Here is a 144,179-nt window from a genome sequence, read left to right on the forward strand (position 1 = left end):
ATTCATCCCTCTCCTCTCAGTAACGTAGACTATATTAGATTCCCAACAATTGGTATCAGAGCTTTGGTTCTCACATCAGAAGTTTAGTAGCTTGAGAAAAGATCAAAAATAATGAAAGTCTATAGATTGGAGAAAGTTATTGAAAATGAAAAGTTGGATCTACAATTAGCCATGGATCAACTCGAGAAAGTGAAGGAGAAACTCCCTCAATCCCTAAATAGAAGGAAAGAACTTATAGCACAAATAAATGATAATCTCTACACTAAAGAAAGAATTGAAGACATTTGTCAAGAAAGAAGTTAAGATGAAGCCAATGCAACAATCACAAATCTACTTGAAAAGAATCTTACTCCTCATGAAGAAGTCAAAAACTTGAAAACAGAACAAGAAATTCAATCAGTCAGATTATGTGAAGTCATGGAACAAAAGAACAATGAAATTAATCAACTATCTCTTCAGCAAATAGATATGATTGATCAACTTAATGATGTAAATCAAGAGGTTATCAAGTTAAGGATAGAAAATGAAAGATTGAAGAATGATCTTAGCATAGAAAAGTAGACCAATGAGAGGATAATGAATTCACAAGAAAGCATGAATCAGTTGGACAAGTAAACACAATTCAGACACAAAGGTAAAGTTGGATTAGGATATATAGAAGAAGGTGAATCTTCTTAGCAAGGAGCTCAAAAGAACAAAAGACCTACATGTAGTCATTGTGGAAAATAGGTCAAACATCAAAAAAGTGTTGGAGCAATCGTAAATCAAAGTTCAATGGGAAGTGTTATGGTTGCAAGAAACCATGACATAGAGCAAGTGAATGAACAGAGAAACCTAAGTTTGAAGGAAAGTGTCGCAATTACAACAAACACGAACACAAATCTTTAGAGTGCAAGACTAAGAAATGGAACCCAACAGAACAAATTGTCAAAGCTATATTTGGTTGGGATTACAATACATGGTGTAGATGTCACTATTGTGGTGAGTTTAGACACATTGGAGCAATTTGCATAAAGCATCACATAAGGAAGAGAGATGTTTTGCATGTACAAAACTTGGACATCTTGCCAAGAGCTATATGAACATAGGAAGAATTGAAGATGAAAAGAAAAGCAAAGAAAAGCATGACAATATCAGAAAATACATGAGGCAGAAATGGGTGCAAAAATCTCCAAAAAATGCAAGCCAAAGTCATGAAATTGTTGACACCCAAGTTGATGAGTTGGGTAACTCAACCTTTTCAACTTAGACATCCATGGAGATTACTAGAACTGAGATTCAGAAGAAGACATCCCATACCAGTTCCAGATAACAAGTAGAAGATCTATATTAGCATTCAAGATACACAAGGATCACCGAGCTATGATGAGAGCTGAAGACCTTACTAAGCAAGGTTGAATCATAAGACCTCAAGGTCGAGTTACATATTCTTATAAATTTTTGGATGCATATGCTGAGTTGGTGACTCTACCAAGTACCAAGTTTAGATTGACTGGTGATAAATTTATCGAGTTTGATGTTCTCTCTGAGTTGGTAGTTTCTATAGAGTCGAGAGACCTTATTGAGTTAGAGGTGTCTTCTGAGCATTAAAGGCCAAACAGAGTGGAGGATAGCCTGTCACTGAGTGAACATTTGTACAAAGCATTAATGGTAATCGTAAAGACTGGATTTTGTTAAAAGGAGGAAATCAAATGTATTGTTTCATCATGAATTTTTAGAGCTTAGAGCAAAGAACAATTTCAGAGCCTCGAGCAATTCAAGCAGTTGTTGTTGAAGATTTCTCCCATGTTCAAAAGTTTAACCGAGTAGAATGGTGTCTTCCAGTAGCAAGGTGAAAAAGGGTTCAAAGATGTTGGTTCATGGAGTTGATTGCAAGGCTCCCATGTTCAAGTTGAGTCTAGCAGTTGCAAAAACACTTGACCCTACTAGAGCACAATCTCAAATTCCACCAAAAGTACTTCTTATACATGACATTAGGTCATTTTATCACTTCTAAATTTAAGAATTGGGAACCCTAGAGATGAACCAAGCATACAATGAGCTATGTGTGGATGGTGTTTTGAAACCCAAGCATAAATAACTGGAGACAAAGTGTTTAATACATATTCTATATATGCCAAGGGATTTCCAAGGAAAATGGATCAGATTCATCCTAAGCCGAGTCCATAACATGCATTTGTGGGTAGATCACCTTGTCTAGATTACAAAGAAGATGATCCATAAGATAACTGGGTTACCAATGTTGAACAAGACAAAGAACATGAAAACCCTAGGTCAAGTTGAACTAGATAAAAGAACTCTTGCTAAATGGGATGGCAGAGGAATGAAGTTGAATGGTCTTACAGATATGGAGTTGAAGTTTGGAATCCATGTACTAGCACATAAGATATAAATCTTGAGCCATTTGAACAACATATCATGTGAAGCTATTGACCTAGCGCTAAAGGTGGTGAAGATTGTCTTTCAACCATTCCGAGCTAATGTTGAACTAGTTTATCAAAAACATGGACATCATCCGAGTCTCGAAGAACAACCCATGTAATTTTGGTTCTTCATTACTTCTTTATTCTTTTATGTACAAAAGTCTTTCCCTTTGAAGGGAACTATGGTGTGGAAGAAAGATACACTAGTGTTATATAAAATCAATGAGTTTATGCAAAGATGGGTGAAAATTTTGAAAGTATAATGGATAACTACTTTGAGACCTTCAAACAGAAAATGCCAAATAGATTCAGAAAACCAAGGAAGTTGGTAGAAGGCTATAAGCAGGACATCTTCATTTTGGTTGATTGTGAGAAAGTTTATATCCATGCAGTAAGGCCAAGGGTGGCATCGATTAAACCTCTGGGATATGAGGTTAACATAGATGACACCAAGGACATCATTGAGGCTCTCCTAAGTAAGCTAGTAGACCCCAAGACATCTTGTTTTGGCACCTATGAGGAGGCTAAGGCCATAATTGAACTTGAAATCAATTTACCTCAAGCACTAGAGAGAGAAAGGAAGAAGGTGGAGAAAATATTAAAGAACACCAAATCATCAAGTCCCCCTCTCATGCTAACTGAAGGAAAAGGTGATGACCTTAAAGAAGAAGAAGGCGAGGAAGAAGAGTAACCTAAAGAGGAAGGGCCTCCCAAGATGAAAGGGGAGGTAATTATAATAAAACCTGCAAAATCATCCCCTACAGTGTTCACCAAAAGAGCAACAAAATCAAGAAGGAAACTTAAGCTTGGAAAGGATGAAGATGAAGCTGAACAAATAATATTTTAGAAGATTGCTCCTACATTTGTAGAGAGATTAAAAAGATTAGAAGAAGGAGGTGGCATGTCATACTTCAGTTCTTTTAGGTATGACACTAGGAGTGCAGAGGAGAAGAAACAAATTGAGGATACCCTAGTGGCAAAGATAGCAAAATGGAAATACTCTCTTGATGAGCTAAAAGCTCGAGTTCTTGATATAATTCTCAAGGAAGTTGAACCAATATGGGAAAATGCAGTAAATATTGCAAGAGACATCAGAAAATAAACGTTGAGATAACTCATGCTGAGTCTCAGTGATAAGGAGATAAAGAAATCACTAAAGGAGAATGAAATAAAGCTTACTCCAAAATTAATGCATTATTTATCTTGTTAAATGATATTGAGTTAGTTGTGAAGTCCAACACCATAGCATGGAAGAACATCTATGAGCTGCACAAACCCAGTGATCAAGTTGTGCAGATTGATGACAAGGATGATGAAGAAGAAGATGTGGTAAAAGACAATGAAGTAATCAATAATGAATAAATTGATGACATTGATAATGTTGATGCTAAAAATGAAGAAGATCAAGAAGCAATAGGAGGAGATCTTCTTGAGATTCGAGTATTTAGGAATCTAATGCAGTGAAGATAACAGTAGATTATGGCCTCTTTTCCCCATTCTCCAAGCAAAGCCTTAGTGAAACCTAGCTCATAGAAGGCTTCTACCAAGTTGGTTGAGGTAAAAATTGCATTACCAAACACCCAACCAATCTCTGGAGCAACATTACTAAGTATCATGATCAATGAAGCTCCCTTCACTTCATCTATCGAGCAACAGGCTCCATTCTTTCCAACATTAGGCATTACCAAGCAACGACAAGGTATTCTCATTGTTAGTATTATTTCTTCTAGATTTGTTGTTGTTTCTACTAATTATACTATTGTTTCATTACCGAGTGAGTCTACAATAAGTGCAATGATAGTTGAGATTAAGCCTCAACCGAGCATAGAAGTTTTGAGCAAAGGAAAATAAATTGTTCCTTCTGCTATTCAAAAAGAAAAGGGTAAAGAGGTAGAAGCCTCTAAGGAAGAAATTGATCTAGAGGAGGACATTATGATACTAGATTGGGATCTTTCCAATATGACCCTTGATCAGATGGATGCCCTTGGTGAGCTTTGGAAAAAGAGGGCCAAACAACAAAAGAGAAGAAGAAGAAGAAAAACTAGGTACTTGAAGACATCAAAATCATATTTTTGGATGTTTTGAATATTGAGGTTGATGAGGAACAACCTATTTTGGATCAATTGGTTGAAGTTGTTCACAAGTACAATGAGCATATCAATGGGCAAGATAAACTTCTACAGAGGGCATAAAGAAAATTTGAGAATAAAGTTTTAAAGAAGGTAGCACAAAATATAGCTATTGACCAAGTAGAATTATCTACTATTCTTGCTACACTTGAAACTTATGTAAATAATTTTATTTCTTTATTTGTTAAGTTAAGTGATACATCTATCTTTACTAAGGAAATAAATGATAAACTATCCAAGATAGATAAGGATATGAAGGCAGGTGCACAACAATTGTCACTTGATCCCAATTGTAGCTTTGCACATTTTGTGAAGATCAGGTACTTGACAAAACTTCAGGCAGAATTATTAATGGAAGAAGCTAGGATTAGGGCCACACTTGCAAATATTCAAGGCATGATCCTTCCCAACTTGGATGCAATGCAAAAACATATTGCACATACAAAGACATTGGTCCTTGACAATAATTTCTCCATAGCTGTCCACATGATTGAACTTTTAGCAAAAGTATAAATAACCTTGCATGGATCTAAGGTATTGCAAGAGAATTGGGACAAGACCACGGCGATCATTTTGAAGGTACACAATGATTTCTTGTCACATTTAGTATTAACTTGTAAATATTTTGAACCTTTGGAATATATGTCAAAAAGGGGGAGAAGATTATTGGTATATTATCATACTCCAAATATATGTACAGGGGAGAGATATAAGTATGGGGGAGTGGTAGTATTAAAGGAAACATATGTACAGATAGCAAAAAATATGTTTACAAAAGTAATTCTGAAAAAAAAAAAACAGAGTTAGAGGTTACCAAGCTACAACAATAAATATCAGTCAAACTCAAGTTAAAGACCCAGATTGTTGACAAGGGAAGTTTTGACTTATAATTTTGAGAATTTAGACCCTTGGTATGATAAGTGTTTTTATTACTAATGCAAAATGGGGAGATTGTTGACATTAAGGTCAATTTATCTACTAGTGACTTAACAGTTAGTCAGTTGGTTTCAGTTGCTACCGAGCTAATCAATCAAACTATAGTTCATGACAAGCTTCATAGTATCTATTGAGCATCTAAGATAGTTTACAATATTGCCTAAGCGTAGCAGAGTCTACTAAGCTTTCCAATATTAGTAATGGAGATCTTAGTGTTAACCAAGCTCTGTAGTGTTCACCAAGTATATCAGTGTCTACCGAGCTCATAGTGTTATCAAAGTGAATTCAGTGTTGACTGAGCCATGCAGTGTCTACCGAGTTTCTCAATTTTCACTGAGTCATATAGTGTTGACTAAGTTCTTGCTACTCAAAGTGATCAGTAAGGACCGAGCTTCAACATCATCTAAGTGCCAGAGTCTGTTGAGTCTTGATAGTGTTTGCCAAGTGTCAGAATATCACGGAGTTGTCTTCAGAACCCGAGTTACAGTAATTGGTCGACTTTGTGAATTATGATGAATTTGGTATTATAGCCAACTCCAGAAGGTAATTATATATGTAATACATTGTATCATATCTAAATGTAGTAACAAGTATGTGAATAAGTAAGAAGCAGATGAGTACAAATTGAAGAAGGCTACAATTAGTATAAGGAAAAACAAAGACTTATCTATCAGAGTCAGGTGATCAAAGGATGAAGCTTGGGAACACAACGTACTAAATGTGTTAAAGTGTGATGCTCAACAATATGTGAGCCAAGTGATATATTAATTATGATGAGACACCACCACTCTTCTTTGGAAATGTGTACATCTTGTACCCACCTATGTGGAGAAGAAAAAGGTTTGACATGACAAGGGAAAGGCACCTGCATGGAGTTACACTACCTGTTGTAACCCACTAGTCACTGGGTCATTCACATACCTAAACTCATGACTATTGATCAATAATTTTAGACTTCCTAAATCCTCTAACCGATAATGCTTGCACACATTGAGAGATCAAGGACTTAAGGAACATCATAACTCTACGATAAGCTTATATGAAACTTGACATGACAAAAAGTTAGAGAAGGGCTAAAAATCATGACAATTAGCAAGACCTTTTTTATAGGGACCTTAAAAAGGAACAAAAAATGGAAGTTTGACTATCACATAGAAAGAGTCTGGTAAGGTTTAGCAACATACTCTATAATGATAACAAAGGGGTGGTTATAAGATGTAGGTAAGGAGAAAAGAATGTTGAAGGCCATGTACAAAAGGCTAGCAAAAATATTCTTATTGGGGGACTTCAATGATGTGTTGGAAAACACTAATGTCGTAACTTGTACCATTACCCATTCTAGGGACTTCTACCTTTAGTCAGTGTAGAAGCAAAGAAATTAAATTTTTTCCTATCCTCGTGTGGTTGGAGGAGGTGTGTAGGGAGCATATAATTATGTATTGGCTAGGACGTACCTATTCCTAAAGAAAGTGGTTGACTTGAATGATAAAAGAGGACTTAGTTCGATTTAAAAATGTCCCGTATCAAAATGTTTAATATAGAGAATTCAACAACTCATGTGCTTTGTGAGGATAAAGACAAGCACTTTGCCTATAGACCCATGTGCTTGGTGGTGGCAAATTCCATGAAAAAATCAAGGACTCAATAAACCCCTATTCCTACAATGGTATACTAGTGATATGGATATGTGAGGAGACATATATAATGTTTGGTTTTTATTAGTATGTTAGTATAGAGAACCCCTATTTTATTGTTATATAAGGAATACAAATATATATAGTATACGTTGTAAAGGTTTGAACATAGCTATGAAGCATTTTGTATTTTGATAGAAGACATGACAACCAAAAATATATATGGTTGTGATCCATTTTTATATTAATGCAGGATACAACCCCATAAAGATGTAATATATGGACTAAAAATTATTAACTTTTTCATTAAAGTAATTTAGATGAACACAATTCCATTAATCAAAATGTTGTTTATAAAAATATAAAAAGTTTAACATACAAACTACTATAGATATCTTAAAGTTAATATAAAATTAGTTATATATTAGTTATATTAATACAAACTTTTAAAATATATCTAGAGTAAATATGAATTACTTTATTTTATCTATTTGAAATTATAGAAGAGATAATAATTTAAACTATTTTATCAAAATTAATTAATTGACAAGAGAAGACTCTTTATTTACAAATCATTTGTTCATCAATATTTATAAATTCTTATTCTAAGAAATCAACTAAACTTTGTGTATTCATACTGTTAAATGTTAATTTGTTGTACCAACCAACAACAATCCTACATATATAATCTTCTTCACGAATCAATTTATATTTCATTATTTTAATACTAAAAAGACAAAATAATCACAACTAAAGAATTTATGAATTAAATCCTTTAAAAAATCAACTAACTTTATCCAATCATACTTTTAAATGTTAATTTATTGTACGGACCAATGTCAATCCTAGATATGTAATCTTCTTTATGATTAATTCTAGAAACCTTATCTAATAACTAATCAAGAGATAATGACAAAGATATTCTATTCTATTATTGTAATAGTAAAAGACAAAATGCTCCCAACAAAAAGTAGTTATGAATTTAATAAATTAATCAAAATACAAAAATGTTTAAATATACAATTATCACCATTATAATATATTTGAAATATAATATATTATTAAGAATATAAGAGTTTTCCACAATAATGTAAAAAGTCTAAGACCTTTCTTAACATTTTGTAGTTGCTATCCTTGTAATAAGAAACATTGATATTTTTTTTTACACAATTAAATACCAGAAATATCACTGATTACTACAATATCTTTCTCCCTCGAGTGGTTTGCTTCCCATGGGATTGAAGTGGTAAGATGACTTGAAAAAAGAAAAAGAGATATTAATTTTAATATTAGAATTAATAATAATGTTATAGTTTAAAAAACATTTATTATATAGAAACCTTTGCTAGTTTAGGGCCATAATTGAGAAATGGAGACAACAGACATCGATTTCCAGGCCTGTAAAGCAGGACACAGAATGGACATGTTTTGTAATGTAATGCGGGTTCGTATTTACCATCTGAGCAAAATACAAATACAAACACAAACATAAACACAACTAATGGACATGTTTTGGGATGTTAATGTTGATTCGTGCTCTTCACGAGGAGTATTGACGCCTTTAGGGCACATGGTCTGCACTATGGATACTGCCACTGTCGACAGGGAAAAACCCAAGCTTTAAGCTTTAATGCTGTCGATACCCATCACCATGGATTTTTAAGAAAGGGAGATATTTGAGTTTGTAAGAAATAAAATGCTAGTGCGAATAGGTAGCTGTCGAGTTCAGAGAGGGGAGGCAAGAATTCGTTATTGGTAGAGCGCGCGTGCGAGTGTCGATGGAATGGAGGAGTGAGAGGAAATGGCGTGGAGCGTGAAGAGAGGAGGAGGAGGAGGAGGAAAAGAGAGGGTGATTGCCCAAACAAGAGACGACGCGAGGCTGGATGCAGAGTATGAGCAGCAGGGGCAGGCGATGGAGGAGAGCAGCGAGAGGGCGACGGTGAGCACCTACTTTCAGAAGATGCAGAGTGCGATGGAAATTCAGCCCTTCGGCTGCCTGCTCGTGGTCGCAGACCAGAAGGGCTTTGCACTGCTGGCCTACAGCGACAATGCGCCCAAGATGCTCCAGCTCCATCACCAACAGCAACAGGAAGACCAACAGCAAGGGCAACAGGCGTTAGCCATCGGTATGGACGCGCGGACGCTCTTCAGTCCTGCAAGCGTGGGCAAGCTCGAGAAGGCAGCAGCCTTCGCTGACCTTCAGCTTCTGAATCCTCTTTTGGTTCACTGCGCTTCTTCTGGATGGCCTCTCTACGCTATCGTTCATAGAATAGAAGCGGGACTTGTAGTTGAGTTTGAGCCGACTACATCTCCTGACGTGCAGCTGCCCGCGGGCACATCGCAATTTCATTTGCAGTCGTATAAGCTTGCGAGCAGGGCCATTTCTCGGCTGCAATGTCTGCCCGGGGGAGATATTACTCTGCTCTGCAAGATTGTTGTGCAGGAGGTGAGAGAACTTTCTGGCTATGACCGGGTAATGGCTTATCGCTTCCATGATGATGATCATGGCGAGGTAGTTGCTGAGATGCGAAGACCAGATTTGGAGCCGTATTTGGGGCTGCATTATCCGGCCACAGATATTCCCCAGTCTTCCCGGTTTTTATTCCTGAAGAACAGAGTGAGAATGATCTGTGACTGCAGGGCCCCCGCGGTAAAGGTGAGACACGACGAGAGCCTGGGACAGGTATTGAGCCTCCAGGGGTCGACGTTGAGGGCTCCCTTTGGCTGCCATGCTCAGTACATGGCCAACATGGGTTCCATCGCGTCTCTAGTCATGGCTGTTACAGTTAGCGACAGTGAGGAGGGAGGCAGGAGGTTGTGGGGGCTCGTCGTTTGCCATCACACAACTCCACGCTTTGTTCCATATCCATTGAGGTATGCTTGTGAATTCTTAATGCAAGTTTTTGGGATTCAGCTAAACAAGGAGCTGGAGCTCGCCTCTCGCTTGAGGGAGAGGCACATTTTTCGCACTCAAACTTTGTTGTGTGATATGCTTCTTCGTGATGCACCGGTTGGAATTGTCACCACGACGCCCAACATTATGGATCTTGTGAAATGCGACGGCGCTGCACTCTTGTATGGAAATCGCCTTTGGCTCTTGGGGACGACTCCCACGGAGGCTCAGATACAGGAGATTGCAGATTGGCTCCTGGAGCACCACAAGGATTCTACCGGTCTGAGTACTGATAGCCTTGCAGAGGCAGGCTTCCCTGGCGCTGCATCGCTAGGTGATGCAGTTTGTGGAATGGCTGCGGCTAGAATCACTGCTAAAGACTTCTTATTCTGGTTCAGGTCTCACACTGCCAGAGAAATAAAATGGGGGGGTGCAAAACACGATCCAGATGATAAAGATGACGGCAGGATAATGCACCCGCGGTCCTCATTTAGAGCTTTTCTGGAAGTGGTTAAATGTAGGAGCACTCTTTGGGAGGATATTGAGATGGATGCCATTCACTCTTTGCAGCTAATTTTGAGGGATTCCTTTCAGGAAATTGATGTCAATGATACCAGAGCCATGCAATATGTTCCAGGAATGAATGAATTGAGTGCAGCGACAAGTGAGATGGTGCGTGTAATCGAAACCGCATCTGTGCCAATTTTGGCAGTAGATGCTGATGGGCTGATAAATGGGTGGAATACTAAGGCAGCTGAAGTTACTGGGTTTTCATTTGATCAAGTTATAGATACACCTTTAATTGATCTTGTTGACGAGGAGTCAATCGGAATTGCCGCAAACATGCTCTTTTTGGCTTTGCAAGGTGATAAGCACTCGCAAATTGTTTGTTTGGATTGCTTAGGTCCATGGATGGTTGCAAACCATGATCCATGCGTAGTAGCGAAGGGTTGGAATGCAAACAAAACTTTTGTTTTTAAAAATAATATAATATGGCGTGTTTCTTAGTTCCTCCTTCAATGTGTTTAGGATCAAATATAATTTACGACTTTGCTTTTAACTACAGGGGAAGAAGAGCAAAATGTTGAAATCAAATTAAAAACTTTTGGTGACCAGGAGGCAGGATCAGTTGTTTTGATTGTTAATGCATGCTCAACCAAGGACTCAAATGATAATGTGGTAGGGGCATGTTTCGTTGCCCAAGACGTGACACGCCAAAGGATAACAATGGACAAGTACACTCGTATTCAAGGTGATTACAGGGCCATAGTTCAGAACCCCAGTCCTCTGATACCGCCAATACTGGGGACCGATGAAGATGGAAAATGCTCTGAGTGGAATGCTGCAATGGAAAAATTGTCAGGATGGCAAAGGCAGGAGATAATTGGTAAAACGCTTGTAGGAGGGGTTTTTGGTGTTCAGCCAACTTATTGTCAACTCAAAAGTCAGGATGCATTGACAATGCTTAGTATTGTTCTCAATAATGCCATGGCAGGGCAGGAGACAGAAAAAAATCCCTTTTCCTTTTATGATTGTCATGGCAAGAATATAGACACTTTGCTATCTGCAAACAAAAGAACAGATGCAGAGGGAAGAATAACTGGAGTATTCTGCTTTTTGCATGTTACTTGTCCGGAGCTTCAGCAAGCATTGCAAGTTCAGTGCATGTCAGAACAAACAGCTAGTAGTCGACTTCGGGAGCTGGCATATATTCGACAGGAAATAAGAAATCCATTGTATGGAATTATTTTTACTCAAAAAATGATGAACAGTACTACTTTGAAAGAAATACAGAAGCAAATTTTGCAAACAAGAACACTATGCCAACAGCAGCTGGAAAAGATTCTTGATGATTCAGATCTAGACAGCATTGAGGATGGGTATGTTGATAATGGGGTTCCCATTTCCTTTCAGATGCATTAAAGTAGCTGATACAGTCCATTGAATCTATCAGAGTTTCCTTCCATTATGAAAATTTATAACATACCGGAAAGAGTCAAATATGTTCACCATTTTTGGTCTTTGGTGCTGCCTTTCAATTTTAATAGTGATAAATGATTTTGCAATTGTAGTTCTCCATGTACAATTTGTCTATAAACGATGCGAGAGTTGTCTACAAACATTTAACAATCCCATCTACATTCTTTAAGCATGTCTGTATGGGATCCAGGCTGCTGTTAAGCATTGTGTACGCTTGGATGAGGAAACATAACAAAGGAATGGTTGGATAACACTCTTTCCATGATAACACGTTATGCTGCATTTTTCCACCCATGGTTCATAGCATATTTTAGTGCCTCCTTTCTGAAATAGGATCTACAAATCAATAATAAGTTAAATTGTGATATTGCTATTAGGATTCAACTGTGTAGTTTTTGAGCAAACTCATGGACCCATATTTCATGAGTAGTGGTTCATAAGCACCCATCTTTAATGAGAATGAATGGATCACTTAGCACTCATTGATTATAGGTGATGCTCATAGAGGTGAAGCACCGGGACTTCCCACGAAGTCACCTATCCTGTACTAAAGCTCAAGTGCACTTAACCACAGAGTTTCCTCTAAGGTTATGCCCACTTTCCTTGCAACCCCTTTTGCATAACTTTAATACGTGTTGTGCTCACAAGAATCCATCTCTCATGAGAATGAATGGAACATATAGCACTCATTGCATATAGGTGATGCTTACAAAGGTGAAGCACTAGAACTTTCTAGAAGGTCACCAGTCCTAGTACTAAAGCTCAAGCACGCTTAGTCACAAAATTTCCTTCAAGGTCAAGCCCACTTTGCTTGCAACCCCATCTGCAAAAGCTTTAGTACATGTTGTGCCTTATGAACCATTCATTTTAATGCCCCTAATGCTTATCGATTGATAAGTTGGAGATATTTTAAAGTTCATTCTAAAGCCTCTAATGCTCATCGATTGATAAGTTGGAGATATTTTAATTTTTAACTAACAAGTCATTGTGATACTGCTATCAAGATTCAACAATGTAGTTTTTGAGTCAAACTCATATACTCATATTTCATGAAAGTGGTTCACAGGAACCCTTATTTCATTGGAACAAATGGAACACTTAGCACTAATTGTATCTAGGTGATTGTCACAGAGGTGAAGCACTGAGACTTCTTAGGAGGTCACCCATTGTAGTATTACTCCAGCTCAAGTGTGCTTAAGCCCACTTTGCTTGCAACCCCATCTGCAAAACCTTAAGCAAGTTCTGTGCCTTATGAACCTGTAAGTCCCCTGCTAGGCTTAGGCTCATAGGAGCAAAATTTGCTGTTTGCCAGCATTGTAAATGATTCATTTCCTTTCTCCATTTCTTCCTTGAAGAGTATCAATTATATTTATAATCTCTTATACTTCAATGATCTTCTAAACTGATACCTGTTGAAAGTGAGATCAAGTCCTACATATATTTTCAATTGTTAACAAAGTACTGTAATGATTGATATATGCCTTGTGCCTTTTTGTTGATCACTGTCTTATCGCACCTTTTCATACTCTAATTCTAATCACTCTACCTTTCATGAATATTAACTAATGAATTGTTTATTGCTAAGAACAAATGGGCATTGTATTTCTAATATAGTAATATATTTCCTTTGACCGCTTTCTTGGATACTTTGACCATTAGCAGCATGTCTGTAACAATATCATTAGTGGTACGTGTCTCTTGCCAAATATAATATAGTAACCCCAGCATTATGATTATTTGAGTCATCTCAACTAACAAATTTGAGTCCTATAGCCCAAATTTATCAATTGTAAGATTTGTAATTTTAAACAATTTTTTTTCTCTTTCTGGGCCCTTTTGGTTGCTATTGTAGAATGCTGGAATTCTGCAATACTGGAATTAACCAATTCTGGAATTTCTGAATCCAGATAATGGTTTTTGGAATATGGCTGGAACCATTTGTTTCACCTGGAAGATGAGTGGAAAGATGAATTTTCTGCGTTTGGTTCTTGGAATTGGAATAAGGCCTATGAGGACAGACTAAATTCTACAAGGCTACTGTTTGCTTAGAAGGCATCAGTTGTGGCCTGTGGGTTTAAAGTTCTTTCCCAAATGCTTTTGGAACCGAATATATTGTCATTACTTTATATACCCAACTTTGTCAAAGAGCAGATTTGATATTTAAGTGTGCTTCAGTGAAAGGAAATATATGAATGATGACTTTAATAAGAGCAAACTTGTTATGATACATCAGTCAAAGGGATCGATATGATTCATCAGTGAATCACAACTCAGGACTTTCTATGATAGTGATGCAGCAATCGAGTATTCCCTATCGATCTTCAGACAACATGATCAAGGGTCCTCCATAACATTCCCAAATACGTCTTTTCCAAAGGCAAGCTATCTCGCTCCCTCCGTAGGTAGAGATGGGCTCAAATTAGGTTTCAAACTTAATTGGAAAAAAAACTGCTATCAACACTACTTGTTTTCATTCTTCAATTAAAGTCTCTCGAGGGCATGCTCAATACACTGCATCTCTATTGTTTCATCTTTATTATTGCATGTCTGTTACTCCATCAATTTGTTTGGACTTTCAGGTTGCAAATGGGCTTAAGAGTTTACTGACCTTTCAAATTTACCGTTGACGGTTGCGTGGAAGAAGGCTGTGGAAAGATGACTTCGTCATTCTTCCAGCAAGAAGGTTGTGGCCTCGAAGCAACTTCTGCAATGAACTTCAGGCCTGTGAACAACAAACTTTCAAAATTCCAATGGCTGTGACAAAAATTTCAGCTAACAATGGTATGGAGGAAACTCCGTAGTTAAGCGTGCTCAGGCTAGAGTAGTACTAGGATGGGTGACTTCCTGGGAAGTCCCAGTGCTTCACCCCTGTGAGCATCACCTAGATCCAATGAGTGCTGAGTGTTTCATTTATTCTCATGAGAGATGGATTCATGTTGAATCACTCCTCATGAAACATGGGTCAATGAGTTTGACTCAAAAATCACACAGTTAAATCCTGATAGCAATATCATAACAAAGGTATGTCAAATACGATGTACACCTGCACAAGGGTAAATGTGGACCTGAAAATTTTAAAAATTTTGGTTTATAAAAAAATGAAATTGGAACTGGTTTCCGAGTCCATATTTTGAGGTGGAAGATTCATATGCTCATTTTGGGCAAAAATTTGAATTTGGAAGAATCCAATTCCATTTTTGTTTTTTGGAAACAAACTGCGAATTTGGGAATTCCACTATTTACATTTACCATTTTCAGTTCAATTCCAGCTACCAAACGGGCCCTACAAAAAGGAACTAGGTTTGCACAATAACTTCTTTTCCATTTATGACCTCAATCATAAATTCATGTCTTTTAATTCGTTCTAGTTTATCCTCTAGTCTAGATTAACCAAAGTAGAACCATACATGGAGCACAAATTTGAAAATATGGAATATATGAAGACATGAAACATCTACAAAGTGGACACATGAATGCATGGAGACATGAAGCATACACGATGTATACACATCATGCAATCCATGCTACATTCCTTCATATTAACTAAACCCCATAATTCAATAAGCCAGGTTAGGAAAATTCATTTCATCATTATGCTCTTGACTAAAAATCCTACAACAAAGGGAACATAAATTAGCATATATATAAATTAAAAATGTGAGTAATGCTATTATCATTCTTAAACAAATTGATTTCTAGAAATTGAGTTATGATAAGGTTGTCCAAGCCAATCCCATGCTGAGCTCAAGAGTGGAAGTTTGCCCCTCTTGACCTCGGTGGTGGGATTGAGACATCCACACGAGGTGGGCTACTAAATAGGATGCTTGTCTTACTTACTTATCGATGCCTCATCTCTCATATTTACTTTAGCTCAACATGATAGGAATGGTGGGAATCATAGTGGGGTCCTCAACTTGACCAATCTAAGCCCAAGAGTGGAACTTTAGGTGCCCTTGGCATCCAAGCCCAAGAGTGGAACTTTTGTCGCCTTTGGCCTTGGTGGCAGGACTTTGGCATCCACCCAAGGGGTATACTTAGATGGCAAGTTTAACCCTATTAATTTGTCCAACCTAAGCCCAAGAAGAGAACTTTGGTCCTCTTGGCCGTGATGACAAAGCTTTGAGATCTATCAAGGTGGTGTACTAGATGGCAGTCTTAACCCTCTTAATTTGTCGAGCCTAAGCCCTAGACAAGAACTTCAACCCTCTTGGTCTTGATGCTAGAACATTGGCATTCATCAAAGGTGGTCTACTCGGATGCTTTTTGTTTGTCTAACCTAAGCCAAAGTGCAAAGGTTTGGCCTTTTTGGCCGTAATGGCTGAACTTCAACCTTAACCCTTTTACCTATATCTCTTATGGTAAGAATGGTATGGGTTATGTAGTGGATTTCTTGACTTGTCCAATCTAAGCCCAAGAGCAGGACTTTGATCCTCTTGGCCTCGATGGCAAAACTTTGGCATCCGTGTAGGTGGTCTACTTAGATGACAACCCTAGTCCTTTTACCGCCATCTCCCCCCTACATCATTTCTTTTTATGGGTTAAACAAAGGGGCACATCTTTTGAAATAGCAGTATATGGATGCATGAAGTATTTTACATAATTTAATTTTGGGAATTGATTTATCTTTACACTGCTAGAGCTGCAACTCTTGAAAATTCCATTTGAACTCCAACCCTTCATCATGTTTTGTTTTTTTGTTTGGTGTTTCTCTTGTTTCTTTGTCAAATATAACTTCTAACATGTGGTCTTAACTCCCTTTTCCATGTATATTTCTTGGCTCCCATAGTTCTTTGCACTTGAAGCATAAATTTTTCCTCTTCAATTTGTTGCGGTGTTTATTGAATTCCTCTCCTTTGCATTTATGCCCATGCTCCCATGGTTCTTTGTAATGGCAATATGGTTCCTTTTTCGTGGATTCCCTCATAATTGTCTTCTTAATGAGAATGCTTTGAGTGTGTGTGTGATGCACAATTCTTGGGTCTACCTTTGGCTAGGTGTGTGTCAAACTTCAATAGCTTTTGAATTGCCTCTCATAGGATGATAGGAAAGATGCTCTATTTCCACTTGTAGTGTCCCTTGCTTAGTTTAAGCTCATAGATACGCGACAACATAATTTGTAGTCAATTTACAATGCTTACTTACATTGTAAATGATGTTAGCATGAATGTTGAAGGTATTTTAAAGGGGGAGATTGTTGGCATGTTTGGGGAGATGATTGAGTGGTTGGTACCTATATTTGGTTGCTTATGTGTTGCATTGATGACTTGGTTTGTCATTGATGTCAACATATTTGTATTTTGGTTATGATAGTCAGAGTTGCAGAGGCAGATTTGTTCAGTGAGGTCAGAGTTTGAGGAACTTAGTTCTGCGGGCTTAGACTAATGTTTGTGGATATGTCTAGATGCTATATCTATGTGCACAGGAAGTTATTTGAAGGATTGCATGAGCTTCAATTCAATATGTGAAGACAGGTGAATGCAGTTTGCAGGAAACATTTGACCGGTAAATCAATTGTATCTGTTAAGCAAAGTGGAATCTGGTTGAGTGAGCTTGGATTATGGTTGAAGACATGTTCATGATGATGAGTTCGAGGTAGCAAAATCTAGAGTTCACTTGGTGAAGGCTGTTGAAGGATAATGTGTGATTTATTCACTGTCAACCAACTTTTTGGTTATGTTATTTTGGGATGTGTAAATGTAATGTAATATCTTAATGAGGTCCTATGTTATTCATTGTATATTGGGGAAGTCTCAAAGCCGACTCAATTAGTTATCAGGACAAGGTATAGAGGAAAGATGTTTTCCTTGATTGCAAGTGCAATGGTCATTGTCATTATAATTGATGTATTGATGCTGAGGCTGCGAACTTGATGAGATTAGAGCATAAGATGGTGATGGAAATGTATTGAGAACTTCAAAGGAACTGTATTGGCAAAGAAGTTGCTGTATTGGCCAGTTCACCCTTGGATATGTTATCATAAAGATCCGTTTTGTGGAATAGTTCTGAAGCAATTTGGACAGTGGATTCAATTGACTTCCTACCAGCTTCTAATAGGGTTGGAATCTTCTAGCTGGGATTCAAAGTACATCATCTTAATCTTCTAGCTGGAATCTTCTATGCTTTCACAAGGAATTTTTATATCAATACATCATCTCGTGAGCATCATTCCCACCAGGGTTTTCCCTCCGATCAAGGGTTTCCTAATTAACAAATCTTGTGTTATTGTGCATGGTTCTTATCTTGTGGTTGTTGGATATATTGGTTATAACATTTGGATTTGACAAAGTTAATTTAAGCTGTTTATGCACACAGCTGATTCACCCACCCCCTCAATTTGTTGGTGGACTTTACCTTCTAACAAATGATTCATTTCTTTCTCATCTCTTCCTTGAAGAGTAATAGTTATATTTATAATCTTTTTTTAAAATGATCTTCTAAACTGATACCTTTTTGAGTGAGATTGAGTTTTTACGTATCTTATCAATTGTGAACAATGTGTGGTAGTGATTGAGATATGCTTCATGTCTTGGTTGAGCACTACCTTATCGTGCCTTTTCATAATCTAATTCTAATCGCTATCTCACTAACTACTGAATTGTTTATTGCTAGCAACATATAGGTGTTGTGTTCCTGATATAGTTGTATATTTCCTTTGACCGCTTTCTTGAATGCTCGACCATTAGTGGCATGTTTGTAATGATATCATTTGTGGTACTTGTCTATTGCCAGATATAATTTAGGAACTCCGTCTCTATGATTATTGCCTAGATTTGTCTTTGTAGCTGATCAATGTTTGATTATGGGAATCCCTTATAACTAATTGTTAAAGCATCTCCTCTTTAGTTGTTATGTACAATTCTTTATTACTATAACTGCTTTCTTCATTGCTATACATGTGCTCTACTTTCCATATATGGTGGTCATTCAAAAGAAGTCTTTGATGTTGAGATCATACTGCTCAACACATGAGTGTATTAGTTGATTGAAGAATGACTTTTGCACACCTTTCTTCATAGTGCTGCTAATGAATTATATTGTGTCACCGAGATGCCATTCTTAGTTTTTAATGATCAATAATTGTTAATGTTTCTCTTGCCATGGAGAGGATGCCTTGCTGCTACTATAGTTCCTCTCAAATCATAATTAGGCTTGATCCCATGCCTATTGATATGTTTGACCATCATGCGATTACTATCAACTTATGATGAATCACTTATATATGGATTGACATGACATTAAGTAAATTTTCGAATATCAAACCTCAGATAATAAAACTCCTAGTAGTTGGTTGACAATTCATATACTTTAGAATGATGGTACATGGAAATGATAATATATTTCAATACCTCTATAATTTTGTCTCTCTAGAGACTTCACAAACTGATCATTCCTTTGTCTTACTATATATAATTTATTTATTTTTATACTTTTAACTTTATTAGTTTACTTACTCTTTCGGAAAGGGCACAATACATTCATAGAAAACCCTTTAACCACCAATTGATAAGTAGGAGATATTTTGCATAGCAAGTTAAATTGTGATATTGCTAACAGAAATCAACTGTGTAGTTTTTGAGTCAAACTCATTGACCCATGTTTCATGTGATGTCCCCAAATTTTTAATGTAATAACTTGATTAAATAAATAATTAATTTGTTCCATAATATAAATAATATAATAAAAGGACCTTTAATTAATTACTTAATTAATAAATTTAGGATCCCAAACTAATAAATAAAAATATTTGTATTTGGTGTTCCAATTGATTTATTTATATCTTAGACCCATCTTTCATTTTGGTTGTAGGTGTTTGATGTTGTGTCAGCACTTGTTGTGCACCTCCAGAGTTTTTCACCAATGGGGTATTTATGACCGATGTGTAGGATGTTTTTGGTATGCGATTTGGTTTATTTTGTATTTGCAATTTCCATTCGGAGTTCTGTTGTAGTTCGCCATTTCAAAAGTGAGAGACCTTCCCTATCTAACTTGTGGAGTTTCGGGGGGATTCATCCCTCACCCTATGGTGCATAGTCTCTTTGACTTTGAATCAAATAAATCTGAAGTATTTATTTGTACCTATTTTTTTTGCACTAATGCAAATCAGTGATATCTTTGGTACTTGGTTTCATCTCATAGAGTTCCTTGCAATATTATTTTTTGTACAATCCTTTGCAATTGTAACACTGATTGGTACAATGACCATATTGGAGAGCAATGCATTTGGTGAAGGCATTGGATCCCTGCTAATACAAGTCCATCCTCATGGAAACAACAAGATTTATTCGAGTTATGAAGAGATTGGTCTGTATGACCTCATGATGTATTTAATGAAGGCATTGGATCCACGCTAATACAAGACCATCCTCATGGAAGCAACAAAATTTATTTGAGTTATGAGATTTCAAAAGAGATTGGTCTGTATGATCTCATAAAAGGTTTTGTATGAGGGCACCAATGTGTTTTATGATTGGCTCCCATGGGATCTTGGTGCTTTTAGACATAGCAATAGTTATGTCAGAGCGCTGCAACGGAGGCTCGAAGGCAATGTACTCATCTTGACTGAATCCAGTTATGAAGCTATAGCTATCAACATCATCTCATGGTTTGGGATCTTGGAGTTTGCGGATTGCTTGAGGACAAGCAGTCTTTGGGCGACAAGGATTTGTGATGTTCCCAACTTTTTAATATAATAACTTGATTAAAATAATTAATTAATTGGTCCCATAATATAAATAATATAATAAAAGGATCTTTAATTAATAAATCAGGGGGCCCAAATTAATAAAATAAAAATAATTGTACTTGGGGTTCCTATTGATTTATTTATATCTTGGACCCATCAAAATTTTATTTTGGTCATAGGTGTTTGTTGTCATGTCAGCACTTGTTGTGCACCTCTGGAGTTTTCCTCCAATGGGGTATTTATGATTGGTGTGTAGGATGTTTTTGGTATATGGTTTGGTTTATTTTATATTTGCGAATTCCATTTGGAGTTATGTTGTAAATTTAGAAGTGAAAGATCTTCCTTATTTGGCTTGTGTAGTTTTGGTGAGATACATCCCTTAACCTATTCTTCTCTATCTCTTTGGCTTTGGATTTGGTAAATCTGAAATATTCATTTGTACTTATATTTTGGCACTAATGCAAACCAGTGGCATCTTTGGTACTTGGATTCATCTCTTTGTGTTCCTTGCAATATTATTTTTTGTACTAATCCTTTGTAATTGTAACACTGCATTGATGTCAAGGATTCCTGTTCATTGGTGTACCCTTCGACATCCTTCCTGTATAGTATGCAATCCACTTGGCCGCCCACCCTCCCCACTCTTATGTTTCTTCCCGTATGTCATCTCCAATAACCCACCATACATGCTCTTCCCCTTCCCCTGCCACATTCCATACAACACACCCTAGGCCTTCCATCTGTACACCAAACTCACTTCCCCTCCACCGTACATGACACAATCCCTTCATACGACTCGCTCGTGCAATCAATTTGATACACCATAGGGGCCATCTCTCACACATCGTATGACAAATAGGTCGTACTACCACCTACAAGTTGACTCTGTATGGTCTCCTCCATTATTAGTACGTCAAATTCCAACTCCAAGATCGTACTCTTGTCTGACTTGTGAGGGAGGATTCTATGACACAATACCTCGTTCAACTAGTTGTTAGGAAGGAACATTACATTTCATGAGTAGTTAGTTCACAAGAACCCATCTCGTATGAAAATGAATGGAACACTTGGAACTCATTGCATCTAGGTTATGCTCATAGAGATGAAGCACTGAGACTTCTTAGCAGGTCATCCATCCCAATAGTACTCCAGCTCAAGTGTAGTTAACCATGGAGTTTTGTCCAAGGTTAAGCTGACTTTGCTTGCAAGCCATTTGTGATCCCATTTCCTCCAGGGTTTTGCAGCCGTTTTGTCATAGTGTGCTCCCATAAAGGTTTCAACATAAATATTGTGTTTTTGAGTTCTTTGCATGCGTATGATTGTAGTAGTTGTGGTTGATAAAGCCGATAGCCAAGTGTTTGATAGAATGGGAAATAGCTATTAGAGGCTTTGGCTTTAAGGGTGCTTGAGTTTGGAAGAACAACTATGGATGGTTGTACTTTCATACTGTTTGGATAGGATGATTGGATCTTGTGAATGTTTAGGATCATGAAGGCAACAATTAGAATGTGTGTTAGGATCTTGAGACGTAGGTCCAGGAGTACTTCGATCTTGACTTATCATAGGAACTTGGGTTGGAGTGAAACTCATACTTTGCTCTTGAACTAACTTGTTTAATTAAGCTTAAACTTTCTCTATTAAACAAATAACTACATTGTTTGATTGATTCATTACTCTTTTCCTTTATTAATTGACTTAATTTATTATCTAGTTAATTCATTATGCTTTTCCTTGTATTATTAATTAAATAACATTGAGTTATTAATTCAATTTATCATTTTCCCTCCAATATTAATTAAATAAATTTATTATTTAATTAGTCTTTTGGCTTTTTTTGGTAAATGCTACCAAGAGGGGGATGTCTTATTATTTTTTTGATAGATAAATGGTGGGAAAGGACCCGCACCCAATAATACAAAATTAATGACTATGCTTCCAAACCACTTGTGGAGAGGAATGATAAGCTTTTTGAGTACAAAATCCAAAGAGAAATCAAAGATTTAGAAAGAACACACAAGGAAACTAGAAGACTCAAACAACTTCCAATAGAAACCTAAAAAGGTGCCAATCAAAGGGCATCGATTCATCTAGCTTTTTTTGACTTTTTCTTTCCTCTGCTCCTAGTGAGGAGCACATCGGTTGTCCATTGAGTTCATCCGCAACATTTTTCCCCTTATATTGGAGCATCTCAATTTCAGATTTATGCCCTTTCTTCTTTTTGGGAAAGATATTTGCTTTGGAGATGCCATTAGCCATTTGGGAAATAGTCCACTTTTTCACATGAATGATCACATCATCAAAATCAAACTATTCATAACATTCTGCCTCTAAATCATCCATGAATGGTAAAGAGCCATTAGAGTCATTTCCATCCACTTTAGTAATTGGTGATTGTTCATAAGCTGCAAAGAGGGGGGAGGGCAAGAGAAACATCCTAGGGAGAATAAGGCAATTCAAAAGGAATGGGTATATCAGCAAGGGTTTCAAGAGGAGGTTCAAGATCCTTTTGGGTAGCAAAAAATTTCCCTTGGTTCCACCATAAAAAATCGACATTTGGATTGTTAAACTTCTTGACCCATTTCTTAAAGTTTAAACTCCTTCTAGTGCTAGATCTTGGTGAAGAGCAGCTTGTATCTTATGACAAATCTTGTTGCAAGGAAAGCATCTAAATGAGAGGTCTTTATAGTGCTAAAATTGGGTTTGAGTACCTCGAGAAGAGTGGATCAAAACAGTATGTTGAGTTGGTTTAGAGATATCAATAATAGCATAAACTTTGGTGTATTTTCTGAATGGGGAGGCAAAAGAAGGGTCTAGCTTAACAAAGGACCCAATCTGCTCAATCATTCCTTAATGTGATCTGCCGTGCACATAATGGGAGATGGTACATTCTGATCCAAACAGGGACGATCGCGATCCTAGCAACAAAAGGGTAAAAAAATGGAGACCTTAATGAAATTAAAAGACCAACCTAAAAAAAAATCACAGATCACTTTGTTGCATGAAATCATAGTCCTTTGCAAAAAAAATTGGAGTAGGAAAAGTCCATGGTCAAAAATGTCAACATCAGGAGGTGCTAGATTGCTTGAATTAACTCTCATCCACATAGAACTTGTTCGTCGGAGGACGTTTACACATGCATCAAACCAAAAGTGAGTGGTTTCCAATCTCAATGGAAGCACTATCAATATGTGCATCCAAAATGTGAAATTCAATGGGATTGTTTGCCAATTACACCTCATTGTCGCCTAACGAGTAGAAAGGGGGTATGAGCAAGCACCCTGTCTAATACCCCTTTCACATTGAGTCATAATGAGTATAGCCAAGTGCATAGCCAATTCCAGCAACAAAGGCAGCATCTGACCAAGTCAATATCAACAGTTTTCTCGCATACCCAATTGGTCCAATAGCACGTAGACCCATCAGCCAAGAAGGGCTTTAGTAGAGGTTGCAAAGCCTATTATTCAAACATTTTGAGAACTAGAATAACCTTTTGCAGTTGACTGAAGAGTGAAAGTAGCAGACAATCCCTATTCAATAAAAGCAGAGTTGAGAGCAATAGCTGAGGGTGTGGTATTAGTAGACACGTGTCGATTCAGTAGAGGCCGAGCAATGGGTGTAGGGTTTTCAATGACTTGAGTTTTGCAAAAATATTTGTATGTATGGTGGGATTGACATGATTTTTTCATCCATTAATGAAAAAGTAGCCACAGAGAAAAGAGAGGGCCAAGCCAAAGCTGTAGAATAAGGGTTTGCATAAAAGACCCAGGTTTCCGCAAGCTTGAGTAAGACTTCAACAACTTCTTAATCGTTATTGTATCCTTCTTCGAGCACTTACCACCATCAGTTGTCATATACAGCCAAGCATCATCGGAGGATTGATGTTGCAGGCATCACACCTACACATTGTCCCTTTCCTGCAATGCGAAACCCACTTCACACATTGCAATCAAGTCACGAATTGTGATAGCTCCCTTATATTGATATATCCTTTGGTCCACTTTCATCAAAGAACCTTAAAAAATATTTAATTAGATCAAATAAATGAAATTAATTTGTATATATCTTCTTTGTGCATTTTAATCTCATCTTTCCACCTCATTAATTCATGTGCATTATGGGTCTTACCTTCTTTTAATTTTTCTTGATCATTGATTTTACAATTTAATCTGATCATTTGATCAAATGCGATGTGAGGCATGTCAATAAGACCTTTACCCCACTCTTTTTCTATCTTACACTTTTGAGTATCTACAATATCATCAAATTTTTAAGCTTTCATCAAGGATTATTACAACCAAGACCTGGCACTATTATTATTGAAGATTATGCCTTTAGTCTATTATGATGATGTCAGAAGTATACACTACAAAATATGAGAGCAAACCTACATCAAGCATTCAAGCAGGTCTAAGTAACAATGAAGTCTCTTAAGGTCTTTGTGATGCTATTATTGTCAATCATTTGATTTTATGCATAGATCTTAGATTCCATTTCTGTTTTGTGTGGATTGTGAGTTTGAATCTTGTATTACATTGTTTCCATTATTTTGATTCACATTTTCACGCAATTACTTTGCAATTGATTTTGACATCAAAGCTGTGGGCGGTGTGGATGGTCATCTATAGATTCAACATCAACAAAGAGTTTGTGGCAGATGCAAAGCTGGGAAGCAGCATGGTGCTTTGTTTGATGAATGACAAGCTTGAAGAGCTAAAGAGGTCCTTCAGTTCGTTCATGTCGACATTTGTGGGCATAAGAAGATGGAATTAATATCTGGTGCCAGCCCATTTTTTGCTATTTTTAGATTACATTCTAAGAAATTGTGAATTAATTTTTCAAAAAAAAATCCATGTGTTTGATGAGTTCAAAAAGTTTAAGGTCATGGTAGAGAAATAGAATCAAAATCCTTAGATAAGATAATGGAGGCCAGTTTTGCCCAGTAAATTTTTCTTATTTCTGTACTGAAGAGGGCATTTAGAGGCAATATGTTGCATCCAACACTTCCACACCAAAATGGAATGGTAGCAAGGCCGAATTTTACCATTGTGGAAATGGAAAGGTGTATGTTAGAGAGCAAGTCTCTCATTAACAAATATTGGGAAGAAGCAATATGCACATTTGTGTATTTACTCAGCCAGTTTCCAACCAAAATGGGACACAAAAAAGCTCTAGAAGTAGGGACACAAGAAAACTCTAGAAGTAGCATGGTTTAGATGAAAACTCAAAGTAAGTCGCAACAACCCCAAGTACATAATGTTATACTTTTGGCTGAGTTATATAAAGTATGGGTAAGTGAATGTAATATCCTTATCCAGAAATTTACTGATTTTTCTTTGCCTGATATATAATCAGCAATAAAACTTTGCAGATAATTTCCAGCACAATCGTAAACAGTAGAAATACCAACCAGTACTTATCCAGCCTCTTCTTGAATACAATATTAGACTCAAATATAAACAAATGTAATACGAGACATTCAATTAAACCAGAAGCTTCTCTACAGGTAATATTCCGTTATATCCAAAATAACACTCAAGATTCGAAGGAAAGATTAAACCAGCAAACTCTTATAACTCCTTAAAATACGTTATTGCATTTTACAACAGCAATACAATAACTAGTACAAAAATCCAATCCTAAATACAGATTTAGCAGTCAGATTGGAATGCTAGAATAAGAACTTGTAAGCACGAATGTAACACCTGAAATGATGTTTCCCAAGACAATTGGTTTGCATCCGCTTTCTGCTAGCACGAGGGGCTATGTCCTCAAACTAGTTGAAAGTTGAAGCTTTTTGAAAACTCTCACAAGAGAGAAAACTGAACTGAATAATAAAATCAAACATAACCAGCAATAAGCCTCTTTCCCCTTTTAATACACAAACTAAGACTCTTCGACTCCCGTTTGGCCTTTGTCCTATTCCCTTGTGGCTCTTCAACTTCTCTTTGATATTTCGTCTTATTCCTTTTTGACTTTTTATCCTTTTTTATAACATTAAATTGACCTTTTAATATTATGAGTCTATGTCTCAGAGTCAAATTTAATGTTATATAAAATAAGACTTCAATATTTCTAATGTTCCAAAAGGGGACCTTACAAATCTCCCCTCCTTAAAATTGCTTGCCCTCAAACAATCAGTACCAGGATCCCATACGAGTCTGTAGGTAGCCTTGAAAACAATTATGGCCACACTATGAAGCCAGATGTCTCTCTGCAATCTATTTCTTAATCGGATCCTTGGATCCCATATAACTCTTTGAAAAAACTCAATGCCTGTAAACTTATGAACATTGACCATCGCCATATTCAACGTCGAATTGAATAGGATCACAATAAAATCCTCGTCCAACCGAAGATACAATCTGCCAACACTTGGATCCCAAACTCTGTTACGTTGCCTCGCTGCTATGATGAGATAGAAATATATCCAGGGTCCATGTATAATCCAGTAGAATGTGAAGGCCCGACGTAAGAAATGAGCTGCTCAAAAGCTGAAACCACCATACCATGGACATCAAAATTCATATTGTCGATATAGACTTGGAGAATTCCCAAACGCATAGGTGCTATGAGTATGAAAGATGCTGATAATCTAACCACAAGCCTCAAATAAATACTCCATTGAGAACTATTCAAAGGTTGATGAAGAAAATTCACCTAACTCCTGAATGGGGTGAAATCGGAAAATATGTTAGGGCTGATTAAATGATAAGCAACAGAAGTTGATTCATCATTCCCATGCTGAGATCCGGATTCACCGCTAGGATTTGAGCCAGGATCCCAAAGTCTGAAATCAACTATGTTACCCGGGGACGCGTTTCTACCCCTAAACCCGAAGTTTAGGAAATGGGGACTGGAGGACGGCAAACGTCCCCACTTAGAGAAGAAAATAGGAAACATGTCCTTGAAACTTTGAAAATGGTCAACGAGTTTCCAAACGATGTTGATCGATTTGGGGACTGTTTTTCCGTTTCCTAACGTCCCGGGGACTGCATAAAATGTTTCCTATTAAAATTTATTAAACTAAAAAAAACCATTAAAAAAATGATTTTCTAGTCATCTGCGGGCCCGAACTTGTGGAAGTCAATTTTTTTATAAAATATATTATAAAATGAATGATTAGGGGCAGCTGTCAAAGTATCTTTGTTTTCATTTTGAGGCTCGGGATGATAGTGATAGTGACTTTGATATTGATGATTAGGGGCAGCTGCCTTAGTATCTTTTGTTTTTTCATTTTGACTTTGATGTTTCAGACTTTGGAGTGTTTTGTCTTGACATTATAATATTATATGATCATTGATAGTTGATACATTGATGGAATGATTATATATCAATATGATCATTGATACTCTATAGTTGGTACTTTAAAAGTTTAAAATTTTAAAGTTTGAGTCTTTATCTATTCAACATTTCCATCTTATCGAGGGTTGATGTTTTTATTTCTCTTATTTGATTCATTTCATTATGTACTAATGGATTTTAAGTACTTAAATGATGCTATTTAGAATTTTCTATGATGATTCGATTAGAGGTTGATTGTTATGCTCTATGATCATTGATGAATCATTATTTGATGAATGAAATTGATATTTTTAAACTATGTTGCTGTGATGAATGTAGAATTGATGAATATATTTAAAAATTCAGATATATATATATATAAAGCCGTCCCCTGTTTCGGCAAAAACAAAATCGTTCTGGAAACCCGTTTCCTCGTCCCCTCATCTTGGAAACTTGGGTTGACATAGGAAATCAAACTCTTCCTCTTCAGGACAAATAGGAGATGATCCCTCATTTAACACAAAAAGAGGATTGTCGGATGTTCAATCAACAACAACTTCAAACAAAGGGTTTTCAACAATCTGAAAGTATTCTGAAGTTTTGCTATTTAACCATTTGGGGCAGCTATCCAAGTCATATATCTGCTGAATGCTCTCAAGTTCGTCAATGACTTCCTTGAAGAGCTCCTGCCTCATTCTATTCTCATGTTCTCGAGAGTGTTCCATGAGCTTGATTTGATTTTTTGCTCCCTTTAGAGATAATTGAGTTTCACTCAGTGCCTCCTAAACATACTTAAGCATCCTGTTGAGATCCTCAATCTCATCTTTTTGCCTATTTGATTGTGCTGCATAAATCTCAGCGACCTTAAGAATATAACCCTATCGGACAATAGATATAAGTAATCTGATTTCATAGTCTTGAGGGTTGTTTTGACCTTTTGCAAATTGGTCACATGCTAGTCACCTTCCCCTTCCCTCAGGATCTTCCTATAGAGCTCCTCAACCAACTCGTGGGTACTATCATATTGCATCAAGGATGCCACGACCATGTCTTTACTAACCTTCCGTTGATTCTGTAAGGCATGTATTTCATTATCTCCTTGTTGAAACTGTTCATTGTCTTGTAGTGTCATCCTAGGTTGTTCCTCTAAATTCATGTTTTGAGTATCATGAATATATATGGTTCATGATGCCAAGCTCCCAAACTGTTATTACCTTGTGTGCAATCTACTTCATTATTCTGCTTGACAAAACTCACCTCCAAGTCACCAATGAAGAAACCTGTACCTCATGTAACATCTTCTATTTGATTGCGAGAAGGCTAACCATCTCCGGTATTTGTCTGCTCTGCTCTTCTATTTCAAGTCATTCAACTGATAATTTTGGTCTATTTGGAATTTCTTCGTACACCCTTGTGTGCTGTTCGTTTGCAAAGAGATCCTAGACCAACTCCAGATACTTTCTTTTTGCCATATCAGTCATATTTTGCTGCTCTAGATAAAAATCCAAGTAGTCATTGAATGATAAATCATTCTAGATTTGGGTAGGAAGTTCTTTGTATTCTTCATAAATATCAAGTATTTCAGCTTTTATAATGGAATCTGAATTCTGGACTAACTGCTATTGTGGCTTCATAGTAGCTTTCTTGATATTATGCAAATCCTATAATTTCCCAAATTACCAAAATGGATACTCTTTCAAGATGTAGGAAACCGATGCGTAGAGATTTCTATCAATGCTGTTCAAAGCTGACTTCTTTTGGCTACAATATCAAATCTTCTAGCATCAAACCCTTCCAATGTCACTTTGCTGAATAATCTTTAGGAATAGATGTTGATTGTCATTGATTCCAACCATTTGTCTTAATTAAATACTAGGAACAATTCTATTCAATTCAAACTCATCCATCTGCCTCCCTCCATTTTAGAAATCAAATATCGATTTGCATATATAAATAAGAGTGTTCCATTAATCCTATCCGTCATGGTACCAGATTTTACAAGGAGAAACCCATCAACAGTAGTCACTCTAGTGCTCATTGCCCAGCTAAGAGGTTTAGCTTCATCACGACTATCACAGACCAATGAATTGCCTACTGCATACAAAATTACTCTCTCCAATGTAGGATTAAATTGAATAATATCAAAGACGAATCTCACATTCCCTCCCAATGTGCATAGTTTTTCATGTATTGGTTTCACACGCACTGCTTGAATTGGTATAAGTGTCTGAGGCGGGGACCTGTGCTCCTTCAAGTGGTCATACTTTGATTATTTCCAGTATTCTCCCTAATTTGTGACTCCATCCAAGCACTAAAAGTGCTGTTACTTCGATCGCTTAAGACAATCTCAACCATTTGTCACATAAAATCTGCTATACAAGGTTTCTACAATGAAGGCATCTAATCTCTTGTTGGAAATTTCTGAAGAATTTAGCAATTTACCTGGCAGCATACGCAGCAGGAGTACCCCATGAATAATTAATCATCTTGATCGATGACTTCAAAACGTTCACCCCCATTGAACATGGATCATCTGATAATTGCAAAACCTTAATATGTCTTTCGTCATCTTTTCAGTAGCACCTGCATCAGTAGACTGTGGGGTTGGATGGCATACGAAGTGAGAGGAGCTTTCCAAGTAAGATGTTTGTTTAGCGCATTTTCGAGTTGTGGTGCTGGCAACTGTAAAAGAATATGAAATGAATTGAGCTTTGTCTGATATGCACACTTCAAGAACCCACTCACAATTTCGGCATGTAGCACTCCTCGACACCTGTCAACTTAATTTGAATTGGTAATTGAATTTGATGAATAACGTCCTTTGCCAAGAACCAACATGATCACCTTGGTCTCTGCAATGAATAATTTGTTTATATTGCCACGTAATTCCTAATTCCGGGTAAAGTAATCAAGACCCAATGAAAACTTGCCTCTTGGCAAACACTGCCGTTAGTAATCTGATGCGGGGAGGCTAGATAAGACTTGCCCAGCCATTATAGATGCGGTGTCCACAATAGATGTCGAACCCACGCCCAGAAAGAAATGCACAAGACTAAAATCCTCGTTTGCTTCCTCAATTTAGACTGACGACTTTCATTTCCTGGGCACACACTCTTCTTTGCTGATATGGCAAGAATAAAATTGCTCTGGTATTTACCTTTGAATTGGCGACAATCACCTCCAGTATATCTCAATCCAATTATATATAATTATGCCTTAGCAAATCGTAGTAGATGATGTTAAACGCCCATCTGTAACTCCTTGTGTTGGTCCCCTCTTTGAAACTGATCGACTAAGCCAAGACTTCCGTTACAAAAAAAACAAATTCGCAAGAATGCAAAAGATGGTAATACTGTTATAGGGAATCCGTCTCTCCTGTCATTTCAACATCTTTGATAGTCCTCAAATAGCCGCTCGCTTCAAAATGCTACGCTTTTGAGTCACGACAATAAGCAAGTCCCAAAAAAAATCTCATAATAGAACGAAACTTCTATGTGTGTAATCTTCTTTATCGCAACTCCTTGGAGACTTGGATTGTTTGATTGTATGAGTGAGGCTCCAGCGGCAAACAAACTTAGCATGAATTGTATGCTTCTCGATTTCCACAATTAGCTTTGGAAATCTCAAATCTCAATTCTCACAACTCTTTGCAAACTATAGGTTCCCCTTTTTGGTTGCATTAAAATTTTAATTCATACACAAATATTCGAAAGTTCCAAAAGATTAAAAAAAACCAATATTCCTTTTGAGCACCCCAAGCTATGGTAACTAAGTCTTTTAATATTCCCGCAGGTTATTTCCACATCATTTGTAACAACAGGTTTTTCTACTAACTAATTTCATCAGTTATCTATCTGATTTAAACTTCATATTCTCAAGACATGGAAATCAAGAAAATTGTTTGAAAATCTGAAAGTTAAATCTACATTGCTCTTCTACTCTAACAAGTTTAACAATATCAATTTAATTAATATAATTAACTGAAAATAAATCTAAATTAATTATGAATAAATGAAAATGAAAATAAACATCTAACTAGATTTTCAGATAATATTTATCCTTTAAGTAAAATAAACTTACAATTTTGAAATGAAAATTACTATACTTTCAGGTAAGAAGAAACATACTGTTTTTAGTTGAAAATCTTTCTAATTGGTTGTCCAAGCTCTGACTTTGGTGAGAGGAGAAGCATTATCATAGGCTTAACCTCCCAACCGTGGACCTTTTTACTTATCCCCACAAGTTCTAAGTTAATAGAACGACCCTCCCTACCCCGAGGTTGGGCATGGGACGTTCATTGATCCAGCCATCGGAGTATTCAGGTGGGTTGAGGTCCCAACAGCTATTCAGAATAATAATTGAAGCATCAGGACAACAACACGATCAATTTGCTATGGCAAGTATGCCTTTTTATCACCCTGGCCAAGGATTTCAAGATGTGGGTTTTTAACCCGATCTCCACCACTCAAGCTTGACAACCAACTTCGAAAGTGGATTTTGCATGAGCTAAAGTTATTAGATTTATTTGAAATTGCATGGTTTTTTATTTTTTTAATTTTTTTTAATTTTTGTTTTAATCTAAATGCGCCTGGTAAACTTTTTAACGTGACCGGTAGCGCTGGCGCGACACGCCCACCGGTACCACCAACGCTTTGACTTGGAGCTATGAACCAGTGAGGCCACAAACGGGGGACCTCATCCCCATGAGATTTGAACCTGGATGGCAAGGATAACAATGCAACAACTTAACCATCACAACATGCCACTATTTGAAATTGCATGGTTACTGATTCTTTTTATTCTTGTTTTCTTTTAACGGGTTCATCTACACTTCTTCACTATTAACAGGCCATCAGGCCGATGTATCTTTGGTGCTTGAACCATTAATTTCAACATGCATGTACTCACAAGATTCTGGCTTTACAGCCTGATGGAACTTGAAAATTTTGCCTCCATTTGAAACATAATGTTGGAGACTAAAAAAAAAATATTGTCATTTATGTCATGAAAAATACATGAAAGAGAGTTTATTGATTTAGGTCATGAAATTAATGCACAAAAGTATTGAAGAAATCAAATACGCCTACAACTACAGAAGATAACAAATCTCAGTATTATTTACAGCAAATTTTGACTATACCATATGATTAATATATTTAAATCACCTAGCATAAGCTTTAGATTGGATTCCACTAGTGAAGTTAGAAGGAGAGCATGAGTCGAGCAGAAGATTAAGGACACAGTTCCTTATAAAGATGGAAGGTTTGATAGAGTCGTGGTTCAGGGGGATTCTTTCAGGTGTGGTGGACTCCCTTACACCTGGTCAAGTATTACAGTGTAATGTAGAGGGACAAAGTGTGGAACTGGTGAAGCGTCCACTTCCAACACAAGTAGCCTTCTTGGACTGGGCTATCAATCTGATGACAGATGTTGTGCAAGAACAGAGCAATAAAATGAATGTGTGGAATATTGCAATGGTCTTTGCACCCAATATGACCCAGATGTTTGATTCCTTGACAGCTCTTATGCATGGTGTTCAAGTCGTCCTGATGAAGATGACTATGAGAGCACAGGACAGATACTGGGAACTTGTGATTTAATGGAAAACACTGATAATGATGAACATAATAGTGGGAGTGTCAATTTCGCAGTGGAATATTATTGCCGCAACACTGATGGTATTTCAGTTAACGAGAGTGAGGAAGTCTTATAAATCCTATCGATTAGCAAAATGAAAGAGTGGAGGCACTTGACGTGAAGAAATACGGATGTGCGTATTAGAGGGATGTTTGCGTGAGTAAGAGTTATGGAGATTTAAAGAGTAGGATGGAAGATACGTGCCAGGAAACAAACCATATAAGAAGAAATCCCCTTCGATCTTGGCCAAGCATAAAGGGTATACATGCTGGAAGGAACGCAACACTTGTGTGTTGTTGAACGTCAAGATATATGGTGTCCACGCGTAAAGCAACATTTAAAAAAAATCGACGGCCAATATTTGAACGCAGGTATCACATAATCCATGATCACATTAATTAAAAGTTAATTTGAAGACAAAGCAAACGAGAATATGTTTTATGCGGCTACATATCCAAGTAAGGAATCTATAATATATTGAATGAGGCCCGATAAAAGGAAATACGCACAAGCCAATAAACAAATTTTAAATTACTTCATTGGTGTGATGTTAAAGGGAAAGGGTGTAATTTATTTTTGTAAGAAAGTGACTTTTGAATTTGGAAAGTCATATCTCTTTAATTTTTAAGATATAAAATGAGAGAAATGAGAGATCATTGTAATATTCATATCCGAACATTTTTATTCAATTCGAGAGAAGTATTTTATATTTATTTTATTGTATGGAGAGATAAGGGAAATATTATGATTTTGTAATAAAGTCTGATATTTTATTTTTAATAAAATAAAATGTCTTTTGCTTATCTTTAATGGCATGGAGATTTAAACTGCAGGCGAATCGTCTTTCATAATTATATTTTAAAATTCTGTATATAATTTTGTTATCAGATAAGTGGACATGGTTAATTAGCATTTTAAATTTGATCATCATGGGTGTTGTGAAATATTTAACTGTTTCCGCAACTGTGTTCAGTTTGTCTCAGTGGAGTTAAAATTCCATCTGGACTAATTTAAAGATTGCATTATAATTGGTCTGTCGCATCTGGATTATCAAAATTATTGGCAGTACAAGTGCATTGAACATTATGAAGTTGTATGTAAAAGTTCACCGAAGTTGACTCTATCGCTCGGATGAGCAAAGGCACTGGTCTTTTTATTGAAGTCAGAAAATCTATATATTCCTCCTACAAGCATCAAATTTATTATTATTCAATTGTTGAAAACATTTAACCATTATCCAACATTTTAGTTTCATTCTGATCGAGTTCAAGGACCTTGCCAATCGAGGAACTCGCAAAGTTTAAATTTGCTATAGAAAACCCTTGAATTGAGTGGTCAGTGTTCAAGGTGAAGGTTTACCCACCTGGGTGTAGCGGAGCCCGAAGTGCAGGGGAATCTAAGCGATTTCCGTTTGTTGGCCAAAATTTGATTGAGAGATCCTACCGAAGAAGTGGCAGGCCCTTGGATTTCCAATTTGCGGTTTTGGGAACCAACACAGCCTATGGGTTTCCTTTATATTTGGGATTTGTACTTATCTCAGATTTGAATCATTAATCCATATTGTTCAACATATAAATTAGAAGAATACTTTTCAGGAAAATCTACAGAGTTTTTAATATGTATGGAATGGTGATGGAATAATCTTATTTTCAAGAGATTCTAAATTATGGCAATCAGTTAATCTTGATAAGTTTATATTAAACCAGTACATCATTCACAATCGGCTGTTTCTTATGACTCTTACAGTTTATGAGTTGGACATAAATACAGATACAAGTATATATATATATATCGACTTGTTTTGTTAATGATTGGAGAACATATTGATTAACTTTCGACTCAGCTTATTAAAATAAGGAAAATGTTATAAATGTTCCCTTACGTGACTCAATGCTTACAGAATTCTGTGGACGTGGACAAGATTACTTGCGTTCCATTTCAAACAGAAGACAACTAGTAAATCATGGATAAATTTAAGGAAATCTGAATCAGTCTTAACAAGTTCACAAGATAGAAAGAAAATAAGCAAATTTTTAAAAGAAAACATCTCCTTACATGACTTTCTGCCCTGCGGATAAGTTACTAATACTGGGCTCAACGACTCTTCCTACTTCCACGGGAACAATGATTTATGAGATAGGGAAGTATTGCTCAGGTAACAAGGCGGATAAACTCTCTCAAATGTATGAATTTGGGTTGCAAAGTCGTAAGAGTTCTGAGACTATGGCAGAGTAAGGAATAGATGGATATCTCTTGGTGTGTCCCGAATACGACAAGGCAATCATATTTAAAGATATTGAAATGGCTTTACGGCTTCCTGTCGTTGCAAGACTCATTTACGTTTTGTATTCCATCGGTTGGAAAGAAAGAAACATTGGAATGAAGGTGAAGATGAAAAGTTTTATTAATATTATTTAATGTTATACTATAGTCTTGGTTAGATTATAATTAAGTATTTACAAGGTGACATTATTGTATTATTAATCCTAATATAATAGTGCCACTTTGCATATATTTATTTGTGATTTTAATTAAGAGAGTAATATAATATTAAATGATATTATTATTTAATAAAAACAATAAATGTAAGAATTTTGTTTTATTTTAATAATTATATTGTGTTTAATTTTTTATTTTTAGCTCATGCAATTTTCCACTTAGAAATTTATTGTCAAGCCCTAACAATCTTGCCATGGCGACTTTTAAGATCAAACCTGTTATTCCTGATAACTGGATCATATGATTATCCCATTTTCGGATGACCTCGTTTTGTAATGCTTCCCCTCTTTCTTCAGTCTTCATCTTGTAAACATTTTCAAACAATATTCTTGCCAAAATATCAATTCAAGATTCATAATTTGTTAAGCAAAATCATCAAATGATCGTTAGGAAATCTCGTTAAATAATGGCTAAAATTAACTAATTCCATTTCACATGAACACAACGTATAGATTTAACTGACTAGTTTCATTTAATAATCAAATCGATGCAACGACTATAATTCACTAATTCAATTTCACATGAGCACGATCAAATTGATGCAACGGCTAAAATTAATTGATTCAATTTCACATGAACATGAAAACTAAATAACGACTGGAACTAACATGATATAACAACGGCTATAAACAACTTAAAATTTTAGGGCAAAATTTGGGATGTAACATACCCACCCCCTTAGGTTTTTCATCGTCCACGATGAAATAATATCAATTTAAAAAAAAAAAAAAATTAAGAACAGAAAAAGAAAAAGAAATGAAATATTCAGTTTCCAGTTTCTGTAAATAGGTAGGGGTATTTCTGAAAAATATCATGATAATCTTACCATGTAGCATTATCTTCTGAATACTGGTCCTACTGGACCTTGCACTGTGTTACCTCTCGATTTCGTAAGCGCAGCTTATGTACCTTGAGTATTCTGAGCGGTTTTACCTCTACCACCCCTAGCTCTTGTACCTGCAACAATTTTCAATCAATCATGTGCTCATGATGACTAACAAACTTCTTAAGGTAAGACACATGGAAGACGTTATGCATCCTGGCAAGGGCAGGAGGTAAAGCAATCCTATAGGCCACTGGGTTAACAATCTCCAAAATTTCAAAAGGTCTTATGTATCTAGGGGCCAACTTAGCATTCTTCCCAAACTTAATTGTACTTTTCTGAGGCTTGACTCTCAATAACACCTTGTCCCCTATTGAAAATTCTCTGGGTAACCTTTTTGCATCAGCATAACTTTTCTGCCTATCGTTTGCTTCTTTCAATCTCTGGCGGATCTGAAATACTTGTTCTTCCATCTCTTGTAGCATTTTTGGCCCAACAATGACCCTGTCCTCTAATCGATTCCAGCTTATTGGGGTTCTGCATTTATGACCATACAAGGCTTCAAAGGGAGCCATTTTGATTGAAGATTGGTATGAGTTATTATATGCAAATTCAACCAAAGCTAAGTACGTTTCCCATTGATATTGTCGATCCATGCAATAAACCCTTAGAAGGTCCTCTAGTACCTGATTCACATGCTCTGTCTGACCGTCTGTCTCAAGATGATAAGCTGAACTTATATTCAATTTAGTGCCCAAGGCTGAAAATAATGTTTGGCAAAATCTAGAAGTTATCCTTGTATCTCAATCTGAAATGATTTTCTCTGAAACCCCATGTAATCTAAATATTTCTTTTATGAATTTATGGGCTATCTCAGGTGCTCCATCGGATAAATTCCTTGGAATAAAATGTGCAACCTTAGTCAATCTATCAACCACGACCAAAATAGTGTTATGTCGATTCCTAGTTATAGGCAATCCCTGTACAAAGTCCATGGATATTACTTGCCATTTCCATTCAGTTACCTCATTTGGGTGCAACAATCTTGCTGGGTATCTATGTTCCGCCTTTACTTTATGACATTCTAAAAAACTTGCTACAAATTCAATTATCTCTCTTTTCATTCCTTTCCAAAAGTATAAGGGTTTTATGTCGGATAACATTTTTGTTACCCCCGGATGTCCTGAATATGGAGCTGAATGATACTCTCCTAAAATCAATCTTCGCAACTCAGGATGATTTGGTACGTAAATTCTGTGGTGATATCTCAACAGTCCATCATCTTCTAAATTAAAATCTGAATGTTTGGGGTCTTGCGGATCTCTAATAAGTGACATGTTGATTTCTTCATAAAATTCGTCATGCTCTAAATGTTGTAAGATTTGATCCCTCAATTGAAATTTTACTTCAGTCATTGCTGAAATATGTCTTCTTCGGCTTAAAGCATCAACCACCTTATTCTCTTTCCCCTTAATGTAGCTTATGTCAAGCTCATACTCTGCCAAAAATTCTAACCATCTCCTCTGCCTTGCATTCAAATTTTGCTAAGTGAAAATATATTTTAAGCTTTGATGATCAGATCGGAGCTCAAAGGGTTTTCCAATTAGATAATGTCTCCACATTTGTAAAACATGTACTATGACTGCTAATTCCAAGTCATGAGGTGCATAATTTTGCTCGTAATTTTTCAACTTCCTAGATTCATAGGCAATGACTTGTTTGTCTTGCATTAACACGCCCCCTAATCCTTCACCTGAAGCATCAGTGATTACTACAAATGGTTTCAGTGGATTAGGTACCCTTAAAATAGGTGCAGTAGTCAATTTTTCTTTCAGAAACTCAAAAGCTAATTGACATTTTTCTGTCCAAACAAATTTCTTCCCTTTTCTCTGAAGTGATGTGATGGGATAAGCTATTTTTCAGAAGTTCTTGACAAATTTCATATAAAATCCAGCTAACCCCATGAAACTCCTAACTTCAGATATGTTTCTAGGTATGGGCCATTCCTTAATTGCTTTAATCTTTAGATGGATCTATTGCTATGCCTTGCGCTGAAATTATATGCCCTAAATATTGTATTTTTTTCTGGTAAAAGGCACACTTTGATAATTTTCCATATAATTTATGTTCTCTAAGTCTCTGTAATACTATCTCTAAATGTCTTTGATGTTCTTCTTCATTTTTAGAGTATATAAGAATATCCTCTATAAATACCAACACAAATTTGTCCAAACAATCGCGAAATATACTGTTCATTAGGTTCATGAAGGCTGCAGGGGCATTAGTTAACCCAAATGGTAACACTGTGAACTCATAATGTCCATACCTAGTTCTGAAAGCGGTTTTGTGTATGTCTTCTTCCTTAATTCGCAGTTGATGATAACCTGATCTTAAGTCAATTTTTCAAAACACAGTCGCACCCTTCATTTGATCAAAGAGATCATCTATCCTAGATAATGGGTATCGATTTTTGATAGTGACTTTATTAAGCATTCTGTAGTCTATGCACAGTCTCATGGTTCCATCCTTCTTTCTTACAAATAACATAGGGGCTCCCCATGGTGAGATGCTAGGTCGAATGATCTTCTTATCCAACATATCCTGTAATTGAATTTGCAATTCCATTAGCTCTGTGGTGGTCATCCTATAAGGGGCTCTGGATACAGGTTCTGCTCCCGGTATTAAGTCTATAGTAAAACCAATTTTCCGAGAAGGGGGTAAACCAGGAAGTTCCTTAAGAAATACATCTTGATAGTTCTTCAAGTAAGGATATTTTTCTTCGAATGATTCTTGTAATTTTTGCTTAATTTCTCCATCTTCATAGATATAATCATCCCCATAAGTGGTTTCTCTTGTATCCTCAACCTTCACTGTGAATCCTCAACCTTTACTGCGAATATTTCACAGCCCTTCCTTCCATATCTCTTAAGTTGCATTGCTGAAATCTGTTGGGCTCTAATTTCATGTTTGGTCCCTAATATACTTGTGAGTCTACTACCTCTGTCATCCATACAATTGACGATTTTGGCATGGCAATCTACTTTAGCCTTATGTTCACTAAGCCAGTTTATTCCAATAATAATGTCATAGGATCCCAATGGAGCTACATATAAATTCAATTCTGTAGAGAAGTTTGGAAAATCAACCTGAGCTTCAAATAGGCATTGCTCTACCTTGGCCCTTGATTGGTTTGCATATTCAACCATCCATGGGTTTACCATAAAACCAGTTCTTTTTGGAAATCTACTTTAATAGTCTAGGTGATATAAAACATTCAGTTGCTCCAGTATCAATGAGTATAGTTACAGGGTTTCCATAAATCTTACTCGGTGTCTCGATGGGACCTAACTGTTGCTCTGCTTGTCTGTTATCCAAGGCTGCGTGTATTCTTTGCTGAAATACCTGCTATTGTTGTGGCAGAGGTGTGCATTGTGATTGATTGAGATTAGGGCACTGTCTCCTATAGTGTTTCCCTTTGCAAATATAACAACCCCCCGGTGGTCCTCTTCCTTCATTATTTCTATCACTTTTGACCACATGAAAATTTCCTTGAATGTTTTTGTTTCCGCTGCTTTTGTTTTCAGATTTATTATTCTTAAAATCCCTAAATTGTTTTCTTGGTGGTCCAGATTTAGTACTCTCGTAATTCCAATTGGTTTTTCTCTTACTGTCTTGTACTTAGTCATATTCTTGATGAGGTAAGGAAAAATAGGATGACGTGTTTTCTTGCGAGGTGTTCTTCGTATTAGCATCCTGTATTATATATTTTTTTCAATTTTTAGTAAATTTTAGGAAGGTGATGTGCCCTAGGTTCAGTGTTGAACCCAGTGCTCTGATACCATATGTAACAACATGTTTTTCTACTAACTAATTTCATCAGTTATCTATTTGATTTAAACTTCATATTCTCAAGACATGGAAATCAAGAAAACTGTTTGAAAATTTGAAAGTTAAATCTACATTGCTCTTTTACTCTAACAAGCTTAACAATATCAATTTAATTAATATAATTAACTGAAAATAAATCTAAATTAATTATAAATAACTGAAAATGAAAATAAACATCTAATTAGATTTTCAGATAATATTTATCCTTTAAGTAAAATAAACTTACAATTTTGAAATGAAAATTACTATACTTTCAAGTAAGAAGAAACATATTGTTTTTAGTTGAAAATCTTTCTAATTGGTTGTCCAAGCTCTGACTTTGGTGAGAGGAGAAGCATTATCATAGGCTTAACCTCCCAACCGTGGACCTTTTTACTTATCCTCACAAGTTCTAAGTTAATAGAACGGCCCTTCCTACCTCGAGGTTGGGCACGTGACGTTCATTGATCCAGCCATCGAAGTATTTACGTGGGTTGAGGTCCCAACAACTATTCAGAAGAATAACTGAAGCATCATGACAACAACACGATCAATTTGCTGTGGCAAGTATGCCTTTTTATCACCCTGGCCAAGGATTTCAAGATGTGGGTTTTTAACCCGATCTCCACCACTCAAGCTTGACAACTAACTTCGAAAGTGGATTTTGCATGAGCTAAAGTTATTAGATTTATTTGAAAATGCATGGTTACTAATTCTTTTTATTCTTGTTTTCTTTTAACAAGTTCATTTACACCTCCTCACCATTAACAGGCCATCAGGCTGGTGTATTTTTGGTGCCTGAACCATTAATTTCAACATGCACGTACTCACAAGATTCTGGCTTTACAGCCTATGGGTTTCCTTTATATTTGGGATTTGTACTTATCTTAGATTTGAATCATTAATCCATATTGTTAAACATATAAATCAGAAGAATACTTTTCAAGAAAATCTACAGAGTTTTTAATATGTATGGAATGATGATGGAATAATCTTATTTTCAAGAGATTCTAAATTATGGCAATCAGTTTATCCTGATAAGTTTATATTAAACCAGTACATCATTCACAGTCGGCTGTTTCTTATGACTCTTACAGTTTATGAGTTGGACATAAATACAGATACAAGTATATATATATATCGACCTATTTTGTTAATGATTGGAGAACATATTGATTAACTTCCGACTCAGCTTATTAAAATAAGGAAAATGTTATATATGTTTCCTTACGTGACTCAATGCTTACAGAATTATGTGGACGTGGACAAGATTACTTGCGTTCCATTTCAAACAGAAAACAACTAGTAAATCATGGATAAATTTAAGGAAATTCGACTCAGTCTTAACAAGTTCACAAGATAGAAAGAAAACAAGCAAATTTTTAATAGAAAACAACATCTCCTTACGTGACTTTCTGCCCTGCGAATAAGTTACTAATACTGGGCTCAACGCCTCTTCTTGCTTCCACAGGAACAGTGATTTATGAGATAGGGAAGTATTGCCTAGGTAACAAGGTGGATAAACTCTCTCAAATGTATGAATTCAGGTTGCAGAGTCGTAAGAGTTCTGAGACTATGGCAGAGTAAGGAATAGATGGATATCTCTTGGTGTGTCCCGAATATGACAAGGCTTTACGGCTTCCTACCGTTACAAGACTCATTTATGTTTTGTATTCCATCGGTTGGAAAGAAAGAAACATTGGAACGAAGGTGAAGATGAAAAGTTTTATTAATATTATTTAATGTTATACTATTGTCTTGGTTAGATTATAATTAAGTATTTACAAGGTGACATTATTGTATTATTAATCCTAATATAATAGTGCCACTTTTCATATATTTATTTGTGATTTTAATTAAGAGAGTAACATAATATTAAATGATATTATTATTTAATAAAAACAATAAATGTAAAAATTTTGTTTTACTTTAATAATTATATTGTTTTTAATTTTTAATTTTTAGCTTATGCAATTTTCCACTTAGAAATTTATTGTCAAGCCCTAACAACCTTGCCATGGCGACTTTTTAGATCAAACTTGTTATTCCTGATAACTGGATCATATGATTATACCTCGTTTCATAATGCTTTTCCTCTTTCTTTGGTCTTCATCCTGTAAACATTTTCAAACAATATTCTAACCAAAATATCAATTCAAGATTCATAATTTGTTAAGCAAAATCATCAAATGATCGTTAGGAAATCTTGTTAAATAACGGCTAAAATTAACTAATTCCATTTCACATGAACACAACCTATAGATTTAACTGACTAGTTTCATTTATTAATCAAATCGATGCAATGACTCTAATTAACTAATTCAATTTCACATGAACACGATCAAATTGATGCAACGGCTAAAATTAACTGATTCAATTTCACATGAACATGAAAACTAAATAACGACTGGAACTAACATGATATAACAACGGCTATAAACAGCTTAAAATTTTAGGGCAAAATTTGGGATGTAACATCATTGGTGGCAATAATGTTTCCACATAGCATAAGAAACCCGAGGAGTGTTATTAAATCTTTGCTTCTAAAGAAACAATAGAAGCCCAATAGAAATCTTTTCAATAGTTCGTTTGCAAAAAATATAGAGTCCAACAGTCATATTTTCACTCCCAGTTTAATACTGTAAATATAATCTTCTCATTGGAAAATGCTGAAGCTGAAGAATTCCCTCAAACATTTGCCAAACTTTTCAGGATGATTTGAGTGTCCGAACATGAACCTCAAAAAATGTGCCTGACTTCTTGGTTCGGGTTTGTAATGGCCTTCTAGAATAAGAAGACAGACCCACGTAATTGTATGTTCAAAACTTAATCTCATAAAATCTATAAATTTCTTCTCAAGTTAAAATGTTTCTGGTAAACCTTTTTAAAAATCTGGCTCTGTTATAACTTACAGGCTGGCAGGAAAACCAGCTCTGATACCAGTGTAATATCCTTATCCGGATATTTACTGATTTTTCTTTGCCTGATATAATCAGCAATAAAACTTTGCAGATAATTTCCAGCACAATCATAAACAATAGAAATACCAACTGATACTTATCCAGCCTCTTCTTGAATACAATATCAGACTCAAATATAAACAAATGTAATACGAGACATTCAATTAAACCAGAAGCTTCTCCACAGGTAATATTCTGTTATTTCCAAAATAACACTCAAGATTCAAACATATAACCACGTGTTACAAACCAGAAAGATTAAACCAGCAAACTCTTATAACTCCTTAAAATACATTATTGCATTTTACAACAGCAATAAAATAACCAGTACAAAAACCCAATCCTAAATACAGATTTAACAGTTAGATTGGAATGCTAGAATAAGAACCTGTAAGCGCGAATGAAACATCTAAAATGATGTTCCCAGGGACAATGGGTTTGCATCCACTGTCTACTAGCACGAGTAGTTACGTCCTCAAACTAGCTGAAAGTTGAAGCTTTCTAAAAACTCTAACAAGAGAGAAAACTGAACTGAATAATAAAATCAAGCATAACCAGCAATAAGCCTCTTTCTCCTTTCAATACACAAATTGAGACTCTTCGACTCCCCTCTGGCCTTCTACCTATTCCCTTGTGGCTCTTCAACTTCTCTCTAATAATTCGTCTTATTCCTCCTTGACCTTTATTCTTTTTTATAACATTAAACTGACCTTTTAACATTATGAGTCTATGTCTCAGAGTTGAATTTAATATTATATAAAATAAGAGTTCAATATTTCTAATGTCCCAAAAGGGGACATTACAGCGAAGACCAATCAACCAAACTTGACACAAAATACAGGAAAGTGATGCTCATCAACTACAATGAAAATCATAATAAAAGTATATTGGTTGGATGACATTGACACTAATGAAGGATGCCTAGTTGTGATGTGGTAGTTGATGAAACTGCAAGGGTGTTTCAAGCAACAAAACAATTCATCTCATATCTAAAAACTGCTAGAACTGAACGTTGATTGGCTGGAAAGTCAGTTGTGATGCATGTAAACCATCAACTTGAAGGGGTCAGGAAGTGTCCTTGCCACTAAAAATTAAGTTATAACTGAAATCATGAAGAAAACAGTGCTGATCTGGATGATGATAATGAGGCAAATAAAAGACCGAAATGGCGCCGTTGTGAGGTATTCACACCATCGCCCCATTGCAAATGGGGACCCTTTCTTTTTACTCTATAGTGAGGTAGTTGTTTTAGGTGGCCCCAATTTAATGGAAATCTCAAGTCTTGGAATCTAAGATATGAGTTTGAGCAACTTTGGCTTGCTAGATGGTCAAGTCAATTGGAGATATGAGTGAGAGTTAGGAAATGCTAGTCAAGGACATGAAGTTGAAATCAAAGGACTTGTGATGAAATGAGTCAGAATTCTTGGAAAGTCCTTGTTCTAATATCAAACTTGTTTTGGAAAATCAAGAAAAGTTGTGGGAGATAATTGTAATGTCCTCGCTATTAGGGTTAGCATCGGAGAAGTAATACATACAAAATAAATGTTAGAATTTAAACGATAATAAGTTTAACTATACTATTCTATCCTCTATCCTAACCCCAACCTTAAAGACGTCTCCACATTGAGATCAATAACCCTTATGAGGATCTCCAAGTCTTGAATGATATATCATCAATTTTAGTACCATCCTTAGTTACTTCTTTGTCTTTTATGGAGTGCTCCCTCTAAGGTCCTTCCTGGAAGTGATATCCTCTATCCAGGGCCTTTATCACATATGCATATGTTGCCTTCAATGGAATATTCCAGCATTAAAGATTCCTCACTCATGTTGGTCTCACATACTGACATAAGGATGGGATACCATATTAAGATCACTCTCTTTCCTCCAAAGGGACTCTCTTGAACTTAAACCTTTAACCATAAAGCCATGTAGACTATACTTTTAGAATTTCACCTTTTACATATATATTCGTATATGTATACAATAAAATGAATAAATTTATAATTACAAATATAATTCATAAATTTACGACATACTTTCCTTACTTTCCTTTATGTTTGATCCATACACTCTATCCTTGGTTTGCTGTTACATCCCAAATTTTGCCCTAATTTTTAATTTGATCATAACTGTTGGTTTAACGAATTATTTCTTTTCCTGATCATGTGAAACAAGTTAGTTAATTATATACATTGTATCAACTATTAATAGATTATTTCTCTTCTTGATCATGCAAAATGAGTTAGTTAATTATATACGTTGTACCAATTGATAACGAATTATTTCTCTCATGATCATGTGAAATGAGTTAGTTATTATAGACGTTGATGAAATAACCAGTAACTTATAAATGTCATTAGATGATTAACAATTGTTTGATTTGAATTAATGATCAATATATTTTGAATTAATGTGTTGGTGAGAATGTTTTGCTTGGGTGATTGCAGGAGAAGACTGAAGAGAGGGGAAGCATTTCTAAACAGGATCATTGGAATGGGATGGTTGTTTGGTTCAGTCATCAGGATCGGCAGGTATGACCCAAGACTCCCTTGGAAAGGATACAAAGACTTGACCACAGGTTACATTATGGGACTGCATGAGCTATTAGGAAAACAATATATTAAAAACATAAAATAATCTAAACTAAATATAATTCACACCTTTAGAGATTTATTATTGAATTTTATTATTTTATCATTATTATAAACACTTAAAATACGAACACATATATATAGAAATGAAATGGCACTAATAGATTATAATAATATAATCTAATGATGTCACCTCATCAGTATACATACGTGAATGTATATAAGAGCATATAATAATAATAAAATAAAATTTAAAATTCTTTAACTCGTTATTCCATTTCCCTCTTTATTTCTCTCCTATTTAAATTCAAATTTATGATGTATTCGAATGGCCTTCTTGATAACCGATGGTAACCAAGAAGTCATGGCCAACCATTAAAAGAATACCATGAATCGATTTGGGAACAACTTTCTTTTCCTTCTGCATTTTCTCTATCTCTCTTTCCATCTGCTACGACTTCTTATCAAGCTGAGTGAGAATGTTCTCAGAAATATAATTGTTCAGAAGTTCTAAATTCCGATTCATTCCTTTCTCCCTTTAATTCTATCAACGATAGTAATCCAGAGAAAAGAGATATACAATGGGTGATCAAGAATTCCGGTTGCGGAAGGAGGAATTCGAATTTGTTTGTAGGTCATGTGTTTTCCTTGCTAAGTCCAAACCGATTTTAGTAGGCTTCCATTACGTTATTTTTTTGAATATTATACCAAGAAATCAGTTCTTTGTTTGGTACGTTTGCCATTAAATACTTTGTTGCTGTTGTATAATATAAACAGTGGATTGAATAGAAAGTGTATTTTGAATGCATAACTTCCATCCATAGTCGGAATTACATACAGATTGATATCTTCTTGCTTTCTTATTTCTATCGAGTAACCTTGAGATTGTTTCAATTATGGATTCAAATGATAGAAAACTTAATTGAATTGCACGAATCAATATCTACGCATGTGTTATCACCATTTTCCCAAACATTCTTTAGAGGTGTAAATGATATCATAATGCTCAAACATTGAGGAATTCACTGGCAAAGAAGCCATGAAGGGTGAAGAGGTGTAAATTAAATAGAATGGTTATAATCTTTCAAGCACCTAGGATTCACCGGCAAAGAAGCCGTGAATGGTGAAGAGGTGGAGATAACCTGCAAGAACCAAGAATGAAATTAGATATAAATAACTATGTAATGAAAACACATAATAGCTCGTGCATGTCTTGATAGTGAAATCTGTTGTCAAGTCGAGTGGTGGAGATTGGGTTTACGAACCCAAATTGAAATCCTTGGCCAAGATAGTTATAGGCATATGTGCCAATCATGAGATTTTTTTGTTTGTCCATAGACATCAATTATATAGGTATAACTGATGGGGCACTCAAACCACTGGGTAGCTCGAATGGCTGGACTTGAGAACATCCCAAGTCCGATCCCGAGGTAGGGAGGGCCATTCTATTCAAGTTAGGATGTGTGGGGATAAGTATGGTCTGAGATTGGGAGGTTAAGCTTATGTCAATGCTTCTCCTCTTACCAATGTGAGGCATGAACAACATGATAAAGGGATTTCTCCATTATTTCTATATGTTCCTTTTGCACTTTTACCTTTAAATCCATAGAAGAATAAATAGATAGTTAGTTTTCTAATAGCGTAAATTGAATGAATATATTAGTTGATATATAAAATAGTTGTTACTTTATTTTTAGCTGAACATGTTATCAGGTTAGTAATGGTTAAAATGTTAGCAATGTATTCATTTATTTATTCGTCTTATCAGCTGAAAATGAATTACCGTTAGAATAGAAAACAATTACTTTATCCTAGTTAAATTTAGTTAATGAAAGTCATTGTCATGTGAAATAGAATCTGTCATTTATTAAATCAGATAATTAGGTGTTTTAAATTGGTTATGAAAATTCGTTTGGTACATCTGCAAATAATGCTAATATTAGTTGTGGGTTTATTTTATATCTCTATGCACTCCTATGTTTTCTCTTTAATTCCTTCAAAGGGGGATAGTCTTGAATGTTTGCCTTCTATGCTCCCAACCTTCCTTAAATGGTCCTTATTTAGTTTGTTGCCTTGTTCCATTTGTTAACCGTCTATATCTTATGTTGGCACTCATGGGAATGTCTCCTCTCTTAATTGTGCCCCTTGTGGAATGTCTCCACCTTAAATCTACCAAGTGGGATGTCCTAATTGAGAGGTATGAATGTCTCTCTTTCCCTTCTTCATTCCTTCCTACTCACCATTTGCTCGTGCCGAGACAAAGAGGTCATGCGCAAGAAGTGTCCTCTTTTACTTCAGAGATGACTAGGATTACAGCGTGTCCTTTGCTTTATCCATCCTTGCCGTGGTATCCACGAGGGGCTCATTCTAATTTAAACCAATTTTCTCTCCACCTTATCTATACATTACGATATCACTTTCTTTTTTCATGTGTCAAATGCTATTTCCTCTTTGCACGGTGGTCTCGATCGATAAGAAGTTGCACTTTTTAAATAGGAATTGTCATACCCCTTTTCTCCCTATGTTATTCCCTAAATATCTTCCCTTATTTTCCCATCGAGTTGTATGCCTTTTCATGCCCGCTCGATGGTCATCTTTCATCTTATGTACCCTTTACTAATTATTAATTAGTGTTGGTTGGTTTTAGACCCATAATCTCATTTTGCTTATCAACTATTATTATGTGAATCGTGACCTTTCTACCTAGTAATCTCCTGCTTGTTTAGTAGTGATGTAATTCATATATATTTATTATTATTTAATATGTGTTTAGCTATTTTTGATTGTTACCCATGCATTATTTGTTTGGTATTTGTTTAATTATTTAAGTATTATTCTTAATTAATATATTTTATTCTATTTTTTCTTTATTTATTTAACATCACTAATTCTACGTTATTAGATCCGTTATTCAATCCTTCATTGACTCAGAACAATATGCCTTACATCCTTATCCTAATCGGCATTCATTGCATAGGTTGACGTCTATCATAATTGATCTATAGAACATCCAATCTATTTACTTTAGTCATATATACATGAAGATCTAACCAATCATTGTGTTATCAAGCATATGATTCATGCTTCATCAGTAACTATCATTGTGCATGTTTGATTGATCTCTCTGCAATTATAGCTTATGTTGATGTGATTTATTACTATTAAACTTTCTTATCAAATCGACAATCATTGTTTAATTAGGACTGCATAGGAACTAGTGCTGACTAATATTTTACTCCACCATCTTAGTTGTTTATCTTTGTACTTTAGTTTTGGCATTATCATTGTTACCTTTTATTGAATCTTATTCCAGAAGGGGTTATTGCAATAATGTTGATGTAGCATGCTGATTGTTAAAATTTGGCTTCTGGAAATTTTTAGAATCTCCCAAAATCTAAAATCTATAATATAACTCCTATGAACCGGAAACCACTCTCAAACATCTTGATAATATTTATATGAAATATAACTTAAAGTATAAGAATGTAATTTATACTTAAATGTTATATCTTATATAAGTTATGTTGCATTCCAAGCTGAGAAGAAATTGAAGATCACACAATTAAGAAGCAAGCAAAAATGCCAATCTCGACATAGGGTTGGAAGTCCGTGCATTGTCGATATTTGTAATTTCGAGAATGCTAAATTTTTGCCCAAGATATATAGGACTTGGAATCAGATCGATGGGTGTTTGGAAAGAAAATCAGATCACATAACATGAATAAGGTAAAAGATAAGGGGAAATCTCAACATCACCATAATTGCACCCATCGGAAATCTTGACAGCTCCAGATTTCGGTCCTCCTTCTAATCCTGACATTCCAAAATCTTCGCACAATTAAAGGAGCAATCCAAGACCAAATATCAACTCCAAATTATTTTAGCTGATCAAAATTGAAGATCAGATATTGGTGAAGCTGAGTGTAATGTCCCTTGTCCAGTCCCCTGGGGTTTGGGACTAATTCAATCCTAAGAAAGTTCTTTCTCGCCAAACCTATACATAATTCTTTATTTAAAATTACTAAATTGATCCTCAATCTGATTTGTATACTTGATAGCTTGCTCTTCTATAAAATAAATTTATTGTTATGGCCCTCTTTGATTTTGGATGACAACTTATACTATCCAAATTCTCTAGTTATAAGAAGGGCAATATGCAGTCTTGATATTTACTACTGCTCCCGAGCCGACAAGAACAATATATGAATCCTTCAATATAATTGCCGAGTTCAATAGAGGGCCATAATGTAATATCCCTTTTCTAGCCCTTTATTTTCTGATGCATTGTTAGCTCTTTCGCCATGGTCCTGCAGACTAACTGGGTTGTTACAGTGATTAGTGTGAGTTTTGGCCTAGGCACTTCTTGTTGTAGGCCATTTGAAGTTTTTCCTACAAGGTTTTCAGGCACTTAATGTTTTAGTAGGTCAACAGGGTTCAGTCCTTACTCCTTTGGCCATCTCAGTATTGGACTTAGAGCATCTTGTGCATTCCAGTCAGCTATCACACATGGTCTTCTGAGTTTGATTGGATATTAATCTAATGCCAAAAGACTCAATAGTTACTTAATAAAGTGACTATTAAACTAAGGCACATATTAATGTCACTTCTTAATTAAAAGGGGTCTTTTATTCTTCTAAGTGGGAAAATAGATTTTTTAAAATAAAAGAAAAAAGGATGAAGAGATAGGAAAGAGAAACTGAAGAGTTATAATGTTGGGCATTAAAATTAAAAGATGAAAACTTGGTTCATTTCAGCATGCTTGGACATTGGTTTGGATTTTCAGATTTCTTCTCTTTAAGAACTAGAAGCTTAGCTTCAACTAGCTTTGATAACAGAAATCCTTTAGCTGAAAGACAATTGATGAAAACCCATTGTCTGTGGAGACGTCATATCAGGTGTCCCATTTGTGCTAAACATTATCTCTCTTCTCCTATCTGGGTTCATTTCTGTGTTTACAATCGGAGCTGATTAGTATTCCACTAGAAGTTTGATTGTAGCGGTCATTTGGAAAATATCATATTGCTGCTGTTTATTTTGTATCAACTACTGAAAATGGAAAGAAATAGGAATTCAGAGATTGTCGTTTGCTGATGATTTTACTGGTTAATTGTCAAAGTATTTACATGAGTTGTCTGTTTAAATTTCTGTGAATATTTGTGTGTGAAATTGGGAAAAACATCCAACCTGGATATTACAGTGGTATCAAAGCAGTGTATTGTGCCAGCCTGAAGGGTTACAAATTGCAGAAATAAAATATCTTGAAAGTTTTACTTTTTGCCTAGTGATCGAAGAACAAATTCACTGTTGAGCTAAATTTGTGAAATTTTCATCTACAACAATAAAAGGTATTTAAAAGTTTGAGCTTCAAATATCGTATGCAGGGTGCTTGTATATCTTCGAATTTTTTATTTTTGAGAAATTTGAGAAATAATAACTGCAGATCCTTTTACTTATAAAATTGGCGATGGATTTGAGGAGGTTGCTATGAATCCAAAGTAAGTTTATTATGCATTGCCTTATTTTTTGATGGCATTCACAGGCGTTTTAATATTTGAAGAGAGTTTATTTCCAATTGTTGTGAATATGATTTGTGGGTTTGAATTACATTTAGCCACCCATTTCATGTAGTTTGTGACTATTATATGGAGACTACTATTTGAGGTTGTTGCTATACTGGAACATATATTTCTGTGAGCCTTCATTTATTTATATTCAAAGCCTAGCTTCTAGCTGCCGTGGGTTTAATGAAATATATTCGTGGGTTCTGTTGATTTTATATTTGATGCAATATATTGAAAAGGGGGTTGAAGGCTTGGAAATACTAGTCTTAGTTTGGGAATTATAATATTTATATCCAAGGAGACTATAGATCTTTCTAATGTTCTAATATTTTGCTTGGTAAATGTTATTCCCGTGCTGGCAGAGCTGTTGATGGTTTTTTGAGTATATAACACCATTGTTCTGTTCAAATAATAGATTTGGTGAATTCATTTGTGACCATCCGAAGGTTTTCTCTACTATTGGTGTGAGCTCTGGCCATAGGCAGCTCACTTGCCTCACATGTAAGTCATAAGGTTGTGAAGGAATATATCAGGATTTCTTGGCAAAATATCCTCAGTTGTGTATTTCCAGCATATGCTTGCGCTGTTGAGCAATTGGCTTTACACATTTATTATAATTCCAGACACCATGATTGCTGCTTGATATTGCTGTGAATAAGTGGAGCTGTTGTTTAATACAACACATTCTGGCTGAATTGTCACAGAGATATCACAGGGAGACATATTGGAGGGTTCTTTTCTATTATGAACTCTAACTGTATTATGTGATTTGGTTGTCAAGGGCCTCACATTCACGTTGTATGACTGGTTCAAAATATCTTATGGAAGGAGGGCATATTAATTTATAGTGTACAACACTCTGTAATTGACATACGAGCTCCAAACACTTATATCATATGAGGTCCAGGCATTTACATTGTGCAGCATACAAGCATTCATTTGTACGATCTGCAAGCATTAATAGCATATGACATTCTCAGCCAAGACACATTCTTTGCACTTCTCAGCATATGGCCTCATTAACCCTCAACACTTGATGAATCCTTTCCTTAATAATATATGCAAAGAGGATTCTTCATGACATGTTGCATACTTTTATTAAACACTCCAAAGTCACTATTTTCTGGCTCCATCAGCATTGCTTGTGGCTCAAGAAAACAAGGATGCATAGCGTCTAGTTCTTGCTGATAGAAGATAAAGAATATGAATTATGTTTCATATGCAATATATAAAGTATGTTTCTTAGCAACAATAACATGTATAAAGTCTCTAAAATAATCTGTTTCATCTTGTGTACAAAAAACTGAAAGCCCTACTGTAGCACAAAACAACCAGTCAAATTGTCAATAAATATATTTGTGTGAATTATTTCAAATACAATATATATTAAAACTTTATAGTTGCAAAAGTTACTTGAATAATAAACTGTTCTAATTGGACAAACAAATGAAAAAGTTGCACTCCCTACTGTAGTACAAAACAACCAATTAAACTGTCAATAAATATATTGTGTTTAATTATTTCAAATACAATAAATATTAAAACTTTATAGCTACAAAAAGTAGTTGAATAATAAATTGTTTTAATTGGACAAACAAATTTAAAAGTTGCACTACATTGAATGCTATAGTTTCCTGCCTAATAAAGTATAGAAATTACTTACTAGAAATTTAGAAAATGTTGGATTATTAGAATTAATCTGATTTTCTTGCATAATGTGCACATTGATACATCATAAACTTATTTGTTGATAAGATGAGGTTAAATGGACATAGAACAGTCTTGGACTATGATTAGGTTCTTAACCTTGATGACTTTGATCTTGAATTAGGATAGATAGCTGATGACGAGGAGGCATTGTTTGACGATAAAAACTTGGCCATCTTGGATGAGATATTTGATGACCATGATCATACTTGACTGTCTGCAAGTAATGATTTTGGATCTAAATGTCACATTCTGTAGCTTCGTAGAAGACTACAGATTCATAGGCTCTAGATTTTTACTTTGTTATTATATTCTTATTTACAAGTAAGTTGTTATTAATAGTGTAGGTTTAACTTTGAATTCCAAGTCAATTTTTACATTGCATTTGGAAAAAAGTAATGAATCAATAAATTCTTTCAGTTTTGGACTCTTTATATGTGTTTCACTTTGTGCCTCTAGACACTTTATTTGGCCTGAAATTATTTGTAAGGCGGTGAGTTGTTATTAATAGTGTAGGTTTAAACTTTGAATTTCAAGTCAAGTTTTACATTCTTTCATGTTTTTAGTTTGCTATATTCTCCTAGGTAAACTCCATTTATACATCTGTTTTTTTTAAAGAGTTAATCCCAATTAAATGTAATGCTAGTGTAATATATGAATTTTTTAGTCTAGAAAAGAACTACATTCTGAAATAAAGTAGTTATGAAAGCAATACTTGAAACCATATTATCGAAGAGAACATTTTTAATCCATTTCATGTGAAATTAACTGAAATAATGATCAACTGAATAACTGATTTCTATAGCATTATAAAATATCTTAAATCATTGCCATCAATTCTATGATATTTAGTAATTACAAGAAAATGAAATGCTTAATAAGGAAATTAAGAGGAACATACATAATTTGACTGAGGTATCTTATAATGTTGTGCAAGCCTTGGCTCTCGGGTAAGAGGAGAAGCATTAGCTTAGGCTTAACCTCCCAATCACAGACCTTAGCATTTCTTCACACAATCTTTTATCAAGAAAGGTCCTCTCTACCCTATGGTTAGGCTTGGGGCATTATCAGTCCAACCATTTGAGCAATACTAATAGGCGGGCATGCTTGATTAATTGGCACCATCGACATCATCTGATCTATAGAAGGCAAGCATGCCTTTAATGACCTTGGCCAAGAATTTAGATGGGTTTTATGATACCCGATCACCACCGCTTGACTTGACAACATAGTGTACAAATTGGGCAACATGAGCTTACTTGGACATTCTTAGAGTTTAATTATATATTTTATCATGTTTGATAGTTCTGATTTCTGTTCTTCCTTTTGAGGGGATCTCCTCCACCTCTTCACCCTCTTTCATTGGTCCTTCCAACCAGGGTGAATCCTTGGTGATCGATCATGCTGTTAAGCATGGAATTCCTCCATTAGCAGTATATTGCTGATTCTCAACTGAAAACATGAGACAATACTACTCTGGCATTAAGCTGTTTTGGTGAATCAAAAAACACAAAATAAGATGTTTCACAGATGTACATAGAATTGTTCATTATGAGAGTCACGCTTGTGCATTCCGACTCATTTTTGATACTAAACAGTTGGCATTTAATCATGAAGAAAGAACAAGAAAGGCCGACAGACATGAGCTGAGTACTTATACTTCTCTTGCAACATTGAAACACAAAATGATTGAGGAACGATGACAGGTTTAGATTCATCAAGATAATTATTGGCATTGATTTTTGAATAAGAAGAATAAAAGTAAACGATATCAACATAACCTAATCGATGATCAGTAAGACTCAGGATTTCTTGACCGAGCAATCCAAGCCGCGTCTGGATTGTAGAGGCAATGCTAGAAATCTGGTATGTAAAATCCCGTGAGGTAAATGAAGCCCAATCTTTTAATGTAAAGAGAGCTGAAAGGAAAGAAAAAGATGAATGTCGTCCTTGGCAATGTGAGAAGTTTTTAATATAATGTCGCGGCCCAAGGTGGCAGTTTTAAAAACAAGATCCTCGGTTTTCTTGCATTCACTGATTTAAAAAGAAGAGGTGCCAAATGTACAACATCTCTCACAGGGATTTATAATTTTAAAACAAATATCAAAGGGCTCCTTTGAAGTGTTATTAAAAGGAAAATTCTATGATTATATATATATATAAAATTTTCAAAATGATGTCATTATACTATTATTATGTCTAAGGTCATACCTATTAAAATACACATTTATATACGTGCATAATTTAGAGGATTGTGATTTATCTTAACCTCATATCCTCCTTATATATATATATATATATATATATATATATATATATATATATGTTAATAGAGACAAGCTTGGAGATTTTAATATCATGGTTGCATCATACCATTATACATATGTGCATATATATATATATGTAAATAATGAAGAGAATGAAGATGCCAACATAGAACAACAAAGGTACGAATTTTGATTATGTTTAAATAAATGAATTTTTTATATGTTGCCCTATGCTCATGCTTGTTCAATGTATGTACCCTGTTATGAAGTCGCTAGATTCTTGCCAAGGTAGTTAGAGGCCATACTTTACGATCAGACAAATGCACTAAAGTAGTGCCCCATTCCTTAAATCCCGTTTAGCAATGCTTTCTCCCCTTCACCTGCTCTTGCAACCACTTGTGCAACATTTCCACAATAACAAGTTCTTGTCATTTTAAATCAATACCAAAATGTAACATAGATAAATGTAATTATGGCTAACTGCCATGGTCTAGTAGACATAACATGCAACTGTTAACTACCATTATCAAATATATGACAAACAACGAATAACTACCTTCATCAATATATGACAAGCAACAGTTAACTACCATCTTCACAAAGCAATTATAAAAATTAATTGTAAACAATCAAGTTCACATGATTCCCATAGGTAGTCCTTGTATGAAACCCATGGAAATTATTTGCCACTTGCATTCTAGTACTTCGTTTGGGTAGAGGAGGCTAGCTGGATAACGATGTTTTGCCTTGACTCTTTGGCATTCCAAACATCATGCCACATAATCCATTATTTCTTTTTTTATCCCCTTCCAAAAATAGTGGTTTTATAGTTGTCATCATTTTAATCACCCTAGGATGTCCTGATTAAGGAGCTAAGTGGAATTCTTCTAAAATCACTCTTCGGAGTTCTAGTGCCTTGGGTATGTACATCCTATCATGATATCTTAATAATCCATCTTCCATTCTAAAATCTGTGTACCTGGGATCCTATAGGTCCCTGAGAAGATCATGACTAACCTCTATATAGAATTCATCTTGCTTTAGACGTTGCAATACTTGATCCCTTAATCTGAAATTTATGACGGCCATTGCGGAAATATGTCTTCGTCGGCTTAAGGCATTTGCTACCTTGATTTCTTTACCCTTAATGTAGTTAATGTCAAAGTTGTAATTTGCTAGAAATTCAAACTATCTTCCCTACCTGGCGTTAAGGTTGGGTTGCCTAAAGATATATTGTAGGCCATGGTGGTCGGATCGAATTTCAAAAGTTTTCCCTATCAAATAGTGCCTCCACATTTGGAAGGCATGCACAATAGTTGATAATTCCAGATCATGAGGAGCGTAGTTTTGCTCATAGTTCTTTAACTTCCTCGACTCATATGCAATTATTTGTTCTTCTTGCATTAGTATACCTCCTAATCCTTCCCCGAATGCATTAGTTATAACTACAAATTTCCTTTGAGGGTTAGGTACTTTTAGTATGGGTGTAGTAGTTAACTTCTCCTTCAGGTATTCAAAGGTTGAATGGCATTTTTCAATCCATGCAAATTTCTTCCCTTTCTTCTGAAGTGAAGTGATTGGATAAGGCTATTTTGGAGAAATCTCTAACAAACTTCTTATAGAACCCTGCCAACCTCATGAAACTTCTGACTTACGTCACATTCTTAGTTATAGGCCATTCCTTAATTTCTTTGATTTTTGAAGAATCTATGACTATTCCATTAGCTGATATAATGTATCCTAAATACTGGATCTCTTTCTGATAAAAAACACACTTAGACAACTTCTCGTATAGCTTATGTTCTCTCAATCTTTGTAGAACTTTTTCTAGATGCTCGTGATGTTCTTTTTTGTTTTTCAAGTAGATCAAAATATCATCTATGAAGACCAATACAAACTTATCCAAATAGTGTTGAAAAATACCATTCATCAGATTCATGAAAGTTGTTGGAGCATTAGTCAACCTGAAGGGCAATACCGTGAACTCATAATGCCCATATCTAGTGTGGAATGTAGTCTTGTGGATGTCCTCATCCTTGATGCGGAGCTGATGGTATCTTGACCTTAAGTCAAATTTTGAAAATACTGTAGTGCCTTTCATTTGATTAAATAGATCGTTGATTCTAGGAAGCGGGTATTCGCTCTTGATGGTGACCTTATTGAGCATCCTATTGTCTATTCACAATCTCATAGTTCTGTCCTTTTTTCTGACAAACAATATCAGGGCACCCCGAGGCAAACCACTGGATCGAATAAGTTTCTTATCTAATATATCTTGCAACTGCAATTGTAGTTCCATTAATTTAGTCGTGGTCATTCGATAAGGAGCTCGCGAAATAGGTTCTGCACTAGGTACTAAATCTATTGTAAAATAAAAAACTTTGGATGGAGGTGGTTCGGGAAGTTCTTCTGGAAACACATTGTGATACTTCTCAAAGGATTTCTTCAAAATTTCCCTAGTTTCTCCATCTTCAAAGATGTAGTCATCACCATATGTGGTATCGATAGGTTTTCTCAAATCTTCAATCCTTACTGCAAAAATCTTGTTGCCTTTTCTTCCACATTTCTTGAGTTGCATGGCAGATATCTGTCGTGGTTTGATTTTGTTTACAACTCCCTTGATGCTTACAAGATTGCCTTGCTCATCCAAACATTCTATAGTTTTGACAGGACAATCATCCTTGGCCTTGTCTCACCAAGCCAATTAATGCCTATAATAATGTCATAGGACCCAAGAGGTGCTTCATATGGGTTCAGCTCTGTGAATTTTTTTGGAAAGTTAACCAGTGCCTCAAACAGACACTGTTCTACCGTAGCCCTTGACTGGTTTGCATACTCAACCGTCCATGTTTTTGCCATAAAACTAGATCTCTTTGGAAATCTACTTAATAACTTAAGTGATATAAACATTCTGAGGCTCTAGTATCAATTAATATAGAAACGAGGTTTTCGTAGATCTTACCCGAAGTTTCGATTGGGCCTATCTGTTGTTCTGCCTGTCAATTATCAAGTGCCGCGTGAATATTTTGCTGGTAAACATGTTGTGGTGGAAGAGGTGGTCGAGGTTGTTGGTTGGTGTTTGTCTTACCAAGGTATTTGTTAGCATGGTGATCCCCTCCGCAATTGTAGCATCTTGACAGTGGCCCCTTCTTATCATTTCCCTTGCCATTCTTACTTGTATTGAAGTTACCTTTGAAATCCTTAATACCATTCCCTCTTGGTTCCGGTTTGTTTGGTTTCTAGTCTTTAAATTGCTTCTTGTGGGATCCAATATCTGCACCTTCTGAATCCAACTTGTTTTCCTTTTGTTATCTCGGATAGAATCATCTCTTCTGATTTTATGTTCCTGACGGACAACCTTTTCTAGGGCTTCTTCCATGGTTCGAGGAGTGAGAACATCAACTGCCCCACTGATCCTATTATTTAACCCCATGATAAATTTTCTCACTTTCAGATTCCTATCTTGTTGGTACAGAGGTACATATTTTAGAAGACGAGTGAATTTCTCCAAATACTTATGTACAGTCATATCTCCTTGTTTGAGATTTTGGAAATCCAACAACTTTTGGTCGTAGAAAGTTTGGGGTAACCAACGATTTTTAAAGATGGTCACGAACTTTTTCCAGGTACTTTTAGTTGTTTTTATATTTAGTTCAACCTTCTTGTTTCCCCACCAAATAGCAGCTTCTCTTGAAAAATGGTATATTCCCCAAACTGCCTTTGAGGTTTTTGAAAAATTTCTATTCTGAAAATATTGGTCCATTTCTATTAACTAGGCCTCTGCATCCTCTTCAGATTCAGAACCAGAGAACTTGGGTGGTTTGATCTTTTTAATGTCTGTGGATAAGTCATTAACTATTTCAAGTTTCTTCTGTTTCTCAGTTTGGGTAAGTGAGGCTAGAGTGTTTCTCTCACTGTGTTCAGAATTTTCGGGTTCTGTTCTGGGAGGGGGTGAGGATTGCATTTCTTCTTGACTCTACCCAATTTGAGCTGCCATTTTGTTCATCCTTTTCTCCATATTATCTAATTTCGTTTGTGTGTCTTGCAAAACCTGAAGTATCAAATCTGTGGGAGGGAATGGATTGTTCTCATGAACCATCTCATGGTCTGTGGCATTCCCGTTATTGTTTATGTTTCTTAATTACTCTGCCCTGAAATAAGTGCAAATTCCTTACATCAATCTTCTGGTTTCCATTATAGGCAAAATTGCCCACTTTAGTTAATTCTAACACTTTTTTTTTTTTTTAAATTTATTTTTTCCAGCTACATTACAACAACTTTTTATTTACAAAATTCCCTCTACTGAGGGTGCTACATTTAGATTATAGATTTAATCACCTTGAGATTTTATTTTGGATCTCGTGCTCAATTTTAGTTTCGGTTTTATACATATCTCGCACCATCCAAGCTCTATGAAAGTGCATAAGAGGGTTAGCCTAGCGGGTGTTCCAAGTTTGAATCAGTTTGTTTCTATAGGCTGCCTTTTTGGCAGGACTCCATCTGACTCTTTCCTTCCTCATTCATTACAGAGCTTGTTTTAAGGTTTTGTTGTCCCAAGGCATGGAACAACAAGAATAATCATAGTTTGGCATGTTCTTAATTATGGAGAGATGGGATGCTGTGCTTTCTTGCGAGGTGTCTTTCGTGTTACATCCTGTTACATTTAATCTATAAGAAAATCTCAGGTTTACTAATCTTGTTAGGTGATGCGCCCAAGGTTCAGTGTTGAACCTAGCGCTTTGATACCATATGTAACATACAAATTTTCTAGTCTAGTAAAGAAGAACTACATTATGAAATAAAGCAGTTATGAAAGCAATACTTGAAACCATATTACCAAAGTGAACGTTTTTAATCCATTTCATGTGAAATTAACTGAAATAACGAAACTCAATAATTTATTTCTATAGTATTACAAAATAACTTAAGTCATTGCCATCAATTCTATGATATTTAGTAATTACAAGAAAATGAAATGCATAATAAGGAAATGAAGAGGAACATACATAATCTAACTGAGGTATCTTATAATGTTGTGCAAGCCTTGACTTTTGGGTAAGAGGAGAAGCATTAGCTTAGGCTTAACTTCTCAACCACAAACCTGATCATTTCCCCACAAAATATTTTATCAAGAAGGGCCCTCCCTACCTTGGGGTTAGGCTTGGGGCACTATCAGTCCAACCATCTAAGCAATACCGGTGTTTAGAATGTCCGCTCAATAATAGGCGGGCATGCCTGATTAACTGGTGCCACCGACATCATGTGATTTGTAGAAGGGAAGCATGCCTCTAACGACTTTGGCCAAGGATTTAGATGGGTTTAATGATACCCAATCACCACTGCTCAACTTGACAACAGAGTATACGAATTGGGCAACATGAGCTTACTTGGATGCTTGTAGAGTTTAATTATATATTTTATCATGTTTGATAGTTCTAATTTCTGTTCATCCTTTTGCAAGGATCTCCTCCACCTCTTCACCCTCTTCCATTGGTCCTTGCGACCACAATGAATCCTTGGTGATCGATCATGCTGCTAAGCATGGAATTCCTCCATTAGCAGTATATTGCTGACTCTTGGCTGAAAACATGAGATAAAACTACTCTGGCATTAAGCCATTCCGGTGAATCAAAAATCACAAAATAAGATGTTTCATAGACGTACATAGAACTATTCATTATGAGAGTCACACTTGTGCATTCCGACTCATTTCTGATATTAAACAGTTGGCATTTAATCATGAGGAAAGAACAAGAAAAACCAGTAGACATGAGCTGAGTACTTATACTTCTCTTGCAACATTGAAACATAAAATGATTGAGGAACAATGACAGGTTTAGATTCATCAAGATAATTTATTGGCATCGATTTTCAAATAAAGAAGAATGAGAGTAAATGATATCAACATAACTTGATCGATGATCAGTGAGACTCAGGAAGTCTTGACTGAGCGACTCAAGCCATCTGGACTGTAAAGGCAATGTTAGAAATTTGGTATGTAAAATTGTGTGGTAAATGAAGCTCAATCTTTTAATGTAAAGAGAGCCGAAAGGAAAGAAAAAGCTGAATGTCATCCTCGGCAATGTGAGAAGTTTTTAATATAATGCGGTGGCCCAAGGTGGCAGTTTTAGAAACAAGATCCTCAGTTTTCTTGAATTCCCCAATTTAAAAAGACGAGGCGCCAAATGTGCTCAACGTCTCTCACAGAGATTTATAATTTTAAAACTGTGTTACACTGGCGTGGGGGGGCGTCGAGACGAGTTTTAGGTGTGGGAAAAAAGAGGCCTCAATTTGGGGATGGTGGGGGTGCGGCAGTGGGGGGGTGCAGAGGGGTGGGAGGGAGGAGAGGGTTGCATAGTGTATATATTGAGAATGCTAATTATGAAATGATACTTCAATATTATATAACATACCAATTATAGTTGAATAGAGAAAATTGAAATGTGATTCACAAACCATAAGTTCAAACTTGAAACTTCATAACCATTACCAATGACCATTTAACAAAGTAACTTAGTTCAAGATGCAAGATTCAAAATTCATTGTCAAATATGAATATCATATATCATAAAGATGCTCATGATGACAATGAGCTAAGTAGCATGAAATAGTGAAACAAAATAATGTATCATAGCCATATCAAAGTGAGTACAATCAACAAAATGACAAAATGTCAATAGTGAGAATGGAATCATCCTAAGTGCTCTCTAATCATCCCCTATACCGAAGTCCTAATCATTCCAAGGGTTAGCTTGCTTAAAAAAGTAATTAAAAAAGAAATGTAAAAAGTATTTTTTAAAATAATTTTTTAAGCCATTTAGCCTGCTGTACCCTGCGAGCACCTCGTGCGCACCCCCACACTTGAGCACCCGTGACGCACTAGAGTCTCGGGTCCCACCCAGTGCGGCCGAGGTGCGGTGACGCCTTTTCGGCCGGCGGGGGTACTCAGGTGTGTGGTGCGGGTGTGTATGCGCATCGGGTGCTTCGTGTTTTTGATTCGGGTGTGTGCATCCGGGTTACACTGTTTGAAAACAAATATCGAAGGGCTCCTTTGAAGAGTTATTAAAAGGAAAATTAAAATACGCGTATTTATATACGTGCATAATTTGGAGGATTATGATTTATCTTAACCTCGTATCCTCCTGATATATATATATATATATATATATATTTATTTATTTATACATATGTTAATAGAGACGAGCTTGGAGTTTTTAATATCATGGTGGCGTCAGACCTTCGTACATATGTGCATATATATATGTAAATGATGAAGAAAATGAAGATTCCAACATAGAACAACAAAGGTATGAATTTGATTATGCTTAAATATATGAATGTTTTATATGTTGCCCAAGTAGCTCATGTGTGTCCAATGTATGTAACCTGTTATGAAGTCGCAAGATTCTTGCCAAGGTAGTTAGAGGCCATACCTTACAATCAGACAAATGAACTAGAGTAGTGCCCCATTCCTTAAGTCCTGTTTAGCAATGCTTTCTCCCCTTCACCTGCTCTTGCAACCACCCGTGCAACGTTTCCACAATAATAACAAGTTCTTCTCATTTTAAATCAATACCAAAATGTAACACAGATAAATGTAATAATGGCTAACTACCATGATCTAGTAAACATAACAAGCAACTGTTAACTACCATTATCAAATATATGACAAGCAAATGGTTAACTACAATCATCAATATATGATAAGCAATGGTTAACTACCATCTTCACTAAACAATTATACAAAATAATTGTAAACAATCAAGTTCACATGAAATAAACAGTTAAATATAACTTCCTTTTTCACATGATCAAAGGAAATGGTGGTTTTAGACTAATCATCTCAACGGCTATAATTTAAACTTAATTAATTGTAGCAGATTTCCACAATCCATGCTATGAATATTTATGCTTCTGGTGAGATTGTGTGAAAGTTTATAGCATCAACGTTTCGGATCATACTACATGATCCATCATCAGGATGAGAGAGCTAAGAAAAAACATAATATGTTGCAGACCAGACTAAATAAAAAGAGAGAGAGGGGGGGGCTAAGGAGGACAGCACGCAAGTCAAGGAAACAAAAGAAGGAGAAGGAGGATACCAAAGAGGTCAAAGGAGAAGGAGAAGGAGGATACTTAATTAGTTTAAAATTTTGGGATGTAACATGCTTCTTTGGGTTGCTTATGGCCATGGGCTATAATATAATCTATTGGATACCTTTTGATTAAAAGAAACTGTTGGTCATGGCCCTTGTTGAAACCTATCGTGTGTCCATATTTACCACAATGTCAACTTTGTGAAGCTGCTTTTCCAGCAATTCATCAGCATCATCTGCATGCAATGAAAGCTTTTATCACTATATATATTGGTGTAACTTTCTGTGCAGTGACTTACTATTGCTTCAAGGGTGTCAATAGGCTTACATAAAATTATACAGCTTTCTATACAGAGATATTATAAGGGGAAATCTTTCTTCTCACTTGTCATCCACTAGCTTAATTACACAACTGTTAGAAATGGAATTATCCATTTGTTGAAGCTGATCAGAGTTTGGCTTGAGAGTTGAAACACAACTGATTAGATCTTTTCACATATGATTCATGCTACCACTTGATATCCATCTCACGCTTTATTAATCAGCCAAACCACCCTATCGCTGGCAGGAATGGACAAATGCTATAGGCAAATAAACTGCCATATAGACTTTCCTTGTGCAATGAGAAGAATGGTGTTTCTTGTGCTTATGCTGCTTAATACAATTTGCAATGATTTCCTCATAAACATGTCATTAATCTATGGAATCATGACTTTCGCTTATCTTGTACCTTTCATGTAATGTATAATATCTCCAAACATAATGATTGCTCATCTTGCCAAGTAAATAAATAAACATTGTTAGCATAGAGGCCTGTATAATAATAGGGTAATTTCTGCAAGATCTCATGGCAACATGATCTTTCTTACATTCACAATCTAGTACAATGATGTATTTCATTAGGTAAGAAAGAACACACATACACATCTTCACACACGCTTGCAAACATGCACATTCACAGGCACATGCATGTACTCACACGCATCCTCACTGGTTCCTTTCCAAAAGGCAAGCATAGTGTAAATACAGTGCCAGTTTGTTGCTATATGCCTTGGATTGAATTACAATTATCAAGCATGCATTTGATCACCACCTTTTCCCTTTGTTCTTATTATTCTATAGATCTAAGTTGCTGGTTCGGATTCCGGTACAGATGCCGGTTCGAGATTTGGGTTCAAAATTTGTCTAAATTTTTTTGGGCTTGGGTTTGGATTCGTTTTGGGTTCATCTGTACAAAAACATGTTTTTAAAAAATATGTATATGTGTGTATATATATTGAACAAAAAATAAATCCATACTTGATTCTGCTAATAGTAAAGGAACATAGCAAAATACACCACCAAATCTATGTTTCAGTTCAATAGGACATTAACTGCATCATTTAGCATTATATACTACTTGATGCACGTGCTTGGTCACATGCATGGAGCATATTTCCATATCATGCAGATAGTTTGAGAATGAAAGGAATTGTCAAAAGATAAGTGCAGTTATCTGAATTTTTATTTTGTATTGGTTAGAGCATTTCTAACTAGGCTATCAAAGGTGAGATACAGATTTGAAGTCCTGGTTTCAAACCTATCATATCTTTTTATAGACATTCCTCTGTAATCATCAATTTAGATGTCACCTATTGTCAATTTGGATTTCCTTTATAAGCAAGCTTTCATTTTCATACACAAATGCATAAATGACATATAAACATCTTTTTTGGTCTTTTTAGTAGTCACAATAGGGCTGAGAAAAATGTTCCTAGACCAAATTCAGCCTAGGTGTAGACAGAAAATTCTTCAAAATTTGCTGCAAATTCTGGCTGGTTTCTTCTGACAGAATTTGCAGCAGATTTGTAGCTCTGCAAGAGAATTTGGCGAGAATTTGACAAGGACCGGACTTTGTACAGAATTGAACCAGACTTTGAGGGTTGCTGGAGAGAATCTTGTAACTTAGCTATAGATAGATACATGGTAATATCAAACATTTTCTGTACCTTCTATAATTTTGCTTAAAACTGTCAAGTAATGCCACAGTGATATTTACCTTGGGCAAATATCAATGCCAACGAATCGACTGTACCTTGCTTTTTGATTATGAATATTATGTAATGGGCTCTGCCATTGACCTTGACCTGTTTTCATTATTTTTTGTTCTCAGGCAATCTTTGCTTCAAATTTGATCAAGATGCTTTTGGTTCATGATAAATAGTTTATAACATTGTATGCCAGACTATCTCATGTATTTGTATATTCATTTTTATTGGTTGAACAGATATTTGGAACTGGATGCTGTTGAGTTTACTCTGGGGGCTGTATTTGATGCAGTCATAAGTCAAGGGATGCCACCAAGCAGGGCAAAGGGCCTGCAGCTGTTATGTGATTCAACAGAAGAGATCAAGACAATTTACCTTTTTGGAGATCAGCTGAGGCTCCAGCAAGTTTTGTCAGAGTTTTTATTGAATGCCTTGCAGTTCACTCCACCAGAAGGATGGGTTGAAATCAAGGTTATTCCAAATAAAAAGCATCTGGGTGCTGGTTTGCACATTATGCATTTGGAGTTCAGGTATATTGCTTATTATGGCTCTTTTGTAAATCTGTTTTGTTTTGGTTGTTCATTCCTGTATGCATGATTTCTATGAGATGTATGTGTTTAATATAACTGCAATTTGATTGCTAGTTGATTCTTTGGATTTGTTGTCAAGCTTAAAACTTTCTGCATATAATATCCATCTGGATATTTTTCCCCAAAGTTTCTCACAAACAATTTTCAGAATGCAAATAGAGAAATTTTGCAACTTCAGATTTAAGCCAGCAAATAATAGCCTTAGGAAAATCAATGATATTGATTCCACTTTTCAGCAATACACATATATAGCCAGCAGCAGTACCATTCCCCAAATGCATATTTACAGTCAACTTCTTCAGCAGAATACTGTTCAATTCCAATCATAAATACAAAAATGACAGCAAATATGGGTCAATGAGTTTGACTCAAAAACTATACAGTCAAATCCTGATAGCAATATCACAGCAGAAATGACAGTCAGACTGGACAATAGAAATAACGTTTAAGCACAAGTGAGACACCTGATATGACATCTACACAGACAATGGGTTTTCGTCCACTGACTTCCAGCTATCGAGCTGAAGCTGAACTTCCAATTCTTCAAGAAAAGAAATCTGAAACCAAAGACCAATATCCAAGCATGCTGAAATGAGCTTCTCTTTACTCTTTTAAGCACAATCTGGTGACTTTTCGTATTTGCCTACTTGTCTTCTCATTTTATTCTTTTTCCTTTGATTGTCCTTTTTCCATTGAAGAGGATAATATAGCCTTATAAAGATAAAGTGACTTACTAGTTTGCCTTTTAATTTTAAAGTCACTTTATTGAAATAATTTAATCATAAAACATAAAAATAGATTATCAACTGGACTCGGAAAACCACGTGTTACCTCGTCAGAAGGGTCTCGACGAGACATTCAAAGTCTCTCCCTGAAAATTCAGAAATACAGAACTCTATTGGTTTACTATATGTAGTAAGTATCTGGAAACCCTTATATTTTAACTCCGATTTGCCTATAACTGGAGATACTTGTCGAATCTCACACTAATCTCTGCAAAGTCTTGGGTAGCCCATGCGACTATGGTGAAAAGGGCTAAGGACGCATCATGAAATAATGTCCAAGAAGAAGAGGGCAATACAGGCCTCTCCCTTCCCAAAGATTGCTAGCCCTTGATCAATTTGCATGTGCAAGTTGTGACTAGAATACCTATATCTCATAACAACCTCAAGGGAGCTGCTCGACCAAGCTGCTACACAATTTTGATACAAACAACATATCTAGAATTGTGAAGCCACTCATCAATCCCCCACAACAACAATGCATCCATCGCAGTATTACCAATATCCCAAATCACTCCATGTGCATGATTAGTCAAATCAAACATACATGTGTTGGTGCTGCTATCATATACAAGAAGATCCTCAAACCAATTGAGAACCTCACTCCAGCTGACGTCATAAGCACCAATAAGGTCAAATTAAGGTGGGAGCTCAACATTATGCCACCCGACTCTTGGAACATTACTAACCATGAGAATGTTTCCCTTGGGTCCCACAAACAAAAAGGCCATCCACCTTCTCATCTGTTCGTAATGTTTTGTCGCTCCATACCTATAATCGGTGGAATATTCAAGATGTCCAATTGCAACAATGCCACCCCTCTTGTTGTTTCCCAAGACCTCATATTGGAATCCTACGAGCCTTGCCAACTCGATGTTGGGATATCCAACTGGTTATGGCCAACTTGATGGAACTGAACAATGTGGTCTGAGTTCCCTGCACTTCTGGCTCTGCAAAACCAAGGTGGGTGTACCTAATCCTGAACAAAACACTTAAGCCCAGGATGCTTATAGCAGATTGGTTAGAATATAAATGCAACAGAAGTTTTCCAAATGGCAAGGATTACAAAAAACTTTAAAAGCTTGCAAATTATGAACAGAGAATAATAAGGGAATATATGAATGTTTTTAAAATAGTAATAAGTATAGATTAGTGCAACTAATGAATATATTAATTCTCCAAAGGAAAGATATGAAATAATTGCCAGTGTATGGATTGCGAGTTATGTAAAATATAAAGACCAGTGCCAAACGGTGATAGAGTCAGTATTATAAGTTTAAAACATACAATTTTATAAAATTCTATGTGCATCAATTATAAACAATTTAGTAATCAAGATGCAAGGGATCAAATATCTGGATGCAATTTTAAAATAGTCTAGAATGTATTTTAACTCCTGTACGGAGACAAACCAGACATAGATTCAGAAACAATTAAATATTTTACAATATCTATGATGTTCGATTTTAAAATGCTATAATTGATCTTGTCCACTTATCTATCATATAAATTATTTATAAAATTAAAATAATAATTATAAAGGACGAAACTATATAATATTTTAACTCTACAGCTTCATGCAAATAAAATAAAATAAATATTCTTACTGATCATGCCGGAAATAAAATTGTACCGGAGACACTCCTTACAGATGATCCATCCAATGCAGTTTGACTCTAGAATTGCATATAAATATATTTGTTCAATAATCCGGAATTCACGAGCTTAATTCAAAAAATCATTTCTTTACCAATGAAAGAATATAATACATCAAATGCATAAATTGAGCATATAAAATTTTGGAATTGTATATCCTTATTTATAGATTTTAGAAGGGTGTCGGTTGCTTTCGAAGCATTACACCTCTTCATAACAAATTATTGAATATCAAACTTTAATATAACTTTTACATAAGATAATCGGTAATTTGACAATTTTATTTCCTTGTGCCCTCAAAAATAATAGGATCGGTATAAAATATAAATATTGCCTTGGTCTTCTATTCTCCAAATCCACACAAGCTTTCCACCAGCAAGCATGTCCTGCAACGAATGCATAATAACATTAGACAAAATTTATGCAAATGATTGGCAATTGACATATAAATTCTATGTTTAGGCGGCTGTCCATTATTTCCAAATATCGCTCCTTATTTTAGGTATTGGCAGATATCAAGCGATGAATGGATGACGGGTCAACATTATGACAAGGTTGTGGTTATTATTTTCATCCTCTTGCGTGCCTAACAACAAATTTTAGTAAGATGATTTGGGTGACCTCCACTTCAGTCTTCATTTAATAACCGACTTCCTCAATTGGTCCATGGTGTACAAGCTCCCTCCTTTTCCGTGAATATCTCCAGACTTCTGCTATGTTAGATAATTTACAACCTTTTTGTTAGTGCAATGCCTCTAGATATTTGTGCGATGCTTATGATTTTGACTCTTGATATTACATTGCTTTTGCCCTCACGATGGCCCCCTGCATGTGCCCTTCTTTGCTCTCTCCAAACCGTAGGTTGCTTGCACCCATTATATTTTTAATATTCACGCGATTTGTTTGACATCTTGTAACAGGCGATGAAATTTGTGTTGCTGCTTAACATTCTTAGTTATCAAAGTGGCCTCTTTCCTCTTTGTGAATCAAGGCATATGAATTTCTCTATTGCTCCTTCAACAATCACCCATGTGATGCCATATAACCTCCACGGCCATATATTTGTTTGAAATTTCAATTGGATCAATTACTTGTACGGACTCTGAAGGTCTCCTCCACCATATGCTTCTATCGTGGAGTTCCTTCTAGAAGGAGAGCTTAGTTCGTGCTTGTCATAGACTCCAAAGGAAAAAGAATAACCTTAAAGAATGTCTCAAATTTATCCATTTGGGGACTAATAAATTTCATATAACTAGGGGAAGTAGTCAGCAACACTCTGTCTTCCATGTAACTTTGATTTTGGACTTCATTTCAATTACATCGTGCTCCCTTCATCAGTATCATCTCCGAGGACCTTGTTAGCATGAATGCTGATGCTATGGGGGAGTATTGTAGAACATTGTTATGATGTATTTATAACTGTGTTTGTCATTGATGACAACATAGTAATAAGTCTGTAAAAGACTGATAGAGCAGTAGATTGTGATTTTTGTATTGAGAACATTATATTACTCGTTTGATGATGCACAGTTACTTGAGTATACTACATTCTGTATTTGTTACATGGGCAAGTGCGCAGAACCTGAATTGACAATATACAGAAGATATGATTGATTTACAAAGAACCGTATAGAAACAGAGTATCAGAAAAGCAGTTCCCATTGCATGATTGCTACAGTTCGTTACAATTGCAGTGAAGGGTTGCACAGTGAACCAGAGATAGTTTACTGATTGTTGATGATGTCAGAAAGTGCACATGTACAGAAGTCGCATGTGTGAAAGTTTGTATATAACTATGAGCCGACAACATTGATTAAATGGATATTTCACTCAATTAATGTATGATAATAAAGTGTGACGCCGACTCAAGGACTTATGATTGAGCATGGTATAAAGGAAAGATATTTCCGTGTTTTACTAACAAGGTGAAGAAGCGAAGGCTTGTGAATTACTAAGCAATAGAGAAGAGTGATTTACTAATGTGTGTAAGTGACCTTAAGGGTTACTGTTACTGATCACAAAGTTCCAGATCTGATTGCATGATCTGAAGGTGGAGTCCAACATATTGGACAGAGGAAGAAGTAAAACCTGTTACACATCTATTATTTTGAAAGGAATAGTATCGAGGTCAATTGAATAGTGGGTTCATTGATTTGATCTTGAAGCTATTTGGATAGTGGGTTCAGCTGTCTTCCACAACTTCTAACAGGGTTGGAATCTCCTAACAGGGACTCTTGTACTAAATGTTGTAATAGACTCCTAACAGGGTCCATCCTCTAACAAGGAACATTCATATAAGTACATCATTATGTGGGCATCATTCCCATCGGGGTTTTCCCTTTGATCAAGGGTTTCCCTAGTCAACATATTTGGTGTAATTGTTTATGTGCATCTCTTTATGGTTTTTGTTAACTTTGAATGGTCAAGATTGTTTAAGAGGTTAAATGTTTAAATTGTCATATAACTGATTCAACTCCCCTCTTAGTTATATTGGTGGACTATTGTTTCTATCAATTGGTATCAGAGCATTAGGTCCTTGAAGAAAAAGTTTGACGAGTTTGGGAGATCCATGGCGAATTTGTTCAGAAAGGAAAGTCCGAGATTTGATGGCACAAATTACGATAGTTGGAAGGATAAAATGAAGACTCATCTCTTGTGCATGGGTCTAGGATATTGGCTTGTAACCAAGGCACCTAAAAACATTGTGGAAGAAGACAATCTTGAAAGCTGTACCGAGTAACAAAGAGAAGTATTTATGTGCAACATAAGGGCAAGAGAATCAATGCTGTCTACTCAACCTGAAAGTGAGTATAACCAGGTAAAACAACTTATAACATCTCATGAAATTTGGAAAACCTTAGAAGCTAATTATGAGGGTGATACACATGCAAAATAAGTTAGATTACAAAATCTGTATTTCGCATTTCAAGATGCTAAGATGATGGAAGATGAATCTGTGAGAACCTATATTGGCAGAATATCTGAGATTGTTGCAGGAATCACATCTGTTGGTGGAAAGAAGTCTGATGATGAAGTAATATGGAAGATCTTGAAAAGCTTGACACCACCTTTCAAGACAATAACATAGATGATTCGGGCCATGTTACCTTGTACCACTAATTTCACCAAAGAAACATTGCTTGGTAGATTGGAAGCTGAAGAATTCGATTTGAAACAATCTGGAGAATTAGCAAAAGTTGAGACAGCATTTAGTGCATTTAATATTAAACCAGGTCTAGCAAGGAACACAAAAGCGCAAGGAGACATTGCTAGTAGCAGCAAGTCTATTGAGGAAAAGATCCAAGGAGTGGCTCTTCTTGTGGAAAGAGAAAAAGATGGTAAGAATATCTTTAAATGTTGGACATGTAATGAATATGGTCATTATGCATCTGTGTCCTAAAAGAGGAAGAAAATATAAGGGAAGATTCAAATCTAGAAGACCTAGAAACTATTTATATGCTAATGAAGAAGACAAAGAAGAATCTGATCAAAACAGAAGTGAAGATGAATTAGGATTCGTAGCTATAAAGGAGGATGATCTTGACAGAGAAATCAGAGAAGAAAGTGCGCTGATCTCACAAGTTGAAAGGAAAGATTGGATCATTGATAGTGGTTGTTCACATCCCATGACTGGTGATATGAACAAATTTGTCAAATTTAGAAGCCATGATGGAGGAATTGTCAGAGTAGGGAACAATACAACTTGCCACATTATAGGAATTGGATATATCACACTAGATGGTAAAACAAATATTGATGATGTTTATTTTGTTGATGGAGCGAAACATAACTTGTTAAGTGTTGGATAGCTTATGGACAAAGGTTACCAATTGTAGTTTGGTAATGACACATGCATTATCAAGAACAAGGAAGGAAAACTACTTGCTACTGGCACAAGAACCAGAGGTAATGTATTTTAGTTAAATTTTAGCGAAACAACATGTTTGGTAGCGAAAGTTGACAGCAGTTGGTTATGACATAGAAGATTTTGTCACATTAACTTTGATAACATTGTAAAAGCCAATAATACACTTGTTGTGAGAGATTTACCTAAGATCACTAAGCCTACTAACATTATTTGTAAGGAATGTATCTTGGCCAAGTAGACGAAAGTCTCATTCCCTAGCAAGCAGTTTGGTACTACACAAAAGTTGGAATTGGTTCATACAGATTTGAGTGGTCTTGCAAGAACAAGAGGATTCTATGGAGAAAGGTATTTTATGATTTTTGTTGATGGTTTTACCAAAATGATGTGGGTAGCTTTTCTTAAAGAAAAATTAGAAGCATTTGAGAAATTCAAGATATTCAAGAACAAAGTAGAAAATAAATCTGGAGTTAAAATCAAAAGCTTAAGATTTGATAAAGGAGGAGAATTCACTTCTAGGGAATTCAATATTTACTGTGAAGAGCATGGAATCAGGTGACAACTATCTTCACCCCATACAGTTGAGCAGAATGGGATTGCTGAAAGAAGAAACAGATCAAGTGTTGAAACAGTACGAGCTATGTTATTCGAGAATGATGTACCAAAAAACCTTTTGGAGAGAGGCAATCAACACAGCCATATACACATTGAACAAAGTACAGATTAGAAAAGGTATGGAGAAAACACCTTATGAGTTATGGTTTGGTCACTCACTTTCAGTCAAATATTTTAGGATATTTGGAAGCAAATGCTACATCAAAAGAGACGATGATATCGGTAAGTTTGATCCAAGTAGCGATGAAGGTATGTTTCTTGGCTATTCATTGAAAAAAAAAGCTTACAAATGTTTCAACTATAGAACAAAAACTATAGTAGAGTGCACAAATGTGAGAATAGATGAAAAGTCCGACACTAAAGAAAAGATGATGGATTATAATTTTGATGGAGATGATTATTCTAGGATGACCAATAGATGTAATGAACTATTTCTCAAGACTAACAATGACTTGTAGAATAATGTGCAATTTGAAGAAGTAAGAGAAGAACAAAGCACAGTACTTGAAATAGGAGTTGAAGCAGCAACTCCTACCCCAAATAAGAATGTAATGAGAAATCATCCTGCTGATCAGATAATAGGAAGTAAAGAAAAATGAGTAATGACCAGAAGCAAAATCAGTGAAGAAGTATGCTTAATATTTCAAGTAGAACTAGAGAATGCAGATGAAGCAATCAAGGATGATCATTGGATAAAAGCAATGAAGGAAGAACTTCAACAGATAATAAAAAATGACACATGGGAGTTGGTTCCTAGACCCAAGGACAAAAATGTGATTGGTTCAAAATGGGTATTTAGAAATAAAATGAATGAACGAGGAGAAGTAATAAGAAACAAAGCAAGACTAGTATGCAAAGGCTACTCTCAGCAAGAAGGAATTGACTATGAGAAAACATATGCACTTGTAGCAAGAATGGAAGTAGTTAGAATGTTCTTGTTATATGCAGCAAATAAAAATTTCAAGGTATATCAGATGGATGTTAAATCAACATTCTTGAATGGAGAACTTGAAGAAGTTTACATTGAGCAATTAGAAGGTTTTCCTTTGACAGAAGAGAAAGATATGGTTTGCAGATTAAAGAAAGCCTTGTATGGATTAAAGCAAGCACCTAGAACTTGGTATGCAAGGTTAGATAAATACTTAGCAAAGCTTGGATTTGCTACTTGGATTTGTTAAAGGAACAATAGATAGCAACTTGTATTTGAAAGAAATAGAAGATGGTTTGCTGATATAATTGTATTTCTTGATGATATCATTTCTGGAGGAAATGATGAAGCCAGTAACAAATTCTTAGAAGATATGAAGAATGAGTTTGAGATGAGCATGATAGGGGAAATGAATTTTTTTTAGGATTTCAGATTGTTCAAAACAAAGAGGGAATCTTTATTTCTCAGCCAAAATATTTAAAAGATTTGCTGAAAAGATTTGGTCTAGAAAACTGTAAACCTGTTGGAACTCCTATGGTAACTGGTCACAAGTTATCAAGCAAGGATGAGACACCTACTGTTGAACAAAAGAAGTATAGATCTATGATTGGAGGATTGCAGTATTTGATTCATAGTAGACCTGATATAGCAAATGCAGTTGGAATTGTGGCAAGATTTCAGGCTGATCCTAAAGAATATCACTATGCAGTAGTAAAAGGGATATTTAGATATCTGAAAGGGACATTTGATTATGGTGTTTGGTATGATAGAAGTAATGACTTTACTCTTTGCACTTATACTGATGCTGATTGGGCTAGAGATAGGGATGATAGAAAAAGCACCAGTGGAGGAGCATTCTTTCTCGGTGGAAGATTGGTTTCTTGGCTCAACAAGAAGCAAGATTGCACCTTTCAAAGCATTGTAGAGGCAAAATATGTTGTAGCAGCGAACAATTGTAATCAAGTCATATGGATGAAGCAGATGATGACCGATATTGGAATTACATTCAAAGAACTTGTTATCATTTCTTGTGATAACACAAGTATGGTTAACATGTCTAAGAATCCTGTTTTGCATTCTAAGACTAAGCACATCTTTATAAAGTATCATGTGTTGAAAGAGAAAGTTGTAGAAAAAGAAATTAGATTGGAGTACATTAACACCAAGGAACAGAGTGCAAACATTTTCACAAAGGCCTTATCAAAGGATATGTTTGAGTACCTAAGAGGTATGCTTGGGGTTATGCCCCTGCCTATTTCAAAATAAAAGATGCAAAAGTGCATCAGTCCAGAGAACAGAGCACTATTGATAGACTGGATTGAATGCTGATGCTTCCTGTATGGAGGAGTACCCGTGATAAATAGAGTCAACAAAGGACTCTTGGTAATTGGTAATTGGTATACAATAGTGTCTTTAGACACTTGAGTTGTTTATGGACTTATATACAAAGTTGTATAGCAACAGACTGGCTTGTGGTCGTGCTAATAAATTATTGGATGTTCAAGAAAATTGAACCATTTGTATACTATCTTTGACATTGATGTCAATGGGGGAGAAGTATGGCATGAAAAACATTGTACTATGGGGGAGAAGTATTGCAATAAAGGATTTGCATGAAGCAAGATTTGATTGATGAAGAGGATTTGAAAAGACTTGTTGGTATTCTTGGAACTAGATGTTTTCCATCTATGTTGCCATCAATGCCAAAGGGGGAGATTGTTAGCATGAATGCTGATGCTGTGGGGGAGCATTGCAAAACATTGTTATAATGTATTTATAATTGTGTTTGTCATTGATGACAACATAGTAATAAGTCTCTAAAAGATTGACAGAGTAGTAGACTGTGATTTTTGTATTGAGAACATTATATTACTAATTTGATGATGCACAGTTACCTGAGTATACTACATTGTGTATTTGTTACATGGGCAAGTGCGCAGAACCTGAATCGATAGTGTATGGAAGATATGATTGATTTGCAGAGAACCGTGTAGAAACGAGTATCAGAAAAGCAGTTCCCATTGCATGATTGCTACAGTTCGTTACAATTGCAGTGAAGGGTTGCGCAGTGAACAGGAGATAGTTTACTGACCGTTGATGACGTTAGGAAGTGCGTATGTACGAAAGTCACATGTGTGAAAGTTTGTATATAACTGAGCTGACAACATTGATTAAATGGGTATTTCATTTAATTAATGTATGATAATAAAGTGTGAAGCTGACTCAAGGACTTATGATTGAGCATGGTATAAAGGAAAGATGTTTCCGTGTTTTACTAACAAGGTGAAGAAGCGAAGGCTTGTGAATTACTAAGCAACATAGTAGAGTGATTTACTAATGCGTGTAAGTGACCTTAAGGGTTACTGTTATTGATCACAGAGTTCCAGATCTGATTGCATGACTTGAAGGTGAAGGAGTCCAACTTACTAGACAGAGGAAGAAGTAAAACCTGTTACACATCTATTATTCTGAAAGGAATAGTATCAAGGTCAATTGGACAGTGGGTTCATTGATCTGATCCTGAAGCTGTTTGGACAGTGGGTTCAGCTGTCTTCCACAACTTCTAATAGGGTTGGAATCCCCTAACAGGGACTCTTGTACTAAATGTTGTAATAGACTCCTAACAGGGTCCATCCTCTAACAAGGAACATTCATATTAGTACATCATTATGTGGGCATCATTCCCATCGGGGTTTTCCCTCTGATCAAGGGTTTCCCTAGTCAACATATCTGGTGTAATTGTTTATGTGCATCTCTTTATGGTTGTTGTTAACTTTGAATGGTCAAGATTGTTTAAGAGGTTAAATGTTTAAATTGTCATATAACTAATTCAACCCCCCCCCCTCTCAGTTATATCGGTGGACTATTGTTTCTAACAAACCTTCCATGGCATGTGATCATTCTCTAAATCAGATATTACATTGCTATTGCCCTCACGATGGCTCCCCTGCATGTGCTCTTCTTTGCTCTCTCTGAACTGCAGGTTGCTTGCACCCATTATATTTTTTAATATTCACATGATTTGTTTGACATCTTGTAACAGGTGATGAAATTTGTGTTGCTGCTGAACATTCTTAGTTATCAAAGTGGCCTCTTTCTTCTTTGTGAATCAAGGCATATGAATATTTCTATTGCTCCTTCAACAATCACCCGTGTGATGCCATATAACCTCCACGACCATATATTTGTTTGAAATTTCAATTGGATCAATTACTTGTACGGACTCTTAAGGACTCCTCCACCAGATGCTTCTATCATGGAGTTCCTTTTGGGAGGAGAGCTCAATTTGTGCCTGTCATAGACTCCAAAGGAAAAAGAATAACCTTAAAAAATGTCTCAACTTTATCCATCTAATGACTAATAAATTTCATATAACCAGGGGAAGCAGCCAGCAGCACTCTGTCTTCCATGTGACTTTGATTTTGGACTTCATTTCAATTACATGGTGCTATCTGTAAGGAGATGTTCCCTTACATCCTTGCATATACTGATGACAATTTTATGTGCTGTTGTTTTCTGAAAAGACATTCCTTATTGAATGAAATATTATGCCTTTGTGTGTAATATGTATACATCTTTTATTCATCTCCATAGTATATATGGATATACATTTGTTCTTAAAAATCAAAATCTCATTGCTTCTTCATCTACTTATATGAACATCTTATGTCTCAAGTTTTGACATCACTCACAGTTCTACCCTTGTACCTACAATGTATGATTCCATGCTCTTTGTTTGATGTGGGTGATAAGTCTCCAACCCTGTTACTCAAATGGTGACTCTAATCTTTTGAAAAAGTTAGAGTTCCATCACCTCTAACAAGTATCCTGAATTGGTATCTGTATTGAAGAAGCAAACTAGCAACACTGCTAGACATTGCTTCCTTCTTTCTGGAAGGAAGCGTACCTAACCAATCACCCATCCCACGCCTATGCAATAATCAGAATAATAAGTTCTCTGCAGGTGGGCTGAATGGAAAAAAAATGCATTCCATACAATGCGGCCATAATGTGATGCACTAACTGACTCCTCTGAGAATCTTGAATCAGCATTAGGATCCTACAACTGTCTCTCTATATCATGAGTCATACAATGCACATCATTCTTTGAAAAACTCATACCAAGCTCAACCATCCCATACTGAATAGGCTCCACCCAATTATCATCATCATCATGCTCAACACCTGTGATGGTAGAGTTACCATAGGCACTAGATAAATCGTTACGGTAATTTGGTTGAGTCCCAATTGCATGAGGAGAAGAACGAATTAATGGATACTCATCTGCACTGTCTACTCTCCTTATGTACTCCTTGGCTATACTGTTAGCCAAGTCCCTATCCAAGGCTGATTTGTAATCAACATTATGTCCATTTTTCAAATGTGCCAAGGTTGCCACCTCCCAAACGTGCCAAGATTGCCACCTCCTAACTACAATCAACACTAAACTGAAAAGTACCATCCTCCACAATCAAGAGTTTAGATTCCTGATCAATTTCAAGAGGTGTTTTATCTTTCAGTTCAAATAGAGCATTCTTAAATGTCCGATTAGCACTCATCTCAAAGAGCAAGTTATCAATCAACTTGAGCTTTGCGTTTTCACTACGCTTCATCCAATCAACATTATGTAGGGTTAAAGAATTACCATCATAAGAGTGAATATCTTTATGGTTTTTCTCAACTGCTGATACACAAATAGCTCATCCAAGAGATATTTTATCAACCCTATAGTCTTCGACCAAAGGACATGATGCCATAATGCATGGAGACTTCTTTGAATCCCCAGGTAGCTGATCCATGGTAGTTTCTTTTCCAACCCTGTGGTTCCTAAGAATACCATCAGCTTCAGCCCTACTAAGCTGCCCATATGATGAATTGTGTCTTTCTTTTCATGACCCTTTATATGCTGAAACAATCTTCCTTTCTTTATTCCTCAATCTTGCCAGAATGGTTTCAATTTCTGCTCACATTGTTTAATAACATTGTTAACCAAACTACAAGCATCAAAAGAAGTAACATTTATTTGTTTCAAATCAGCCAATATGGTAGATAAGAAGTGTTGTGAATCATCATCACTCGCCTCAATGATCAAAGATATAAACTACATAAAAGATAAAACATGTTCCTTGTGGTCCCCTTTAATGGCATTAAATAACTGATGGAACATTTCAAGAATTAATACTTCACAACCAAGATTTAATCACATAAGCTCTAAGTTATGCAACTGTTTCTAAAATTCTGACAATCTTACAAAATGATGGATTGTGGACATCATGTAATCCTCAGAAATTTTTTACGATCAATTGGAATACCTACTTTGTAACTTCCCTGTTGTAAGGTTCATGTGGTGCAGTTATCCTTATAACATGAATAATACAGAGTCATGCAGGTCTTACCTCTCTACCGGAATGTCTCATCAAAACTGACTTAACCATAGAAATCACAGGTGCACTTTTTAACTCTTAGATTCTAGCTGTTCCAATGTCGATAAACAATTCTCAATTCCATCCAAATCACAGATAATCTATGTTTTGATTGAGACAAATATGCAAATTTCTTTTCTATACTGTAGAGCTTTTCTTCAAGGATTTGTTCCTTGCCCTCGACATTAAATTTAGGTAGCTGCCTAAACATGTTTGTGATAAATTTTTTCCTTCCACAAATTGCAATGTGGTTCTGTAAGAAGCTTCCTCTGTTGTACCAAATTCTTTCATTCAACTACACAGCAGCCAATTATAGAAAGGATAAAGTGCTCAGAATTGTATGTATCAGTGAGTATTGACTGAAGAAATACCAGCTGTTAGAGATATTCCCTCAAACATAAACTCATGGTGACTGGCAAAAAAATATGAAATTTCTTGTTTCCTTTCTTAACTATTTTGCCAAACAGTTAAAGAACGTCATCTCCTTAATGTTCTCCAGTGACAAAAGTTGATAAATGAGATCAGAAATTTCGGAACTAATACGTATGATTGCAATATCTTGGTTCAATATTTGTAAGATTCTATTGAAAAAGAAACGGTTACAAACATCTAAACGATTCAGTCTAACTTTTTCTGCAAACTTAGTCTCTCCCATAAAACTTGGTACTTGTCTAGCGTGAGATATTTATCAATCCTTAAATGACATTATTTTAAACACTTCATATACTATGGCTTGTCAGCAGTTAAACGCCAATCTGAATACTTACTAGTTCTGATTCAACTTTTCAGTACAAATACCCAATTTTGATCATGCATTCAATCGACACTTGACTCATTCTAAGTTGTACAATTGACCGTGGATTCATAAGAGTATTTTTGTCAAACAATATGCATACTGAACCAAATTATTGCTACAGAACAGCACATTCAAACACATGGAAAGGAAATGTTGTTCAACTCAATACTATCAGCTCTTAGAATGCAAATGAGCATATACAGTTCACAAATTTGATCATGTAGAGATTTTTAATTCTTGCAGAGGATCCACAGGTAATTCTTCTGCCATTGAGTATGTAGCCTACTTACATATGCTCGCCAAAGCCATTCTGTCCTAAGCCATCTTTTGATATGTTCTGGCATACATTCAGGCATATGTTCCTTTCTCAGAAGGAACTCTTGTCCAAATATCCCTTGTGAACCAATTAACACTCAGCCATAATGTTTTTCAAGTGATGTTAAAGCACATTCACATGCTTCAGAAATGAAGACTCAGGTCGCAGAAATACACCCCAACCAGCATTAACTATTACCTTCCATCACAAACAAGCCTTTCACGAGAATGAGGCTTGTGTTCAACTCCTGTAGTTGTGTGGAGTCTGGACAGAGGAAACTCCTGAAGTTTTCCGACCTTGACAAAAATAATGATGACTATGCTTTATGAAAAGACTCCATTAAAAAACAATGCTCTTTGGAAGACCCCGATACCTTTGCACAGCGACCAAGCTTCTGAAGAAAATCGCATCAGTATGGAATTTTGCAAACCATTCCTGCCTGTACTCACCATTTTTTCTTTCACCAAATGAATTTTGCACAAAATGCTCCAAAGCCTATATTCATCCATTTCAGACTCTTGGTATCCTGTGCCACTAGAAATGTTTGCTTTCAGAGTCCCATGGTAACACCAAAACCTCTTCCAAAAGTTCAATGTTGTTTCTGTAAGTCTCATGTGCATTGACTCGAGACAAATAATTCAGATGCTGCTATGTTGCAATGGTGCAAAATTTGTATGCGCAGCTTTTACATGCAATCTTCACCTGCCATTTACATTATTTGCTCCACCCACGGCATGAAGGTTTGGGTAAATGTTGGCGCAGCCAATTTACAGAGCTCACCCTGTCTTTACACATATATCGGCTTCTTCTAAAGTTCTGGCTATATAGATTTGGAACTCCTTTGCTTATATTCACAACTCGAAATAATCTGCAATTTTCCCCAATATAGAACTAAAATAAATTTGGGCACGTCTATATCTTGCTCTTTTAACAATATTTTATTGGAATTTTTACAAGCACCGTTTGTTTACTATAGTTTCCAATGACATGTGGCAACGATTCTTTTCCTCTGCACACTTTAAACCCATTCTACGTGAAAATAACCGAGGATATAATATTTCTTAATGGCAGAATATTCGAGACCATTTTGTTTTTGATTGCCAAAACTCCAGATGTGCGATAAATTTGATTCCTCGGGCAACCATTTGGCATTAATATATTCTAATAAGAATTTCACGCACTGGTAGATGGGAAAATTATTTCCTTCTGTAAAGACTTGCTTGTTTATAAAAACCGTCTCCTTTCCTTTGTTAAAAAATTGAGCCCACAAGCTCAGACCAGCAGATACTCTTATTACTACCGGAAACTTTAATATTCAGCGAAATATTGTTTTCTCAACTAGATTAGAATATTCCAGAACAACAATTACTTAGGAAACTTGGCAAAAGAAAAATCTCTGATAACATTTTAATTTTTTTTTGGAGGAAATTGTCTCTGATGTAACTTCACAGGCTGGCAGGTAAGCCAACTTTGATACTACTATAATGTCCTTTTCAATATTTTTCCCCAATTTTCTCACAAACAATTTTCAGGATGCGAACAAAGAAATTTGTGACTTCAGATTTCAACCAGCAATAATAGCCTCAGGAAAATAAATGATTCTTATTCCACTTTTCAGCAATACACATAAATAACGAGCAACAATATAATTCCCCAAATGCATATTACAGTCAAATTCTTCAGTAGAATAATGTTCAGCTCTGATTGTCAATACAGAAATGACAGTCAGATTGGAGTCTAGAAATAAAGTTTAAGCACAAGCGAGACACCAGATATGATGTCCCCATGGACGATGGGTTTTCGTCCACCATTTTCTGTCTGGAGAGTTTCCATCCTTGAGCTGGCTGCTGAGCTTCCAATTCTTGAAGAAAAGAATTCTCCCTTTCCTTCCACTATCCTCGGAACGTTTCGGGGACATAAATGAGTCCCCTAGGGATAAGAAACATGTCTTTGTAACATTTGTAAAGATGTAATAATACTAGAATATTTATATGATAAATATTTATATATATATGGCTAGTTTGTTTTGTGGACAGAAACAAGTCCCCTAGGGATAGGAAATGTGTCCGTGTAACATAGATAAAGATGCAATAATGGTATAATCCTAGCTTACACCGAACAGGTGCAATGGTATAGCTGATAGTTCTCTGAGGTTCTTGTTGTCGTTGTTCATACTACAGTTCACAGTATAAAGAAATTTACATTTCAACTTCTTACAATTCTGTAACATGTCCTAAACAAATAGAGGCAAAGCTATTCTTGCAATTATTGAACATCATCATGAAACCTTATGTTTGATTTTTTATTTATTAGGCGAAATCTGAATTGCTAAAACTAAAAATATTTTAGAATAACGGAAAACACATACATCGTAAACTACTCATGGAGCAAGTGCAGTTATCTTCTCACTCCCATATAATCTTAAGAGTGATTACAAAATACTGAATTTGATTCAGGAAAGCACAACCTTTTTTTACCTCACTTAATCACTGCTTAAAACATGATAACAGCTTGAAATGTGACTGCAAATAAAGAGTGCACACAGCATGATAATGAAAGGAAAACACAAGAATCGAGAGAACCTTAGCATGGGTGAAAAATCTAGAAGAATGAAGTTATACCTCCTCTGCCCACTATTTCCTTTACTAACTACAAACTTTTCTACCCACTTGAAGGCATTTGTGAACACCATGCAAGATGAATTGATGTCCCAATAAATAAAGAAAAATTGCTACAATTTTCTAGCATTTTCAATTATGTTTCAACTCCAGCAAAATTACCAAACTCTCGCAAATATATAGAACTTACAGTCCTCACAGCTGAATGGAACCCCTTCTCCACGTTCTAGAGAGGTTGTATAAAATTGGATCCTCTCAAAAGGCATATGCTAAAATGGTACCTTTAAAGCAGGATATGGATTCCATTAAAGTGTTTTTGAAATCGATTATTTCTCAAATTTTGTAGTTGCAAGAGTCCTGGAAGGCATGTATGCCAAACATGGAAGCAAACACAAGGTGTTTGAACTGTTCCACAAAATGGCCCAAAGAGATACAATCTCATGGAGTGTCATGATTGCAAGATACCCTGACTATATGAGTTTGACTTGTATTTTATTTGCATTCAGCCATGTTGGTTCAGCATACAAGGCTTGTGAGTACTTCAATGGCATGAGTGGCTCCTATTTTGGTATGCCTACAGTTGATGCAAATATGGACACACATCACTCGTTAGTTATTTGATAGAATGCATAAAAAAATATTCCATCTAGTAACTTCCACACTCTTTGTGAACATCTTTCTAGGCTGCATCAAAATGGGGGCTTTGAAGTAGGGCATGGATTGCCATCAAAGCATAATGGGAGGTGCGCAGCTAAGCATTCTTTGAGGCATTGTGTCACAATTTGCATACCTTATCCATACTTCCACATTTTGGAAGCATTTATTTGAGTCCTATCAAATAATTTGACAACAAACCTAGAATCTTTAAGCTTGGCTATCAGTTGAAAATATTGTGATTGCCCTACCATATCTCATAGTCTTTGGATCTACTGTACCCTTCAGAAACTCTCAATATAATCTACGCCCAAACCCTATTCTGCAGCAAAAGGCAAGTTCTTCAGACTATATAGAGAAGTTGAGTGAAGAATAGGCAGAGCAATTGAATTGCAAACTGTAGCATTTATAAAATTGATGATCAAAACAAACATTAAACAACATGGACGAATGGTATCCAACAGAGCCTGAGGGTATCCAGGACACAACAGGAGGAAGGAGAAATGGACTTTTAGGTTCTACGCTCAGTTGTGTAAGCACTTCCAAAATGTTGTTAAAGTTTGTCAAACGTGGTGGTTCCCAAAACCACAGATTGGAAATCTAAGAGTTTGCCAATTCTCCAACAGGATTCCACAATCAGTTCTGGCCAACGAACAAGAATAACTTCAATTCCCCTGCACTTCAGGTTTTGCTACACCTAGGCGGGTGAAACTTTTACTCCAAACTTGATCACCTAGTTCAAAGCTTTTCTATATCGAATTCAGTCTTCGTGAGTTATTCAGTTGGCAAAACCCTCAAGCTCGATCAAGATAAAGTTGAATGTTAAGTGTTTGAACTGGTTGAATATTTTATATAAGCTTATCAATAATTGATTAGATGTTTGCAAGAAAGAAGATATAGATTTCTGACTTCAACTATAAATCCAATAAATATATTTGAACGATTTTAAAGACCAGTGCCTCTGCTTATCTAGGCAACATAGTCAACTACAACAAAGATTATTACGTAGAACTTTATGAGAATATTTATTTAAATATCATCAATTACCCCCATGCTCTACAAAAGACAAGTCTTATATGCAATTCTCTGTTAGTCCAAAACGGTTTTTAACTTCTCTGGCTAGAAGTCCGGTTAGACAGAAATAAAGAAACACATATTTCACACTATCCTGATTGTCAAACAAAGAATGTAGGAAAAACCCAATGCATAAGCCTTACTAGAATAACTCAACAATTGTCTTATTAATCATAAATGACGAATCCAAACTATAGTTGTGATCTCTTTGCCTCAAAAATAAACAAAAGTGTCTTTTATGTATTATTAAAATATAGTATTTGAATTTATATTACAAAGCCATGCTTTACACTCCTTGTTCCTCCTTACAAATAAATTTATCTCCTTTCACTACTGTTTATTGAATATGCCTTCTTTGTTACAGTGTCTCTTTTCTTATTTTCTATTCATATATATTCACTCTTATGTAAGAGTTGTGTCTCTTAATAAAAACAACTTTTCGGTTTATACCTCTTTTTAATTAACACATCTAATGCACTGATTCACCTTTGGCATTCACAAACTTTTATTACTATATTATCGGGCTTTTACTTTTTTAGTTTGGTGATAATATTTATTTGATGCCATTTAATAGAAACAATCATCGACATCACCTTATATGTTCCTGTCAATTTCTTTTCTTATGTCTCCACATTCAGAATGCAGATTATGTTTGTCTGATTCAATCTTTTCATTCAACCTATGGTGCAACATTTGTTCATATAATGGTTTGAAAGACGGTTTATGTCCAGGAGACACTTATTCACATATATCAGGGATATGGTCAGGTGAGATATCTGAGCAATCATCAAAACTATCCTTCAATCTATCTTTCCCGTCATGCTTAGCTGATCTCCCCTCTTAGCCTCATATATTTGATATACTTCCAGTTTGAAAGATGTCTCACCTTCTAAATGCATGTCATGAGTTTTATCAACTTCAAAATCACAATTAGGCTCACTCTCTTCGTTATGGTGCTGTTGGACTTGACTGCATAGAAAATTCTCTTCAAATATTGGATTCAAGAGCATAGAGAACTCAGGTATATCTTCATCTGCTTCCTCTTTGAACAACGGGTTTAGGAACATAGAGCATTCAGGCATGGCTTCATGAGAGCTTTCATTTGGATCATCAAGTGTTTCATTAACAAGACTAATATCTTCATTGATATTATCTCTTGAAATTTCCTCTTGTTCATACACCGTATGTAGTTCTATTTCATCTTCACTTTTTGAATCCTGAGAATTACCATCTCCTTCATCTAGTACACCTTGAATGTGTTGATCCATCAACTTGTTAACCATGGTGGGTCGAGAAAAAAATTTAGCCATTTTTCTCCACATGTTTCTGATATTCCATGTCTAATGAGGCTGAGATTTCTTCCATGCTAAGAAAACCTTCTACCTCATTCTTACACTCATTGACATTTGTTGCATAAATTTCATTATGGATGGATTTTTTCCCAAGGTGTCCAAAAACTTCTTCTATACTTGAATCTGAAACATCATTATATTTTTGTATCACTTCGGAATATTTTTCCTTGTATTCATCATCTTCTTCTAATATCTGAAAGAGAAGCTTCAAATCAAGGTCATTTGGCGAGATTCCCCACTCACGAAACTTTCTTATACTTTCCTTGCGTGGAGGCATGATGTTTGAAGGTACTTCTCAAAAAATATTCACCATCCTTATAAAAATGTGTTGCAGATTCACCATTCTCCCTTTCCAAATTGAAACATGTATCCAAGGGATATATGTGTGCTTCCTCCATGACATAACATAGATCCTCTTCTTGTTCATAGTACATTTTCTCCATAGTACACGATATTATGATAATAGAGAATTGTCTATTATTAGTTAATAGTTATCTATTGTAAATATCTAGTTAGCTTTAGTTTGCTTTCCTTTTTTTAGCTTTCTCTATTAGAATAGAATGTTTCTATTCTTTACAATCATTTCCTAAGGAAACATTGTTTTATTCTTTTGTATAAATTGCCCTTTCAATCTCTGTTAATAACAAGCAAGTATTTTACCAATTACTTCCATAATATGCTATCAAAGCCAATACTTAAATTTTTTTCGAAAATTTTATAATTTCTTTAGAAATTATTTGCTCTAAATTTTTCGAAATTATTTCTAAGTTTTTCTTTTTTTCTCTACAAACCGATAAGGGTTTTTTGCTTTGAGAAATTCGTTACTGATGGTTCATGGCTAGGGTTTCAAGAGTCTGAATAATTGCAAATCTGGAAGTTTTGGAGGTTTTTTTTTCTGCAACTCATCTGCAAATCGCGATTTCGTTGGTCATCTACAAATCGCGACCTACAAATCACGTCTGAATACCTTAAGGAGCTCATGCCTTCTAGTTTTTTGTAGTCGTTTTTAAGCACTTGATCGTTGCCTGTTTTTTCCTCACTGAAATTGGACAAAATCGTGCTTGAAAATGGCTCTTTTTTTGCGTAAGCTTTGGGTTTCGGGTTTATCAGGTACTCTGCGTTCTTACTCCATATTGGCGTTACTTCCTTCTAGCATTGGTCGTCTATTCAAAATATCTTATTTTGACCCAGTTTCAGTAATGTTTTTTCTCAAAACTGCCATTATTTGGAGTTTTTTGCAGCTGGCTAGAGTTTTGCTTGAAACCCTTATTTTTGGGTTTGGAAATTTTTTTGATCATAGATTCTTGGTGGGTTTTTCAAGAGCTCAACTGGGTTGTCAAATTTTTCTGGGTGCCTCGATTTTCGAGCTAGTGGATCTAGGAAACGACAACATATTTCTTCAAGGTTTTTTGAGCTCTCTTTTGGGTCACTCTCCTTTTTTTCCAGGTCTTCCGTTTTGTTGCCTCAAAGAATGCGCCTTCACAAAGTTTCATTGAAAAACTTGCCATGGCATCTCTGACAAACATTTTGCTCGAGCACAACTCCAAATTCAATGGTCGAAATTATGGCACTTGGAAGGAGAGGATCATCGCAATTTTTGAATGTCGGAACACTGATCAACTTGTTTTGGGTCTTACGAAACATCTGATTGCTCCTGGTTCTAATCAAGATACATGGGATCTGAATAATTGAGAGGTGGTGATGCTTCTCAAATTATCTGTGGTTGATGATCAGCTTTCTTAGATTCCATCCGGCAAGACAACTGTCGAGATCTGGACACATATCAAAGGTCTACATGAGACTTTTGACAAAAGCAGAGCCTTCTTTCTAAAAAACACTCTTGTTTTCTATTGTCATGGATGAGCGCACGTTGCTCTAGGCACACTTGAATCAGATTCAAGAAATTCGTGATCAGTGACTTGCAATTGGTTGCAAGATGGAGGAAGAAGATATTGGTGTTGATTTGAAGTTCACTGATCTCTGCACCGTGCTGCTTCAGCAAGATCGGTGGAAACAACAATTTGGTAGCAGCTCCAGTCCCACCTCCATAGAGCAAGCCTTTGTTGCGGAATCCTTTTAGAAGGATAAAGACAAGTTTCAACAGCCATCTTAGCAAAAGTCTTTTGTTCCAGCATTAGATGGTTCCCAAAAGAAGAACATTCAATGCAACTACTGCTACAAGTTTGGACACATGAAGGTTGAATGTCGGAAACACTTAGCTGTACCGTCTAAGCAATCAGGTTCACAACCCAAAGCGAACAGTGCAGAACACACTGAGTAGGCAGAATTTTCCTTTTACGCCTTCATGGCTAAAAGACCTGTAGATCATGTCAAGTCATCTACTTGGTACATTGATTCAGGTGCCTCTCATCATTTCACTCATTGTAGAGACTGGTTTATTGACTACCAGCCTTACTTTAACTCAATTTATTTTGGTGGCAGAGAAGAGTACACGGTTGTCGGCAAAGGCAACATTCAAATTTAGTCTGCTGGGAGGAATTTCATATTCCTCGATGTGTACTACATTCCAAGGATGGAACTAAATCTACTCTCAGTCAGTCAGTTACTGCGACATTCTCCACACTTGTAGTCACCTTTAGTTTACATCAGTGCACCATCACTGATCGAGTGACTAAATCTAGTGTTGCAGTGGGTCTTGAGGATCATGGTCTTTTTAGACTTACCGATTTTGGTGATTCTTAGGACTTATTTATGGCTGCTCGGCGGTCTTCGTTCAGCACACTTTGGCATTAGTGATATGGGCACTTGAACGTGCATTATCTCTCACAGCCTGCTCGGGATGAGCTTGTTTTAGGATTGCCAAAGGTTTAGACTCAATAGCTTGGATTTTGTGACGCATGCTAGGCTGGGAAGCAACATCGCACACCTTTCACTAGTGGCGACTCATGATGAGCTTCTTAGGTACTTCAACTTGTACATGCTGATATCTGTGGTCCTATGGTCACTCCTGTTCTTGGGTCGAGGTATTTTTTGTTGTTTGTTGATGATTTTAGTAGAAAAATGTGAGTGTATTTCCTTAAAAAGAAATCAGATGCATTTCGTGTATTTCAGAAGTTTAAACCTTTAGTTGAAAAAGAGTCTGGGAAATCTATTATTACTCTTAGATCAGAGAATGGGGGGGAATTTTGTTCTAATGTTTTCTCTAGCTTCTTGGATACACATGGCATCAAATACTAGTTAACCACACTCTACACGCCACAACAGAACAGTGTAGTTGGACATCGAAACAAGACAATCATCGAGATGGCTCGATCCATGCTTGAACACAAACATGTTCCGAAATAGTTTTGGGCAGAAGCAGCGAACACTGCAGTTAATTTGTTGAATCGGTGACCCACAGTGGTGGTCAAAGGTAAAACTCCGGAAGAGGTCTGGTTAGGTCGCAAGCCCAGAATCAGTCACCTGAAGGCTTTTGGCTCCGTTGCTTTTGTTTGGATCTTTGATGTGTCATGCACCAAGTTGGATGCCAAGAGTCAGAAACTCATGCTTGCTGGATATATCAGTGTTCACAAAGCCTACCACCTGATCAATGTTGAGACATCTCGTCTCATCTATTGTTGTGATGTAGTCTTTGATGAGCAATGAGGACCTTTCATGCCTGTTTCTCTTGTTCCTGATCCAACAAACCAGCCTATGCAGGCTCATGATTTGGGAGTTCGACTTTCATTAAGTCCACTTGATGGGAGGGCTTTAGTAGCTCTTGTAGCTCCAATTATACCAGTGATACCTGTACAGACACTTTCGGTTTCCCCTGTAGGATCACCTCACTTTGTTGATGCTTCACCTGAGTTTGATCCAGATTCTCCTGATGAGGAACCTGATCATCATGCATCTCGTGATACTCATGTTGGTCATTTTCCTATCTGGCTAAGACACTTTCTGATCTTCATGATGATGAGCTTATTGATGGGAGGACTGCTTGGAAAAAGAGCAAAACTACAGATTCTGTTAACTTTGCTCTCATGGCCAACATTCTCATTGTGTTTGAACCTCAAACATATTTCGAGGCTAAAGGAATTCCAGAGTGGGAACAAACCATGCAATCTGAACACTAGAGCTTGCTGAAGAACAACACCTAGGTCCTTTCTGATCTTCCACCAGGGAAGAAACCTATTGGCTGCAAATGGGTTTACAAAATCAATTACAAATCGGATGGTACTTTGGACAAGTACAAAGCTCGTTTAGTGGCGAAGGGCTTTTCTCAGCGTTAGGGCATTGATTATGAGGAGACCTTTGCTCCTACTGCAAAGATGAGCACCATCAGATTAGTCCTAACCATGGCAACACCGTTTGGCTGGAAGGTTGATCAGACGGATGTCAAGAGTGCTTTCCTGAATGATCTCCATGAAGAGGTCTACATGACGCAACCTCTTGGTTTCAAGGTTGCTGGTAAGACCATCAAGTTCTCAGATTGGTAAAAGCCCTCTATGGCTTGAAGCAGGACCCTCGGGCATGGTACATAAAAATTGATAAGTACCTTAGTGATCAAGGCTTCAAGAGTAGTTCTTCAGACTCAAATCTGTACATCAAGACTAATGACAGTGCCATCATCCTTTTGGTTCTTTATGTGGATGATCTAATCATCACTGATAGTTCGACATCTTTGATTCAAGGAATTAAACAAAATTTATGCTAGTCTTTTTGATATGATTGACCTTGGGTCATGCATTATTGCCTAGGTGTTGAAGTTTGGCAACAGTTTTTTGGTATATTGATATCTCAGTCCAAATATGCCAGGGCCCTGTTAGACAAATTTCATATGCAGGATTGCAAGCCTGCATCTACACCTATGGAGAAAGGTCTCAAGTTTTTAGCAAAGTCTGATTCTCCTTCCGTTGATGATACAAGCAACTAATAGGAAGCCTCATCCACCTCTCTGCTACTAGGCCTGATATCAACTTCGCAGTCAGCTATATTTCACGCTTTATGACAATTTCTAAGGCTGATCATTGGATGACAGCAAAACGTGTGCTTCGTTATGTGAAGGGCACTTCAGATTATGGACTTTTGTACTCTCAAAGCTCTAATCCTAAACTCAGTGGGTTCACAGATTCAAATTGGGTAGGCTCTGTTGATGATGAAAAGTCAACTTTTGGATATGTGTTCAGTTTGGGATTCAGTGCAGTCACATAGACCAGTAAGAAGCAACAGGTAGTTTCTCTCTCCTCTACAGAGGCTGAATACAGAGGGACTTTTAAGGCAGGATGTGAAGCTGTTTGGCTTTGTTGGATGCTTGGGGATATGCAAATGTCACTAGTAGGACTTACTACTTTGTTTGTTGATAACGCAGGCGTTATCAAGCTAGCATGAAATCAAGTCTTCTATGAATGAACCAAGCATGTGAATTTTCGCTATCATTACATACAATAGCTGGTTGAAGATGGGACTATAGATTTGCAGTATGTTCCTACCACAGATCAGACTACAAACATTCTCACCAAGCCTCTTGGTCTTGATAAGTTTGTCAAATTCAAAGGACAGCTTGGTGTTCTAGATAGATTAATCATTAAGGGAGGGTATTACGATAATAGATAATTGTTTATTATTAGTTAATGGTTATCTATTGTAAATATCTAGTTAGCTTTCGCTTTTTTAGCTTTCTCTGTTAGAATAGAATGTTTCTATTCTTTACGATCATTTCCTAAGGAAACATTGTTTTATTCTTTTATATAAATTGACCTTTCAGTCTCTGTTAATAACAAGCAAGTATTTTACCAATTACTTCCGTAATACATGATCTCTTCTTTATCAAATCATTTTCTTTTGAGTCTTCTACCAACAGAAATATTTTTTGAATAGAGTCGCCACATTTTTCGAGGAATGTATTGATTTGTTGATTCGTGGTTCTCACTTCTAGCAGAATGCACTTCCAAACAAACCGATACAATTGCTTTTTGATTTTGGTTTATGAAATCTGAAACTTTGCGTAACTTCACAATACTTATTGTGAGCAACTCTCCCCAGTAGAGTCGCCAATCTGTTGGTTCCCGAAACCACAGATTGGAAACCTAAGAGTTTGCCAATTCTCCAACAGGATTCCACAATCAATTTTGGCCAATGAACAGGAATGACTTCAATTCCCTTGCACTTTAGGCTTCGCTACAACTAGGTGGATGAACCTTTACTTCAAACCTAATCACTCGGTTCAAAGCTTTTCTATAGTGAATTTAGTCTTTGTGAGTTATTTGGTTAGCAAAATCCTCAAACTAGATCAAAATAAAGCTGAAGGCTGAGGATTTGAACTAGTTGAATATTTTATATAAGGTTATCAATAATTGATTAGATGTTTGCAAGAAGGAAGATATAAATTTCTGACTTCAACTATAAATCCAATCACTATATTTCAATGACTTTAAAGACCAGTGCCTCTGCTTATCTGGGTAGTAGAGTCAACTACAACAAGGATTATTACGTACAACTTTATGACACAATATTTATTTAAATATCATTAATTACCCCTGTGCTTTGCAAAAGACAAGTCTTATATGCAACTCTGTTGGTCCAAAAGGGTTTTTTATTTCTTCGACTGGAATTCCGATTAGACAAAAATAAGTAAACACATATATTTCTCACTATCCTAATTGTCGAACAAAGAATGCAAGAAATATGTAATGCTAAGCCTTATCAGAATAACTCAATAATAGTCTTATTAATCATAAAGGACGAATCCAAACTATACTTGTAATCTCTTTGCCTCAAAAATAAACAAAAGGGTGTTTTATTTATTATTAAAATATAACATTTGAGTTTATATTACAAAGCCACGCTTTCCACTCGTTCCTCCTTACAAGTAAATATATCTCCTTTTGCTTCTGTTTATTGAATATGTCTTCTTGGCTTCTTGGTTCCAATGTCTCTTCTCTTAGTTTCTATATATATATATATATATATATATATATATTTACACTCTTATGTAAGAGTTGTCTCTTAATAAAAACACCTTTTTGGTTTATACCTCTTTTTAATTAACACATCTAGATAATGCACCGATTCACCTTTGACATTCACAAACTTCTATTATTATAGTATCCGGCTTTTACTTTTTTAATTTGGCAATAATATTTATTTGATGTCATTTCAATGTTGAACGATATCTTTAAGGAAATGCTGATAGAGAAAATCATTGACATTACCTTATATTTCCGTCAATTTCTTTTGAACTTAAATGCCTAGGAAGCTTTCAATATTCACACAGACATTCCCTGCAATACTCTTTAAAGTTGCAGCAATTATTTTTCATTCGAAACATGGCCTTTTCGTCAACTGGGAAGTAACTCCGTTTTCATTCACTTGCTGTTGGCATCTCTTTAACAACTCTAGCTGCAACCCATGCTTTCTCCAGTCTTGCAAGTTTCTTCATCATCAACAGGTGATGGAAGTGTTGTCATTGATGTCAAAGGCTTTTCTAGAGATAATTAGATATTGTCACTGATGACAAATGTGAAAAAGTTTAAATCATTGGCCACAAATTAAAGATGGAAATTATTAAGAGTTCATGTCTATGTAATTTGATATGGTTATATACATCCATGAGACAAAAAATATTCAGACATATACAACACCAGTGACCAAAGAAGAGTAGATGGAAAATAATCTGAACAAATTAGCTGAAAACTATCAAAGATGTATGCAGAGCAATGAATACTTAATGGTATTCATATATAGCATGAAGACTATGCTAAATACATTTGGAGTCTATGTTGAAGATTAAAAAGTAAGAGAGAGAGAATGATGGTATCGGGAGTTTAAAATAAATCTCATAAACCATTGATTATGCAGCGTTGGTATATGGTGAGAAAGATTTTTCAAGACAAAGTATCCATTTTAGACATGCCAAGCATTGATACGACTAGGGAAGGACTAACGACATAGATTACATTGATCAATGGCAATAAATAATTGCTCAACCTAACCTGCCCAAAGACACAGCAATATGGATGGCTAGATGGGTTGAATTGTCATCATAAGTTTTAGTCAGCATATAAGTTGGAGAAGCTTGATTATAGTCTGCAAATAAAGAACAATAGAAACCAATCTTTGGTGAAGTTATAAAATAGGATGGTGAGATATGATACAATGACGATAGCAGCAGCTCTGTCAATAAAATACTTAAAACAGTCATTGTCCCTGTTCAAAGTTATGATGGAAGTTTACAAATACAGCAGGCGATATACTTTTGGAAGGAGTGATAAAATAAAAAGGGAAATATGTATTAACGATACCATGTATTTGTTTTAGGGCAGGAGAAGAGACCATATTAATATTGAATGAAATGAATGCAAACAAGAAATGACTATCAATGACTCATCAGCCATGTCATTATAAGGAGCCCAATGAAGACAACCGGATAAATTGCACTAAGTATGAGTCTACAGAACTAAATATAAGGCCGAATAAGATCACCAGTTTTCTGCCAAGTCAAGCATTGGAATTCATGGCAAAAACAGATACCATATGCTGGGTGTGTGGTGGATTTCCAGTCACCATGAGTCAATGGAAAACACAAATTTGAATATTATTGGACGTCAGAAGTCATCGATTGCTGCAATATAATTGCCATGTCACCGGCCATGCACATTTGAAGGGCAATGAAAAACCATAAAAGTGAAGATTTGCCTAGCAGCATTCTAAGTCAATGGAAGGCAGCAACGAGTATGACAGGAAACTTTTGAGTCATGAATACCACTTGGAGCCATCAAAAGTTTCCATGCAATAACAATGACAATCCAGATATATTTACATACACGGGATATAAAAAATGTCACTGCAATAGTGTGATTTGTCTCTGACTAAGGGAATGCGATCCAGATATTTACATATTGTGATGCTAATATTTGATGGCAATGGAAGTTGCGATGTAATTAATCCATGCATGGAAAGGAGCAGTGCCAAACAGTGACTGCAAAAAGTGATTAAATCAAAACATCGTTCGAAAAATGCAACAGCATCAAGTTTAGGCAACAAAGGATAAAGATGAATACAGTGTTAACCGAATCAGGTTTAAGTAGCAGTAATCCAGTAATAATTTTTTTTTAATATGACCATGAGTTTTCAAATAGCAATATATGCAAAGGACTTCCAAGTCAAACGCCTTGATTGGCATGTCTATGAGCAATATTGTAAAGAATATCATCAACGGAGAATTAAAGTTAATACAAAGATGCACTGCTAAGTCATAAGTTGGTATTAATGGCAATGTCTATTTTGTGAAAACATTGAGCAATGAAAGCTGAACTCAAGAGATGTGTGCATTTAACTTGCACCAATTAAAGCAATGATGTAAGGAGGAGTTAAGGTTATGATTATGCAAATGAAATGATTTTCCAAAAGGTATGATTAAATTAATATCATAATAAGAAGAGACACTTCATTTCAAAGAGATATCTTCTCATATATAAATATTAAAAAGTGAATACATATTTTTAAAAGACGTGTGAGATGTGCGAAAGTATTGAGAAATCAGAAATATGTAAAATGAAAGAGTGTATGCATATGTTTGAAATATTCAAAATTTGTATATAGAAAGTGGAATAACTGAAATGAATGAAAAGAAGTAAAAATAAAAACAGTGTGAGCGGATTGAGTAGAAATGAAGTAATAAAAGGGAAGTCAGCTGTAAAATAAAATAAAGAAAGTGAAATATAAGGAAAGTATATATTCAGATAGTTAAATCTGATATATATTTATATATTACAGAGAAAAAGTAAATAAAAGTATTTTGTGAAGGGTAAAGTAAATAAGTGGTTTGCTGACTTCGAAGTAAGAGCTATAAAGATTTCCTTCATCAGTTGTAAGTGCAACATTATCCAGGTCAAACGCAATATATGCAAGTCAAATAGCAATATATGCAAAGGACTTCCAAGTCAAACGCCTTGATTGGCATGTCTATGAGCAATATTGTAAAGAATATCATCAACGGAGAATTAAAGTTAATACAAAGATGCACTGCTAAGTCATAAGTTGGTATTAATGGCAATGTCTATTTTGTGAAAACATTGAGCAATGAAAGCTGAACTCAAGAGATGTGTGCATTTAACTTGCACCAATTAAAGCAATGATGTAAGGAGGAGTTAAGGTTATGATTATGCAAATGAAATGATTTTCCAAAAGGTATGATTAAATTAATATCATAATAAGAAGAGACACTTCATTTCAAAGAGATATCTTCTCATATATAAATATTAAAAAGTGAATACATATTTTTAAAAGACGTGTGAGATGTGCGAAAGTATTGAGAAATCAGAAATATGTAAAATGAAAGAGTGTATGCATATGTTTGAAATATTCAAAATTTGTATATAGAAAGTGGAATAACTGAAATGAATGAAAAGAAGTAAAAATAAAAACAGTGTGAGCGGATTGAGTAGAAATGAAGTAATAAAAGGGAAGTCAGCTGTAAAATAAAATAAAGAAAGTGAAATATAAGGAAAGTATATATTCAGATAGTTAAATCTGATATATATTTATATATTACAGAGAAAAAGTAAATAAAAGTATTTTGTGAAGGGTAAAGTAAATAAGTGGTTTGCTGACTTCGAAGTAAGAGCTATAAAGATTTCCTTCATCAGTTGTAAGTGCAACATTATCCAGGTGGAAGAGCAGTTTGTTGTGCAGTGGGTTGGTCCTCACAAGCAGTGGGGGTTGGTGCCTGCGAAGTGTTGGAGTAAGAGTTTTCAGTGAGTCCGTGCTCATAAACAGAGAGGTCGTAGCCTACAAGCCAATTTGTAAAAGAACAGTTTATATGAGAAAGCAATTTTTTTGTCATGATTTTCTCCCACATTGGTTTCCACGTAAATCTTTGTGTCACTGTGTTCATGTGCATAATTGTCTATTTCAGCATCTAAGGTTATTGAGCAATTGTTTGGATAGAAAGTTTTAAACTATCAAATTTGTAATAATACTGATTCACCCCCTCCCCCTCTCAGTATAATCGTGTGCTCTTCAACATGTTCATCGTTGGATAATCTCCTTGTGCACACATTAAACAACTTCTTAATATACCATTACGATTAGTATCTTGTTGATATTCAAAACTTTATGATTTTTTATGAGTTATTCTTCAAATGATTTTGTTTCCTTTCGAATTAGCACCTACCATTTACATCCTCCAATGGTAAATATGTCAGTGGAGTTTCTTCATATTTAAACCGGAAAAATAATTAATTGTCCAAGTAAATGTAGAGACAGGAGGATCTTCAGAAGTTTGATTTTCAATGGTACTGGCAGAGTTGTTTGATTCAGAATTTAACAAAGGACAATCTTCGGAAGGTTGACTTTCCAACGTACTGGCAGTGTCAAGTTGTGATGCATCAATGATTTTGGAAGGTGTTGATTCATCATACCAACACTCTTGAGGAGCTTCATCTGCTTAGTGACTGTCCTGGGCTCTCTTTAAGAATGTCACTCATCTTTTTCTGATTCACCAGTCCCTACCACTTCCTTAACACTTAAGTTCGTAATATCATTTTGAACTATCTTATTAAAAATAAAGCGAAGATGGAGAGGAATATCATCAGCAAGTCTCATCTTTACCACACTCCAATATGCTATGACACTCATCTTCAACTCAAAAAGCCGCTTCCTGCTGATTAGTCCCTTTTGGCACATTTCCTAGATCTATTTCACCAATTCATTCAAGTACAATAGATTCCACATTCTGTTCTGAAATTGGCCTTCTTTCTGATTGCTACTACCAAACAAATCTGATACTCTGTTCTGATGGTACTACATCAACCAGTGATAACTAAAGAAATAATACATACAAGTGCTTCAAATAACTATTGCCTACGCCTGTAATTCTTTTTCATCCTCTTTCATTACACACAGTCAAACAATCTCTTTCCTTCAAACTGGTTTTATGTTTGTTCTAAACATTTCTACCGCACTCCAAGAGTCACTTCTCAACACCAACATAGAGACAACTACTGCACAGGCATATGAATCATATCGCCATTTTCTACAGCCTCTTTCAAAGAACTTTGAAAATCACAACTATCACCTGCGATTTGAAGAATTGAATTAAATTCAATAGCAGAAAGATGTTTTCCAGCATTTGAAATTGATGATAATCTGGCCAATGGATAGGCAACAAGAGATTTTACTCCCAACGATCCCAATTTGACAATGTATCTTGTTGTCCAATATGAATTAGCTCCGCTTCAAGTTTAGTATCCCCAATGGCCTCTTTGATGTCTTTGTCCTGAATGAAATTCTATCAACATTACACAAATGGAGACTCCAATTTTTTTCCAAAAAATAGGGCTCCATCAAAATGTGAATGGTTTTGTGGTCTCACCATGATGGCAAGCAAGCTCCCACAGCGCAGGAATGTCTGTAAGCCTATGTCCGTTGGATGCTATGGTGTTCGCGTAGAGGGTGAAAGCAACTTGGTACCTGCATTTTCCTTCATCTTGAAACACACCAAACACATCCTGCAAAAAGGTTGGCAAATGAATTTGTTGCCGGAAATTGAAGATAGGGGTCGGCAAATCGGTTTCTGTCCGGTAATGTGAGATGATTCCGGCGGGCTGTGTGTCCAATGAAAAGGCCTATCAGCTAATCAATATGATAAATATTTTCATATATATTACTAGTAATAAATATAGTGTTATAAAGTTATATATTTATTATATATTAAAAAGTATATTCTTCTAAGACAGGTTTTCATGCATTTATGTACATGTATACGTATACCCAGGGGAAATTTTTGCCATACTGGAAAATCCAAATGAGTCCCCATCCATGTACAAGGGCTGGCAACTTAGCTAAATATGAATGGACGCTTCTTCCTTTTATTTCTTCTGTTTTCTTCTCTTTTAAATATTTTCAAGAACGTGTCTACACAAGATGAGGAAAGTAACAAAAACAAGGTTCTCACAAATTAGCTCTTCTAGTGTCTATGCGTGGCACAATCTATAATTTATCAACAGTTAATTTGTTTTGTTTGGAATTTTTATTTTGATAATAAACTTCTTTTTGCTCATATTCAAAAAATCAATTTGCACGACTTTTTGAAGTTCAATGTGCTCAACACGTTCAGGAATACATAACCCTTATGCTTCACCAACTTCGTTTATTTCAGTTTCTAATGAGATTGGTGTATTGTTTGTCAAAGATAAATGTCAACGTTAAAGTTTGGCTAAGATGGGTGCATACAAAAACCTTAAAATTATATTTTACTTTTAACAATAATGTTTTGTTTGCTGGATGCATAGGATTACACATCCAGGACAAGGAATTCCAGATAAATTGATAAAAGAAATGTTTGATCATGACCATGGTATGTCTCGGGAAGGTTTGGGGCTGCACATCTGTCACAAACTGGTCAAAATAATGAATGGAGAGGTACAATATTGCAGGGAAGCAGGAAGATCGTCATTTATTGTAACTCTTGAATTACCTTCAGTACAAAATGAAGAGCAATAAGAGCGTTTCAATTTGACCCAGGGAGTGCAACGTTTTTCTCTGATCTCTTTGACAAGGCCAACGTCTTGTTTACTAATTTTCTCATTGACACTATGTACTTAAGAGGCCAAGCTCTTGCATCATAAGAGTCAAGAGCCTACTAAGAAAAACTGTAGAATAACATTATCTGTGTTCTGTATCAACATGGGTATATATTGTTTTGGGAAAAGTTTCCTTGCAGATGTTTAAAATCTTTTAGGAGGGGATGAATGATTGGGCATTGACTCAATGCATTATTTACAAGCAGAATGCTTAATGTTTAAATTTTTAATAACAGAGGTCAAGGTGCATTAATAATGTACATGGGACTGCACTTTGAGACTCTTGTGCCCGTCTCTTCACTTGAGAGATCTCACAAAATAAATACTCTACTTTCTGATAAAAATGTTGTATAATGGCGACCAGTTTTAAGGCAAGACATGTTGAACCTCAAAGATAATCTTATCTTGCAAGGAGTAGCATTTTATCAACTATATCATACAAGGATTATGTCACACATGACGGGGGATCTTGGATACGATGAAAAAAGCTACATTTGTTTCTCTTTGTGCTTCCTTTCCAATGCAGCATTGACTTAAAGGGATTCTCATTGGCGGACGCATTCATCTCCTAAGGCGAAAGCCTTTCTGTATAAGAACAAAATATTCGCTTGATAAAGGGATTTTGGTTATAACTTATACCTTCCCAGCCACCTTTACATTTTGATTTGGTCAAACTATGGCTGAGTTGTAAGGCGAATCTTATCCAATTGTAGGCTTTTATAGTAAATAACATCGTGCTAAGTGGAATCTCAATTGGTTTTGTGAAATATCCCGAGCACAATAGTAATAGAAAGAAATAAGCTATAAGATTTGCTTTTCTTAAATATCGTCTTTACTGATAAAAGTGGCTCACAGGTTTTTATTTGTTTTTGGAAGGTGGGGGTTTGGATGAGTTGGATTCTGAAGATACATTGATTTATTGCAAGTTGCTTCAATGTTATATTTGTCCTAATAAATTGAGGGGATTTTGGATGGCTATATGCACAAATTAAAATTGATTTGTTGCACCTTATCAATATTCTATTTCTAACATTTTTTTAAATATCTACAGGGATCCCAACACAATTTTAAAATCAAATGTTAATTTTTTTATATTTGTTATAACCTTTACAAACTAGATTAAAATATATTTTTAAATTTTCTATTTGTTATACATTGAAAATGAACACATACGTAGACAAATATCTAAGTATAATCACAGTATCATTTTGTTTCAACATTATTATTAATCCTTAAAACATCATAAGGTCATAACATATTACCACTCTTGTCTAATCTAGATATATGAACCTCAATAACTCTTGGGTACATCATTTTGGAGTCTTTAAGCCCATGATAACTAAAATAGCTCAAGCACATGAAAGCCTTGAGGTTTAGAATCTTGCGTAGTTATCCTTGGTGCTAGGCTAACATTGTAGAAGAACAATGAAGGAAATGGTCTTTTAACTTTGAGCAGATCAATTTTTAGTTCCTAAGTATTTTTTTAGTGGGTCACTTACAATTATGGTCAACATTTCTAGATGCATCACATTATATTTCTAGTATGGTCAATTGTTTTTGATAGAAAATTACAGCAAAACAAGATTGTTGTCCTTTATATAACCATAGACTATAGACATCAATAGAGATCAACAACACACAAACAACATAAACAAGGGTGTTGGGCCTTACAAAGATAGACCACAAAAACCATTTACTACATGGTCAATAATAAACCATAGGCAACACACTAGCATAAAAGTTAGGAGCCCAACTCATGAGTGGGTAGACAACTCATCTACAATGTGGATAAGAGATTGGAAAACATTTTTTCTATATCCATGATCAACTATTTGCCCAATACTATCACTAGATCCACAAGGACGAAATATTGAAGCCCTTTTTAAGAATTACCGATACAAAGGGAAGAGTGTTGAGAAGGTTGCACATCGTTTGACACACCTACAAGCAACAAATCGAGGAGGGTCTACGAAGCCAGAGGGTGCCACACTAGCAACAAGAGGTGGAGTAAGGTCAACTTGGTATGAGGCCAATTCAACAACAAGAGCATCATTTGAGGGAAGTGATCATCAATTTGTATAGAATAATTAGAGGAAGAATCAAAAGTTGAGATAGTTAAATGATCATCATTAGCATCCTTCTGCCAAATGGTAACACCTTATCATGCAAGAGAACAATTTGTTGTTAGGTGACCAGTTGAGAAGCATTGTTGACATTGAAAAGGGATGCCCTCACAATCAAATGATCGAGGTCATGGCCGATCCGCAACAATGAGAACCACATCCCCAAGAAGAGGTGTGAAGATTGTGATATTGCTATCAAGATTTAACTGTGTGATTTTTGAGTCAAACTCATTGACCCATGTTTCATGAGTAGTGATTCAACATGAATCCATCTCTCATGAGGATAAATGAAACACTTAGCACTCATTGGATCTAGGTGATGCTCACAGGGGTGAAGCACCGAGACTTTCTGGGAGGTCACCCATCCTAGTACTACTCTAGCTTGAGCGCGCTTACTACAGAGTGACCTAGATCAAATGAGTGCTAAGTGTTCCATTTATTCTCATGAGAGATGGATTCATGTTGAATCACTACTCATGAAACATGGGTCAATGAGTTTGACTCAAAAATCACAGTTAAATCCTGATAGCAATATCACAATTTGACTTGCTATGGAAATTATCTCCTACTTATCAGGTGTGAAGATGTCAAAGTTGACTTGAATGCATGCAAAGCTAGAGAGTGTTAGTATATTGTATTACATTGTTACAAGATGTATTGCATTGATTAGGTTAGATAGTAACAAAACTAGTTTATGCACGATTAAATTGTTTATCTGATTTCTACCATTTACACAACATTATAAAATACCTATCAAATGCAATATTTGTGACACATTGAAATAAAAGAACATTTTATCTATTTTTGTATAGCAGTTGATATCAGAGCCATGACTACTTGCACATGATATTTTAGATGATAAGCATTTGATTCTTCATTTCTGGATGATACTTTAATGATTGTTCTACTATGTGATGTTTGGGATTGTTACGAGCGACAATGTCTTTATTCCGTAGACAAATGAATTAGATTAACAATGAAGAGAAGACAACAGAAAGTAGAGTTTTATTGTTCCTATATATTTTCTGTCAACGGATTTTTTATTAATTGCTTCAACATGTCATGAGACGTTTCTTTCACACTCAATTGTGTATAAGTTTCTAGTCCCATAGACCCATGTGGTTTTTTCTTGGACATTAATAAAATTATCTTATCTTATCTTATCTTATCCTTAGCATGCAATTTGTAGCATAAAAATATATGTTGTGTGTAGAAGTATTTATCAAATGTTTGCGGCCATTCTGGTGAAAAAGGAAAAGTTGGTGCATAGGACATTGACTTGCTAGATTTGAGTTCACAAAAATATTATATAGATATGATTTGCATGGAATAGTGGCATAGTTCTGCTTTATTAGATTGAAAGTACAATACAAAAAGTTTAGTGTTTTTGGTTTTCAAAGTCTTACAAGGAGAGAAGAGTGAACAAATATTTCTATTGATTGAAAATATAAATTGTAGTGTTTCCTCAAATGCATTGTTTGAACAAGGGAAAATTGAAAGAGCAATCTAATAAAGGCAATGTTGCAAACATTTGTGATGAAAATGCAACAAATGATGAGCATGATATTAATGAATCCTTTGGTGATATTGCTAATTTTTTCTTTAGTACTTTGGGCCTTCATTTTTTGCAGGTTGGTGGCACAAGAGGAAGGGGGATTTTAATCATCTCAATTTAGCTTCTCACTTTGAGATGATGTTTTGGTTGAGAAGCATTTAGACACTTGGTTTCTTGTTTATTCCTTTATTGTTGACATGTTTGAAGATGCATGCATTGTGAAGTTTGATTTGTGGAGGTTGGTAAGGGGTTCAGTGTAGACTTCAAAATAGATGGTTGTCCAGTAGCTTATGAGGCTTGATTTGGGGAGTGATGGAAGGAGGACTCGAGAATCTCATATAGGGACTACACCTTCATGAGGGTTATGAGACAACTTGATGGAATTCCATTTGATTCAAGATTTGTTTCTCTAGTGAAGATTTTCAGAAAGATGTGTATACGTCTTGTATTCAACAAATTTTAAAATATAAACCCTAAATGGAGGTCTCTCAAAAGATGAATACAATTGCAAGAACAATGTAATAAAGGTGAGATTGTTAGTATAATGTATTACATTATTACATGATGCATTATATTGACGAGGTTAGATAATTACAAAAGTAGTTTGTGTACAATTAAATTGTTTAACTGATTTCTATAGTCTATACAATATTATAAAATACCTATCAAATGTAATATCTATGATACATTGAAATAAAATAATATTTTATCTATTTTCCATAACAAAGAGACCTAGGATTATTGTGGTATCATCCACCTTTAGGAAATAACTACGAGTTATCAATGTCAAAACAAGAATTCTCCCAAAAATGAAAGGGAAGATTGGGAAATTGAATCCACATTGGACAACCATTGGGCAATTGGTAAGAGGGTTGAAGGAGTCTTTCTAGGGTTTGGTTGAAAGATAGTGAGTCCTAAGACCACAACTTTCTCGACACCAAATATTGTACATCTATTGCTTTCCCAACACTCTTGTCGGCTTCTTGAAAAATCTTGAAAATATTTCCATCCTTATGTACTAACTTCTCAAATGATCATAGGGTATTCTTTGGCACTTGGAATACACTTGAAGTGATTCCTGCTCAAAGTAAAAAAGGACTAGATTTGGAGGTTGCTAAAAGAATGATGACATTGTTGGCATCAACAAGCATATACCTACATTCTCGCAAGTCTATATTATACAAATATGCACACAAAATTTCACCCCTTCTAAAAAAAAAATCCAAAACGTTTATGAAAAGTTCGTGTAAAAATTTTAATTTCATTTTTTTCAAAGACTTGGGTAATTTTTTGTTGTTGTGTTTTGGTGGTGCACCAATAGTGATGTCAAAGTTATATAGATTTGTATATGCCCCAATTTTGTGCTTCTAAAAAATAAGCTAAAAATTTAGAGTAGATTTTGATGATTTGATAGTCAATTTGTGAGATATTGGGCCTTTGAAGCATCATGGCAATCTTCATTATGCACCAAAGTTCCCATATATTCTAGCTATCTTCAAATTTCACCTCAATTTTTGTAGTCTTAGTCAAATTGACCCAATTTTCCAACTGCTCAAATTTTGATGAAATAATAAACAAAATTTAGGGTATTTGAATGGATGAACCCACAATAGTGGATTACACTTTTTCAAAAGAAGGAATTCCTCCAAATCATGTAAAACCCGAAATTGGAAACTTTCGAATGAAATAGACCTTCGATAGGAAGTCTTTCAAACTTTCGATCAAAAGTACTCACAATAGATATTTTCTATTGAATTTGTATTGTTTGAAAAAATGAAGTTTCAATCGTAAGTGATGATGACATCACTTTCTATTGGAAGTACTAATTTGAGGGGTTTTTAACCCAAAAACTAACCATGCAATCACTCATTTGGAGGGTGGGGTTTTGTGGGCTCCATTCTAGAGTGCTGAAAGTGACTTTCAATTTATTTATTTTCATTTTTAGTGATGTATATACATTATTATTTATATTGAGTAGTCTTATTTTCACATACATATGCATATTCATGTATATAAGTGTATGTGTGTGTATACATCATTTGTTGATGTGAACTTGGATGAAGTGATTGAGTTACCCAAGTTTGATTTTGCAACCATCATTAATTCAACATAAGAGCATACTCCAGGATGCTCTTGCAAAGAAGAAGAACCAAGAACTATTCAGATAGGAGCATAGGTTGAAGCAAGCTTTGATATATATCAAGGATATTTTTCTTGATGCATTTAGCCTACTAACACCCAAAGCAACAAAGCCTATCATAGAGTAGCTAACCAACTTAGTGGAGAAGGTAAATGACACAAACCTAGATTCAAATGTAAAATTACTTGAATGGTCTGGAATAAAGTTTCAAAACAAGGTTAATGAAAATATATCAAGGTATCAAGTGCTATTGCATTATCATAGGTTGAGCTAGCAACCAAGTTTGACAGTGTGAAGAAGGTACTAGAGAACATTTTATCTTTGTACACCAAATTGTGCAATCCAACACTCTTCACACAAGAAATAAGGAGCCACATATTGAGTTTGAAGAGTCATATATAGTCATCTGGTATAACTCTTCCAAAATCTCTAGCCTACAGTGAGAAACATTTCAAGAAGCTCTTGAACTCCTAGAGTCAGTTAGTAGTGTTACATAAAAATGAAGCAAATATTAAGGCTAAATGTATCAGCATCTAGTCAATCCTGACTTCACATATGAAGATACTAAACAAGGAACTAGCCTTTGCTGAAACACTCATGAAGAAAGATCCACATCTTTCTACTCATGAAGGCTTAGTCCACCTTGTTGCCGAGTTGGCCAAATCAAGTCACTAGAGGTAGCTTGTGACAATTGGGATGCTGCTTTGAAAATAATGCTTGAAGTCCACAAAACATTTTTGGACAAATACACTCTAAGTGTATAACCCTTTGACATAAGTGTCAAAATGGGGGAGAAATAAGAAGAATAGGGGAGAAATAAGAAGTATGGGTAAAATAAGAATATGTATGAGAGAGATATTATTTTTGGGGGAGCAGTCAATGACAAGAAACAGAGTACCCAGATCAACTTATGCAAATCTACTCAGTAGGAGGAATGATTTTGGTTCAGATACAGAACAACACAATCAACTCAGGGGGAGATATTGAATTTTGAGGTATGATTCATGAACAACCAAACACAAGAAAAAGATAATCCCAGTCATATTCCGTTTCAATTCCAATTTCTAAATTGGCAACCAAACGCAAAATATGGATTTGTATATTCATTTTCCGTATCAACCAAACAGACCAACTATCTTCCTAAAATGCATAACCTAACTAGATTTTCGAAAATTTAATTATGAGATAACCTGGCTATGAGACAAATTCATCTTCCCAACCAAACGAGGCCCAATGATATAACACTAATTTTGAGGTTGATTAGAAAATAAAAATTAAGCTCAGAACTTTTGGATCTGACGTGGATTATAAAGTTGTCTAAATTAGTTTGATTATGGTTTTAGCATAGTGATTATGGTTCTAGCATAGTGATTTTAAATTTTTTATATATACTTTTAACAAACGTTCCAATCACGTTTCCACTTGAGTCATAAGTTATTACATTTTTTTTGAAGTTTTGAAGTTTTATATGTAAGTGGATATTATCTGAGTTATGCTTCGAAGGCTAAAGGTTATTCACACATGACCACATATTTTTCCACTCATGTCAAAGGGGGAGATTGTCAATCTCAGATTGGTTTTGACATATGAGTGACAATATACTTAAGTCATTTACTTAGTTCATGCCGAACAAGTAATACATGCTAAGCATAAAGTTGTTAGCTAGTATATGCTGAGCGAAAAATATTTAATGAGCTGAGTAACTAGTAAGTGTCAAGTCACTTAAGTGCCGAGCAGATAGTATGTCCCAAGCTATTAAGATGCCGAGTGATCAGTGGATGCCGAGTCATTTAGAGATCGAGTTCAATCATTGAAGTTATAGTTGATGCCGAGTGTACACTCAAAAGCTGTCACACTCTAAACCCTTCTATCCAAGTAGTGATTCCATGAGTTTAGAATGCTTGGATGCTAGCTTAGAGCTCCCTATCCACGAAGTGCAAGAGAGTATGAATAGAATATGAAGGCTCTCAGCTGAGCTTTAGAGATAATCTTCTTGCTAGTAAACCATGCAATGGGAGGTTCTTTGAGACAAGAGAAAGAATGAAAAATGTCTACAATGAGAACTCTCAAAATGCAATGCAAATATGAAGTAAGCTGATATGAAATGCAAAGTGCAACTATGTTAACAAGAATGAAATTTTCACAAGATCCAAGCTAATTACTAAGTGAGCTAGATTATATCAAAAGAGAAACAAAGTTACATGTAATATGATTCTAAGCTAGTATGTGATTGATGAGAAAATGAGACAAGGGATGAGAAGTTCTCCACAAAGCTCCAAAGAAACTTGTTAGAAAACCTCCAGCATAACAATACTCAAAAGATGGATCCTTTGAGAGGGAGAGAGCTCCTTTTAAAGTCTTACAAACGGTAGAGATCAAGGTGAAGATGATGGATGATCAAGGGTGGAGTTTAAAAATAGGTGTGATCAATGTGCACAAGAAAGTCGACCAATAAAATAGAAGTGGACCTCCCATATAAGACACAAGTCATAAAGCCTTTTCTTTTAATTTGTAAAATAGAAAAAGGACTTTATGTGTGCACTTTAAGTGGGTTAGAAGAATGAGGTCTTTTATTTAATTAAAAGGGGACATATTCTTTTAATCAAATAATGAACTTAGGATACCATAGTCAAACTATAGGTTATAATCAAATTAATTGATCATTAGCAACTTGGTCTAGGTAAATGATTAATTAATTTAGCCAAAATGTTGAGAAGGGGGCTAATAGTTTAGATGACCATTTTTAGGTGATTAAATTTGCTCCTCTTTAACTAATGTGTGATTGATCTGGAAACACATTACATAAAAGAAAACAAAAGCCAAGTAGGTAGAAATAGATAGAGATATATGATTCTGAAGAACAAAATGCAAAAAGAGAGCAAATCCTGAATGTACAACTTGATAGTGAAAAATGTACACTCAAAAGGTGTCACACTCTAAACCCTTCTATCCAAGTGATTTCATGAGCTTAGAATGTTTAGATGCCAGCTTAGAGCTCCCTATCCACAGAGTGCAAGAGAGTATGATTCAAATATGAAGGCTCTTAGCTAAGCCTTAGAGATACTCTTCTTGCTAGTAAACCATGCAATGAGAGTTTCTTTGAGATAAGAGAAAGAATGCAAGTGTCTACAATGAGAACTTTCAAAATGCAATGCAAATATGAAGTAAGCTAATATGAAATGCAAAGTACAACTATGCTAACAAGAATGAAAGTATTACAAGATCCAAGCTAATTACTAAGTGAACAAGATTATATCAAAAGAGAAACTAAGCTACATGTAATATGATTCTAAGCTAGTATGTGATGGATGAGAGAATGAGACAAGGGATGAGAAGTTCTCCACAAAGCTCCAAAGAAACTTGTTAGAAAATCTGGAGCATAACAATACTCAAAAGATGAATCCTTTGGGAGGGAGATAGCTCTTTCTTTTAAAGTCATACGAATGGTAGAGATCAAGGTCAAGATGATGGATGAGAAGGGTGGAGTTTGAAAAGAGGAATGGGTTTGGTTCAGATACAGAACAACACAATCAACTCACGGGGAGTTATTGAATTTTGAGGTATGATAGATGAGTCATAAGTTATTACATTTTTTTTGAAGTTTTGAAGTTTTATATGTAAGTGGATATTATCTGAGTTATGCTTCGAAGGCTAAAGGTTATTCATACATGACCACATATTTTTCCACTCATGTCAAAGGGGGAGATTGTTAATCTCAGCTTGGTTTTGACATATGAGTGACAATATACTTAAGTCATTTACTTAGTTCATGCTGAATAAGTAATACATGCTGAGCATAAAGTTGTTAGCAAGTATATGCTGAGCAACAAATATTTAATATGAGCTGAGTAACTAGTAAGTGCCAAGTCAATTAAGTGCCGAGTAGATAGTATGTCCTGAGCCATTAAGATGCTAAGTGATCAGTGGATGCCGAGTCATTAGAGATCGAGTTCAATCATTGAAGTTATAGTTGATGCCGAGTGTACACTCAAAAGCTGTCACACTCTAAACCCTTCTATCCAAGTGATTCCATGAGTTTAGAATGCTTGGATGCCATCTTAGAGCTCCCTATCCATAAGTGCAAGAGAGTATGAATAGAATATGAAGGCTCTTAGCTGAGCCTTAGAGATAATCTTCTTGCTAGTAAACCATGCAATGGGAGATTCTTTGAGACAAAAGAAAGAATGAAAAGTGTCTACAATAAGAACTCTCAAAATGCAATGCAAATATGAAGTAAGCTAATATGAAATGCAAAGTGCAACTATGTTAACAAGAATGCAAGTATTACAAGATCCAAGCTAATTACTAAGTGAGCTAGATTATATCAAAAGAGAAACTAAGTTACATGTAATATGATTCTAAGCTAGTATGTGATTGATGAGAAAATGAGACAAGGGATGAGAAGTTCTTCACAAAGCTCCAAAGAAGCTTGTTAGAAAACCTGCAACATAACAATACTCAAAAGATGGATCCTTTGAGAGGGAGAGAGCTCCTTCTTTTAAAGTCTTACAAATGGTACAGATCAAGGTCAAGATGATGGATGATCAAGGGTGGAGTTTAAAAATAGGAGTGATCAATGTGCACAAGCAAGTCAACCAATAAAATAGAAGTGGACTTCCCATATAAGACACAAGTCATAAAGCCTTTTCTTTTAATTTGTAAAATAGAAAAAAGACTTTATGTGTGCACTTTAAGTGGGTTAGAAGAATGAGGTCTTTTATTTAATTAAAAGGGGGCATATTCTTTTAATCAAATAATGAACTTAGGATACCATAATAAAACTATAGGTTATAATCAAATTAATTGATCATTAGCAACTTGGTCTAGGTAAATGATTAATTAATTTAGCCAAAATGTTGAGAAGGGGGCTAATAGTCTAGACGACCATTTTTAGGTGATTAAATTTGCTCCTCTTTAACTAATATGTGATTGATCTGAAAACACATTACATAATAGAAAACAAAAGCCAAGTAGGCAAAAATAGATAGAGATATATGATTCTGAAGAACCAAATGCAGAAAAAGAGCAAATGCTAAATGTACAACTTGATAGCAAAAAATGTACACTCAAAAGGTGTCACACTCTAAACCCTTCTATCGAAGTGATTTCATGAGCTTAGAATGTTTAGATGCCCGCTTAGAGATCCCTATCCACAGAGTGCAAGAGAGTATGATTCAAATATGAAGGCTCTCAGCTAAGCCTTAGAGATACTCTTCTTGCTAGTAAACCATGCAATGAGAGTTTCTTTGAGATAAGAGAAAGAATGCAAGTGTCTACAATGAGAACTTTCAAAATGCAATGCAAATATGAAGTAAGCTAATATGAAATCCAAAGTACAACTATGCTAACAAGAATGAAAGTATTACAAGATCCAAGCTAATTACTAAGTGAACAAGATTATATCAAAAGAGAAACTAAGCTACATGTAATATGATTCTAAGCTAGTATGTGATGGATGAGAGAATGAGACAAGGGATGAGAAGTTCTCCACAAAGCTCCAAAGAAACTTGTTAGAAAACCTAGAGCATAACAATAATCAAAAGATGGATCCTTTGGGAGGGAGATAACTCTTTCTTTTAAAGTCGTACAGATGGTAGAGATCAAGGTCAAGATGATGGATGATGAAGGGAAAAGTTTGAAAATAGGAGTGATCCATGTGCATAAGCAAGTCAACCAATAAAATAGAAGTTGACTTCTCATATAAGACAAAATTCTTAAAGCCTTTTCTTTTAATTTGTAAAATAGAAAAAATGACTTTATGTGGATTAGAAGAATGAGGTTTTTCATTTAATTAAAAGGGGACATGTTCTTTTTTAATAAATTAATGAACTTAGGATAACACAGTCAAACTATAGGTTATAATCAAATTAATTTATTATTAGCAACTTGGTCTAGGTAAATGATTAATTAATTTAGCCAAAATGTCGAGAAGGGAGCTAATAGTCTAGACAACCATTTTTAGGTGATTACATTTTCCCCTCTTTTAACTAATGCATGATCGATCTGGGAACACATTACGTCAAAGAAATTAGAAGCCAAGCAGGTAGCAATAGATAGAGATATCTGATTTCAAAGAACGAAATGTAGAAAGAGATAGCAAATCCTGAATGTACAACTTGATAGTGATAGTATTGAACACTAGGAAAGAGACAATGTCAGAATTCAAGAAGAATGCTAACACTTAGCAGGGAAAATAGATCGAGAGAAAATGATAAGATCAAACATATGCTCCTAAGAAATAGATAGCTGTAGCAAGTGATGATAGAGTATTTCTACCCCCTTGGGATCAAAATTGAAATGAGGTAAGGGGATGTAGAAATGAGCTACATATGAGAAAATTGAGATATAGAAAAAGTCGATGATGACAAGTAGATGATTAGAACCAAAGAGTGACCATAATGAAATGATAGAATGCCCTAGTTTGACCAAAGTTGACCATGAAGGATAAAGCATGAAAATTAGGTCAGTTGAGTAGAAAGGTGATTTTAGACATGAAAATGTGAATAGAAGAAGATATGAAGTGTAGAAATGATGAAGACATGAAGAAATAAAGATGCCCCAGTGATGATTCGAGGAAAAAGGTCAGCTAACTACATAGAAGAAGGTAGAATTTTTGAAATGCAATTTTGACTATCAAGATGAAGTCGAATTTCAATTTCGATCCCGAAAATGGATCTATGACATTGAAATTATGTAAGATGTCAAAAGGCTATATAGATGTGATGATAGGATAGCAAACAGACGAAGTGAAAGATCAAGAAGACAAAAAGACATGATCAAGAAGAAAGCAAAGAAAGATATGACGACAGTTAGCTAATATGTCTGTGAAAAGATGAAGAGAGAGAGATCTCCCCGTATGTAGAAATGCAAGACTAAGCTAGAGAATGAACCTATAATGCAAGCTAATATGCAAAGTGGTTTACTAGAAAGAAACACATAACATTTAGACTCTTATTTCATCATTAAGCATTTATTAGGGACATCATGAGATCATACAACCATCACTAGTATAACTATGATGATATGAATATGATCTATATCAGATAAGAATGTGGAAATTCAATCTAAGCATCAAAGACATGTAAGTCAAGATGGCTATGCGATGAGATTCCCTAAGTTTAAGATAGCAAGATTATACCTATATCTACACATAATTGTGATGAAGGAACAATCCAAGGTAAAAATGAACACAATAGAAAAGGGGAATAATATTATCATAAATGATATGCTATTACATTAGTACAACAAAAATAGATTCCACAACATGCCTTATGGTCTTACAATATTATTAGATTTTGGAGAAAACTCTTCTCACAATACCTTCTACCAAACTCCACCAAAAAATTGCCTTTACAATGTCAGAAATGTCCTTAAGTAAACCAAATTAGGTTTAGGGTTAGGAATACATTTAAAAAAATGCCATTTGGCATCCACTACCAAAATAGAAAGTTTTAGAAAACATGTCAGAAGTTGGTGTAAAATTAGAATAATCCAGAAATGGTAGTCCAACTTCTGGGAGGCATAACTTTTGATCCAGGATTCCGATTGATGAATTGTTTACATTTCTAGAAAGCTCTCCAAGAACTCTATAGTCTTATGGATGATCTTTGCTTGTACCTTATTTTTTGGGCCTGTACAAGGTCGTTTAGTGCCCAAATATGACTTTGAAGTGCTCTTAAGAGGTCTCCAGGCAACTTAAAATTGTAATAACTTTCAAACTGTAAACCCTTTTGACTTTGTTTTTCTAGAGTGCTTTAAATTACAAGTATAATAATCCCTCCAACTTAAACCCTCTAACTCATCATAATTATGGCTCAATTGTAAATAACCTATTTTTTTTGCATTGGCACATATCCAAAGGTGCTCAAAAACTCTAACCCAAAAAATCAATAGTGGAACTATGAGAGTTGATATCTTTAATTGACCCAAATGGGTATCCAAAAATGAAAACACATTAAATAGAAACTAACACTAAGCATATTTTTGGGTGATATAGGATTGCCCTTACGCTACTAGATGCTCGTGCATCAGACACCTAGGGTAGATTGAAAAGTGACCTTGTCACTTTATAGCTAGTAGAGGAAAACCCAAATGGGAAACCTCTATTGTAGATATCCAAGTTGAGTCTTCTACTGGTCATCCTTTCCACTTCACTTGGTATTCTTCATATTGCCTATTTCTAGTACTCCGGCCCACACAACTATCCAAAATTTCTTCAATCTCTTCCTTCGCAGAAATAGGAATTGAGCATGGCTCTAGCATCAACTCCTCGTCTTCACCATCATCATGATATTCTGTTAAATCTACAATATTGAAAATAGGAGAAATGTGAATCCCATCCAACAACTCCACCTCATATGCATTCCCTAAATCATGTTTCTTCAAAATTTTGTAGGGGCCAAATTTCTTCATCTTTAGCTTGTTGTAGGTATCCACCGGAAATTGCTCCTTCGTCAAGTATACCATAACCTGATCTCCAACTTGGAACTCCTTATGTCTCCTCTTTTGATATGCCCTAGCCTTATACTATAGGTTCATCTTGGTAATATGGGCTCGCACCTCCTCATGTAGGTTCTTGATATGTTCAACAATGTCTTTTGCCTCAACACTTGTTCTCTCCCCTTGCTCCATCTTCCTTAGCTTTGGTGCAGTCCTTGGACTACTCCCATACACAGTTTGGAATGGCGATCTACTAGTACTCCTATTTACAGAATTATTGTAAGCAAATTCTTCTTGTGGTAGAATCAAATCTCCCTTGGGTTTATCTCCTACTAAACACCTTAGCAAATTGCCTAGACTTCTATTCACTACTTTTTTTTTTCCATCAGTCTATGGATGATGTGCACAACTAAACTTCAATTCTGTCTTCAAATTCTTCCACGAAGTCCTCCAAAAATATCCAACAAATTAAGTATCTCTGTCAAAAACAATACTGTTTGGGAGACCATGTAGCCTCACCACCTCTTTGAAAAAAATCTACAATATGCACTGCATCATGAGTCTTGTGGCATGGAATGAAATGTGCCACCTTGGAGAACCTATCAACCACCACAAATACTAAGTCATTACCCCTTTGTGTCTATGGCAATCCAAGAACAAAATCCATACTTATGTCCTCCAAAGGCTTTGATGGAATAGGCAATGGTTGATAGAGTCCTGTATTTTGACTCAATTGTTTGGCTGTTTGACATACTTGACAACTCTACACAAACGTCTTGAAATCCTATAACAATTGAGGCCAAAAATAATGCTCTCTAATAATGAGAATGGTCTTATCTCGACCAAAGTGTCCTGCCATCCCTCCACCGTGCTTCTCCTTGATCAAGTTCTCCCTCATGGAACTCCTTGGAATACACAATTTACTTCCCTTGAACAACATACCATCTTGAATCATGTAATCTAGCCACCTGTTCTTGTTTCTAGAGTAACAGGTTCTTTACAAGCCTTCCAAGCCTCTGCAAAGTTCGAATCCTCAGGGTACAAATTCTTGAGTTCATCAAATCCAACCACTTCAACTTGCATTGCTGCCAGCAATAACTATCTTCTACTTAATGTATTTGCAACCCTATTAGACCTTCCACTTCTATGTTTCAATACAAATGTATAGATTTGCATGAACTCTATCCATTTCAAATGTCTCTGATTCAATTTACCTTGGCTCTTTAGGTACTGCAACGCCTGATGATCAGTATACAAAAAAAATTATTTTGGCAACAAATAATGCCTTCATTTCTTTATGGCCTAAACTATTGCATAGAACTCCTGATCATAAACAAAATACTTCTTCTTTACATCATTAAATTTTTCACTAAAGTAGGCAATAGGTTTACCTTCTTGGCTCCACAAAGCCCCAGTAACACTGCCACTAGCATCACAATCCACCTAGGAAGTGCCAACACAGGATGCTCTGTCACCTTCTTCAACAATTCAAAATTCTTGGCAGCTCCTGTAGTCCACTTGAATTCTTTTCTATCCCCCCTCATTGTTTTAGTTAGAGGTGCACATATACTACTGAAATTCATAATGAACTTCCTATAAAAACTATCCAGACCATGGAATGATCTTACCTCTATGGTAGACCTTGGAGTAGGCCATTCCAATATGACCTTCACCTTCTATGGGTCGATTTTGAGACCCTCATTTGATACAACAAATCCCAAATAAACTAACTCCCTTTTGACAAAGCTACACTTCTTCAAATTAATCAACAATTTCTCTTCCCTCAACCTTTCAAGGACACTATGAATGTGCAATAAATGTTCATCCAAAGACTTACTAAAAATCAAAATATCATCCAGATAGACAATAATATTTTTTCTCAAAAATTTCTTTAGTACCTCATTCATAAGCCGCATGAAGGTGCTTGGCGCATTGGTCAGTCCAAAGGGCATGACTAACCACTCATATAGACCCTCCTTGGTCTTGAATGCGGTCTTCCACTCATCTCCCTCTCATATCTGTATCTAGTGATTACCACTCTTGAGATCTATCTTTGTGAAGTACTTCAAACAGTGCGTAAGATCATCCATTTTTGGTAAAGGAAGCCGATACTTGATGGTTATTCTATTTATGGCCCAAGAGTCTATAAACATTTTGCACTCTCCATCCTTCTTTGGTGCTAGCACTATAGGTACTACACATGGACTTAGTCTCTCTCAAATCAAACCTTTCCTCAAAAGCTCCTGAACTTGTCTGTTTAGCTCCTCAGTCTCATTAGGAGTCATCCTATGAGCAACCTTGTTAGGAAAACTAGCTCTAGGGACTAGATCTATTTGATGACTAATTTGCCTTACTGGTGGCAACCCTTTTGGGACATTATCAGAGATGACATCTCCATACTCACATAATAGACCTAAAACTTCAAGTGGAATTTCACTACTACCTTCCTTACCTTTTTTAGGAATTAAAGCATAACATATATGTTGATGTTTCATGCCATCCAAAAATTTTCTTCCATAAACAAGACATACCGTAGCACTACTGCATACCTTTCCATCCTTTGTTAGAGAGTATGTATTTGCATGACCATCATGTATAGCATGCCTATCAAATTGCCACGAGCTTCCCAATAATATATGGCAGACATCCATTGGAATGATCTCATAGAGAGCCTCGTCATGGTAAATCCCAATCTTGAACTTTACCAAACATTGCTCACTAACTAGGACCTTGTGATCATCCTGCACCCAAGCAATCCAATAGGGTTGGGGGTGTTTCTCCCTCTTGAGCTTTAGCTTTGAGACCATCTGCTCTGACACCAAGTTTTCAGTGCTTCCACCATCAATAATCACATCACAACATTTACCCTCGCACTTGCACCTGCTACAAACAAGCTCCTTCTTTGTCCAAGTTTAATCTCACCACTTAGTAAGACCCTTTCATTAATTAGAATCTCTCATTTTTTTGCATCCTCTGAATGTGATGACTATGCATAATCATCCACATGAGCACCCTTGCTTGACCATCAGCTCTCCTATCTGTCCTTCCTTGGCATTGAGGACATTCAAAGGCACAATGACCTTCTTCAGTGCAATGAAAATAGGTACCACAGAAGCCTCCTCTTTCTAAACCTTGTCCACATCCTCTGCCTCTTCCTCTCTGATCTCCAAAGTTTTGATCACGGGAGCAATTGAAACTCTCATTCCTCTAATTTCAGCTAGTACCCACATCTTCATTTTTCTTTTGGTTCTCATTTTGGCCACTGCCCCTTCCTCCTTGATTGCCCACTCTTTTCCTTCCATCAATTTTTTTATTTAGCTTCTCCTTAACTCACAAGGCAAACTGGCATGCCTCTTCAATGCTAGTCATTCTAACCAGACTTAACTCCTAAATGCTAGGTCTTAACCCACTAAGGTAGCATAAAACCTTCTTTTTGTTTGCTTCTGCATGCCCCACCCTAATAAGGACTCGATAAAATTCCTCTTTGTATTCCTGGACAGATTTTTCTACTTTCTTTAACTCTTGCATTTGTTTGAACAAATCAAGCTCATAATCAATATGAATGAATTTCTTCTTTAGTTTCTCTACCATGCAATCCATCTTGTGATTTTCTCCTTTCCTCTCTTATTTATTTCCAACTGAATCTCTTGCCACCAAATTTTGGCATGGCCTTTCATTTTGGCCTTTTCAAACTTAACTCCAAACTTAACCCTATCAGGGTCCTTGATATCCTCATACTTATAATATTTCTCCAGCTCATTGATCTAGTCGATCAACTCATCCAAGTTTAAATTTCGCTAAAACATGCTTACGTCAATTTTAGGTCTTTTTCCAAGCTTACAAATGGCCCTAAAAAGCCTCTCCTCCATCTAGTTTAGGACTTCTCCATCTCCTTCCCCTTCTTACCCAATATTTCCTTCTTCATTTTCTTCGTCACTTTCGTCACCTAGGACAACATTCATCCCTCTACGGATCTCCTCCTATAATGCTTGGACTTGTCTTTGGAAGGATCTAACCTCAAGAGTAACAACTTTGGCCCTTCCACCATGTTCCCTTCATGGAGGCATATTCTTGTATCAAAACCCACAACCACATGGTCTTGGTGCAAACTGCCTCACAATCGATGCTCTGTCTACACACTTAGGAAGACCTGCTCTGATACCACTTGACGAAGGCACAATCCAAGACAAAAATGAATAGAACAAGAAAGAGGTATATTATTATTAGAAATGATATGCTATTACATTTAGTACAAAAAAAATAGATTCTATGACATGCCCTATGGGCTTACAATATTATGAGATTCTAGAGAAAACCCTTCTCACCTTCTCTCAAATTCCACCAAAAAACTGCCTTTACAATGCTAGAAATGTCCTTAAGTAAAAAAAAAAAAGGTTTAGGGTTGGGAATACATTTTAGAATATGACATTTGGAATTCACTTCCAAAATAGAAGGTTCTAGAAAATACGTTAGAAGGCGATGTAAAATTAGAAGAATCCAGAAATGGTAGTCCAACTTCTAGGAGGCATAACTTTTGATTCAAGATTTTGATTGATAAATTGTTTACATTTTTAGAAAGCTCTCCAAGTGTTCTATAGACCTATGGAGGAGCTTTGATCATCCCCCATTTTTTGGGCCCATACAAGGTTGTTTAGTGCCTCAAATCTAACTTTAAAGCGCTCTTAAGAGGTCTCCAGGAAACTTAAAACTGTACTAACTTTCAAACTATAAAGCCTTTTGACCTGATTCTTTTCTTGGAGTGCTTTAAATTGAAAGTATAATCATCCCTCTAACTTACACTCTCTAACTCATCATAATTATAGATCAATTACAAAATAACCTATTTTTTGCATTGGCACATATATCCCAAGGTGCTCAAAAACTCTAACCCAGAAAACGTTTGGAAGAAGATGGAGTGGAAGCCTTTAGAAGCTTGAATGTCAACTTAGATTTATGTTTAATATTCAAGTCTTTAAAGAGAGACTTAGGAATCCATATAGCTTTAGATTTTTCTTTGGATACTTTAGAACATATTTTTTCAATAATGGGTTTAGGAACCCATATTTTCTTTGATTCAACTCTTTGGGTAGTGATCTTTCCAGTCTCTTGAATTTTTTATCCTTCTTTTAATATTTTTTTATCAAGATTTCAATATTCTTGATTTTTTTATCAATCTTCATTTTTCAATGGATTCTTATGTTTTATTCTCGCTTCCAAAAGACTTGGGATTTGTGGATGAATATTCTCGCTGATATGATTGGTTTAGATGGATAGATGGGTGGAAATTCATCAAGGATGAGTGTCTTTGTCGATCTTGAGGTATGATGGGAAATCCAAGAGTGGAAAATATAGGAGATGAAGGAACATAAGGTCCCAATATGGATGAAAGTTTGGAAGGCTTTATGTTAGATGGATAAGGATCAAGGATAGACTTAGGAGATGCAAATGGATAGTGGAAAGGGCAATCAAAATCTTTAGAGTGAGTAACATGGTCAAAGCCATTAATAGACTCATGGGTAGATTTGATAGGAGCAACATTTTTAATAGGAACACTTGAAGCTTGAGCAGAATTTTAAAGTGGATATGGAGAGGTAGAACATCAGGGAGTGCTTTGATCTTGACAAGTAGCTTTAGATAGCATAGGAAGAAAATGTTTCTCATAATTTTCAGTAAGCTCAAGGGAAATAGTGGAAGTGGTGTCTTCATCATACTTAGGAGGTGGATAAGACATGGGATATGGAGGAGTGATATTTTGAAGGAGATGAAAGGGTGCTTGATCTTGATCTTTCTTAACATTTATGGATTTTTTCCTTTTGAGTGTCCTGTTGACATGGAACTACTTCTACGGACAAGGGAGAAAGTATGGATTTCATGATAGGACATTGAAGAGGTAACAAAGGAATAGCTAGAGTAGGAATAGTAGGCATATAATTGTATGAAGGTTGAGAATTTTTAGTTGCAATAGCATGGAAAAGGTTTGCAACCAAGTGAAGGTTAGCTTGAGTTTCTTTTAGATGTAGCCCTTGAGGATAGGCATAGTCAATGTGGAAAATATTAGGTTATTTTTTTGATGGAGAGATGCTAGAAAGCTTTGAAGTGTTGGGAGATGCATTAGTGTTGGAAGAAATAGGGGTGTCAAGGAGACCATCACTATACATAGGTTCATCAACATGATCTTTCTCAAGAGAAGTATCATCATCACATGAGTCATTAGAGGTTTCAACAATCCCATCATCAATAAGATCTTGGATTTTATGTTTCAACTCTATGCAATCTGAAGTACTATGCTCATTATATTGATGATAAGCACAATAGATATCCAAGGATGGGTTTCCATATGAGCTAGACTTACATAACGTGATGAGCTTGGTGCCAAAAAGTGTTTACAAAATGATGTCATAAGAATCTCCCAATGGAGTAAAAGTCCTCTCAAAAGTATGTCTAGAGAGTCCTTTTGTTGTTTCTCAAGCAAATAACAAGCTTTCATGTCTTCATCATATTAGTCAAAGATAGGGTTGTCATAAAATTTTGACGTATGCTTCAAGGATGTATCATTTCCTAGCTCTCTAAAAAGGCCTTTAGATCTAGTAGGGAAAGACAATTGATGTCTTGAAGTAGAGCATGTAGACCTAGAAGAAGAGGATGACCTTAAAGAGGGTGACTTATGTACATATAGAGAACTAGAAAGAGAATCATTTGATGATGGTGTTTGTTCCTCGACCATTTTCTCAAATCTAGCATATGTTTTTAGCATGCCCTTAGTGAGACTAGTGTAAGCAGGGTCAGGGGTCTCTCCAAGTTTATTGTATTGAGTGCGTAGGGTTTGTAATTCCCTAAAGAGATCAAGCAACTTAGGATTATATAGAATTGGTTGAAATTTGATAGTATAAGATTTAGATCCCATAGTTGTAGATGAAAAGCCAAGCATGAAAGAGACTAGAAGATAGCTTGATGTTCAAATTATAGGAGGTAGAGTGTTCACTTGTCAAATAGAGGGTAGAAATGAGAAAATGACCTGTCAAACAACCTGTCCAAGAAACTTATGATATGAATGACTCAAGTCAATAGCTAGGCAAGAAGCCCCAATAGCCAAGTAGATAGAGCAAGAAAGAACAAGTGAACAAACTTCCCAACCCAAGAATGTAGTCAAAATCAAGGTAACCATTTTAGCAAAAAGATAACTAGCAAGTAGACATAGACCATGAAGATAGAAATATCAAGAATAGTAAGACGAAAGAGTCACTTTAAGCATGTTTAAGCACTAGAGACATAGAAAAGAAAAGTCAAATGATGAGACTCCCTTTAGTAAGCAACACAAGCAAATGTTTGCACTTGATGTTTTGACTTGGTTAACAAAGTCTGACAATAGTTGATAGCATAGCAAGTTTGATGTTTAAAAGAAATTACTTTCCAACCAAGATAGTGACACATGGAGTAGTCTTCAAATAATCAAGCAAGTGACAAAGAAACCTTGCATGATACAAGCATATGTGAGGTCTCAAAAGAAATCCCTAGAACTATCATCATTTGTATGTTCAAAAGATTTTCAAAGGTCCAACACATTCAAAGACACATCAAGACCATTCTACCTAAAGGAAATAATTCATTACCCAACAACTTGGCCCGCACTAAGTGCTCCTTTGCCTCACACCAAGTGGTTGCTAATAAGGGATATTGACTTTGTCATGGAAATGCCATAAGTATAACCAAAGGAACATAGATGGTGAGTGTAAAATTTTGGGGTTATCTGAGTTATCCACTAGAATCAATCCTTGCACCAACAAGTAGAGTGAAAAAATAAGGTAGCTACTAAACAAGGGTGTTTAGAAAGGATTTTCGTTCATCCTCTTCCTCCTAATATAGTACATCTCACCTTGCGGTGAGTAACCAGTCTCGCGACCACAAGAGTACCTTAAGTATTCCTCCCTAGTGATCTCCTTATGGTCACAATCCCACAAGAAATTACACTAGGTAAGAAAAGTGCTATATCTACCAAAGTTTTGTGTCCTCGATAGCCTTGAGATTATAGTGGGTCAGAATAGCCAAGTTTTCTTGCTTCCACTTGGTTCATTCCTCTTGATTTCTAAAGAGTAGGCCTAGTAAAGGATTCTAACTACCATAGATTGGATCCACTTTCAAGAGTCAAGATTTTTGATTCACTGCGCGAGTGAAGAGTATACTTTCCTATCTTGATCATTCTCCCAAATACGTGAAGAAGTTTCAATTACCCCTTGCTTTTGAAGTCCAAAGGTCAGTCAATATTTTTGATTCACCACAAGTGTGAAGAGCATACTCTCCTATCACCAAGGAATGTCAATCACAAGTTTAATGTACCTAGAAAATGAAAGCAACTAGTAGAATGCCGCACATGGAATAAGATAAATATAAGAAAGTGTTTAGTTTTTATGCTTTGGGCAGCCCCTGAAAAAAAGTGTTAGTAACCTTGTGCATTCAAAGCTTTGACATGTGCTCTTTCTTTTTCTAGGTTTTTATTTTTTTGTCTTTGACATGTGTTCCCTACAAAACCACAAGTTAGAATATAATAACCAAGCGAGACCTACAACAAAAAGTGAATAGTTGCCTCAAAAATCCAAGTTGTCTTCCAAACAAGCATATGCAAAAACAAATAAAAAATTTGCAAACTATTCACAAATGCTTTCTTTTTTACTTTTTGTTTTTGACCTAGTCAACAAGATTTCATTTGTTTGCTATTATTTTGGCTCCAAAAATAGAAATGAAAAGAAGAGACCCATGCTAAAAACTAGAGAGCTTTTCAAAAATGCAAGAAATTTAGCAATATCTCTTCATTTGTGCCCTAGGGACTTATTTTTCCAAAATAGATTAGTTTACAAATTGAGTTAATAAGCTCTCATATGACCTCAAAATTCAAAACACAGAGAAAGTAACCCCTGTAGAATTCAAAAAAAATTCTTAAAATGTAAGTTTTTTTTTGAAAAAGTCGTTGATTTACGACCAAAGATGACTTTTTATAAAAAACAAAGAAAAATTCATAACTAACGCAAATCAAGTCAAAAAATGATCTCAAAATTGGACTGAGACATCTCAGACACATCATCAACCTAAAAAATAAATTTTAGAACCAAACTCCAAGCAATTTAGGAGATATGATCAAATCTTCAAAAACCTATGGTTTTGGCCTTCAAACCAATCCGCATATGGGTTAGCCTTAAAACCAAAGTGAGAACTCTACAAAACCACTTGATTAGATCCAATATGCTGAAGTAAAAAAAATAAAAAATGAGAAATGAAAGAAAATGGAGCTAGAAACTTGATCATATTTCACAATGGGTGCCAAAAATGTACACTCAAAAGGTGTCACTCGAAACCCTTCTATCCAAGCAATTCCATGAGTTCAGAATGCTTGGATGCTAACTTAGAGCTACCTATCTACGAAGTGCAAGAGAGTATGATTCAAATATGAAGGCTCTTAGCTAAGCCTTTAATATACTCTTCTTGATAGTAAACCATGCAATGAGAGGTTTTTTGAGATGAGCAAGAATTCAAGTGTCTACAATGAGAACTCTCAAAATGCAATGCAAATATGAAGTACACTAATACGAAATGCAAAGTGCAACCATGTTAACAAGAATGAAAGTATTACAAGATCCAAGCTAATTACAGAGTGAGCTAGATTATATCAAAAGAGAAACTAAGCTACATGTAATATGATTCTAAGCTAGTATGCGATGGATGAGAGAATGAGATGAGGGACAAGAAGTTCTCCACAAAGCTCCAAAGAAACCTATTAGAAAACCTGCAATATAATAATACTCAAAAGATGAATCCTTTGAGAGGGAGAGATCTATTTCTTTAAAGTTGTACAAATGATAGAGATCAAGGTCAAGATGATGGATGATGAAGGGTGGAGTTTAAAAATAGGAGTGACCCATGTGCACAAGCAAGTCAACCAATAATTGACTTCCCATATAAGACAAGCATCATAAAGCCTTTTCTTTTAATTTGTCAAATAGAAAAATGACTTAATGTGTGCACTTTAATTGGGTTAGAAGAATGTGGTCTTTTATTTAATTAAAATGGGACAGGTTCTTTTAATCAAATAATGAACTTAGGATAGCATAGTCAAACTATAGGTTATAATCAAATTAATTGATTATTAGCAACTTGGTCTAGGTAAATGATTAATTAATTTAGCCAAAATGCTAAGAAGGGGGCTAATAGTCTAGACAACCATTTTTAGGTGATTACACCAAGCATCAGGGACATTAAGTGCCAAGTTACACTATTTTGACATAGTTGTTTGTTATGGCACAAACTTCTATGTAAACCATTTTTGGGCCAACTTAAGGATTATTTTACGATCTTTTAATAATAAGGATGAATCTTAGTTATGAATCCATATGCATTACATGCATTCAATCAGAAAAAGGGAATGATTAAGGGACAATATGGGTGAATCATAATCATTGATTCATGCCTAACCCCAAGTCACCTAGGTCTTCTTAAGGAGAACAAACCTTAAAGTTTTCAAATAATGCTTAAGGAGAATTATAGAGAGTTTGCATGTGCAAAGAGAGCATTCATGGTGACTAAGGTGTTATGATTTGAGTTACATTGTAAAATCAGTTAAAAGAGAATAGAGGAAAGGAATCAAAAGACAACAAAGATACATCTAATTAGAAAGAATCAAGTACACATCAGTATAGAGGTGATCTGACATCAAGAAACATAGTGCTAATTGAAGGATCATTGCTGAAACATTCTAACAAGTGAATCAGTTAAATCTCTTAACTAGGTAGTCCTAACAGGCTATTGTAAATCCTTTAATAGGGTGCTTACTTCATTGTAAGTTAAAGGACTTTTACTAGGCACACTTGTAACAGGGTGTTGAAATCCTTTAATAGGGTAAGATCTAACAATCTTGTAAGCCTTTAACAAGACAAAACCTTTCACAAGGTAGATCATGTTTTATGATCAAAATATTGTAACCTTCATTGGATATACTTTATTACTGTAGTAGTGAAGATTTGTGGGTGTCATCCCCACCCCAATTTTACCTTCTCCTTGGAGGGTTTTTGGATAACCAAATATCTTGTGTCATACATATGTTCAATATTTTACTTTCATGCTAAGATGTACATGCTTAATTTGGTGTTTCAGTTTATATGCATAGATTGTGAGATGGATGTGTGGTGAATGATTTTGAGGTAGAAAATTTTAAGTGCTAATTCACCCCCCCTCTCAAAGTTTACTTCCCTATTGTACTTACAACAATTAATGCTAATAGAAGAACATGTGAAGAAGGGTATACTGAGGAAAACAAAGTTAAGGAAATGTAGGAATAAGGAGAAGGAAGGTGATGAGATGAAGGTTATGTGTTGAACATCCATCGAAGAAGAGTTTGTAGAAGAGAAAAGAGAAGAAATGAGAGCTGAATAGGTAGAGGTAGTTGCACATTTTATCAGATCATTTCATTGTTAATTTCTAACCATTGTAGTAGAAAATATCTTAACCAAGTGGGTTTAATAGTCCTATTTCTAAATCCTTTATAAGGTGGCATTCTAATGAATGCACTAAGTCCTTTAATAAGGCCAATCATTTAGGGTGACAAATCTAACTGATCTCTAATAAAAATCCCCTAACAAGGTCACATCTAGAAAATGTGTTTGCAACCTTTAACAAGGTTAGCTCTTAACCGAGCTCACTTTAGATGAGTGAATTTTTTTGTGGGTAACAATTTCCACATTGGTTTTTACCTAGATTGGATTTTTACATTAAATAATTGTTTTTATTCTATGATTGAATGTGTTGTATGTTATTTCATGTTTTTATATGCATATAGTGTAAATTTTTTTTGGTCAGTTTAATGTTAATTAAGCAATGATCTAATTATTAAGATTAATTGGTGCAAGGCATAAAGGTGAAAAATGTTTAAGGGATTTAAGATAACTAATTCACCCCCCCTTTCAATTATCCAACAATTGGTATTAGAACATCGAGTTCTTAGAGGTAAATATTTAAAAGACTTAACCTAAAGATCTAATGATGCAGGAGCATCTTGGGTGTAAGAGCAACCTTTCACCACTGAAAAATATTTTCTTTTTAGCCTTTTCTATTTTAATAAGGACTAGTAGACATGGTGGTTACTATTTATGAAAACTTGCTATTTTTAGTAAGTTTTTCATTCGAGCTCAGAATGTTCTCATTTTCTACATGAAGGTTCATTTCAAAATTATAAGCTGACCACAAAATTCTCATTGCTCCAGCTTAAGTATTAGAGAAGTTATTGCAGATTTTCAATGGAAAATTTGCAAAAAAATCTTTAGGCCCAACATTGGAGGCCTTAGAGTGCCCGGATGAGGTTTGAAAAATTGACAAAAGGGCACTTACACCAATCTAAGCCTATAGATCAGGAGCTGGTGTTTCTAAAAAGTGGTTATAATAGCCAATCAGAGCAACAGTTCAAGAGTTAAGGCCTTTCAAAGTTGTGCTACCCAAAATATCTAAAACAATTTGTCAAAGATGTATTTAGCTGAATCTATATCTATTGTTAGGGTCTGTTAGCCCTAGGTATTAAGTTTGAGCTTAGTCTTGCAAATTATTGTAATAAAGGTGCCCATGTGGGTTAGCATATTGTACTTCTAAATTCTATAATTCCACATTTGCAGCAATAATAAGAAGTTCATATTTTGTTTTTGCATTTGCTATTGTTTCTTTGTTTCTACTATGGGTTTATGGTATTAAGGGGAGCACCCTTCATCTAGTGGTATCAGAGTTAGAGTTCTTGAGTGTGTGGACAGATCACTGACTATGAGGCAGTTTGCACCAAGACTATGATTTGGGCTGAGCATGTAGATAGATCATTGATTATGAAGTAGTTTGCACTAGGGTTTAAGGGAAAGCACAAAAATGCCTCCACGAAGAGAGTATGGTGGAAGAGTTGTAGGTGTTACACCTGAGGGTTTTAGAGCCCTCTAAAGGAAAATGCAAAGATTGGAAGAACAAATGCGCAGAGGAATAAATCTTGCCATAAGAGATGAAAGCCAAGATGAGGATACAAAAGAAGAAAATGTCAAACTAGAAGCAGTTCTAAACCTAGAGGAAGAGAGACTTTTAAATGCCATCTCCAAGATTGGAAAAAGACCTCAGTTTGAGGTTCCCACATTTTTTGGGAATCTTAACCTAGATGAGCTGATCGATTGGATCATTGAATTGGAGGAGTACTTTGAGTATGAAGATATTGAAGATCTTGATAAGGTCAAGTTGCGAAGGCAAAATTGAAGGGACATGCAAAGATCTGGTGGCAGGAGGTTCAGTTGGAGAAAAATAGAAAGGGAAAGGACAAAATCACTAGATGGGATCAGATGATAACTAAACTGAAGCAACAATTCATTCCTGTGGATTATGAGTTTGATCTATTGAATAAAATGCAAGGGTTGAAGCAAGCAAGAAAATTTGTTCAAGAGTATACCAAAGAGTTTTACCAAGTTCTCATTAGAACCAGCCATGTAGAAGCTGATTAGGAGAAAGTGACCTATTATCTTAATGGGTTAAGGCTAAGTATTCAGGATGAGCTGAGTCTAGTTCAAATGAATAGTATTGAGGAGGCATACCAATTTTCCATAAGAGTTGAGGAGAAGTTGAGTAACAAGTTTGACAACACAAATAGTGGAAGAGTTCATGATGGAAGATCTGGTAAATAATCTTATGGTGGATGTAATGATGATAAGAAGAACAAGGAAGAGGCTAGAAGTAGCAGTAAAAACTAAAGGGGAATTAATTCCAATCATTTCCATGATCAGAACAATTGAGATCAGAGAGGAAGAGGTATAGGACAAGGATCTAGAAGAGGAGGCTTCCATGGGAAATGTTTTCACCACGGAGAAGAGCATAGAACATTTGAATGTTCCCAATGCCAAGGAAGGACAAATTGAAGAACACAAGGCTAGGCCAAAGTTGCACATGTTGATGAATATGCAAGATCATCACATTCTAAAGAAGCTAAAAGAGGAGAAGTCCTAGTTACTAGAAGAGTCTTGCTGAGTGGTGAGAATGAACCTAATCAAAGAAGGAGTTTGTTTTGCACAAGGTGCATATGTGAAGATAAGTGTTGTGATGTGATCATTGATGGTGGAAGTAATGCCAATTTGGCATCAGAAATGATGGTCACCAAGTTGAAGCTAAAGAGATAAAAATACCTACACCCATATCGTATTGCTTGGGTGCAAGATGACTACAAGGTCATGGTCAATGAGCAGTGCTGAGTGAAGTTCAAGATTGGAAGCTACTAGGATGAGGTACTTTGTAATATCATACCTATGGACATATGTCATATGTTTCTAGGTAGGTCATAGTAGTTTGACATGCATGTTGTACACGCTGGGTGAACAAATACATACACTATAACCAAGGATGGAGTGAAGCATAAGTTGAAGTCATTAAAGGATAAAGAAGAAAAGGTATGTAGTGCTGCCAAAATGTTTTTTGTTGATTGAAAAGAGTTTCTCAAAGTTATGGAGCGTGAGCATATGTGTTTTGCTATAATTTCAAAAGATAATGAATAAGAAGTAGAGGAGGTACTTGCAAAAGTTGCAGATATGTTGGGAGAGTTTTCTGATATTGTATTAGGTAATGTACTTGATGCATTTCCCCCAATGAGGAAGATCAATCACCAGATGGATTTGGTTCTAGGAGCCAGTTTTCCAAACAAGGCAGTGCATAGAATGACACCAACAAAAAGTGAAGAGTTGAACAGACAAGTTCATGAGTTATTATAGGAGTTGATTCGAGAGAGTTTGAGTCTGTGTGCTGTACCATCCATATTAGCACCGAAGAAGAATGGATAATGGAGGATGTGCATAGTTTCTCATGCTATCAACAAGATCACAATCAAGTATAGATTTCCATTTCTAAGGATGGATGATATTATGGACTATTTGAGTGGAGCTAAGTTTTCACAAAGATAGATCTGAAGAGTGGGTACCATCATATTCGTATCAGGGACAGTGATGAGTGGAAGGCTACTTTCAAGACAAAATAAGACTGGACAAGTGGTTAGTCATGCCTTTTGGGCTAAACAATGTATCAAGAACTTTCAGGCAACTCATGGATGAGGTACTAAAAGAGTTTATGGGTAAGTTTGTCATTGTTTACCTAGATGATATTTTGGTCTTTAGTAAGACATTGGAGAAGCATTTGATCCATATTCACAAGGTGTTTGATAAGTTGAGGGAAAAAAAGTTGCTGATAAGCCTGAAGAAGTGTAGTTTTGTAAAGGAGTTGGTGTACTTGGAATTTGTAGTCTCAATAGAAGGTCTAAAATTGGACCCAAAGAAAGTGAAGGTTATCCTTGAATGACCTACTCCAAAGAGTGCGAAAGAGGTAAGATCTTTTCATGGACTAGCTAGTTTTTATAGAAAGTTCATAAGAGGTTTTAAAAGTATTTGTGGAACCTTGATTGAAACAATGAGAGAGGATAGGAAATAATTTAAGTGGACTACAGGAGCAACTAATAGTTTTAATCTATTGAAATAGAAAGTTACTAAGCAACTTATTTTAGTACTTCCTAATTTTAACAAGGCATTTCGAGTAGACTGTGATGCTAGTGGTATTGCAATAGGAGTTGTTATGAGCCAAGAAGGTAGACCTGTTGCTTATTTTAGTGAGAAGTTGAATGATGCAAAAAGAAAATATTCTGTTTATGATAAAGAATTTTATGCTATAGTTCAAGCATTGAAGAAGTGGAGACATTATCTTCTTCCTAAGGATTTTTTTTTGTATACAGATCATCAAGCTTTGAAATATTTGAATTGTCAAAGAAAATTAAACCAAATACATTTGAAGTGGGTTGAGTTTTTGTAGAGTTATACATTTTTTTTGAAACACAAGAGTGGGAAGTCTAACAAAGTTACAGATTCTCTTAGTAGAAGATAAATTTTGCTGACAAAAATATAGATAGAGATGGTTGGGTTAAAGGAACTCAGTACTTTGTCTCCAGATGATCTTGATTTTGGTGAAGCATGGAAGGCTTGTACAGAACCTATTACACTTGACATGACAAAATGGTTGGATTTCATGATCCAGGATAGTATGTTGTTCAAAGGAAGCCAGTTGTGCATTCACAAAAGTTCAATGAGAGAGAATCTCATCAAGGAGAAGCATATTGGAGGATTAACTAGACATTTTGGCAAAGATAAAATCATAGCTTTGGTTTTTGAGAATTATTACTGGCCATAATTGTAGCAAGATGTGAAGAAGTTTGTACAGAGCTACAGAGTATGTTAGATGGCGAAAGGAGTAAAGCAAAATACAGGGTTGTATCAAACATTACCTATACTAGAGAATTTGTAGGAGGATGTCAGCATGGCTTTTATTGTTGGATTACTAAGGACACAATGATGACATGATTCTATTTTTGTAGTGGTTGATAGGTTTTCAAAGATGGAACATTTTATTCCTTGCAAGAAGACTAGTGATGATGTTCATGTGGCAAAGTTGTTTTTCAGAGAAGTAGTGAGACTACATGGTTTGCCAAAGAGTATAGTTTTAGATCGAGATTTTATTTATTTATTTTTAGCATACATTATGGAAGAAATTGAAGACAAAGTTGAAGTTTTTCATTGTATCTTCCATAGACTAATGGACAAACATAAGTGGTGAATAGGAGTTTGGGAAATTTACTAAGATGTTTGGTTGGAGACAAGCCGAAAGGATGGGATATGATTTTACCAAAGACATAATTTGCATATAATAATTTTGTCAACAGGAGTACTGGTAAATCACCATTCCAAATTGTATATGGGAGTAGTCTAGAAAATGCTTATGAATTGCGATAGTTGGAAAAAGGAGAGATAAGTAGTGCTGAAGTAGAAGAATTTGCTGAATATTTGAAGAACATCCATGAGGAGGTGAGGAAGCACATCATAAAGATGAATACATAGTATAAAGCTAAGACACATGTGAAAAGTAGTAGCTACAAGGAATTTTAGATTGGAAATGAAGTCATGGTTCATTTGAGAAAGGAGCATTTTCTAGTGGGTGCATATAATAAGTTGAAGATGAAGAATTTTGGACCATGCAAGATAGTGAAAAGGCATGATTCTAGAAATGCTTATGAAGTGGAGTTGCCTATAGTTGAATATTTCACCAGTATTTAATATTTCAGATTTAACAAAGTATTATAAAGGAGGTGATGGAGATGAAGTTATAGAAGCATAGTGGAGTATTCCAATAGTTTGTTTGGCTACAAAGGATATTGAGGAGGTACTAGATAGTCATGTTGGAAAAAGTACAAGGAACAAAAAATATGAAGAATACCTAGTCAAATGGAAAGGGAGGCTGGTAGAAGATTCATCATGGCTAGTAAGGGAGGATGTTCACCATCTTGGTTTTCCTCTAAATGCCTAAGACGTGACAAAGTTACTTCTCAAATTACCCCAGGTGTTTTTTGTAGGAGCATCCTAGGTGTAAGAGCAATCTTGCATCACCAAAAAATATTTTCTTTTTAGTCTTTTCTATTTTAATAAGGACTAGTAGACAGGGTGGTTATTAATTATGGGAACTTGATATTTTTAGTAAGTTTTTCATACGAGCTAATAACACGTGCTAGCTACTTTAAAATATTTGGAAGTAGGTGTTACATTTTGAAATATGTTAGGAATGGAAAATTTTATTCTAAAGGAGATGAAGGCATATTTCTAGGATTCTTTACAAGGATTAAAGCTTATAAATATTTGAATAAGAAAAATGATAGTTAGCCCCAATTGATAATACTGATAATGTTTGTATAAGAGTCATATCAGTAGTTATATTATAATTGATGTCAAGCCTTAATTGCTATAACATTATGATAATTCAGTAGAGTGCCACATCATTTTATTGATGAAGAGAATTTGATCAATGAAGAGAATTTGAAGAAAGTATAATGATGTTGATAAGTGTATGGATTTCGATGGGTACTTGATGAGTTATAATTTGAAATTATAATGTTGGTTTTAGTATCTTACATAATTTGATTAAGCTTTGAGATCATGTGTAAGAAATCATAGAAGTCATGAAGCATGAAGACAATTTGGTTGGTGAATGAAGGAATCAATGGTCATTGAGCTACTACAAATATCATTGAGAATATGGAAGGAAGTGAAGATAGTGTAGTATTGATTGAGCAAGAAAAGTGTTAACCCAAACTAGTATTGTGTCATGCCCAAAATATTAGGGAAAAAACACACATATTCTTTTTTTTAAAGTTAAATAACCACTATGTTTAATACATGTTACTTGAATAGGTTCTGGAAAGTTTAGAAGTGAGTTCTAGTTGTGATTCAAAATGATATAGAGTCGACATCTCAGTTAGAGAGTGACATCATAAATTCAAGCAAAGCATTAGGGTTCTATAGTTCCTAAATTTTAATTAATATGTTTGACTAAGACACACAAGACACATTAGGTTTTCTATGGCCCCATATTTCGTTTTGTGTGCTAGTTCAATCTCCTAGGTGAACCAATTTCATCATTTTAGAACATTCATCTCATTACCTTAAATACTTTATTTCAATTATTAAAATTAAAATTTAAACTAGTTAAAATCATTAAATATTTATTATTAAATTATTCATGACATTCATTTCATCCCTCAATCATATTCCTCACCTCGATTAGGAAATCAAACTATGATTCCTTTAATACCCCTACATTCCTATAACCCTCACAATTGAATTAAATGAACTTTTAATTAATTTTATACAAACATTAAAATGAAATATTTAATTACTTTTCAAATAATTTATTATAATTTCATATGTTAAATCAACATTTAATATCAATCCAACCTTTATCCCTAGTTATTTATCATAACTTTCTTACTTGTAACCATATTTCGATTTAGCCCTAATACTACCTAAAAGTATAATGTTCATAAAAGTTCTCCCAACTTAATTAAATTTATTATATCCAATCATAAAAATAAAAATCAAACTTCAATGTCAAATAAAATATTTAAATTTAATAATTAAACCTCAAGCATTAACTTCTAACTAACCTCTAAAGTCCAATACTATGTCTAACCATTTATCCCTTTAAAATATGCTACTCCTAAATTCACTTTTTAAATTACATTTCATAATTACAAAATGAAAAAAATAAAAATAAAATGAAATAACACTAATTACTAAGCTAACACTAATCTAACATCTAACCCACCCTTACCTACTAACCAAGCATCCTAACACATACTAAGTTTACACTCACCTAACTAACCCACTACACATACTAACCCCTACACTCTAACGGTACTTCCCACTAAACATGGGCAAATTATCAAGTGGGTGGCCCACTACCCCATATACCCTCCATGCTGCCCAAGCAATAGTCACATCCAAAGAATAGGGCATGGATGAAGGTGAGGTAAAAAAAGTTAATTTGTTCTACATAAACACATGGTTGCTTCCCAAGGTGGGGGCTGACTTGAACCCCACGTACCATGATGACATGGTTTCATAAAAAGGAGGGTGGGGATTTTTTTTGGATGGGGCCCTTTTGACTTGTTTAAATTTACCTTTTCCCCACCTCATGTACACTTACCCAAACCTATGCCCAAGTCTTTGAAGGGGCCAATATAAAATGAGTTGTAAGTGATGTGGCATCACTTTGGATAGTGTAAGGGTAAGTAAGGGGAGTTTGTAATTTATTGCAACTACACACCTTTTCTAAGGGTCAATGTGCCTACAAGATGTCCCTTCATCCAAATCATGGGATAAGGAAGATTGGGCTTAGGGAAGAGAGAGATTTGCAAGTGGGGAGGGAGTAAATGTTTAAAGATTTATAGGTGGGTGATGAGTGTGGGATAAGGTTAAGATAGGATAGATATAGGTTTATTTTAATTGATTTTTTTCATTCTATAATTATATATTCATTATTTAAATTAGTGTCAAAGAATTTGAAAAAGGAATCTTATAAGAATATTCTCTATTAACAAAAGATAATTAATTTTTTTTTCCCATACAAAATCCAAAGAGCATTTTAGCTCTAAAATTAGGTGAAATTTGTGATCTCTTTTCTCTTCCAAGTGCTAGGTTTTTCATAGAAATTTTAACATGGTAAAGTATAATAATATTTAGTTCATTTTCTTAGATGAATTATAGGAATAATTTTTTGATGTTATATTTTGCATTCAACTTAGGAGTAATTTTAAATAGTTACTAAACAATGCAATATAAGGTAACATTCATTTGTATCAAATTTCCTCTAAGACATAACCATAATGAAATTGAATAACTTTATACAACATCAATACCTATAACACAATTGATTACTTTGCATTTAGAACTGAATTTTCAAGGGTACAAGAAGTGAATTGTGATATAACTACATTTCTACATTCATACTATACCAATCAATTACAAGAGATTTACAATGAATTCCATTTAACATGTTCTCATTTCTACTATCAAAATTTATACACCAGGATCATATTTCCTCTTATATAATAACAAATACTTTAGGAAGATTGAAATCCAATAGATCCAATATACATCCAACTAACTTTTTATAACATGAACAAGATTCAATGGAATCACTACAAGGAGAAGTCTCCATAACAACGAACTAAAGAATACCAAGAAAATTCTAAATCCAATTTTGTTCCATGTCAATCACAAACACAAATCATATACCTCTTCTAAGGCTAATAAATCATAGTGAACTTCTATTCTTTCTCTCCTTATCTCCCAAAACACAAAAATCAGTTCATATTGACAAGTAAGGGCCCATAACACCTTACATTCTCCCTCTCCTCAACATGAGGAGAGACTTTGCACTAACCTAGAGTCCAGCTAAAGCCCTCCTCCCATACATGACCACTTCTTCCCTATCTAGCGGTGAGTAATGCCAACATACTCTTAACAATTTTCCCGACAAAAAAAAAATGGAAAACATGAAAGAAAAGCAAATAGAAAACCCAAAAATAACCCATCCCTCACATGTTACAACACAAATACAAAATACACACATGCAAGATATTTACATAAGAAAGCAATGAATAATGCATGAAGAAAATGGTCATGAAGAATCCTACCTTCACAAAGGTTATGGAAATGGAGTTTTTGAGATGAGCTAAGTCCTTGTTCCTCTTCAATTCCAAGCTTTCCTTCTCTAACTATAGAGGATGGGTGAATAGCCTTCAACTCTCAAAATGACCACTAAATAGGCTTCTAAACACACCCACCTAAAATGACAATAACTCTAGACTTGACTTAAGCTTTCTAGGGTCTTCCCACTTGTTCCTACCATTAAGGAAACCTTTTAGGAGAAGTGTAAACTTGACTAACCTCATGGAGATGTTCATTTTCGCACTAAAGCAAAAATGAGATATTTAAGAGGTCATAAATGCTATTAGGAAGTTTAATAAGGGTGGAAAATGTTTCCAACCCATACACATACCCCTAGGCACTTAGATTACATTAAATTTTGTCTCTAGGATCATTTTAGGACCTATATAATTGGCTTGAAATATTTGATCTTTCAAAACCTATGTAACCTTTCCACTGAACCCTAATTAGGGTAATTAAACTTGGTTGCCAACTAATTAGTCTTAGATCAATGGGTTACTTTGCTAACCCTAAATGACATGCTAATACACATATATGTATTACGAGTGTTAAGTGACACCATAAGATTCACTGTTATGCAACATTCAACACCTTACAAAATATAAAATGATACTCACATTCAAATTACGATACAAATAAAATACTTGACAATGAGGTTTGCATCTCTTTATTAGACTCAACATTGGTTTCACAAATTTTACATTGGTCAATTATTGATTCTCCAATAAATTCCATGGTTAATTATCCCGCACACTCAACCGAATATTAGTAGCTCGAGAAAAATCACATGTATATATTTAAAACTCATTTGGATAATCACATTGATCAAAACATCAAACTTTCATTTAAATAACCTTTTTCTCATTTCTGCGCACATATTTGATAATTATTAAGTATATAATTAAAGTATTTAAGATATTAATAATTATGAATCATTTACTGAATTACATCATCATAATGCATGTCTACACATAAACATTGAATAACCTATTTAAACATTTTAAAAGTAAAACGTCACATGACATAAAATAAAATAATAATGTCTAGTCCATTAGGTAATGTCTCAACATATTGAGTTATAATGTGTCAAAATGAAATATATCAGATGTGTTATGATGGATCAGGGTGAGGCCTCACATATTGGCTGAGTGAGTGTAATCTTAATCAAGCATGGGAAAGAAGAACAATTTCTAGAAGATTCAATCTAAGGCTAACATTTGATGAATTGATTGAGAAGTATCAAAGTTAAGGATGAAGTTAGTTATGAAATCAATGACAGGTGAAATTCAAAGAAGAAAAATTGAAGGAGATTTAATAGTTTGAATTGGAGCATAAATTTCAAGATGAAGATGTGATACTCAAGTGTCTAGATTCATTGAACTTGAGCTGGATGAAGATGAAACGATTGCAATTTAGTAAAAAATATGATAGAATCTAGTGAAGAGGCAAAAAGTTTTACATTTATGGGGTGAACACATTTTTTAATTGTTGTTGATCAATTTGAAGAAGAAAGTTGATAGCCAAGGGATAATTGAGTAGAACTACATTGTGAAGATCAAACAAAGGAAGTGCTAAGTTGACGTGTAAGTGAGTGGATCAGCCAAAAGCAAGCTTAAGAGAGAATGAGTATGAAAATAGGAAAGAGATTGAGAAAAAAGGGGATTTGACCAAGCAAAGTGAGTTGCTAAATCTTAATAGATAATTTCACTGTTACTTTTCAATCACGGTAATGAAAAATATCTTTACCAAATGGACCTAACAAGTCTTATTTGTAAATCCATTTATATGGTAGCATTCTATCAAGAATATTTTGTAAGTCCTTTAGACCACACTACCCTAAATGTTAATGAGTGATAAGGTCTTGATAATCTTTTATACAAAACCTCTAACAAGGTCACATTTGATAATGATTATACAACCTTTTACAAGGTTGGTTCTTAACAAAGATCACTTTAGATGAGTGAAATTATTGGGTTGCTAGTCCCATAGGCTTTTTCCCTTAATTGGGTTTCCATGTTAAATAGTTGTGTCAAATTGTGTGGATGATATTTACATTTCATGCTTTTTTCATGTTTACTATTTACTATTGCAACTCAGTATACACACTAGTTGATTATTTTGATACTAAGTAGATGAAGAACATGGAGTTACAATTTATTGCATAAGTTTTAGTTGAATATCATTATGAATTTTAGATCTATTGCCAAGATAAATTGTAGGATTGTGAAGTTGTGAAAAGTGTTCAAGGACCTCTAGGATAGCTGGATATAATAGATTTATCCCCCTTTTATTTATCTAACAATATCTATCAATTTACTTGGATGATGAAGAGGAGGTGGCCAAGATAATTAAGGATTTGGGTAAAAACAAGAAGAAAAAGATTGGGAAAGGCTCAGTGGGTAAAAGTTCCAAGTTTGAGATTAATTCTACTGAGGATTATAATGATGAAGATGAGGGGATGGATACAACAGAAGAGACTGATTTGAAAGAGAAGGGTACTAGCAAGGTCCCAGTTCATAGGAATATAGCAAGGGTTAGGAGACTAGTCTCAATGCTCAAGAGGTTAGAAATGAGGATTATGGCAAGGAGAAAACTACCATATATTTCAGATCCAAGGGTAGGAAAATGATATGGAGGAACTTTGAATCTCAGACTGCAAAAATGGGTATTTTTAGAGAGTATCCAAGCTAAGGTCTTAGAGGGAAATAATGGTAAAATCCATTTGGAGAAACTTATTGATCTATCAATGGTGGTTCTCACTGACATTAATGCTAGGGAGGTGGGGATGAATCTCCTCAACAATGCCCACAATAGCATGGTGGATAACTTCCAAACAATCAAGTGGATTTTTCACAAAACATAAGAGTTAAGGAATATGTTTCAGGGGTTGGAAAGGAAGGAAGGGGATGGCAAGTCTAACAAAATTAGCATTATGGAAAATAGGGTTATTAAGATGGACAAGAGATTGGACAAGATGGAGAGCACTCTTCATAGTTCTACTAACCAGAGACTAAATATTATCAAAGGATTAAATGATAATATCAAACAAATGCAAGCTATGATGGAGGTCAGAACAAGTGGGAAAGTTGACATAGAAAATGAGGAAAAAATGGTTTTTTTAAAGTGGATGTCGACCCCCTTGAAGAAATCCTAAGAAATAAAGTGAGATCAAACAAGAGGAAGAGGGACAGGGAGGACACTTCAAATGACAATCAATTAATGATTGAAGTAGTAGAGACCATGGAAAAGATGGAGCTCAAGATAGTTGAGTTGCTTAAAGAAACAATGCCTTGATTTGTTATCCTAGTTTTTCTGTTTTTCCCCCTAGTTTTTTGATTTGTTGGATTTTCTTGCTCCTTTATAGGCTATTTTTTCTTAGGTTTGGTTGTGGCCTTCCTTGGCCTATAGTTTTTTAACTATTTTGCCTTATGCTTTGGACTATAATTCAATCTTATTTTGTTTACTATGGGGTTTTAGGCACTCGTTAAAACTTGTTTTACTTAATAAAAAATAATTACTATTAGAGTTAGGTGCTTGAAAGAGAAAGTTTAAAGGGACTTGAGCTCAATATTTGAAGATGTATAAGAGGGAGGTTCCTAAGCCAAACAAATTTATAATATGATAAAGAATGATGAGATTATACCTATTAGGCATTGGAGATAATGCATTTCATTAACTGGATAATCGGTATGTACCTCCTACCCCTCTTATGACTGTTTAGAACACAAAAATAAAACAAGAACACAACCTGATGATAGAGATTTCTTCTTCTCTTACTGACAATTATTTTGATGATATTAATGAGTATGACATGGCAAAAAAAATGTGGGATAAAATTATACTTGTCGATGGTGGAGATAATAATGTGTTTAGAGAAAAAGCTAAAAGCCTAGAGGAAAATATGATATGAGGATGAAAAAAGGAGAAAATGTTTCTAAGTATAGTAACCCAATAAAGGAAGTGGTAAGTGTCATCAAAGCTATAAGAGTCATAAGTGGTGAAGATGTTGAAAGAAAAGTACTAATAACTTTTTTTCCAATTTATGGTATTATAGTTTCTACAATTCAAGAATTGAAAGCTATGTCTGGTAATGTCCTTACTCTTAATGGTTTGGTTGGTAGGTTGACTACTTTTGAGTTGAGTAACTTTGATAATATGCAATGTCCACTCTATTAAGGTTATAAAAAACCTACAAAATAATTTTTAGGATTATGATAATAATAAATACCATTATATTATTCTACCCAATATCTTAAAACCAACCTTAAAGACATCTCTAGATTAGGTTTCCTAACCCTTAGTTATTTAATCGTCTTCTCTAAAGTGTGCCCCTTAAGGTTCACATATGCATATGTTGACATCATTAAAATATTCTAGCTATTTCTCATCTAGCCATTCATATAGGGTTACTCATGTCTCACACTAGCACAATAGCCATTCATATGAGAATGATGTCACTTTCTACACCCACACTATGAGGTTTCACTTATTATCATATAGTCACATGTATAGAGTTATACCAATCTAACACAAAGAGGAATGAAATAACTAGGGCCAAGGGCACACACAACTATCCAAACCACCTTTTAGAGTAAACACAATGGAAGCAACCAATAGAGAACAACACCAAGGAGAGAGAGAATAATATACTTTATTGATTCATCAAGTAATTAGAATACATTCCTAGATATAAGATCTTCTAGGTTATGACTAGATGCAAAATACATTCAAGATCCATGATCCAACTTCAAATTCGCATTTCCAGACACATAAGCATTCCACTTTTGAAACCCTCTAAGTTCTTTTTTTAAACCTAAGCCTAAGAACTCTATTTATACTTTCCAAAAAGACTTACAAAAGATTCTAGAACATTAAATAATAGAAAGCCCAACCTCAAAATGGTCAACACTCATCCCTAAACAAGATCCTATCATTAAATTCATGATTGAAATTAAATATGCAAGTTGGCTCCCACTAAGAACCAAAACATAGATAACTCGACAAAAGAAGAAACCAAGCATTAGCAAATAGTAGGCTCACTTAGCACATGAAGGAACACTCAACCAATATTGGATAACTTGGCAGCAACTAGAAATTGGAACTTGACAACAATTGGAAACTGGAACTTGATAGCAACTAAAACTCGATAGCAATTGGAACTCAACAATAACTAGAAACTAGAACTTGGTAGCAACTAGAACTTGACAATAAATGGAAATTAGAACTCGATAACAACTATCACTCGGCGAGAGTTGGTAGAATGACCAAAAAGTGCAGGATTACAAGACAACCTAGGATGCTCCTGCATCATAATCTCTCACATTGGCACAATAGCCATTCATACAAATATTGTATTTAACCTCTTGGAATCCATCTATCCATTCATGTAGAAATGATCTCAAATTCTACACTAGCATGTTGCTATTCATACAGATCACAATTTATACAAAAGCACTGTTAAGTGGTAATTAATTAGATATACAAGAATTTGTATTGCTATCTTAATATCCATCTATTATTTCTTATGATTTAGATCATAAAATATCATTATTCTATATTTCTATCCCTATATGTATGTTATGTATCTATTAATCATAGTATAAGAGACACAAATAAAACATTTCATAATGGCATGAGAATAATAAAAATAAACAAATCATTGATTACTTTAAACTATTTTGGTGTCTAAAGTCCTTAACACCTCATTAAATTGCCTTTTTTTTTGGAAATTATTGGTAATGGGATCCTTTGACCACGTGGTTTGTCCATTGAGCTTGGGATCCATGATGTGTATATACCTTTTTATTAGTGTGCCAGTTAATGTCCTGATTGTGTGATAGTTTGTATGCTCTAGCACTTGGTGTAATTGGGTACCTGTGTCCTATCTGACTCCCCTTTCTTAAATCACTTGCATTAAGGGTTTGACATGTACAATATGGTCACTTATCTTTGACATATCATCCTGCGAGCTTATCCTTCCTCTTTGTTGATTCCTCTGCTAATGATATGAAGATGAAACCGATAAGTATCCTTTTTCCTTATTTCAAAATGTCCCCCACTTTATACATGGGTTGTGATAATTAACTAAGAGGTGCAACCTTTCCACCTTTTATAAAGGGTGATAATGTTTTTTATTAGTTGATATCTTTTATATTGCTAATTCAATGTTATTGATGTTTAGGTTATTATGGTTCATTCTATTATAAATTGATAGAAAATAAAAATTCATTCTATTTATATTATTACTCACAATTATTATAGATATAAATTTATCCTATTTATATTAAGAAATTTATTGAGGATCTTATTATTGAGACAATATTGTTAGAAATATATTTAATATTTCTATTGAATAATATTTACAAGACATATATTTAAAATTATATATATATTTGAGGGTTATATGTCAAAATGGGGTCATGACAGTTCACCCTTCCCAAATTTTCTTGTCCTCAAGAAAAAGTAATCTTTAAGGTGACTTTGATTTATTGACTCATTTTCTCTTAGAATGTTCCATTAATTTGAAATGGACTATCCCCATGTTCTTTAAAAATGACATCTAATGTCACTTGTTCTTATTCCTCAAATATTGCCTTTTTATTGGGGTCCCTTCATATGTTTCTTCTGTCCTATTTATTTTTTCTCTTCTGCACTAATGCCCATTCTTCCAAGGTTTCTTACATCTAAAGAAAATGTTCTTCTTGACTAATTATTCTCTCTTTGGACATTGATGTTCCTTTCTCCAAGGTTCTTTAAACACATAGCATGATCTCTCTCAGTGAGTTCTTATTAGCTCTTCATCTTGATAAGATATTTTGAATATGAAATTCTGAGATCTTTTCATAGGTTTATTAGACTCAAATTTTTGTGCCTTCCCGATGGCTTCCTCTAAAATTTAGGGTTCAAGCAGTTTTACATGGTCTTTAATAAAATATTTTAGACCTTCTATAGACATATGAGTGAGTTGGCCTTGGGATAGATTTGGAACCATTACAATTAGATCTTGAAATTGATTGGCAAATTATTCTACTAACCCTAATTGTTTAAGATGAGTTAGTTCTTCGAAGTACCATTCAGGATCCCTTAGATCAAATCTACTCATCAATGTTTTAGTGAATTCTCTATAGGTGATAAATTTTTTGAGCCCTAAGGGATTTTGGCCATAGTGCCACTATTTTTGGATTGACCCTCTTAAATTAAGTATGAAAAAATTCATAGCACCTACTCCATCATAAGACTATATGATAGATATGTTTCTAGCTTTTGCACTCATGACTGAGTAGTTTCCTCTCCTCACAAATCAAACCATGGTAATTTTACTTTATTAAATTTCTTTTGAAGATATTCATCTACAAAAAAAATATTTTTGTTTTCTATGAGTTTGGTTTTGTAGTATTCTTCAAAGGAAATAAGTGGTCAAATGTTTGGATCCAAGTTCACATACATTTGTGCAATTTATTCCACAATATTTGTGGTTGTTTCTTCTCTTACAATAGGTTCTCTTCTTGGAATGAATCGGGGAAAGGTATCTCTTGGAATTGAACTTTGTGATGAGGTTTCATTTCCCTCATGATTAGAATGACAATCCCTTTCTGTATTAGGTCTTTTGCTTTGATTAATATTGTTGCTTAATTTTTGCATAGCTTTAAGTAGTAATTTATTAGAGTTTTCAATTATTTCATTAGTTTATTCCAAAATGATTCTTAATTCTTGGGCTAGTTCCCTCACCATTATTCTTCAAGATGTGATGATGTGTAAGTTAACAAGCTCCACAAGATGGCATGATTATGCTCAGATACCACTGTAATGTCCCCTCTATTAGGATTATCAAAAACTTGCAAAATAATTGTTAGGATCATGATAATGATAAATATCACTATATTATTCTACCCACTATCTTAACCCCAACCTTAAAGATGTCTCTAGATTAGGTTTCCTAACCCTTGGTTATTTGACCATCTTCTCTAGAGTGCACCCCTTAAGGTTCACATATGCATATGTTGACATTATCAATTTATTCTAGTGGATTTAATCTAGCCATTCATATAGGGTTTACTCATCTCTTGCACTGGCACAATAGCCATTCATACAAGGATCTCACATCTTGCACTGGCACTATGAGGTTTCACTTGTTATCATCTAGTCATCTCTATATAGTTGTACCAATCTCTTACACCAACACAATAGCCATTCATACAAAGATTGTATTAACCTCTTAGATTCCATCTAGCCATTAATAAATGATCTCAAATTATATAATGACACATATCCATTTATATATAAATGATCACAATTTCTACATTAGCACTGTTAAGTGGTAATTAATTAGATGTACAAGAATTTATTTTTCTATCTTAATATCCATCCATTATTTCTTATGAATTAGATCATAAAATATCAGTATTGGAAAATATCATTGACCTATATTTCTATCCCTATATGTATGTTATGCATCTATTAACTGTAGTATAAGAGACACAAATAACACATTGCATAATGGTGCATGAATAATAATAATAGGTAAATCACTAATTACCTTTAATTATTTCAGTGTCTTAAGTCCTTAACACCTCATGCAATCACCTTTTTACTGGGTGATGTTAGGTAATGGGATCTTGGTGTAAGGAACCTCCCTAAACTTGAGTTT

General features: G+C 35.2%; 1 protein-coding gene across 3 annotated transcripts; it reads left to right on the forward strand.

The window, feature by feature from the left end:
- The first annotated feature begins 8,480 nt into the window (after positions 1-8,480).
- On the forward strand, positions 8,481-101,016 carry LOC149534960 (phytochrome-like). 3 transcript variants are annotated; one of them, XM_089807506.1, is made up of 5 exons: positions 8,481-10,880; positions 11,082-11,895; positions 46,196-46,279; positions 66,237-66,527; positions 99,902-101,016. In XM_089807506.1, the coding sequence occupies exons 1-5, from the start codon at positions 8,924-8,926 to the stop codon at positions 100,110-100,112; spliced, it is 3,357 nt and encodes a 1,118-aa protein (XP_089663632.1). In that variant the 5' UTR covers positions 8,481-8,923; the 3' UTR covers positions 100,113-101,016. The 3 variants fall into 3 exon arrangements, with proteins under 3 accessions (XP_089663632.1, XP_089663633.1, XP_089663634.1); XM_089807507.1 differs by lacking the exon at positions 46,196-46,279; XM_089807508.1 differs by lacking the exons at positions 46,196-46,279; positions 66,237-66,527; positions 99,902-101,016 and adding exons at positions 52,316-52,401; positions 52,524-52,884.
- The last annotated feature ends 43,163 nt before the right edge of the window (positions 101,017-144,179 follow it).

This window comes from Cupressus sempervirens, chromosome 10 (genome assembly GCF_028749045.1).
Source record: "Cupressus sempervirens isolate cs-2001-9-10 chromosome 10, ASM2874904v1, whole genome shotgun sequence".
Classification (NCBI taxonomy): Eukaryota; Viridiplantae; Streptophyta; class Pinopsida; order Cupressales; family Cupressaceae; genus Cupressus; species Cupressus sempervirens.

Excerpts from the sequence above, each read along its gene's own strand:
- LOC149534960 (XM_089807506.1), top strand. The coding sequence starts at position 8,924 with ATGGCGTGGAGCGTGAAGAGAGGAGGAGGAGGAGGAGGAAAAGAGAGG. Across the intron at positions 10,881-11,081 it reads GCTCTTTTTGGCTTTGCAAG|GGGAAGAAGAGCAAAATGTT; the intron begins GTGATAAGCACT and ends TTTTAACTACAG. Across the intron at positions 11,896-46,195 it reads CTAGACAGCATTGAGGATGG|GAGAAGACTGAAGAGAGGGG; the intron begins GTATGTTGATAA and ends GGGTGATTGCAG.